This window comes from Nicotiana sylvestris, chromosome 6 (assembly GCF_000393655.2).
Source record: "Nicotiana sylvestris chromosome 6, ASM39365v2, whole genome shotgun sequence".
In the NCBI taxonomy this organism is placed as follows: Eukaryota; Viridiplantae; Streptophyta; class Magnoliopsida; order Solanales; family Solanaceae; genus Nicotiana; species Nicotiana sylvestris.
Window position 1 is genome coordinate 180,225,568 of NC_091062.1, and position 144,179 is coordinate 180,369,746.

The 144,179-nt window shown below is 38.9% G+C and overlaps 6 protein-coding genes across 10 annotated transcripts; 4 read left to right on the forward strand and 2 right to left on the reverse strand.

Annotated features, from left to right (window-relative positions):
• Positions 1 to 15,241: 15,241 nt before the first annotated feature.
• On the forward strand, positions 15,242 to 22,664 carry LOC104225771 (uncharacterized). Of its 2 annotated transcripts, XM_070147664.1 has the most exons (22): positions 15,243 to 15,645; positions 15,724 to 15,803; positions 16,049 to 16,135; positions 16,225 to 16,275; positions 16,379 to 16,496; positions 16,613 to 16,669; positions 16,840 to 16,904; positions 17,008 to 17,091; positions 17,483 to 17,533; positions 17,623 to 17,685; positions 17,760 to 17,806; positions 18,348 to 18,417; positions 18,492 to 18,554; positions 18,802 to 18,891; positions 18,964 to 19,002; positions 19,658 to 19,807; positions 19,898 to 19,975; positions 20,111 to 20,196; positions 20,546 to 20,594; positions 20,694 to 20,774; positions 21,234 to 21,327; positions 22,243 to 22,664. In XM_070147664.1, the coding sequence occupies exons 1-22, from the start codon at positions 15,405 to 15,407 to the stop codon at positions 22,326 to 22,328; spliced, it is 1,830 nt and encodes a 609-aa protein (XP_070003765.1). In that variant the 5' UTR covers positions 15,243 to 15,404; the 3' UTR covers positions 22,329 to 22,664. The 2 variants fall into 2 exon arrangements, 1 of the variants encoding a protein (XP_070003765.1); XR_011400326.1 differs by lacking the exons at positions 21,234 to 21,327; positions 22,243 to 22,664 and having other exon boundaries at positions 15,242 to 15,645; positions 20,315 to 20,594; positions 20,694 to 20,778.
• Positions 22,665 to 24,541: 1,877 nt separating this feature from the next.
• LOC104225770 (uncharacterized) lies at positions 24,542 to 25,815 on the forward strand. The gene has a single exon (XM_009777634.2). The coding sequence runs from the start codon at positions 24,639 to 24,641 to the stop codon at positions 25,374 to 25,376; it is 738 nt and encodes a 245-aa protein (XP_009775936.1). The 5' UTR covers positions 24,542 to 24,638; the 3' UTR covers positions 25,377 to 25,815.
• Positions 25,816 to 42,580: 16,765 nt separating this feature from the next.
• Positions 42,581 to 43,574, forward strand: LOC138871753 (uncharacterized). The gene is made up of 2 exons (XM_070149651.1): positions 42,581 to 42,880; positions 43,260 to 43,574. The coding sequence occupies exons 1-2, from the start codon at positions 42,581 to 42,583 to the stop codon at positions 43,572 to 43,574; spliced, it is 615 nt and encodes a 204-aa protein (XP_070005752.1).
• Positions 43,575 to 46,599: 3,025 nt separating this feature from the next.
• LOC138871754 (uncharacterized) lies at positions 46,600 to 49,101 on the forward strand. Its single transcript, XM_070149652.1, has 4 exons — positions 46,600 to 47,156; positions 47,330 to 47,338; positions 47,659 to 47,869; positions 48,538 to 49,101. The coding sequence occupies exons 1-4, from the start codon at positions 46,600 to 46,602 to the stop codon at positions 49,099 to 49,101; spliced, it is 1,341 nt and encodes a 446-aa protein (XP_070005753.1).
• A 4,095-nt stretch (positions 49,102 to 53,196) lies between these two features.
• LOC104225768 (uncharacterized) lies at positions 53,197 to 61,063 on the reverse strand. The gene is made up of 13 exons (XM_009777632.2): positions 60,718 to 61,063; positions 59,964 to 60,101; positions 59,802 to 59,883; positions 58,487 to 58,563; positions 58,217 to 58,323; positions 57,347 to 57,479; positions 57,023 to 57,139; positions 56,826 to 56,917; positions 56,407 to 56,473; positions 56,226 to 56,304; positions 56,040 to 56,131; positions 54,347 to 54,490; positions 53,197 to 53,676 (listed from the first exon to the last, which is right to left on the reverse strand). The coding sequence occupies exons 1-13, from the start codon at positions 60,913 to 60,915 to the stop codon at positions 53,536 to 53,538; spliced, it is 1,467 nt and encodes a 488-aa protein (XP_009775934.1). The 5' UTR covers positions 60,916 to 61,063; the 3' UTR covers positions 53,197 to 53,535.
• A 17,988-nt stretch (positions 61,064 to 79,051) lies between these two features.
• LOC104212149 (uncharacterized) lies at positions 79,052 to 83,784 on the reverse strand. 4 transcript variants are annotated; one of them, XM_009761347.2, is made up of 11 exons: positions 83,525 to 83,784; positions 83,345 to 83,439; positions 83,060 to 83,265; positions 82,759 to 82,889; positions 82,576 to 82,661; positions 82,374 to 82,468; positions 81,569 to 81,665; positions 80,989 to 81,103; positions 80,687 to 80,841; positions 80,571 to 80,603; positions 79,052 to 79,699 (listed from the first exon to the last, which is right to left on the reverse strand). In XM_009761347.2, the coding sequence occupies exons 2-11, from the start codon at positions 83,375 to 83,377 to the stop codon at positions 79,472 to 79,474; spliced, it is 1,179 nt and encodes a 392-aa protein (XP_009759649.1). In that variant the 5' UTR covers positions 83,378 to 83,439; positions 83,525 to 83,784; the 3' UTR covers positions 79,052 to 79,471. The 4 variants fall into 4 exon arrangements, with proteins under 4 accessions (XP_009759649.1, XP_009759648.1, XP_009759646.1 ...); XM_009761346.2 differs by having other exon boundaries at positions 80,547 to 80,603; XM_009761344.2 differs by having other exon boundaries at positions 80,478 to 80,603; positions 83,525 to 83,783.
• Positions 83,785 to 144,179: the final 60,395 nt, after the last annotated feature.

Consider the following 144,179-nt stretch of genomic DNA (forward strand, 5'->3'; position numbering starts at 1 on the left):
ATATAATAATAGCTACCATTCCAGCATTCAGATGGCTCCATACGAAGCCCTTTACGAACGAAAGTGTAGGTCGCCTATAGGGTGGTTCGACGTTGGAGAATCTGGATTACACGGGCCAGACCTGGTTCAGCAAGCCATAGAAAAAGTAAAGCTTATCCGGGATCGACTATTGACAGCTCAGAGTCATCAGAAGTCATATTCAGACGTGCGACGTCGAGATTTAGAGTTTGGGGTTGATGACTGGGTATTCTTGAAGGTGTCACCTATGAAGGGTGTGATGAGATTTGGCAAAAAGGGTAAACTTAGCCCACGGTATATCGGGCCTTATAAGATCATTCGGAGGGTGGGCCGAGTAGCTTATGAGTTAGAATTGCCCTCGCAATTGGAGTCTGTCCATCCAGTTTTTCATGTATCTATGTTACGAAGGTACATTGGTGATCCTACCCGAGTGGTACCTACGAATGATGTACAGATTACAGAGGACTTGTCATATGAGGAAATTCCGGTTGCCATTCTAGACCGACAAATCCACAAGCTACGGAATAAGGAGGTAGCCTCCGTGAAAGTGCTTTGGAGGAACAACAATGTAAAAGAAATGACTTGGGAGGCCGAGGAAGACATGATGTCTAGATATCCCTACCTATTTCCTCTTCCAGAGAAGGGTCTAACTGAGACGTCATAACCTCAAGGTGCGTGTATAAATTCTTCTATTTATTATTGTCGTTGTCCTGTGTGTCGTTGAATTATTAAGCTTCTACGGGAGAGTTGGTAGTAGTATTGTTACAAAAGGCAACCTTGCCAAAGTTATATGGATCACGGAGAGTGAAACATTCGAGGACGAATGTTTTTAAGGGGGGAAGGATATTACATCTCGCATTTTCGTACGTTAAAAGTTTCGTCTTTGGTCAACTAACGTAGAATCGAGGAGGAGATCATCTTGAAGTTAACGTATTAACAAGCAATAAATAAGTGTTATGAGGGATAAACGGGTACACGGATTAAAGAAAACAAGTTTCGTTGAAAGTGGACAATTTGGAATAAAATACGGGTCGAGCGATAATACCCGAAAATTATAAACTAGTACCATGCAAGGTACCATGTGACCACGGTAGTATAATATATAAAGTATTTTAAAAATAATTAGAATTTTAAGTAATTCTTGGTAATTTTAAAATTATACGGGTAATAGATTAATTACCGGATAACGAAATATTACCCGGTTAATTAATAAGTGGATAAAAATTATTAGAATAACCCCACCCCACGTGGCAAGAAGCCACAAGGATGGGAGTGACTAATTAGTCACTTATGTTGCCACCTAGACGTGAATAATTCTGGAATGGACAACTATGTGTAGTTGTCTGATTTCAAAGAATAACATGAAACAAAAAGTAGTCCAAAAAAAAATGTTATTCTTTCAAAGCAAAATCAGAATTTCGTTCTAACAATTTCCAATTCAAGAGTTTCTATCTTCTTGGTTTGAGATAAAGGACCTGGAAACACAATCTTCAAATAAAACGTTGAGCAAGTGTAGACGAAATTCATTTCTGCTCTTAGTACACCAAAAAGATTAAAGAGCAGGATCATTAAAATTTTGTTCAAAGAAGCAGGAGCGTTATTCTTGTGCGTTCAACATATTTCATATAAGCAGAACTTCATTTATTCAAATAATTCAAGGAACAGGTATGTTAAGGCCCTCCCTTCTTTCTTTTGGCATGGTTTAGATTATGCGAAAGAAACGAGCAAATACACGGTTTCTATAAATTATTCTATTCATAGAAATAGTAGGGGTGACTATATTCTTGATTCCCCATGAGAATTATTATTTTCTTCTGTTCATGGGTCTCAAAATAATACGCAGTTGGAAAATTTATCCGGAAGGAATATTGAGATTATTACGTATTTTTCATGCATTTCGTATATGTGCATTGACCCATGACCAGATGACGTTATATACGCGTATATTTGTAAATATATGTATATGGGATATAGGAAAAGGTTACGGCGTTATATACGCATCACCACCTGATCAGCTGGTATATGATGATGATGTTGCCCACAGTGGCTGAAATATGATTCAAACGGCGTTATATACGCATATATGGGTATGTATTCAAATGGCGTTATATACGCATATATATATATACGATTATGACTTTGCCCATAGTGGCCAATATAATGTGATGGGATGCCCTCAGAGGCTGATGATATTATGTAAATCCATACCTATGCATGGCTTGACATTTACACGCACGTGCATGACGTTATAAACGTTTCAAAATATACAAAGTTATTCAGATTTAAAGATGTGTTTCAGTATTCCATGTTTCATCTATGTCTATTACGTACTAATTTCCATGCCTTACATACTCAGTACATTTTTCATACTGACGCCCTATTCCACGGGGCCTGCGTTTCATGCCCGCAGGTGCAGGTAGGCAAGCTGACGGTCCTCCTTCTTAGGATCCCTGATCAGCGAGAGTTGGCATGCTCCATTTGATCCAGAGTTACTTTTGATATTGGTACGATACGTTTGTACATATATATGTATATGAGTATGACATGGCTCAGTCCTGTCTTTGTACAGTTATGTTTCTGTTAGATGTCTGTAGACAGTATGTCTAGTTGGGTTATACGTGGCCTTGTCGGCTTTCAGTTTTTTGATGTATAGTTGTCTATAGCAGCCTTGCCGGCTCGCCCACTGTATTATATCTGTATACGTACATATGCCTTGATGGCAGGCTTCTTTCACATATGTTAATTTTGTAATGCAGCAGATGTTATTCAGGTTCATATTTTAGATGTATGCTTAGGGGTGTTTGGTTGGTAAGACTCAGGCGCTCGTCGCGGCCCATCGGTTTGGGTCGTGACAGTTGCATTGTTTGAAGAATTCCTTGAATGGAAATTCCACTTGAGGACAAGACTGCACCCCGAACTCAGGTCTGGCTTTATTGAATTTCTTAAATATAATGCCGGTTATTTTGCGTGGTCGCATGAGGACATGAAAGGTATCCCAATGGAGGTGACCGTACTCAAGCTGAGTTTGGATCCCAATATACCTCCGATAAGGCAAAAGAAATGCCCTATAGCGGAGGCCGAGAATAAATTTGTTAAAAAAAGGTAACTCACTTACTTAACATTGGTTCGATTCGAAAGGTAAAGTATCCAGACTGGCTATCTAATATAGTAGTAGTTCCTAAGAAGAACAATAAATATCATATGTGTGTAGATTATAAGGACTTGAATAAGGCGTGCCCGAAAGACTCGTTCCCACTACCAAACATTGATCAAATGATCGATGCAATGGTCGGGCACGAGTTAATGAGTTTCCTCGATACTTATTCCGGGTATAACCAGATTAAGATGAACCCGGAAGATTAGGAAAAGAATTTGTTTATAACAAATTTCGGCACATATTGCTATAATGTGATGCCCTTCGGGTTGAAGAATGTTGGAGCCACTTATCAGTGGCTCGTGAACAAGATGTTTGAAAAACAAATAGGGAAAACTATGAAAATTTATATAGAAGATATGCTCATTAAGTTTTTGAATGTGGATGATCACCTTAAGCATCTGCAAGAAACCTTTGACATCCTAAGGAAGCATAACATAAAGCTTAACCTCGACAAATGCGCGTTCGGGGTCGGCTTTGGAAAGTTATTAGTATTTCTGGTATCACAAAGGGGGATTGAGGTAAACCCCGATAAGATCAAGCCCATCAAAGACATCCCGAACTAGCTGTCAAGTGTGAAGGAAGTCCAAAGGCTCACGGGAATATTGGCCGTTTTGAGCAAGTTCATTTCCAGATCGTCAGAAAAATGACACCATTTCTTCGCACTGCTCAAAAACAAAAATAACTTTGAATGGACCCCAGAGTGCCAGCAGGCTTTGAGAGATTTGAAAAGGTATCTATCAAGCCCTCCATTACTTTCGAAACCAAAGGAAGGTAAAACATTGTTGGTCTACCTCGCAGTCTAAGAAGTAGCGGTTAGTGCAACTTTAATCCGTGAGGATGAAGATAAGCAATCTCTTATTTATTACATTAGTAAAATTTTAACGGGAGTAGAAACTCGCTACCCGCATTTGGAGAAGTTGGCCTTGGCTCTCATAGCCGTCGCTCGGAAGCTGAGACCCAACTTCCAATGTCACCCGATAGATGTGGTGACCATATTTCCCCTGCGGAACATCCTTCACAAACCCAAACTCTCGGATAGGTTGGCCAAATGGGCCGTTGAAATGAGTGAATTCGACATAAAATATAAATGAAGAACTACGATTAAGTCACAAGTCTTGGCTGACTTTGTGGCCGATTTTAGTCCAGGATTGCTGTCTCTAGCAATCAAAGAGGCAGTAATGGTGTCGGAGTCGACATCGGGAGTTTGGACCTTATTTATGGATGGAGCCTCCAACGTAAAAAGGTCTGGGCTTGGCATAGTATTAACCACGCCTTCGTGAGAAACCCTAAGGCAAGCCATCAAAACGGTCCCTTTAACTAATAATGAAGTAGAGTATGAGGCTTTGATTATAGGACTTGAACTAGCCGAGGACTAGATTCTGAGGTCATAGAAATCAAGAGCGACTCACAACTAGTGTTAAATCAAAGAGGAGCGCATGCAACAATACGTGGTAAAGGTCCAGGCTCTGTTGGCTCGATTTCGGGAGTGGTCGATTACTCATATCCCGAGGGAAGAAAACACAGAAGCAGATGTACTAGCTAATCTTGGTTCATCAACGGAAATGAAGGGATTAGAGTCCGAGACAACAGTACAACTGATGTACTCGATCCTGGATGCAGATAACTACTATGAGGTAAATACGACTAGTTTAGTCTGGGACTGGAGGAATGAGATCATCGATTATCTTGAGCACGGGAAGTTGCCCAAAAAATCCAATGCGTCTCGGCCGTTGCACATCAAAGCAGCACAATATGGCTTTAAAGGAGGCCAACTGTACATAAAATCTTTCCAAGGCTCGTTGGCTCGATGCTTAGGGGCATCGGAAGCTAATTATGTTATGCGAGAAATCCATGAAGGGATATATGAAAGTCATTTGTTCGCACATTTTTAGTGTTAAAGCTGGTAAGGGAAGGATATTACTAGCCCCGCAGGGAAAAAGACACTAAAGCTTTCGTACAAAAGTGCGATAAATGCTAATGTTACGCACCACTTGTGCATCAACCGGCAGAACCACTATACTCGGTTCTGTCTCCGTGGCCATTCATGAAATGTGGGATGGACATCATCGGACCACTACCATCGGCTCACGGTAAGGTAAGATTCTTTTGATTTTAACTGGCTTTTTTTCTAAGTGGGTGGAAGCAAGTCCTTATCAGAAGATCGGTGAACGCGAAGTGGTGGATTTCTTGTGGGAAAAAATAATCTGCAGTTTAGGAATAGCAAAAGAGATAGCATGCGATAATGGGCCGCAATTTATTGGCGCAAAGGTCACAAAGTTCCTTGAAGATTTGAAAATAAAAAGGATCACTTCTTCACCCTATTATCCGAGTGCAAATGGTCAAGCGGAGTCAACGAACAAAGTGATTATACAGAACCTCAAGAAAAGGTTGGAAGCAACTAAAGGTAAATGGTCTGAGAAACTACCCGGAGTTATATGGGCATACCAAACAACAGCCAAATCAAGTACATGAGAAACTCTTTTTTCCCTTGTGTACGGAGTAGAATCCTTACCCCGGTGGAAGTAGGGGAGACCTCTTTGAGATATTTCCAAGCAAATGAAGAGTCAAAAATCGAAGCGATGTTAGTCAACCTGGAATTGCTCGATAAACACAGGGACTTGGCACATATAAGAATGGCAGCCCAAAAGCAGAGAATAGAACAATAATATAATCGAAGAGCTAACCTCCGTTTTTTTCAAAGTAGGAGACTTGGTCCTAAGGGAAGTAACTCAAAACACCCTGGAGCTTAACGTAGGGAAGATAGGTCCAACATGGGAAGGCCCCTATCGGGTTCAGTTATTATCGGGTAAGGTTCGTATGAATTGAAGAATCGAGATGGAGAAAAATTGCCTAGCAACTGGAACGTGGCATACCTCAAAAGATACTATTGTTGATAGACAACACCTATACTAAAAGTATGTGTTGCGCTCTTTTTTCCTTCGTCTAGTTTTTGTCCCAATTGGGTTTTTCTAGCAAGGATTTTAATGAGGCAGCAACAGAGATCATACTACGAAGAATGCATTAACATCAGCAATAAGACCTTCTAATAACAAGGCACACAAGCGAATAACTGTGCGGACGGTTAGTTAATCTTTATCTCGATAGCAAAATTCCTACTGGGCAGTTATGTTTTCTATCGAACAAAGGTTACCCAACCGTTCGCAAGTACAAACCACTAATGATTGTTAGATAGTCTTTTGCTCGATAGCATAAATTCCTAAGGGGAAGAGAAGTTTGTTACCGAGTTGATTGTCTAGCAATTCATTAGTGGGTCCTCGAAGGTGCAAAACTTTCAGTGTTCTAATTCGCATTCTTCGCATTTGAACACTAGGGGGAATGATATGAGGATATGTCAACAATGACTGCCACGTCGATCAGGAAAAAAAATCGGAAACATAGTTGTATCATTGGGATTTGGGACTGCACGACCATCCCCGTAGAAAAAAGTTGTACAAGTTAGCCACAAGTAATGACAATTTCTTTTTAGCATAACAACTACTTATGTACTTTTTGAAAATGGAAGGAATGAAGTGAAATCCTTTTATTTCTATCTTATTTCTTGTCTGAAAATGAATTGACTTTGTCATTTGAAAGTTAAACAAGTACTTCAATGCCAGTGCCGCAATGAACAGTAGACGTCCTCTTCAAGAGCATTGTAAACATAAAAGGGCCCTCTCTTATGAAAACCCTCACGTTAAAGGGTTGATTCCAGAAGAAATTATGTCCGAAATCAAAATGCCTTCGGGGAAAAATACACCCGAAGTTTTGCACAAAAAGAAGTAAAAAGCAAACTTGTGCAAGTACTTATGAAAATACTCACGTTAAAGGGTTGATTTCGGACAAGTATGTGCCAAATAGATATGCTTTTGGGGTAAAAATACACCCAAGGCCTTACATAATCAGACGCAAACAGTAAAACTTGCGCAAACACTTAAGCAAAAAAGAATGCAAAGGTCAAAACTTCCATAAATGTTCAAATGAAAAACGCAAAAAGACTCATGCAATACTTAGCAAAAGATGTGTTTATTTACAATAAACATGCCAAAACGGCACAGATACAAAAGTTGGAAAAGAAAGGAAAAGCTAAACTGCTGCATCTCTGGAGGCTCGAAGGAAGAGACACGTCCGTAACCCCGAGGGAAGTGGATAGATCCGTTGTCGATTCAATATCTTGGATTTCATCATTTGGGCCCTCAGCATCATTATCTTCCGATTCCTCTTCAAGTTCCCAAGAACGCAGAATCAGAACCAGAAGAACCTGAAGCATCATGCCCTGCCGGGAGATCATTTTTAACAGCTATCTCAAGCTCACGAGCCTTAGCAATTTCAACATCAAAGTCAATGACACCAGATTTGGCCTCTTCCAAGGTTTTTCTCCTCATGCTGTACATAACATAAGTTTTCTCAACAATGAGAGAAGTCGCTCGACGCTTAAGTTCTTTTTTTAGTTGGGTTACCTAGGCAAAAAGGTTTTCCTGGGTGGATCTAATGGACTTGATGCTAACATCAAGATCACGGACGGTAGAGCTAAAAATTCTATTATGCTCAATGGTCTTCTTATACTTCTTCTCTAATTGAGCACATTTCATCCCCTCAGCAGCAAGCTCTTCAGTCTTGGAATTCAAGGTTGCATCTAAATTGATCAATCTTTCAATAGAGGCAGCCTCACAATCGGATGTAGCAAGAACAACATTGTGAAATTCAACCTAATTACCCTTAGCCTCTTCAAATTGAACCCCCAACGGGATGATCTCTTGGCTAAGGGTCTCCACTTCCTGCTCGCTTTGCTACAAATGAGTTTCTAACACAACACCCCCAATATCTTTGGTTTTCAGTTCCGAGAGGCTAATAATGGCTTGATCTCATTCAACCAAAAGTTGATCCCGCTCGGAGGTAAGTTCCTACTTCTCCTGAATCAACCTCTAAAGGCCCTATGAAGCAAGAAAGTTGGCCTATGAAACAAGAGGGTCAAATTCAGGATATTTTCAGGAAAAAATAGAAGAAATAAAAAAGAAAGTAAAGAATTTACCACTGCGGCGCTATGCATGGCATTTTCCAACAAGCACTATCGCGAGAGAGCCTGTATCTTTTCTCAATCTTTCTTTAAAGCCAAAGGATTCAGATAGTTAGCAAGTTCCACCGGCCAGATAGCAAATTGCATCTGGTGGAGACCGAGAGATTAACGTTCCTCCTCCTTTGCGGATCTTCTAAGGGGACGCCATAATTTTGCCCCAAATTCCCATAACTGGGGACTGGGGAAGAGGAACATCTTCTTCTCGGGCAGATGCGATCGGTGAAGATGATGTAGCAGTTGTTGGCGAAAGAGTTGGTGTAAAAGGTGATGAAGCTGATAGCGTTGAAGGATGAGAGGCAACTGCGGCGAGTGCAGTGCCTGTTGTTGGTTGCTCATCAACTAAAGACGACATGGGCTCGGTACTCAGCCTTATGGTACCTAGGCGTAGCAACTGGGATCGAATAATGAGAGTTGTCATTTTCCACCATTTCAAACTCCCCCAGAGCGCCGAGACGTTGTCCTTGGTTGGTGGAACTAACTCAACAAGTTGAGCATCCTGTTAAGATGATAAAGATCCTCGTCTTCTATGTAGAAAAGCTCCATTATCACTAGATTCTCTATCATCGTCGATCATCACGGTGTCTATGACCGGCCCAAGTGGAAGGCTCGTCACCACGACTTCCGGAGATAACTCGGGGGCGACATTCTTTGCCCTTTTATTCTTTCCCCCAGCGCGGATGAATGATTCCTTTTTGGTTGCCTATTTGCCGGCCGGGGACTCCATGACACAAAATTTGTACCAAAGCAACATCGGAGATACCTGTTCGAGTAAGCGCCTCCTGAAGAAGCCTCACCGCATCAACAATATCAACTAAAACGTCCTCCCTAGGGACGACAATTGAGCCTGTAGGTAGACCTAATTTCAGAAAAAGGGGCGAAAAGAAAACATCAATCAATTTCCTCACATAAAAAGCAAAAACAAGATAAGTTTATGTTACCATGATATTTGGCCTTCCACCCATATTTGAGGGCCAGTTCTTTCCACATGCAGGTTTCGAGCGTAGTAGCGTCTAAGATTTTTTGAACCCACTGGTCCAAACCTTTAACTCTAGGGGGAACCCATCGAGTTGCTGAAACATGTGAAGGACAGGGGATCAATACAGATATGAAAAAATTTCTAATGAAAGAAATATTAAACAAGGAACTTACGAGTGCGGTTCCACGATTTCGGAAAAGATGAAGCCGTTACCAGAATGATATCATCGGTGGCAACTGCAATGAATTGTTCCATTCACCTGTGGTTGTTGTCATCATCCATGCTTAATAATAGAGTATGGTGGCCGTGTTTGCTGAAGTTTATCATTCCCAGGTAGAAGACTTTGGGGGAGTAAAGATTCATCACATGAGCTAAAGATAGCTCATCTCCAGTCTCTTAGCACAAGCGCCGAAGACATGCAATCGTCCTCCACACAGAAGGACTTACTTGTGCCAAACATACTCGGTAGCGGAGGCAGAACTTGACAATAACGGAGTCAAGCTCTCCGCTCAAAGAAATAACTCCCAAAGTAAACGGATACGTGTAAAAGTATGTAAAACCCTCCCCGGGTATAGTTGCTCATTCTGTTAGATCAAAAGCAACAATATCCAAATATGACAGCGACAATCTTCCTTCATAACAGTAATATTGGAAGAACAGATGGAAGAAGGGTATTTGCTAATGGCCCACGTGTGAGGGTTAACCGAAGGGAATTTCTCTTCGAAGTCTTTTATTGTAACAAGACTTATAGGAATGATGGAACCCACTAATGGAGGAGGAGCATACTCGGCCTTACTTTTGCTCTTTGAAGAGCTGGTGTTCTTTGAAGAAGAAGCCATTAAATGTTACGGATGAAGGAAAAACTTTCTCGTTTGAAGGAAGTTAAAGAAAAGGTGAAGAACAATAAAGAAAGCTTTGGGAAGTTTGGAGAGTTATGGAGTATGAGCAAAGAAGATGGATGCATATAAGTAAAGGTTTAGGCGGCTAAATTCATGACCATGATTACCTCGATAACCGGCAAAATCTATGATAAATCGTGGGATGATGTGTGTTCGAAGCATTAAATACGGAGAGACATGCGTCTAATCAACCGTCAGAAGTTTTTTTTAGAAGGAATGATAGTAGTTTCCCCCAAAAAGAGTGTTTCTACTAAATTCCTGGTGACACAAAGTTGTGCCACCGAAAATCAGGGGGACTATCTATATACTGTAAAATATTTTTGCCACCGGAAACTAGGGGACTATCTGTATACGGTAAAATATGTTGCTACAGGTGGACGCTTAAAAAATGACACGTGGAACCTAAGGCAAGTGATAGTCAGAATCGAATGCAATTATTTCGTTTGTTACCTGAAGAAACGACACTCATAAAGAGGGAATAAATACCTTCCGCCTGGTAGCATTTAATGAAAAATATTCCACAGCATTTAGTATACTGCCCGTTACAAAGGGATATGGTATTTATGCCTACCGTTACACACTCTTCAAAGGCACTCATAATTGGCATTGAATAGGGGTTTGATCCTAGGTCCTTATTCCCTAGATGTAACTATAAATATTGAGCTTTATTACCATTGTAAGGACATGAATTTTTTGGCAAACGAATGCTATAATCTATTCCAAGCTTTATACAATCTTACTTTCTTGTTCTTTAGTCTCATCATTGTTAGGCTCGGAAGCTCTGCCCCTGGAATGACTGCTTTCTATGATTTCATCTACATTTCAAGGCTAAGTGTAGTATATTTCGTTAATCCTTTCATTATCACAGGATCAAATTAATTCACTTATTTAGAAATCATGTATAAATTCAAATGTACCATTTTACGGGTAAACATATGTCTATTTGATAATTGGTGATAACATAAAGTGACTATTAATGTATTTCAGCAAACTCAAATACAATTATATTCAACATTTATGTGTATAAAAGGATGTGGGGTACGAAGAAGATGCCAGATGAATGTAGGTGGTGTATGATGATACCGCCACAAGAACAAATGTGATATTCATAATTGCAATAACTATAGGGGCATCAAGTTACTAAGTCATACCATGAAATTTTGGGAGAGGGCTATGGAAGGGAGGGGTGAGAAGGGCAGTGTCTATATCCAAAAACTAGTTCAGGTTCATGCCGGGTCGTTCTACTACAGAAGCTATCCACCTTATTAGGACATTGGTGGAACAGTACATGGATAGGAGGAAGGATCTACACATGGTGTTTATTGACATAGAGAAAAAAACGTATGACAAGGTTCATAGAGAGGTTCTTTGGAGATACCTGGAGGTGAAAGGTGTGCCGGTAGCCTACATTCGGATGATAAAGGACATGTATGAGGGAGCTAAGACTCAGGTTAAGAATGTGGGAGGTAACTCGGAGCACTTTCCTATTGTTATGGGGTTGCACCAAGGATCTGCGCTCAGCCCATTCTTATTTGCCCTGTGATGGATGCACTAACACACCATATTCAAGGGGAAGTGTCATGGTGTATGTTGTTCACTGATGATGTAGTTCTGATTGATGAGACGCGATGTGACATTAATGAGAGGCCGAAGGTTTGGAGGCAGACCCTTGAGTCTAAAGGTTTCAAGTTGAATAGGACTAAGACATAATATCCAGAGTGTAAGTTTAGCAATGCGTCGGGTAAAGCGGACATGGACGTAAGGCTCGACTCACAAGTCATCCCCAAGAGAGGAAGTTTCAAGTACTTTGGGTCAATTATCCAGGAGGATGGGGAGATTAACGAGGATGTCACATACAATATAGGAATGGGGTGGATGAAATGAAGGTTATAATCTAGAGTCATGTGTGACAAGAAAGTGTCACTAAAACTTAAAGGCAAGTTCTATAGAGCAGTGGTTAGACCGGCCATGTTAGGTAGCCAAGAATTCTCATACCCAAAATATGAAAGTAGCGGAAATGAGGATGTTGAGGTGGATGTGCAGACACACTAGGCTAGATAAGATTAGAAATGAAGATATTCGGGAAAAGGTGGGTGTAGCTCCCATGGACGACAAGATGGGGGAAGCGAGACTTAGATGGTTTGGGCACATACAAAGGAGAAGCATAGATGCCCCGGTTAGGAGGTGTGAGCGGTTGACATTGGCAGGTATGAGAAGAGGTAGAGGGCGGCCTAAGAAGTATTAGGGTGAGGTGATCAGGCAAGACATGACGCAACTTCACATCTCCAAGAACATGGCTCTGGATAGGAAGGTGTGGAGGTCAAGCATTAGGGTTATATGTTAGGAGGGAGTCGAGCGTTTTTCTACGTTATTCTAGGGGCTGGGCTGGGCTGATAATGTTTCGTCTTGGTTTGTTAGTGGTTTATGTAGTTTCCACACTACTTTCTATGGCATTATTACTAGTTATTGTTATTGCTCTTACATTTATTTTCTGTGTCTTACATGATGCTGATATTATTTTTTTGGCGTTTGTTGTTGTCACTGATCTATTGTCTATTATTTATTTTTTTCTTCTTGAGCCAAGGGTCTTTCAAAAACAATCTTTCTACCCCTCCAGGGTAGGGGCAAGGTCTGCGTATACTCTACCCTCCCCAAACCCCACTTGTGAGATTTTATTGCTTTGTTATTGTTGTTGTGTATTTATGTGTATAAAAGGGGTAAACTCGATAGCAATGTTGCTCCAATATATAACAATAAATATTTTCCGACTTATAAAATAAAAGACAAAATAAACATTTAATATTTAACACATAAATAAATAAAGTCATACTAAAATCCAAAAGCGCCAGTTAATTAAATCCAATTTGACAAAATATGTAAATTGTATCATATACAAATTGTTACATCCCGCATTTTCGTACGATAAAGTTTCGTCGTAAGTTATTCGACGTATGTTCGGAGATGAGATTATTGTGAGATTATAAGTATTATGTTATTTCAAGCAAGTGATAATTAAATTCGTGAAGGTGAGAAGGTAAGCAAATCGACGAAAATGAATTTCATCGAAGTTTGGCATTTTGAGATAAAATACGGTCCGGACTATAAATACCCGATATTTATGGACTAGCACCATACAAGGTACCACATGATCATGATAGTATGATGTATAAGATATTTAAAAATAAGTAGTATTTTAAGTAATATGAGACAATTCTTAATTATACGGGTAATTATTTAATTACTGGGTAGCGGGATATTACCTAATTAATTAATTAAAAAAACTATTTGGATAAAGATGAAAAAGAGTAATGTGGCAGCATGCCACTCTTTAAAAATATGACTCTTGATCAATCTTTATTAGGTGGCAACTAATGTGTTAGTACACATTCATTTCATTACATTTCCAAAACTTTACATATCGAATACATTTCAATTAGAAGTGGGAATGTTTGCTATCTTTGTTGGTTTTCAACTTTCCATTCTAAAAAAAAAAAAAACCTTCAAATTAGATTTTTTATACCTTAAGCAACATGATTTTTACGAGCTTCAACGATTCCAGCGAGAAATTTTAGAGTCTTATAAACGGAGAAATTTTGCGGTTCTAAAGAAGTATGGTGTAATTTTTTTCAAGAATATCATACGGATTTTTCCTTACTCTAGGTATGTTAAGGCTAAGTCGTTATTTCATTTTGCATGATCTCGTCATTACACAAGTTTGGTAACGAGACATAAAGAAAAATTCATATACAGAATTTACGCATATTTTGCTAGTCTCGCAAATTACATATATTTTCCTAATTTTGTAAGTTACCATATTCTCCTTATTGGGACTTCATATTCAATTGAGTATTTCCTTCTTCTAGTGAAGAGAACAGAGAGTTTATATATACAGTATTACAGTATTTTCATTACCATCGAGCTATAATCGATGGGCAGACCCCTATTGAGCAACCTCTAATCAGATGGTAAGTTATATATCAAGCCTAGTGTGGCCGAGCGCTATGAGCGAGCCTAGTTGGTCGAGATACAGAGCCTTGTATGGTCGAGCGCCGATAAGCAAGCTTACTGCGACATAGCAGTTATATATATATACTGAGTCTTATAGGGCCGGACAACTATTTTACTTTCTAAATTGAGAGAGTTGAGTCAGTATCAGCAGGTAAGCATATCTTCACATTATCTTTGACTTCCAGCTACTTGCAGTTATTATATTATTAGTTCAGTTTCAACTTTCAGTATATTGCCTTACATACTCGATATATTATTTCGTGTTGACGTCCCTTTTCTGGGGTCGCTGCATTTCATGCGTGCAGGTTCAGACAGACATGCGAGTAGACCTCCTCATTAAGTATTGTCCGAGTTCAGCTTGATCGGTATGCTCCATGCCTTTCAGAGTTGCCCGGTCTAGAGCTTTATGTAATCTTATGTATATATGTATATATGTTATGAGTAGGTCGGGGAGCTATTCCGATCACAGTATATCCATCAGCAGAGGCTTTTAGACATATCCTGTCAGTTAGTGCAATATGTTGGGCTTGTAGGTCTTGTATGTATATTTGTTTGGTTTGTCGGCTGAAATAATTATGACGGCACAACTTTATATTGATATTTAGTCAGCATTCGCAGTTGTCTTGCAATGCGGCCCATGACCAAAGTTTGACATCACATGTTCAAAGTCCCTTAGTCGCAAGTTGGTACGCAAGGATAGGTGATGCACCAGGTGCCAGTCTTGCCCCAAGGTTCGGGGCATGACAAAAACATAGTTAAAAAAAATACAATATAACCTCTTTAAAATAAATAATAGTCGATAAATATATAATATTTATATATTAAATTATAATGCACATATTTTATATATATTATTGTATATCTTTATATATTTAATTAGCAGCTAGAATTATTTTTATTGACCGATCAAAGTTGTTAAGACCCCTAAAGAGGGTTTGATTTAAGCCTCGATTTTGAACAAGCTCAAAGAACTTATGTCTTCACAGGTCAAGCCAATTTTAACAGTCATTTCGATTCTAACCGATAAGTAATTTGATGGTATACTTATTATACAAGTACTTACCTTGTTGAGTAACTTGTGTGCGAGACGTATAATACATAGGCAAGCTTACCCTTTTTGCCTTTTTTTGGAAGTTCCATGTAAAACAGTTTAGGTTAATGTAGAATCAAGCCTGTATACTCTTGAAGGGGGAGAAAAGGGAAACAAAGGAAAAAATAAGTTATAGTGCAGCGAACTCCCAATGTTGCGTCTCTCTATAAAATAAAATAAAAATGTGGATACTGACAAGATACGCCTTTTGGGTTCCGGCTCGTACGTTCAGACGGGCAGCTGCCCAACAGATTCCGGCGGCGAGGCGTGTAGTGAGTAGCTGGCAAAAGGAGAAGGTGGAAAGAATGAAGTACGTTGTGGTAACAGGAGGGGTGGTGAGTGGTTTGGGGAAGGGCGTCACAGCAAGTAGCATCGGTGTTGTTCTTAAAGCCTGTGGCCTTCGGGTTACCTCCATCAAAATTGGTTTGTGTTTCTTTTTAATTGTGCTTACTTCACTACTGCTACTCTCTTTTGTTTCCACAATATTCATGCGTTTTGCAGATCCTTATTTGAACACTGATGCTGGTACCATGTCTCCTTTTGAGCATGGCGAGGTTTTTGTGCTCGATGATGGTGGAGAGGTTCCTTCCTTCTCTTTGTTTTTCTCTATTGCCGTATTGCCCTACTTCACTTCAATAATTACAACTTTACTTCATTTATAATGGATATTTATTGTTACCTAAATTCTTTCCCCTTGTTCAACTCTTGTCATCAATACTCTCTTCCATGAAAATTATCAGAGAGAATACCGTGTTCTCATCAATATAATGTTGCAAAGCTTCAAAGATGTTCGCTCATTCTTTGCAATATTGCTGTGCTTCAACAGGTTGATCTAGATTTAGGAAATTATGAACGATTTCTCGATGTGACATTGACTAAAGACAACAATATCACAACTGGAAAGATATATCAGGTGCTTATAGATATACACGAATGCATGTCTGTGTGTCTGTGTTTGGATATGCTTCCCTTTAACACCAAATAAGTTTTTTTATGCACCAGTCTGTACTAGAGAAGGAAAGGAAAGGTGATTATCTCGGAAAAACTGTTCAGGTGATTATACTTTGTTGCCGCTATATGATGTATGAGAAAATCAGTGTAAAAGAAACCTCTTACTAAGAACTGTGGGGGGACATTGTCCCCCCCCCCTCTTCAGGTGGTTCCACACATCACTGATGCTATCAAGGATTGGATTGAGTCTGTATCTCTTGTTCCTGTGGATGGGGAGGAGGGACCTGCAGATGTTTGTGTCATTGAATTGGGTGGGACTGTAGGTAAGTTCTTCTAGATGCAGTGGTATCTTATATACTCAAAGCTGCTCCTTTCTCTTACTCCTTATCCATGAGCATGTCGTTTCTTCTCACATAACATCTTACTTGATCATTTTTAGGCGATATTGAATCAATGCCCTTCATTGAGGCTTTACGACAGTTATATTTTTCAGTCGGTAAGTGAGAATTTGCTTAAATTGGAAGAGGGGGGGGGGGGTGATCATTTATGCCATCGATTTCTAGTCTCTAGCTGAATGCCCTCTAATGATTTGTATTAATGTATTCATTAGTTTAACTTTTCTTTATTGCAATTTCCTGGTGTAACTGTGCTATTTTTATCTATCAGGGCAAGATAACTTTTGCCTCATTCACGTCAGTCTTATACCTGTATTGGGGGTCGTGGGTGAGCAAGTAATACCTTATGCCACGTATATGATTAAAGCATGTGACTGTTTTGTTCTTGTTCCCTTTATTTTCCCTATACTCCTCACTGTAGTCTCCCTTGCCTCTGCAGAAAACTAAGCCTACACAACATAGTGTGCGGGAATTGAGAGCATTAGGTTTGATTCCCCATTTTTTAGCATGCCGTTCTGCTCAGGTATTTTGCCATCCTTTGCAATAATCTGCATTTAGTATTCTATATGATACCTACAGGATTAGTTTAGTTAATATTTCATAACAGTTTTAAGATGAGCTAGACTGTGCTTAGAAGATGCAAGGATCTCTGTGATCCCCTTTCCCTTTCATTTGTTCTATCTTCCAAGTTTGTAAGATGGATTAGCAGTGAACGTCCTCGCTAGTTTTCTTAGAAGCATTAGGACCTATCATCTTAATAGGTTTGCTTTCTCTAAGTAAAAGCTCCTCAATGTGAGTCAGAGCAAGGCAATTCAAATGTCAGTTTCACCTCAATTTGTAGGAGTTTGTTTTTCTTTGACACATCTCCATTCTGCTAACCCAGTGGAAATATGTTTATTTTGATTGTCTTACAGCCATTGCTTGAGAATGCCAAACAGAAGCTTTCGCAATTTTGTCATGTTCCTGTAAGTTTCATTTGTGAGGCTTTTTCTTACTGTGCGTCTTGGGTTTGAAAGTCACTTTTAACTTTTCCATTTTATTGCTTTTCCCCTAGGTTGCTAATATCCTAAATATCCATGATGTTCCAAACATTTGGCACATTCCTCTCTTGCTTCAGGTGGGCCTTGCTGCCATTAGTCATTTGTTGTATTGTAATGTAAATATTGCTCATGATTACCATTTTTAAAACAGAACCAAAGTGCTCATGATGCTATTCTAAAGCAACTGGATTTACTAAGGTACTAAGCTTCTTCGTTCTTCTTTTATGTTTTCTTTAAGCTAGAATTTGGAATTTTAAAACTATTCCCTGCATCCCCGAAAGAATGTTGGGATTCGAAAATGGGAGTCAATGCATCAAATTTATGGTGTGAATTCAGATATCAACTTTCTTGAATTCTCTTAGCTAAAATTTTAATATTTAGCAAATACAGTACGTAATACTATTATGCATCACACTTAATATATTTTTTAGTTAAAAGTCTTTGAAAACATCATAGACAAAGAGAAAACTGTTTGGATCCGCAAATACTGATGATAATGTCATTCTTTCTGGAAAAGAGGGAGTAATTCTCTACTTTCATTATTCCCCTACTGTTCTACTGAAATCCCAAAATTATTTAATAGCTACATATGCAGTTCTTTTCTCATTTATGAGTTTAACCTTGTATTTTTTTAAATTATAAGTAGCTGCTATCTGATATGGACCTAAACGAGCCTCATCGATTTTGATATTTTGTAAGAGCTTAATATGTTTGCTGACAATATTTATCTGTGTCTCAGTGTGGCAAGACATGTTGATTTACAGGAGTGGACCAGAAGAGCTGAGACATCTGATAACATTACCAAATCTGTTAGTAGGATCAGGAAATATAGGTATAATTTCTAACAAGTACATGCTCTGAGCAAAACTTATTCTTTTTTCAGGTGAGCATTGCAATGGTTGGGAAGTACGTTGGGCTAACAGATTCATATTTGTCTGTAGTGAAGGTACCATTAATGATACTGCAAAGAACATCTCCACATTTCTTTTAAAGCATAATAGACCAAACTGAAGTTTCAGGAACCGACCTGCATGTGTTGCTTCTGATTTTATTTTCAAAGTAGCATTTTCCTATTGGACATTGCTAATATTCTACTTCCTGGTGCTGGAATAGAAAGATAAGACTTTTGCAGCCTAAAACTGTTACTTGGTATTGACTACTCTGTCTCTCTATGTTTCTTTTCATATTTCCAGGCTCTTATGCATGCATGTATTGCATGTTCATTGAAGCCATCAATTGACTGGATTGCAGCATCAGATCTTGAAGATGATAGTGCTAAATTGGTACCTAGCTTTTCCTCTTTTTCCTGTTAAGTGCTGCCTCAGACTGCTGATTGTAACTACATTTTTGCATAGAATCCAGAAGCTCATGCAGCTGCATGGAAGACTCTAAGGGTAAATTTTGATCCTTGTCTAGTAGTAATAGTTATGTCATCCTTCATTCTTGCTCCAGTTATTGCTCATGGTTTGCTCAATATTTTCACTTTATTTAGACATGAATTACTTCACCTTCTTTTTCTACTGAGAAAAAAAAAACAGTAGTTTTTTATAGCAATATTAGTCATAGAGCAAGGGTGACCAACTTCTTAGCTGATCATCTCTTTAACACGTCATGTTGTCTCCTTGGCGTGTTGACAATTCGAGGTTTATTTTGGATGAATTTGACAATTCAAATTTTTTATTGCACTGCTACTTACTCAAGGTTGGCCTTTAGCCCACCTGCCAACTTTCATCATCTTACTTCCATTTGTACATTTATTGTGGGTACCCACTAGCCGATTCTAGCTCATGGTGGTTGTGGTTTTCTAGGGTCTACCTTAAGATGCCTCGTTAATGCTGAGTGCTAATGTGAGATGTGTGTGAATATGTCACTCCAGTCAAATTCTAAGCTTCTATTACAATAACATGCAGTGTATCCCTGAATAGCGTTTGTCATCTAATATTACCAAGACTTTTAAGTATGGACTATTTTCTCTGAAAATTTCACTAGCAAGGTTGTGCAGAAATCTTGTTCATTTTAGAGGCTATTTAATCAAATCCTCCTGTGCAGGGTGCAACATGCGTTTTGGTTCCTGGTGGATTTGGTGATCGGGGTGTCAAGGGAATGATGTTGGCTGCAAGGTACGCCAGGGAGAATAGCGTGCCATATCTGGGGATCTGTTTAGGGATGCAGATCTCTGTTATTGAGTTTGCTAGATCTGTGAGTTCATTTTCTTGAACATCAAATCAGAAGATTCATTGTGTTTGATAACTCTGTAATAGTTGGCACTATATGGTTTAACCATTGAAGGTTTTACATTTGGAGAAGGCCAATAGTGAAGAGTTTGATCCCCAGACACCTGAGCGAGTTGTAATTTTCATGCCAGAGGTAGTTTGCTCACTATAAAGCATAAATAGATGGATGCTGAATTGCCTTTTTATAATAAATTTCCCATTTCGCTGCTACATTCTCTTTAAAGTATGGATTAGTAAGATTCTCTACTACATCTTCTTGGTAATGCAGGGATCAAAAACACATATGGGAAGTACCATGAGGCTTGGTTCTCGAAGAACATTGTTCCAGACTCCTGATTGTATCACTGCAAAGCTGTACAGATTCTATACATCATCATTTCACAGTTGAATCATAAGAATTAGACTAGAAAGCTTTCATCTATCATCATTAGAGTGCCTCCATCAGATGATTGGGTCATTTGTCATCTTTCAGGGCTTCCGAGGCTTTGAACTAGGCTTAGAATGTAATTTGTATGCTGTGTACCTCTGACAGGAGCATAACACCTGATCTTGAAGTTATCAAGCCTGATCGGGATGGGGACTATGATATTCGTTTGGACATCTTTTTTCATTGAGACTACCTGAGTTTTTGCACCTGTGCAGGATTTCTTTGATATTTGCATTGCATGTTTATAAGAGTACCTAACATTCTTTCTGTTGGCAGGTATAACAATTCAGAATATGTGGACGAACGGCATCGGCATAGATATGAGGTTAAACCATAAGAGTTAACTTTGTTGCATTGAAATGGTCGTTTCATGTATGTTGTCATCCCTGCAGCATAACGTTTTAGCATTTTGTGTATGTTGCAGGTCAATCCTGAGATTGTTGGCTCTTTGGAAGAAGCCGGCTTGAAATTTGTAGGAAGGGATGAAAGTGGGAAACGGATGGAGGTTTGTTTTTGCAGTATCGGTTATAAGTCACTATTGACTTCCTGAAGAAAAGAAAAACTAGTTCTCTGTGACATTGCTCTTGCACTATGTCAGTGATCATTTGGTCACATTGTCTTCTTTTTTTTTTTCCTTCAAAAATCTCGGTGGTGTTGGGGCTAGCTTGAGCACACCTCAACTATTCCACCCGATACCTGCTACCTCACACCCACACAGGTACCAGGTAACTCTGCAAACCAAAGCTTGAGTAGATTGGGAGAAATCACCTAGTGTTTTTTGCGTCCATTGGGTTTGAACCCAAGACCTCATGGTTCTCCTCCCACTTCATTGACCACTAGGCCCCACCCTTGGGTGCATCGTTTGGTCACATTGTTGTGATTTCCTGATTACTTTATTCTTTCTGTTATTGCTATTGTTGACTTGTTCTTCCTCCCCAACCCAAAAAAAATGCCTTTTATGCAGATTTTGGAACTTCCAGATCATCCATTTTACATTGGGGTGCAATTTCATCCTGAATTTAAGTCAAGGCCTGGGAGGCCCTCTGCTCCTTTTCTAGGTAGGGATTAGTTGGATGAATGTGTCTGCTGCGTATAATAATTATGGACTTCATGCTATATAAAAGAAAATGGCATTTTTGGTTCTTATTATTTCCCTATTATTGACATTTATGTAAATGTGAATCGTCCTTTATCTAAGAGGCAGTTTCATAGTTCCGTACAGTTTCTGTGCTTATTGTTATATTGTTTTGCTCTAGGCAGTGACATCGGATGATGTCCTTTATTTCTTCACAAGGAAGATTTATCAGTTTAACAAAGTTGTTTATATTGCTTAAGAAATCTATGGCTGTTCTTATGTGTCTTGATATATACACATGTGTCTTGATATATACACATATATGAAGATATATGTATATGTTTCTTTAGATTAGGGTAGCAGTGGCGAAGGATATGGGGAACAATTAGTGGGAGGGTTATAGGGGATAACTAGTTTAAACATTCTTTCCTCTATGAGCAGCCGTTGCCAATTGAGCTAATCCTTTGTTGCTGCATTTCTCTCTCCAAGCATGTTTTGTATTCGTCCATCGCTTCCTCTAGTGGCAATGTGCAAATTTATTTGACCCTGTCAATATATTGGTATAAATTGATCTTTTTTCCCTTTCTTTTTTCGAGGCTGGTCTCTACCTCCACAAAGGTAGGGGTAAGGTGTGCGTACACATTACCCTACCCAGACCCCACTATGTGGGATTATACTGGGTATGTTGTTTTTTCCGAGGCTGGTGGTGGAAGAGAGGACCTGATAAGCTGAGCAGACAAATGTTATACATATATTAATTATGCGATGATACTGTATTCCTATGCATTACGCCATAAAAAAAATAGGATTCTAACAGAGTTTGCAACTTGTTAATTCGACATGATGTGATGATCCCTCTACCTAAGATCTATCTATCATATTTGTCATTGTGCGACAGGTCTGGTCTTGGCAGCAACAGGACAGTTAGAAGCTTATGTTAAGAGGCAGCAGAATGGAAGTGTGTATGCAATACATCAGCAGTAGCGGTCATATTGGTTTTGTAACGAGGTGCATGTCTTAAAGAATATTAACATATAGTTGCCCAAGTACAATCGAACCCATGCAGACCAAGCGATAGATAGGGTACGATGGAGAAGATCTACCTAAGCGATACCAATTAGTTGTGCATATGTTATAGTCATGTAAGTTTATTTAGTCTAGTCCTATGCTTTTTAGGAGTTTTAACCGTCTGAGATTTTTATGCCTACAGAAAATATGGAGAACTTTTGGTAATTTTTATTTGTATGATGTTGGCCTGAGATGACTTTAAATGGAGAAACATGCCAGTGAAGATTCATAACCCCATGGGATTGAGACGAATATTGTTGTTTTAGTTGCGTGGACGAACTTTCTGTCTTGGATATAGATGAACTCTAGAACTTCTGCCCTTTTATTCAAATGGAAGAAGTGCAAATAAGCAAAATATGACATGCTGGCCTAGTTGATTACTGACTGTCACCATGCATCATGAGATCTTCAGAGCCGCTTTCTAGTTAAAATCCTTTCGTCTTAGACGAATAAAAGGGGATGGGAGCTATCTAGAGCTGGGGATAAAAAGTGGGGAAACGGTTCTTCTGCATGTCATTTGGAGTGCTGCTGCTGTTGTTTTGTCACTTCTGTGCAAGCAATGTGTTCCTGCACGATATCTCTCATATTTTTGTTCTGTTGAACCTCTTCTTCACCTTTCATCTTGTTTGGTCTAGTTTGACATACGAGACAACTTTGTTATTGAGTAGTATATACTGAGAAATGGAAGTACCCTTAGAAGATTTACGTAGATGGAACCCCTTGAAGTCTAATGCTTAAAAATCATGTTGAGTTTGGAATTAGAACTCATTTAAAAGGGGAAAAATAAGAAAGAAATGACATTAGATTCTTGGCCTGTTGCACATATCAAAAACTTTGCAGTGATATTTCCCATTTCAATTAACTGCCAAATTATAATAGCCACAGCCCACAACTTAGCAGCTTAGACTTTTTTCTCTTTGGTGATAAGTGATAACTTATGTTGCTTAACTAGAAGGGTAGAGAATGCTTTAAGTTTTGCATTTGGGATGCAGGAAACTGCGTTGTTGCGTACGTCCTCTTAATATTTGTCCTCCGAGGAGACAATTTGAACATCAGGCGGTGACTAAGTTGTATATGGCTGCTGCCTGTGCTAAAAGCTCAAAAGAGAATTATAGCCTGTTTGGCCAAGCTCTTTTTTAGGCCAAAAGTGCTTTTTTTTGGCCAAAAGCGCTTTTGGAAGCTTTTGGAAGGAAAAAAGTGCTTTTGAGGAGAAGCAAAAGCAATTTTGGAGAAGCAGAAAAAAGCAGTGTTTCTCTAAAAATACTTTTCTGAGAAGCACTTTTGAGAAAAATACACTTAGAAGCAGTTTTCAAAAGTTTGGCCAAACACTAATTACTGCTCAAAAGTGTTTTTCTAATTAATTAGCCAAGCACAAACTACTTCTCACCAAAAGCACTTTTGAGAAAAGCATTTATCAAAATAAGCTGATTTTAGAAGATTGACCAAATGGGCTATTAGTATAACTAAAGGGAAATTGACCTATGTCTCAAGGTGGGACTTAATTTTTTCGATGTTTAAATTTGGCCATATATCCAAGGTATAAACAAGGCCTATAGTTTAGTGATATTGGTACAAGTCTCTCACACAATAAGTGTTAGGTGAACTCACACTACTCATGTTTCCTTTTTCCTTTCCTCGATTCTCTTATGTAGTATAGTAGAATTAAGAAAAAGTTAAACAATCCAAAGCCTTCAAGAATAGTAGCAGAGAAAGAAAACCATCCATTGTTGTGCGGTGGCGAGGAGAAAGCTCCGCTATTGTAGAAAATGGACGCCATTGGTTGTCTCTTTCCTCTGCAGCCACACAAACTCATCCATCCCTTTGACCGTTTTGCCCTAATTAAGCAATTACTGGTCGATTTAGTTATTTTGAATAAATGCATGATCTAATGTTGAATGAAAATTTTAAGCTACAAAATCTAAAGAATAGAGCCGTACATTTTTCCCCCATAATTATTGTGGTTGTTTTTATGACAAATGTGAATGCACGGTCATTTCAGTACTTGCAAGCTTAAATTGAATGGTAAAACTGTCCAACAAAACAGTAACGCCAGGATCAACATAGAAATTCTAGCTAGGTTCCTTTTGGCCCTCCTATATATAGCATAAGAACACTTGTAATTGCACCCAAATTCTTTTTCCATAACTCCACCTGCATTTTGCAGGGGAGGTAATTGTGTTGTCGCCGTTTTTAACCCTCACTAACAGGAAAAAGCTCTTCCGAAGAATGACGGAAGGCGTATTCACCATCACAGCAACTGACAACGACAACAGCAGAGCTCAAGCGTCTATAATTTCCAATTACAATATTGACACCCGCAATGATGTCGTCGAAACCCTGCAGCCTAACGGCGTCATTAATAACGGAGAGAGGCTCACCGATGACGTAATGAGGAAGACGAAGAAGAAGCCAGGTGTATTTGGCTTGTTCAAAGCTGCAATGTTCGTGTTGCGCCATCGTACAAAAGGAAAGCAGAAAGCAGCTCAGGTAGCTGTGTCATCCACCAAGGGAGATTGGAAGAAGCTGGTGGGGTCCATGCGGCCTCTGCATCTCCAGGACAACAATAGCCAGGCGGCGTACGACTACTGTGCCACCACATCTTCACCCTCAGCTTTGTCGTGTAGCGGAACCATGAGCCAGTACGCTTCGGCAAGCGATCTCCAAGCAATGGATGTTCCTGCTGCTGGTGCACCCTCAATTACTGACAGCATGAGCCAGTACGCTTCAGCAAACGATCTCCAAGCACTGGAGGCCTCAACTTCTTCTGGCACCATGAGCCAGTATGCTTCCGCAAACAATCTCCAAGAACTCGATGACGAGGAGGAAGAAGAGGATCCTGACCAGGTCTTCGATGCTATTGGCGCTGACGACATGATCGATGCCAAGGCCGAGGAGTTCATCCTTCAGTTTTACCAACAGATGAGGCGTCAAAACATTGACTCAATGAGCGGCCAATTCAATTAATTATTTAACTTAATAAACACAAAGGGGAAAAAAAAAGAACAAGGTCAAGAATAAGTAAGGCTATACGTACGTGGAATTTTTAGGCATGCACGCCCGCGGTTGGCTCATGATGATCGACGTGCATGCATTTTACATAACATTTATTAGTCCAATTATACATGTTATATGAAAGAGTTAGATCGAAGAATGGACTAATAAACAAAGCATTCATCATAAAATTTCTTATATGTATTCTATTATATGCAGGCTAAATATATGAATTGCTATACAAAGACAAGAGGAACGTAACAAGGCATGACTATTCTATAGCCAGCCATTATTTAACCTCCTTTAATTTCATTTATATATCTTGCTTTACTGGAAAAATTTCTGTCTTAGGGTGTACTTTCAGTTAAGGCGTTATATATTTGATCACTAGTTGTAGACATTTTTGCCTTGTCTTCATGTCCTTGAGCTTTTTCCTCATTAGCTCCCGACGCAAGGTCAGTCGTTTCTTTCTATTTTATCTGCCATAAACCGAATCCACTTGCCTTAGCCCATCGCCAGCTATATTTTTAAAAGTCTTTTTCTGTAATAAGTCACACATGAATCATTGTTAAGAATAACAACTTGGTTCTGTCTATGAAGAACAATTACATTATGATCAGTACTTTAGCGCGCAGTGTTGGAGACAATTTTAATAAATTAAATTGTGTCTTCCGACACTGATTCATAAGAAAAAATACCTTGTGTCTATATAATTTTTCCCGTTATGTACATATATATACTGCATCCACTTGATTGGTACAAAAATCTTAAAACCATCACGTTGTCAAGACCCAAGTTCACTTATCAGTCGAATTATGGCTAAAGAACGATATATATCGCTTGCGTAAAATTCTGCGGCTGGAATAAAATTGGTGGTTGATTATTTCCATGAATCATGTGATCGATGATAATTGATGAGCTATATTAACTTAGACGGAAAAAATGGTAACTCTAAGTGTTGAGAGCTATAGGCCCTGCCTATTTAACTATACTATAGTTAGAAGAGTAGTTAGTAACTATAGTTATTAGTTGTTGAGTTAGTTATAACAGTCTCATGTATAAATAGTAGCTTAGATACTCATATCAATACAACAATGATGAATTCTGTTTTTTGCATAACTATGAAGTAAATGCTTCCTTTCTCTTTCTCTCATTTCTTTCTTTCTCACCTCCATAGGTGAAGCTTCTTGATATGGTATCGGAGCTCGGTTAAACAAGTGTTAGAGTTCAGTTGTGACAAATCTCTTAAGTTTCGTCTATATTTTCCAAATCGGATTGATCATTTGAGCCAGTTCTCAATTCGAATCTCACTCCTCACAAGCTAGGGTTTGGAGATTTGTTCGATTGAGCCTCGATTGACTGTCAACAACTGCATTTCTTCTTAATCTCAGAAATCTCAGAGTTTCTCCTTCAATTTTGCAACTATGTCGGTTAATGAAGAAGTTGCTGATAACAGTTCACCACTCAGACCTTCGCACAATCAGTTGATCATCATCATCCTCTATACATTCACCCATCCGATACACAAGGTTCAGTTCTCATCTCTATTCAGCTACAAGGCTATGAAAATTACTCTATTTGGAGTAGATCATTGAAAATTGTGTTGCATGGCAAAAATAAATTAGTGTAACGACTCAGCCGGTCGTTTTGAGAGTAATAGCCCCGATCCCCTATTTACTGTTTTTTCCGTATCTTTTTCTGCTTATGTGACTTGCCGGGAGGTTCTGTTTTTGATTTTGGAGTGATTTGGAACACTTAGTCCCTAAAACGGAAGCTTAAGTTCTATGATTTTGATCATAGTTGGAACTGTGTGAAGACGACTCCGGAATGGAGTTTTGTCGGTTCCATTAGCTCCATTGGGTGATTTTGGATTTAGGAGCATGCCCGGATTGTATTTTGGAGGTCTGTAGCTGAATTAGGCGTGAAATGGCGAAAGTTGAATTTTTGGGGAGTTTGACCGGAAGTGAACTTTTTGATATCAATGTCGGATTCTGATTTCGGAAGTTGGAATAAGTATGTAATGTCGAATATGACTTGTGTACAAAATTTAAGGTCAATCGGGCATGATTTGATAGGTTTCGGCATCGGTTGTAGAAGTTTGAAGTTTCAAAGTTCATTAAGTTTGAATTGGAGGATGATTCGTGATTTTAGCGATGTGATTTGAGGACTCGACTAAGTTCGTATGGTGTTGTAGGACTTGTTGGTATATTTGGTTGAGGTCCCGGGGGCCTCGAGTGGATTTCGGGTGGTTAATGGACTAAAAAATTAGACTTGTGAAAGTTTCAGAATTTCTGGTGTTTCCAGTTGCTAGTTTCCTTCTTCACATTCGCGATGGGAGTTCCGCGTTTGCGAAGAGGAGCTGAAGGCAGGAGTGGATTTGTGCTTCGCATTTGCGATGAAGGTCCCACGTTCATGTCACGATCCAAACCGATGGGCCACGATGGGACCCCGGTACCTTACTCAACTGAGTACCAACATAACATTTCTTTCTTATTACATCATCATATACACGTGACATACGGGCCTAATAGGCCAACATGATCCTTTATAAACTCAAAACATAGGCCGATAAGTCCGTACAATCTTTCACGTACACGACATATGTCTACAAGCCTTTAAGAGTACATAAATGTCATAAAGGTCGTGACAGAGTCCTGCCATGCAAAACAATACACGTCTAAATTATACTAACCAAACACGCAACTCCGAAGCAAATGGAGCACACCAACATCTTCCGCTGAGTTGATAGCCTACTTGGAAGGCTCTCGACCTGTCTATCTGGACCTGCGGTCATGAAACGCAGCATCCCCAGGCAAAAGGGACGTCAGTACGAATAATGTACTGAGTATATAAGGTACATAAATAAGCACATAACAGACATGGAGAAAATATAGAGTAAATGACTCCACTTGTAAATTTGAAAACTTTGTAAATCATAAAATAATTATAGTATCATGCATATGCGTGTGAATGTCATGTCGTGCATAGGTACATGTCTCATAACATCATCAGCCTCTGAGGGAATCCCATCATATCATCTTGGCCACTGTGGGCAAAATCATCAACGTATACCAGCTGATCAGGTGGTGGTGCGTATATAACGACATAACCTTTCCCATATCCCATATACATACATATATATACATACATATATATGCATATATAATGCCATCTGGTCATGGGTCAATGCACATGAATGCAATGCATGAAAAGTACGTTAATAAAATCTTTCAGAATTTCATAAGACCATTTTGCCTTTTAGTAATATCATAAAGTAAACTCTTTTCTACTTTCGTATTTTTCTGTGACCCATGAACAGATGATAGAATATTATGACACATGGAAATTCAAGAACATAGATATCTCTAATACTTTTTTGAATAGAGTCATTTATGGAATTAGTGCATTTGCTCGTTTCTTCTGTATAACTTGGACCATGCCGAAAAGAAAGAAGGGATGACCTTAACATTCCTGAACTGATTCTCTTTTTGCAAAAACACGTAACGGAGAATCGAAGTAGGGAAAAATCCGTATAATATTCTTGAGAAAGATTGCACCGTGCTCCCTTAGAATTTGTAAAATTCCCCGTTACTAAATATTAAGTAGTCTTGTATAAGATTTGATTGTAGCAAATCACATATACAATTTGTATGAGATTACACACGGTCTTGACAATATACTAGTTCCAATCTTTGTCAAATTTGGCTTAATTTTGTGCTAAAATAATGCTTGTATCTTTTAGTCTTACGGGGGAGTAAGCAAGCATTAGCTTGCTGTGCTAAAATAAATATTTGTATGCAAATCTCCTTCAGAAGACTAAAGAAGGGGTGAATTATTTAATGGACACCTTGCTACATAACACATGAGTCACAAACCACTTAATGGACACCTTGCTATAATAATACATGAGTCATTTAATGTATTGTCATGTGGCTGCCACATTTTTTGCCTTTGTCTTTATCCAAAGACTTCAATTAATCCACCACTAATTATTAATTAATTAGGTAATGTTCTATTATCCAGTAATTAATCCATTACCCGCATAATTAAAAATTATTCCCACTTTCTTAAAATACTAGTCACTTTTTACATACCTTATACACCTTACTATCATGTTCATATGGTACCTTGTATGACATTAGTCCATAAATATTAAGTATTTTAGCTCGAGCCGTATTTTATCCCAAAATATCAAATTTCAATGAAATTCATTTTCTTCGACTTGCTTCCCCTCTCACCTTCACGAATTTATTCATCGCTTACAATCCTTATAATCTCCAAATAATCTTTTCCTTGGACTGATGTCAATTACCTTACGACAAATTCAACGTACAATACTATATGGTGCAACATCGTCGTAACTTAATACTGCGAAGCGTAACATCATCGTAATGTAATACTGCAAGGCATAACATCATCGTAATATAATATTGCAGGACGTAACATCATCGTAATATATTACTGCAGAGGGTAACATCATCGTAATATATTACTGCAGAGGGTAACATCATCGTAATATATTACTGCAGAGCATAACATCGTCATAATATAATACTGTGGGACGTAATATCTCATTTTCGATCTTATGTCAATTTACGTGTGGCATACTTTCATGTACACAAATATGGGGTGTTACATCATCCCCCCCCCTAGAACATTTGTCCTTGAATGTTGACTGATGCACTTATCATTTTCATATTTATGTCTTTCGAATACTTTAGTAGTCTCCTTGTCATATAGGCAACCGTTCTATGAATAAATCCAATGACCAGGGCATTCCCCTCTTTAGGTCTCTTTCTCACACTACGACTCGTGGTCGAAATTCTTCCAATCTTGTAACTGTTGTTACCTTCTATCATGCAACCCCTACGACTCTGACCTTGTATGTGCGCCTATGTGATGCTTCTCCTCCCTTTCCTCTAGCTCTTAGCCCATATCTAGGCCTCACTTTGTAAACATATACAGATCTTGACAAGAGGTCCCTCTGGGCATCTATAGGTACGCTGAAGTTCTTTGCTCGGTACTTTGTTGAACTTACAAATATTGTTGTACCTTATTTCATAGGCCTGATTATCTATCCGCATGACTTTAATGCATCTAAGTAAGTTGTAATATACCATAAATCTTACCACGATTTATCGTTAGTGCGGTCTGCTACCAAACTCCAGGTTACGTTCGTTGCTTATCCCATATGTATAAATCTATGTCATTTAATGCTTTCTCATTACTGTTCCTCTTAAGAATGACGGTCTAATATTACCTCATACTTTGTGAATTTTGTCCATCCATTCTTGATTCACCTTAATGTTGATCTATCATTTACCATTGATAACTTTATCTCTTATGTAACACTGCCGCTAGGGATCACATCTCATCGAGGACATCTGGAGTAATTAGATTGATACACATAGGGGCGATATATACTTTCATTACCGTATTTTATAGTATCCAAGTGTGATTCACCTTGCGTTTTTAATTCTGTACAATCCATGAAATCTTCTTCAAATCATTACTTAGTCGAAGGCCCAAACGTCATCCTTTATCTATCACAAATACACTCCCATTCCACTACCAGGGCAGAATTACATTTTTTTTCTAGATATTATTAGTCTTAGACTCCTTTGAGTTCATTCAGGCTATACTGAACTCTCTATAACTTCGAGAAGTCATCTGCTCTTCTTGTTTTCAGGGCTTAATCACAAGGACTTATCCATTCTCGTTACCTTCTTACTCACCCTTCCTTATCCTTACTCTTGTCATAAACTTTGTCGCTTTACTATAATTTATCTTGGGACCTATACATATCTATTTATTTTATTCGCGGTCTTCCTTCAACTTGCTTGCACCATAGATTTCCTTGGGTTATTCTGGAACATCAAGCGAGATATCACATCATCCCTAACTCTTCTTTACTCTCTTGACTAGATCTCTCGGTACTTAGAAACCATACCTGGAAGGCACGCCATTGACGATGAGGCTATCATTCCTGGATATTGAATCCTAGTGCTTCTAGCCTTTTATCCGAAGCATGGACTATCCACGATCTTCAGCCTTTGAGTATATTGTACATTGTTCACATTTACCTTACTTACCTTAAAATCTCACATCGTATCTTTTATCTCTTTCATGACCTCCCTTCCACATAGGTATAATTCACGTCCATGACTTCAAGCTCTATTATAATACTAGCACCTCTGGTGCCTATACGATCTAGTGGGAGCTCCATACTGAATTCTTGTGAGGCTGGTATTTTTCTAACTGGTTTTATCATAGAGCCGTTATAGAATATGTTTGTTGTACTATCCCTTTGGTACCTCTAATATTCAGAGTGATCCTGTAATGTTCTCAATCATGATTTTTTATAATTTTCTGGGTCCAATAATCAGATTCCTGATTTACTTCATTGATATATCTCTTTAGTTTCCTCCTTCTTCTGATCAGGCTTTATGTAGGCTTAAGCTATATCCCGATCTGCAGTTCATGGTATTAGTTATTACGTTTTGTCTTTCATGGGCGCGAGGAATACCCATGATACAATCCTTTAATAATTCAATCTTTCATTTATGACCTGGCTCAATTCTTTCTTTTAACTTATATCGGAATCTTCTACGACTGTATATGCTGCATTTATAAAACTCTAAACTCTTAAGTGCATTCATAATGTAGCTAACTCTGGATCATGAATCAGATAATTCCTTTTGTTCCGTCTCAGCTTTCTTCAAACGTAAGTAATAACTTTTCCTGGTCTTTCTGCCCCCTTTTTTGCGTGCATAGCTTATCTTAGTGTCCATGCATACTTGTATTCCATACAACTCATATGATCTTGGATATCACTTCAGATTTCTCTTCCCGTTCATTAGCCATAGTAGGTGTCATTTTCTTATGGAGTGCCTACAATGTTGTTGTAAGGCTATTGTTATAAGACCATTTCCCCCTTAGGTCACCCAGCTTAGGTTGAAACCTTCTTCCTTATTTCCTCAACTATTCTTTCGTTGTAGTACTTAGGGAGAACCCTTGACTCTTGTAAAGTTGTGAGCTTATTACGGACCTTTTGATGTTCTTCCTTGCCTATAATTATCCGTAGTTTCTTACCTCCATGGCCTTGTGCTTGTCGGGTTGATTCTGAACTGATATTTTGACTGTCTTCCCAGTGGCTTTCTCTTTTATTTCAGTAACACTCATATGGTACCTTTAACTACCCCAACTCCTATCTGAATATTTCTCAAGGATCATGATGTCATATGTGCGAGACTGAATTCACCATATTGGGTTTTATTATGTTTATCTTGCACGATCTGCTAACTCATTTGTAACCTCCTATTTAGCCATAACAAGGCTCTTTCTGAATCAATTACTGACTACTCGTTGGCCCATTCTCATATCTATATTTCATGTAATCTTTCTTGGGTTATTAACTTTGTCTTAACTTATGTCTCGTATTGACTCCTTATCTATCATTAACATTTCGGGTAGGAACCCTACTTCTTTTCTTTGACGTCGTGTTTGCATAATGTTCTGGAATTGTAGTATATATATAGGCTTTGGATAATTGCAATCTTACCCCTTTTTCACTTTTCATTTTTTTTTGCATTCCACCTTTTTCATTCCATAATTACTAGAACCACATAATTCTGGCTTAATTCCACATCATTCCATATTCCCCCCTTTAGGGGAGTACTAAGAGTTGGAGCTACAATGACCTACCTACAGATGTTTTACCTCTTTATCTTTAGTATCCTTTCACATCATTGATGACCCTTACTCGCCTTGCGGTAATCCTTTTGTACCAAGGATAACAAAATTCCTTACTCACGAGGGTGATACTTAGTGTAATTGGCACACACAGTCCCTTAAGCTTAACTTTTCTCACCTTACTTGCTTTAGGGAAGCGTCTCCCTGAATGCCCATTCTCTGAATTCATCATGGATTTCTTCTGTTGTCCATTCTATTATTGCCGGAATTCAATCTGAAATTATCATGATGCTGACTATTATCAAATCACTCAATTCCTTGCTCATGTTTAGTTTATCTTATTCACCATTCCATACTGATTTCTATTACTCTAAGGTCTAACTTTTCCTTCTGGAAATCACTAACTTATTTCTCGAAATGAGGATATGACTTTATGCCTATACTCTTTTGTTGTCTCAAGGCCTGGATCCTCTCGTCTTTTCCTTCACTTCACTATATATTCCGTAATACTATCATTTTTTTCTACCATTGTCATCCGTGTACCACATCTTACTCATAATGCTTCATTAACTCTTTTCTTATTTCCCGCTAACATTTATGCCGATCACTTTATTCTGAAAACTTGAACAAGAAATTCTTTTGCTTTTAGCTTCCCTTTGCTTCATCCAGTGGCTCTTCAAGTTGCTTAACATTCTCTCTTTACTAGGGACGTGAGCCACACAAAGGTAATATTTATCCCTTAAAGTCTTATAGTGCATGTCTTTGTAATACTCATATCTGGCTGCACTATTTTAGAGTGCACCATCTAGGCATCTCATAAAGAGATCTATTAGCACATTTACAATATCCTTCGGAAATGTCAACTGACGCAATCAATTCATCCATCATATCTTCTTATACCACTTTTGTTAACCCTCATAGGGAATATCTGGAACAGGTGCGACCAATTGTATATACCTCTGTTACTATTCAATATAACTCAAAAAGCTTATGTTCCTCTGCCTTAATTATAAACGCTGTTAACTTTCGTTAACTGGGTACCTCACACCCTTTTTCACCTTGCTCCTTTTACTTGCTGAAACTTGTACTTATCTTTTTAATCTCTCATTGTCTTTTACCATTAAGATGGATAGGCATTCTTGCCTTAAGGCTTCTTATAGAAGTTTACACCTTTCAGTACACCCATGATCTACTAAAGACCTCACATTTACTTATCGTAGGCATCATACAAAAAGTCAATTCCTCTAACTCAGCTCTTCCACAACTATCTCTCTTTCCAACCTTCTTTCCGGATGTAGGTATTATCTTATTGCGAATAAAATAGAATTTCGGAACTTGAATTCTTATAAGTGAGCTCTACCACATGATCTAGAGTAAGAAGAAAAAGTGACAATCCTAAATGCCCTGTAGCCTCCTGCTTATAAGTGTGGTGCACTACACACCCATAAACAAGACTCTACTAGACATGGCTTGTAGACTCCCTAGGACAGAACTGCTCTGATACCATTTTTCTCACGACCCAAACCGATGGGCCACGACGGGCACCCCGTACCATACTTAACCGAGTACCAACATAATGTATCTTTCTTATTACATCATTATATACACGTGATATACGAGCCTAATAGGCCAACAAGATCCTTTATAAACTCAAAACATAGACCGAAAAGGCCGTACAATCTTTCACCTATGTGACATATGCCTACAAGCCTCTAAGAGTACATAATTGTCATATAGGTCGGGATAGAGTCCTGCCATATGAAACAATACATGTCTAAATCATATTAATCAAACACGCAACTCCGAAGCAAATGGAGCACACCAACATCTTCCGCTAAGTTGATAGCCTACTTGGAAGGCTCTCGACCTGTCTATCTGGACCTGCGGTCATGAAACACAGCGTCCCCAGGCAAAAGGGACGTCAGTACGAATAATGTACTGAGTATGTAAGGTACATAAATAAGCACATAACAGACATGGAGGAAATATAGAATAAATGACTCCACTTGTAAATTTGAAAACTTTGTAAATCATAAAATAATTATAGTATCATGCATATGCGTGTGAATGTCATGTCATGCATAGGTATATGTCCCATAACATCATCAGCCTCTGAGGGCATCCCATCATATCATCTTGGCCACTGTGGGCAAAATCATTAACGTATACCAGCTGATCAGGTGGTGGTGCGTATATAACGTCATAACCTTTACCATATCCCATATACATATATATATACATACATATATACGTATATATAACTCCATCTGGTCATGGGTCAATGCATGAAAAGTATGTTAATAAAAATTTTCGGAATTTCATAAGACCATTTTTCCTTTGAGTAATATCATAAAGTAAACTCTTTTCAACTTTCGCATTTTTCTGAGACCCATGGACAGATGATAGAATATTATGACACATGAAAATTGAAGAACATAGATATCTCTAATACTTCTATGAATAGAGTTATTTATGGAATTGGTGCATTTTCTCGTTTCTTCTGTATAACTTGGACCATGCCGAAAAGAAAGAAAGGATGGTCTTAACATACCTGAACCGATTCCCTTTTTGCGAAAACACGTAATGGAGGACCGAAGTAGGGAAGAATCCGTATAATATTTTTGAGAAAGATTACACCGTGCTCCCTTAGAATTTGTAAAATCCCCGGTTGCTAAGTATTAAGTAGTCTTGTATGAGATTTGATTGTAGCAAATCACATATACAATTTGTATGAGATTACACACGGTCTTGACAATATACTAGTTCCAACCTTTGTCAAATTTGGTTTAATTTTGTGCTAAAATGATGTTTGTATCTTTTAGTCTTAAGGGGGAGTAAGCAAGCATTAGCTTGTTGTGCTAAAATGAAGATTTGTATGCAAATCTCCTTCAGAAGACTAAAGAAGGGGTGAATTATTTAATGGACACCTTGCTACATAACACATGAGTCACAAACCACTTAATGGACACCTTGCTATAATAATACATGAGTCATTTAATGTATTGTCATGTGGCTGCCACATTTTTTGCCTTTGTCTTTATCCAAAGACTTCAATTAATCCACCACTAATTATTAATTAACTAGGTAATGTCCCATTACCCATTAATTAACCAATTACCCGCATAATTAAAAATTATTTCTACTTTCTTAAAATACTACTCACTTTTCACATATCTTATACACCTTACTATCATGGTCATGTGGTACCTTGTATGACACTAGTCTATAAATACCGAGTATTTTAGCTCGGGCCATATTTTATCCCAAAATACTAAATTTCAACGAAATTCATTTTCTTCGACTTGCTTCCCCTCTCACCTTCACGAATTTATTCATCGCTTACAATCCTTATAATCTCCAAATAATCTTTTCCTTGGACTGATGTCAATTACCTTACGACAAATTCAATGTACAAAACTACAGGGTGCAACATCGTCTAACTTAATATTGCGAAACGTAACATCACCGTAATCTAATATTGCAATGCATAACATCACTGTAATATAATACTGCAGGACGTAACATCATCGTAATATATTACTGCAGGATGTAACATCATCATAATATATTACTGCAGAGGGTAGCATCATCGTAATATATTACTGCAGAGCATAACATCGTCGTAATATAATACTACGGGAGGTAATATCTCATTTCCGATCTTATGTCAATTTACTTGTGGCATACTTTCATGTACACAAATATGGGTTGTAACAGTTTGCGAAGCTCTGAGGTAATTGGTCTATGTGTTCGTGATGAGGGTCCCGCCTTGGCATAGATAAAGCTGGTCAACTGAGTCTCCACCATTTGCCTATGCATTCGCGATGATGGTCCTGCGTTTGCATAGAGTCGAGCTGAGTAAGCTTCTTATTCGCGATTAGGACATCACATTCGCAATGAAGAATTTTGGATTGAGGTAATTTTGTACTTCACGAATGCGAGGTTCTTCCGCGTTCGCAAAGAAGGGATCATTAGGCAGTTATAAACATTTCAAAAACGAGGGTTTAACAATTTTTATCAAAATTTGAGATAGAGAGCTCGGATTTGGAAGAAATTTTGGGGGATTTTCAAAAGAAGCTATTGGGTAACGATTCTTGACTCATTTATGATTATATTCCATTAATTTATAGTTGATTCTATCCTTTAATTTCGAATTTGGGTTGAAAAATTTGGGAAAATGGGAAAAGTTCTTTAACCAAATTTTTGAGTTTTGATTAGGATATTGATATCAGATTTGGATAATTTTCATATGAGTGAACTCGTAAGTGAATGAGTGTTCGTATTTTGTGACTTTTACTAGATTTCGAGACATGGGCCTGGATCAACTTTTGGGGCGATTTTCTAGTTTCTTGCTTAAGCCCTGATTTCATTAATTAGATTAGTTTCTCATAGTTATATTTATGGTATGTAATTGCTTTTAGTTAGATTTGGGCCATTCAGAAGTCAGAAAATCATGGAAAAGGCATTCTTACTGATTAATTGAGCTTGATTCGAGGTAAGTGGCTTGCCTAGCCTTGTGTGAGGGAAATCCCCTCAGGATTTGGTACTGTTGTGATACTTCTGTGATATGTGAGTGTCATATACGTGAGGTGATGAGTGCGTACACAGGCTATTTGTTGTAAAATCTGATTCATACTGAATAATAACCTATTTCATCTTGATTGAATTATATCAGCATGTGTAGTTATCATGTTTAGCCTAATATCGCATGTCTAAGTGTCCTAAATGCTTGTTTGAACTATATGCAACATGCTTAGTTGATTTCCTATTTTTCATTTATCTGTATCTGTCTAACTGTAGAATTCTTGATGTTAATTATTGTATTCATCGTTTTTGAGCTGTGTGTTTACTTTGGGACTATGAGGTGGTACCTCTGGAGATCCCCCTGCACATTTACTTTTGAGACTACGAGGCAGTACCTTGGGAGATCTCCTTGCATATCTATTTTTGGGACTACGAGACGGTATCTCGGGAGATCCCCTACTGTTTTATCCCTATGTGTTATGCCATTATTTTTTGTTGTTTTCTTTTGTTAAATTTCCAGATTCTTATTACACGGCAATATTTTTCGGCCTTATTTATTATATATACCGGTAGGGCCCTAACCTGACCTCATCACTACTCGACCAAGGTTAGGCTTGGCACTTACTAGGTACCGTTATGGGGTACTCATGCTACTCTTCTGCACATGTTTATGTGCCAATACAAGTACTTCGTATTAGCCTCATCATCAGTGAGCAGTGAGACTTTGGAGACTTCAAGGTATATCTGCCGTATCCGCAAACCTCGGAGTCCCCCTATATTCCCTCTATGTCATTTACCTTTCCGTACTTTTTCTTAGACTCTGATGTATAGAGATACTCAGTTTTTATTCTATAGCTTGTGAATTATGATTTTTTCGGGTTTTGGGAATACTGTGTATACTCGAGTGCTAGGTTACTTGTACATGCCGAGTGACATTTATCATTTTATAGTTACCTGTTGCAGTCTTGTTGTTCAATTTTGTTTTCATTTATGTTATTTCGCATTTTGTTAGGCTTACCTAGCTGTAGAGACTAGGGGACATCACGACGTGTTAAGGAAGTAGATTTGGGACATTATAAGTTGGTATCAGAGCTCTAGGTTCATAGGTATTGTAAGTCACATGCAGGTTTAGTGAAGTCACATGGATCGGTACGGAGATGTCTATACTTATCTTTGGGAGGCTATGAAACTGTTAGGAAAATTTCGCTTCTTTGGATTCCTTATCGTGCAAAATTGTTGACCTCAAAGTTCTAAACTTCTGTCTTCTATTCTCTCATAGATTGTGAGGACACATACACCCGGATCAGATGACCAAGCACCCGCACCCCCTCATAGGGGCGTGAGAGGTCGGGGCCGGGGTAAAGGCCGAGGACATCCACGTGGTGTAGCTAGAGCACCCGCACGAGCTGCTACAAAGGAGCCACCAGTAGCTCCAGTCGGAGCGCATGCACCTGAGACGTCTGTTACTGTACCGGCTCTTTAGGAGACCCTTGCACAGATGTTCCGTACTCTAGCTCAGGCAGGGTTGATTCCACTTGCTCCTGCCGTGTCTCAGGTCGGGGAGGGGCACAGACTCCCGCCGCCAGCATCCCTGAGCAGCGGGTTCAGGTCTATCAGGTTCTAAAGGTTATACCAGTACAACCGGTAGCCCCAATTTGGCCCGAGGGTAGGGCAACAACTTTTAAGGAGGAGCAGCTCAGGCTCGAGAGGTACAAGAAGTACCACCCTCCTACTTTCAGTGGCTTGGCATCAGAAGATGCCCCGGGTTTTCTTGAGAAGTGCCACCGTATCCTCCGTACTATGGGTGTATCAAAGTCGAGTGAGGTTTCTTTCACAGCGTTCTAGCTTAGAGGAGCGGCCTATCAATAGTGGCATGCTTATGAGTTGGGTAGTCCAGCTAAGGCAGCTTCACTTACTTGGACTCAGTTCTCAGATATGTTCTTGAGGGAGTATATTCCCCAGAGTCTCAAAGATGCGTGGCGCGCCGAGTTTGAGCAGTTGCGCCAGGGTGCTATGACTATGTCAGAGTATACAGTTTGTTTTAGTGATTTGGCGAGGCATGCACCAGCCTTGGTTGCTACAGTTTGAGACAAGGTCCTTCGGTTTATCGAGGGGCTCCATCCCAATATCAGTATTAGCATGGCTTGGGAGTTGGATATGGATATTTCCTACCAGTAGGTTATGGGTATTGCTAGAAGAATGTAGGGCATGCTTGCTCGGGAGAGAGAGGAGAGGGAGGTCAAGAGGTCTCGAGAGTTTGGCTCTTATACTAGTACTTGTGCCCCAGCTGCAGGTCGACATGGCAGGGGCTATGTGAGTCGCCATATTCATTCAGCACTTCTAGCCGCCAGTGGTATTCCAGCTACTCCTTGGCCCCAGGACCTTATTATGCACCACTAGTATCTAGCGTACCTCCTGTATGGGTGCTTTCAACGGTCAGTCCAGCAGACCTGGCCCGAGCTAGCCACAACAACCACGCCCTCCGAGAGCTTAATTTGAGTGTGGCAACACTCGCCATATGGTGAGGGATTTCCCCAGACTTAGGAGAGGTTCACCTCTACTAACTTCTCAGGCTCTACGTGCTCCACCGGATCCTCAAGGTATGATTACACCACCAACAACCACTCCACCCACTCAGCCAGCTCGAGGTGGAGGTTGGGCAGGTAGAGGTCGCCCTAGAGGAGGAGGCCAGGGTAGATATTATGCCCTTCCTTCTCGTACAGGGTAGTTGCATCCGACTCTGTCATTACATGTATTATTCCGGTCTGTCATAGAGATGCGTCAGTTTTATTTGATCCAGGCTCCACCTATTCCTACGAGTCCTCTTATTTTGCCTTGTATTTGGGCATATCTCGTGATTCTTTGAGTTCTCCTATTTATGTGTCTACACCTATGGAAGATTTTATTATTGTTGACTGTGTGTATCGGTCATATTTGGTTGTTCTTAGTGGTTTTGAGACCAGAGTTGATTTATTATTGCTTAGTATGGTAGACTTTGATATTATTTTGGGCATTGACTGGTTTTTGCCCCATTATATTATTCTTGATTGTCATGCTAAGACCGTGATGCTGGATATGCCAGGATTACCGCGGTTATACTGGAGAGGTACCTTAGATTATACTTCCAGCAGAGTTATTTCATTTCTTAAATCTCAACGAATGGTTGAGAAGGGGTGTAACGCGTATCTAGCTTATGTGAGAGATGTCAGTATTGATACCTCTATAGTTGTGTCAGTCCCATTAGTGAGGGATTTCCCACATGTATTTCCAGCTGATCTTCCGGGCATGGTGCCCGAAAAAGATATCGACTTTGGTATTGATTTGTTACTGGGCACTCAACCCATATATTCATTCATATTGTATGGATCCTCTTTAGTTGAAGGAGTTAAAGGAACGGTTATAGGAATTGCTTGATAAGGGCTTCATTCAACCTAGTGTCTCACCTTGGGGTGCCTCAGTCTTGTTTGTGAAGAAGAATGATGGTTCTATGCGAATGTGCATTGATTATCTCTAGTTGAACAAAGTTACATTAAAGAACAAGTATCATTTGCCTCGTATTGATGACATATTTGATTAGTTACAGGGTGCCAGAATGTTTTCCAAGATTAACTTGCATTCAGGCTATCATCAGTTGAAGATTCGAGAGCCAGATATCCTAAAGACTACTTTCAGGACTCATTACGAGTTCCTTGTAATGTCATTTAGGCTGACCAATGCCTTAGCAACATTTATGCATTTGATGCATAGTGTATTCCAGCCCTATCTTGACTCATTTGTCATTGTGTTTATTGACGACATTTTGGTGTACTCCCGAAGTCGGGAGAAGCATGAGCAGCACCTGAGGACTATGCTTCAGACCTTGAGGAAAAAGAAGTTATATACAAAATTTTCAAAGTATGAGTTCTGGTTAGATTCAGTGGCATTTTTGGGTCACGTGATGTCGAGTGAGGGGATCGAGTGAAGGGATCAAGGTGGAAGTAGTGCAGAGTTGGCCCAGACCGTCCTTAGCTACGGAGATCCGGATTTATCTTGGTTTGGCGGGGATACCATCGATTTGTTGAGGGCTTTTCATCTATTGCAGCACCTATAACCAGGCTGACCTAGAAGGGTGCTCCGTTCAGGTGGACGGAGGAGTGTGAGGAGAGCTTTCAAAATCTCAAGTCAGCTTTGACTACATCCCTAGTATTGGTATTGCCTACAGGTTCGGGGTCTTATACTGTATATTGTGATGCATCGCGGGTTGGTCTCGGTGCGGTGTTGATGCAGGACTGTAGGGTGATTGACTAGGCATCCAGACAACTGAAGGTACATGAAAAGATGTATCTTGCCCACGACCTTGAGTTAGCAGCTATTGTTCATGCCTTGAAGATTTGGTGGCACTATTTGTACGGTGTCCTTGTGAGATCTACACTGATCACCGGAGTTTGCAACATCTGTTCAAGCAGAAGGATCTTAACTTGCGCTAACGGAGGTGGTTAGAGCTACTTAAGGATTATGATATCACTATTCTATACCATCCCGGGGAGGCCAATGTGGTGGCCGATGCCTTGAGTCGCAAGACAGAGAGTTTGGGGAGCTTAGCATATCTACCAGCAGCAGAGAGACCGATGGCATTGGATGTTCAGGCCTTGGCCAACCAGTTTGTTAGATTGGATATTTCTGAGTCGAGTCTAGTTTTGGCTTGTGTGGTCTCCCAATCTTCTCTTTATGATCGTATCAGGAAGCGTCGGTATGATGGCCCCCATCTGTTTGTCCTTAAGGACACAGTTCAGCACGGTGATGCTAAGGAGGTCACTATTGGAGATGATGGTGCATTGAGGATGCAGGGCAGGCTATGTGTACCCAATGTAGATAGTTTGCATGAGTTGATTCTCTAGGAGGCTCATACTTCGCGGTACTCCATTCATATTGGTGCCGCGAAGATGCATCATGACTTGAGGTAGCATTATTGGTGGAAGAGAATGAAGAAGGATATAGTGGAATATGTAGCTCGGTGTCTAAATTGCCAACAAGTGAAGTATGAGCATCAATGGCCTGTTGGGTTGCTTCAAAAGTTAGAGATTCCGGAATTGAAATGGGAGCAGATCGCTATGGATTTCATGGTTGGGCCTCCACGTACTCAGGGGAAGTTTGATGTAGCTTGGGTGATTGTGGATACGCTGACCAAGTCAGCTCATTTCATTCCTGTGATGACTACTTATTCTTCCGAGCAGGTGGCTCAAGTTTATATCCGTGAGATTATCACACTTCATGGCATGTCGGTATCTATCATCTCTGACCGAGGTACGCATTTTACATCACGGTTCTAGAGGTCCGTACAACATGAGTTAGGCACTAAGATTGAGCTAAGCATAACATTTCACCCTCAGACGGATAGACAGTCCGAGCGCACTATTCAGATACTAGAGGATATGCTCCGTGCGTGCGTGATGGAGTTTAGAGGTTCTTGGGATTATTTCTTGCCACTTGCGGAGTTTGCCTACAACAACAATTATCAGTTTGAGCATTCAAATGGCACCATATGAGGCTTTGTATGGTAGATAATGTCGGTCTCTAGTGGGTTGGTTCGAGCCGGGCGAGGCTAGGCTTTTGGATACAAACCCAGTTCAGGATGCTTTGGAGAATGTTACGGTAATTCAGGATCGACTTCGCATACCCCAGTCTAGACAGAAGAGTTATGCGGATCGAAAGGTTCACGATGTTGCATTTGTGCTTAGAGAGCGGGTCTTGCTCCGAGTTTCGTCCATGAAGGGTGTTATGAGGTTTAGGAAGAAGGGCAAGCTGAGCCCAAGGTTTATTGGTCCATTGGAGGTGTTGCAGCGAGTTGGGGAGGTTGCTTATGAGCTCACCTTGCCTCACAGTCTAGCTGGGGTTCATCCAGTATTCCATATTTCTATTCTCCGGAAGTATCACGGTGATCCATCTCATGTGTTGGATTTCAGCTCTGTCCAGTAGGACAAGGATCTATCCTATGTTGAGGAGCCAGTGGCTATTTTGGATAGGCATGTTTGGAAGCTGAGGTCAAAGAACATTGCTCTAGTGAAGGTTCAGTGGAGGGGTCAGCCGGTCGAGGAGGCAACTTGGGAGACCGAGCATGATATGTGCAACCGTTATCCTCATCTTTTCACCACTTCAGGTATGTCTCTATAATTGTTCGAGGACGAATGATTGTTTTAGGAGGGGGAGGATGTAATGGCGCGGCTGGTCATTTTGAGAGTAATAGTCCCGATCCCCTATTTACTACTTTTCCCGTATCTTTTTCTGCTTATGTGACTTTCCAGAAGGTTCTGTTTTTAGTTTCGGAGTGATTTGGGACACTTAGTTCCTAAAAAGGAAGCTTAAGTTCTAGGATTTTGACCGTAGTTGGAACTATGTAAAGACGACTTCGATATGGAGTTTTATCTGCTCCTTTAGCTCCGTTGGGTGATTTTGGACTTAGGAGCGCGTTTGGATTGTGCTTTGGAGGTCTGCAACTGAATTAGACTTGAAATGGCAAAAATTGAATTTTTGAGGAGTTTGATCGGAAGTGGAATTTTTATATCGGGGTCGGATTATGATTTCGAAAGTTGGATTAGGTCCGTAATGTCGAATATGACTTGTGTGCAAAATTTAAGGTCAATCGGACATGATTTGATAGGTTTTGGCATCGATTGTAGAAGTTTAAAGTTTCAAAGTTCATTAAGTTTGAATTGGAGGGTGATTCATGATTTTAGCGTTGTTTGATGTGATTTGAGGGATCGACTAAGTTCATATGGTGTTATAAGACTTGTTGGTATATTTGGTTGAGGTCTCGAGGGCCTCGGGTGGATTCCGGATGGTTAACGGACTAAAAATTGGACTTGTGAAAGTTGCAGAATTTCAAGTGTTTCCAGTTACTGGTTCCCTTCTTCGCGTTTGCGAGGGGAGTTCCACGTTCACGAAGAAGATCTGGAGGCAGGAGGTGATTTATGCTTCACATTCGCGATGAAGGTCCCACGTCGTGAAGCTCTAAGGCAATTGGTCTACGCGTTCTCGATGAGGGTCCTGCGTTTGCATAGAGAAAGATGGTCAACTGAGTCTCCAAGCAATTTGCCTACACGTTCGTGATGATGGTCCCGCGTTCGTATAGGGTTGAGCTGAGTACGCTTCACGTTCGTGATTAGGCGGTCGCGTTCGCGATGAAGAATTTTGGACTGAGGCAATTTTGTACTTTTCGAACGTGAGAGTTCTTCCACGTTCGCGAAGAAGGGATCACTGGGCAGTTAAAAACATTTCAAAAACAAGGGTTTAGCCATTTTTATCAAAACTTGAGATAGAGAGCTCAGATTTGGACGAAATTTTGGGGAAAGCTATTAGGTAACGATTCTTGACTCATTTATGGCTATATTCCATTAACCATAAATTTTAGTACGAGTGAACTCGTGAGTGAATGGTATGTAATTTTGGTACGAGTGAATGGTATGTAATTTCATTAATTAGATTAGTTTCTTATAGTTATATTTATTGTATATAATTACTTTTGGCTAGATTTGGGCCATTTGGAGTAGGAAAATTGTGGAAAAGGCATTCTTACCGATTGATTGAACTTGGTTCGAGGTAAGTGACTTGCCTAACTTTGTGTTGGGAAAATCCCCTTAGGATTTGGTACTATTATGATATGTGAGCGCCGTGTACGCGAGGTGACGAGTGCATACACGGGCTATTTGTTGTAAAATTCGATTTTTACTGAGTAATAACTTGTTTCATCTTAATTGAGTTATACTAGCATGTGTAATTATACTGTTTAGCCTAATATCGCAAGTCTACATATCTTAAATGCTTATTTGAACTCCGTGCAGCATGCTTAGTTGATTTCCTATATTTCCTTTATATGTATCAGTCTAACTGTAGAATTCTTGATGTTAATTGTTGTATTCATCATTTTCGAGTTGTGTGTTTACTTTGGGACTACGAGGAGGTACCTCGGGAAATCCCCCTGCACATTTACTTTGAGACTGCGAGGCGGTACCTCGGGAGATCTCCGCACACGTTTACTTTTGAGACTACGAGGTGGTACCTCGGGAGATCTCCTTGCATATTTACTTTTGGGACTACAAGATGGTATCTCGGGAGATCCCCTGTTGTTTTATCCCTGTGTGTTGTGTTGTTATTTTCTGTGGTTTTCTTTTGTTAAATTTCCAGATTCTTATTACACTGCAATATTTTTTGCCTTATTTATTATATATACTAGTAGGGCCTGACCTGACCTCGTCACTACTCGACCGAGGTTAGTCTTAGCACTTACTGGGTACGGTTGTATTGTACTCATGCTACTCTTCTGCACATGTTCATGTGCCAATCCAGGTAATTCGTATCAGCCTCGTCATCAGTGAGCAGTGAGACTTTGGAGACTTCAAGGTATATCTGCTGCGTCCGTAGATCTCAGAGTCCCCCTCTATTCCCTCTTATGTCATTTACCTTTCCGTACTTTTTCTTAGACTCTGATGTTTAGAGATACTCAGTTTTTCTTCTATAGCTTGTGACTTATGATTTTTTCCGGGTTTTGGGAATACTGTGTATACTCGAGTGCTGGTTTACCTGTACCTGCTGAGTTGCATTTTATCATTTTATTCTTATATGTTGTAGTCTTATTGTTCAATTTTGTTTTCATTTATGTTATCCCACATTTTTTAGGCTTACCTAGTCGTATAGACTAGATGCTATCACGATGTCTTACGGAGGAAGATTTGGGTCGTGACAATTAGGCTTTGTCTTAGGCACCTACAGAAAGAGTAATTATGATGTTAGTCTTCATGAAATATGGGATAGGTGCAATGCAATAGTGTTGGCTTGGATTATGAACACAATGGCACCAAACTTGATTAGCACTGTCATTTATGCCTCTGATGCTTATACTGTTTGGGAAGACCTAAGGGAATGATTTGACAAAGTAAATGTATCTAGTGCAGCTTATCTACATAATGAAATTGCTACCTTAACTCAAGAAGTATCCTCTGTGTATATGTACTCCTCTCGACTGAGGGAACTCTGGGATGAGTATGAAACACTCACACCCCCACCTACATGTGGTTGTCTTGAGTCAAAGAAGCATGTAGACCACTATCAGCTTCAAAAGGTTTATCCGTTTCTCACAGGTCTTAATGACTCTTATGATAATGCCAAGAATCAGGTGCTAATGACCCGACCAATACCTAACCTGAATCAAACCTATGCTATGATAATCAATGTAGAAAGTCAAAGGATCACTGGAAAAAGTGTGTATGGCTCTAATGATAACAATGAAGTTGCTTCCATGATGAGCGATAGAGCTCATAATAGTGGTTATAATGGAAGATTCAACAACAATGGAGGATTTAACAATTCTGGACGTTTTACCAACTCTGGCTATTTTGGAGGTTACAAACCTAAGAATTTCTTCAACAAAGCAAAAATTCAGTGTGACTACTGTAAGTGTAAAGGACATACAAGGAAAACTGGTTCAAGCTCCATGGCTATCCTAGTGATTTCAAGAACAAAAAAAAGGAGGAGGTTTCAATGCTCAAGCCAACAATGTGAACAGTAATGTGAAAAATAATGAGAAAAACTATGGGAATCCACCATCAGAAACACAAGGCAACTAGATGAACTATGCTACTCTAGCTCAGTTCTTTACTCTAGAACAATACCAGCAAATTCTGCAAATGCTGGACATGGGCATGGATGCTGAACCGTTGCTAACTCCGCTATTGCAGGGACATCAGGTATACTATATGCTTTCATGTCTACTTTGGTGAATCATAATTGGATAGTAGACACAGGAACATCTAATCAAATGGTGCATAGCCTAAATCTATTGGATTCTTATGAGGAAGTATCATAGAAGGATAGAAATAAAGTACACTTGCCTACTGGTGAACAAGCTTTTATTTCATACACTAGGATCTGTTCTTTCTTCAGAAATAGGAAAAATCAGAATATACTTCATATTCTAGAATTCAAGTATAACTTACTCTCAGTGTCTAAAATCACAAAAGAGTTAAGGTGTTTGGTGGCATTCTTTCCTGATTTTTGTCTCTTTCAGGAACTCTTCAGTGGGAAGGTATTGTGGATTGGTAGAGAAGAACTTAGGACTCTACATCCTCAAGGTTGCAGACAGACAAACCCCTGAACATCATATACCCCCAAATGTAAATACCATTGTTAGTAGAAATAAAGGCGTTAGCCTGAATAATACAAGTCCTTGTAATGATATCTCTTTGTGGCATAGGAGTCTAGGACATGCTCCTCTAAAGGTACTGCAGAAACTACATAATCTTTATGAGTTACATCTAACTGATCATCATCATTGTATTGTATGTCCTATTGCAAAGCATTCAAGGCTGCCCTTTCCTCTTAGAACCACTTGTTCTACTTCTATTTTTTATCTTGTGCATGTAGATATATGGGGTCCATATAGACTACCAACTCATGACTGCAAAAGATACTTTTTAACCTTGGTGGATGCTTTTTCTAAATATATCTGGATTTTTCTTCTAACTATTAAGGCAGATATTATTGTAGTATTGAAGAACTTCCTTACAATTGTGTGAAATCAGTCTAGGACTGCAGTCAAGTTCCTCAGAACTGACAATGGCACTGAATTTGTGAATGATCAAATCCATTCTCTGTTGCAAATTTTGGGAATCCTTCATCAAAGTTCCTATATTTATACGCCCTAACAAAATGGGGTGGTGGAGAGAAGGCATAGGACTATCTTAGATATGGATAGAGCACTCAGATTTCATGCCTTTATACCTCTAATATTTTGGGGTAAGTGTGTGTCCACTATAATGTACTTACTGAACAGATTGCCTACTAGACTTCTTCAAGGCAAGTCTCCATTTGAAGCGCTATTTCAGAAGATCCCTTCTATACAGCATCTTAGAGTGTTTGGTAGCTTATGTTATGTCATAAAGTGCAGAAAGAGGATAAGTTCAGTCCCAAGGCAATCCCACCAATCCACATGGGATACTCATCTTCTCAAAAGGGCTACATTCTATATGATCTACACTCCAAGGGCTTATTTGTCAGGAGATATGATGTCTTCAAGAAAGACATTTTCCCTTTTAAGCATATGCAGTATGAAGTTTCTCCTTTATTTCCTATACTAGAGGTCAGAGATGCACAAATTGAAATGATTACTGGCCACCCTGCATCAGTCTTAGATTTATCTACTCTTGGTATTCAGTCTTTGCCTTCTTCTCCTAGTCCTCTACATGATGATCAGTCTGCACCAGGCCCTTCTATTTCTTCTACTACACCCTCAGCCTTCCCTGAAGGGCTTAGAAGATCCTCCAGGACTTCTAAACCTCCTATATGGCTAATTGACTATGTAGTCGAGCCTAAGAAAATAGCCTGTCAATATCCTGTATCACATCATGTCTCTTGTAATCAGTTGTCTTCAAACTACAGGGCTTCTCTTGCTGTATATTCAGCTATTGTTGAGCTTAGAACTTTCAGAGAAGAAAGTGTTGATCCAAAGTGAATTGAAGCTATGCAAGATGAGATTTCAGCCTTGCAAGACAACAACACCTAGTCCTTGGTTGATCTGCCTCAAGGGAAAGTTCCTATAGGGTGTGAGTTGGACTTCAAGGTTAAGTATAAGTCTAATGGTGAGGTGGAAAGATATAAGGCTAAACTAGTAGCCAAAGGTTGTATTCAACAAGAAGGCCTGGATTATACAGAAACATTCTCTCCTGTGGACAAGATGGTCATAGTAAGGATTGTAGTTGCTCTAGCTGCTGCTTCTAGCTGGTACATTTTTCATATGGATGTCCATAATGCATTTCTTCAGGGTGATCTTCTAGAAAAGGTCTAGATGCAAGCTCCTAATGACCTTTCAAGCCAGGGGAGAATCAAAAGGTGTGTAAGCTACATAAGTTTTTGTATGGATTGAAGCAAGCACCTAGGCAATGGAATCTTAAACTAATAGAGGCGCTTCTAGACATGGACTTTGCTCAAAGTCACTATGACTATTCCTTGTTCACCAAAAGGATGGGTGTTGATCTTCTGATCATCTTAGGCTATGTAGATGATTTGTCGGTAACCGGCAGCAATTTACTTCTCATCTAGCAGGTCAAAAAATATTTGCAGAAAAAGTTCAAAATGAAGAATCTAGGGGAGCTGAAATATTTCCTTGGTATTGAATTCTCAAGATCTCAGGAAGTTATTCTAATGTATCAAAAGAAATATGCCCTAGAATTAGTGTCTGAATTTGGCTTAGCAGGAGGAAAACCAGCTCCTACACCTCTTGAGTTTAATTAGAAACTCACTTCTGTTGAATTTGATCAAGTAGTAAAAGACAATGGCTCTGAAGATGTGCAACTTAAGAGAAGGAAAATTATCAAAGGTTAGTTGGGAGGCTCCTGTATCTAACTATGACCAGGCCAGATATAGCCTTTATAGTTCAAGCTCAGCCAATATATGCATGCACCTAAAGTTTCTCACATGGAGGCTGCTAGAGGAGTAGTGAAACACATCAAGTCTCCACCTGGACTTGGTATGCTCATGCCAACTGGAAGTTGCAATCAACTAATAGCCTATTGTAATTCTGATTGGGGATCATGTGTGGAGTCGATGAGGTCAATCACTGGATATGTAGATAAATTTGGAGGAGCACTGATCTCCTGGAAGTCAAAGAAACGAGGGACAATATATATGAGTTCAGCTGAGGCGGAGTTCAGAAGCATGGCAACCACAGGAGCTGAAATTGTGTGGCTAGTTGGACTGTTCAAGGAGTTAGGAGTAGATATTGTCCTGCCTGTGCCTCTACACTGTGACAGTGAAGCAGTGTGGTTTGCTGTCAACGCACACAGGAAGCGCTGTAGGCAGTGACAAAACATCTCCCTCTTGCACCTGTTTTAAAAAGAAAAAATCATGTGCTAGAGTTTTGACATATTTTGGCCCTTTTATCTCCCATATATATATATATATATGACTAAAAAAAAATCAAGCGCCAGAAGTTGACATGTTGTGATGTCGATCACTTCCAGATCCGCTAATTACCACCTACTCTGGTTCACCAACTGATTGCACCAGAAAAGCTCACTTATTGCAGGCCATGAACTCAACACGGAATCATTTAGTAAAAGAAGAAATCCTTGGTGTTGCATGCTTGCGATAAAATTGCCTACCAGACACCATGGGAGCCTCCAAAAGGCAGAACCTATCAGACTCACTAATTCTATCGGAAGTTGAGAATGCTGAATGTATTGGTCAAAGTTAATCTTGGAAAGTTGGAATTCTCATTGGAGAATATATAGAGGTAATACTGTGGTCACTCCTCAAGGGCGAAAAGATATAACAAAAAGGTAAAGAACGGTTGGAGCTAGCTAGATTGATTATATGTTTGAACTGCTCCCAAGATACAAGTAATCCTGTGATTCTCTTCGGAGGTTCCAAATCATGCAAATTAATGTCCCATTACAAAGTACTCAATCCAAAAGTACATATCAGTCAATGGGCGATCAAAAGAGGGTCTAAACTCTACAACACCGACAAACTATATATGTCAGTATGAGTAATTAAATAGGCTTGTACTCGATCGGTTTTTAACATTCACAGGTGTAGCAATATATAAATTTAAAATGTGCGGACTGCAGTTGTAACATTTACATTAGTTTACTCCAACAATAATAACAGGATACAGATATAACTAAGAAATGATAATAATGGCATTAAATTAAAGAGGGTACTTGGAGGCCTGAAGCAAATTAAGAGTCTAGTTGTGTTGAGGTTGGTCAGCCAAGGAGACTTTGCTTAGCCTGCTGGGTAATGTCTTAATCAGAGAGTTTACGTTTCTCAGGTTTCTGGCAGGCGTTTTTCGGCGGCTAGTTGAACCATATATGGCTCTATGTGCCAGTGCTTTACCCATGAACCGGTGCTCCTTCTCCACCCTGCAGCTCTCTTGATCATATTCCTCTTGGCAGCTCTTGTAGGTTTCAGAAACTTCACATATTGCTGCTTTGTCACTGGCCATATTTTTCCCAAGAGGAGAGCTAGGGTGCTGTAAAGGAAACAATTAAGAAGGGATACCCATTTATAATTGGCCCTTTAATTTGTCTGAGGATTAAAGGCAAAAGGCAAATATGCTAATACAGTACTATCTTTAATTAAAAGAGAAGTGTTAGTATCTCTCTCTCTCATTAAAGAATCTGATCGTGTGCTTATCAAACATAGGGGGAGGAGACACTTTTCCCTTGATGAATAAGCTTGAAAAGCATTCTTCATAGACTTGAGAGCACAAATAGTCCAGATCTTTTCTATATCTTGCGCATCAAATGGGAATTTAGGTGCTAATTATTTCATTAGGTGGTTCAACTCTTCTTGTGATCCTGGCAAAAACTAAAGCCAAGAAGGCCATGTTTACGTGATACAAAAACCATAGTCCATAGAGTAAAAACAGCGTCTCTTGACATTTCCACGTTGGTGAAACTATTACATTTGTACCGATGCCTTTCAGTTTATTTAGAACATCACTAATGTCATGGGAGGCTTTCCAGCCATGCCCCATGGCGTCCTAGCAAGCATCCCAACGCCTGGCGCCACAGACGACCCCGTGGTCTTCGCTGCGCCAAGTGACAAGCGCGCATGTGCCTCTGTCGCCCCACCGATATCCATCGCCAGCGCCTAGCCGCAGGCAGATGCCAACAGCGCCGCGCGCACAGACCGTGATACCAAAGACAATGTTGCTGACAACGGACCTGTTTCTGCCTTGTAGAAAACTAAGTCATTTTCATTGTAAATTTAGAGTAGTTTTATTTCATGTACTTCCATTATGTTTCTTTAGCTTAGTTAAGTCTAGTCTTGTAACTTTGATTTATTTTTTTAAGCACTATTAGAGGATCAAGCAATCAAACTTTCTAGCAAGCAAACAATTCTCTGTACTGGTGTCTGTCCCCCTCGACACCGTGTTGCTTTTCTGTAATAGCTTTCATTAATGCAATCAAGATTTCTTTCATTCTCAATTCTCATTTATGTTCTATCAATTGCTCTTGACATTGGTTTTCTCGTACGGCACTGACAATCTCGACTACCGTACGGAGGAGACCTCATTTGGCGGATAGTAACTGCACTGACATCAGTTGCTTAGCCTTACATCGTCCTACCAAGGAATCTCAGGAAGGCGCCGCGTAACACTAATCATGAGAAACAACTAATGTTCGGTCTCTGCATCTGTAGGGGCTGCACCTGTGTGAATCTTCTCCTGATTTGGACTACTAAACTTTTGGAATCGCATTTTCCCTTACTGAAGAGTGAAAGAGGATGCTTGACATCGAAGCAATCCCTTGTCTCCCATCCAAAACATCTTTAACTGGTGATGGCGGGACCCATTAGCTTCTTCTTTTTTACTACTCCATTTCTTCTTTATCCATCGTGTCACATTTATAAGATAGGTGCTTTCCATAATATTTCGTCTATAAGTAACTTCTCCTCCCCCCCCCCCCCACAAACCCAAACACCACCAACACCGGTTGTCCCAACAGTCAGTTATTCCTGCCCAAAATTGGAATATATTAGCATCCCTATTGCTTTAACTTCATTCCATATCAGGACCAGCTAGGAGTAGGGAAATAGAAGAGAAGAAGAACAACGAGAGCTACATATTGTACAAGTTTAATTTACAACGTGATGTCATCTTGTGACAGGACTAAATACATATCTTCCAGAAGCACATTGTAATGCCATAACTAGACGAGGAGAAAGCTGGAAACTGTTCATAATCTACCATTCTACTGTAATAAATTATCCGCAGCTATATACATGCCATGAGGACAGTAAAGTACAATGCTATGAGAATCTGAGTTATCTTCTGGGTTTGCTGCCGAAGAACTCACTGAATGCATGCTTTTGAAACATTTGGGCATGATCAAGAGAGCGTGGCACCCACTCAGTGCAAAAAGCATTTCCGTCAGCAACTTCATAGCTTTACATAAACCTTTTTTGCGTGAAGGAATCCAGCAACCAAGCCCCAAAACAGTATCTCAAGCATCACAAATACCAGAGTACCCCACTTCTTTGAATGAAATACTGCTTGAAGGAACCTTTCTGTGATGTCAACCTATATTCCATTTTATTTGTAAGTTTAGATTTAATTAAAGAGAAGCATCATTTTGATATAGATACTATCTGTACGTCTCTAAAAGCACCTAAGAGTATGCAGTAAACAAACTCGGAAACCTAAAGGAAGCAGCGGATTTGCTAGAAAAGGATGCTATTTAATTTGATGATGTCTCTTACACAAAAGATGGAGAGAATATTGTTAACAAGAAAAAATTGACCCTATAGCGACTTGAGGAGAATATACTAGTATGAAAGCTATTATGTGCATGATGCCATAAAATATCACTATGCTACATGATGGCTGAAGAAAAGCCATAATAGATATAGAGAGAGAGGACAGGTGCAGAGTGCTTGAAGGGTAGCCAGCCTAGTTTAACTGGTCAAGAGGTCCCTAATTCAAATGAAACCCCCCCTCCCCCCCAAACCCCTTCCACCAGAGTCCAAAACCATTTTACTGAGAATCTTCCAAATTCATACTACTAATTTATCCATCGGGATAGAAAAACAGAAATATCTTTGGTGTGCTCTAGTTGATCATTGATCTTCCACAAACACTGCTTGCCGAAAGAAGTTCGTGGAGCACAGCCTTACAATGATCAGAAATAGCTTCTCAGGAGATGAGTAAGTTTACTAGAGGAACGGATATTTGATGGAAAGAAGATGATTACCAAGTTGTTTTCAGGTGAATACCAATAGAAACCTTGTAGTGCTGCGGGAAAGAGGTCACAAGCAGCCAAAGCATAGAGGATGAGAGCATTCATTCCCATCCACTGAAATAGTATAAATGGCTTCCTGAAACATTTGACATCAACCTGCACCATATAGAGAATGCAAATCAAACTCCATGCCCTAGATCAGCAATATTATCCTTTTCCTCTAATGATATAGAAGATTAAGGGAATACCTTTCCTATTTAGTAGTTTACAAGAAAGCGTTGTAATGGAACCAAATACTCTATGAGAAGTGGAAGGTTTCGACGTCAGAATAAAGATGTTTCTCTTCAAAACCAATAAGTCAGTGCCACGAATGCAATCACTAGATGATTTGAAAGATACATAAAGTTATCAGGAAAACAGTCTTTTGCACAATCTAAATTTCGTTATTTGGTACCCTGTCTCGGAATCTTCCAGAAAGCCAGGTAATTGAATTTGGAAGCACAAACTGCAGATCAAGCATTGCTTTAGCGAAGGCTGTAATGCATCATGACCAAACATACATTTACAATAATAATGAGGAGATTGATGAGGATGTCACACATCGTATTGGAGCAAGGTGGATGAAATGGAGGCTCGCATCTGGGCGTCTTGTGTGATAAGAATGTACCACTAAAACTTAAAGGTAAGTTCTATAAAATGGTAGTTATACCGACTATATTGTATGGGGCAAAGTGTTGGCCAGTCAAGAACTCTCATATCCAGAAGATTAAAGTAGCTGAGATGAGGATGTTGAAATGGATGTGGGGGTATACCGCGTTAGATAGGAATAGGAATGAAGTTATTCGGTAAAAGGTGAGAGTGAACCCCGTGGAGGATAACATGCGGGAGGCGAGGCTGAGATCGTTCAGGCATGTGACGAGGAGAAGCACATGTCTCAGTTATGAGGTATGAGAGGTTAACCTCGGGGGGTATGAGAAGAGCTAGAGGTAGGCCAATGAAGTACCGGGAGAGGTGATTAGCCAGGAAATGACGCATCTTAAGCTTACCGAGGACATGACCCTTGATAGAAAGATGTGGAGGTCGAGAATCAGGGTAGAAGATTAGTAGGTAATCAAGTGTTTTCCATTTTGTTTCCCATACAAGTAGTATTAGTATTAGTATGGTTTCTTTTTATTCTTAGATTGATATTACTACCTATTGTTCGATTGCTATCTCTCGCTTCGATTTTCTTAATATCTTGTTGTTGTTACTGCTTATTGCCACTGCTTCTTTTTCATATTTTCTTTACCTAAGAGTCTATTCGGAAACAAAATCTCTACCCTCCGAGGGTAAGGGTACGGTCCGCGTACACTCTACCCTCTCCGGACCCCAATTGTGAGTTGTGAGAATTCACTGGGTTTATTGTTATTGTATTAATAAAGTTACTCTCATGTTGTGAACTTCAATTTAATTCCATTTATTAACCTACCAGGCGCTTTTTCATTAAGTAGAGCATCTGAAACAGTATGCTAATTTCATCGAACTCTTTTTTTTATAAGGTAAAGATTTTATTAAATAAAGTACCAAGCTGGTGCTTTATTTAATTAATATTACAATGCAAGAGAATTTCTCACTTTTGGCACATATCATTTTTCGGAAAATTAATATCACAAAAGGGTTAATTTCATAAATAGAGAAGATAACCGGAAAATCTAGTCAGACTCACAAGGTAATAAAGAACTACTAAGAGCAAACCGGATACTCCAGCCGTGATGAACATATAGCTCAATGTGTAAAGCGGTTTAGAAAAAGGAACACCTGGAACATCAAAAATGTGCTGTAAGCATCAGCTATAAAGCAAACATGTCTTGAAAACAAAATTCAACCCAACATCATCCATTAAACAGCATACCTGCAAGCTCCAACACATATCCTACAATTGTTAGAAAGACAGAAAATACGGACCAAAAGATTACCCTCTGCATGTGACCCTACAGCAAAGATGTATTTATATGAGAAAGAGGATGCAACAAAATACAACAAGCAATTCTATAGTTAGCAAATGTTTCGAAAGAGTATCATGTCTTTCTTACTTTAACATGCACAAGAATGTGGCCGAAATGCAAGCCCACAAGGCATGTAATGGCGGCCATCAAAGAACTGAATAGTTTCAATAAGAAAAGAAAAGACATGAGCTGGAAGCAATTAAAGTAAAGCAAAGGAACAGAATTTGCTAGCTGACAATGAGGCTCATATATAATTTGATTTACATGAAAAAGAAAAAGGAGCCTCCAAACATATGTAAAACAAATGGTACAGCAAAAGAATATGATTCTTTATACATCTAACAAAGTGCAGAGATCTATCGATCGGCCTTTATGAATTAGTACCTCAAAAAAGTAAATCACGTCAAAAAGAAGTTGTTTCTATTATGTACCTAGGCTCTAGCTAACAAAATTAAGCTGGACGCAATCTGCTGGAAAAGTGTACACAGGGAAAAGAGGATATTTACCTTAAGATTCCTTCAGGGTCAAATGGAGCAAGGCACCATCCAGGTGCATTTGATGGTAGAGGTCCATAATCAGGAGAGTTGACGCTGCATTCCTACCGACAGAAAATTAACAGCACGAGCAAGATGATGAGAACAGAGATGTAAGTTCAAATCCACCAAATCAGAGTTTGCACATGACAATTAAGGTCATAAAGAACCTTGGTTCTTCTGTAGACAGGACGTTGATAAAGGTGTTTTTCACCAAGAAGAAGCCTATCAATCAGACCAACCACATTGCAAGGAGGATCAAGACTGCCCCTCACTCCACAGTTAACCTGTTAAAAATAGATATCAGGAACCTCCCAAAATAACCCAATTAATAACTAAGTGAAGACTCAGATTTCTAGGAAACTTAACATAAGGCATGTAGAGTGACAAAACTTAACAGATGTCTGATGCAGAAAAAGAATGGCGTTTAATAGCCACCAGCAGATTGAACCAGAGAAAAGTAAAATCTTGGAGCACTTCAGAAAGATTCTTACAGTTTGAGTACTCAATTCATATCCTGAAACCGCTGATTCCATGTCAAGACTCGATATTTCAAAGAACCAATCCGGAACATAGAGTCCATACAGCAAAATCAGGTAAGATAGACCAATTAAGGTTCCAGCCACCCTGCATAGCAGAAAAAGTAAGAAAAGCTTCTCAAAATAAGTGGCATTATCATGTACAGAAAACTTTGTGACAAGTTTATTCTTCTTCATGAATTTACAATTTTTTAATTGGCATAAAGGTGTAATTAATTAGTTTTGGGATCTCATTATTCCTTATAGCTACTATGAAAAATCTTACTATTGCATGGACCCATATATCTGGACGAGCAAAAAGCTAAAGGTCATCATGTATTGGACCATGTATGTCTCGGGAAAAAATGCAACAGAAACATATCCACTGAAAAGCTAAACAGGCAAAATTAAGGAAAGGAGATTTTGACTGATCTGGTCAAAGGATTGCTATATAAGAAAGAAAATGAACATAGGAAGATAACAAATACCAACCAGCAGTATTTCCCTATAACTGATGGATAGCCATTTGAATCACTATAATATTGTTGTGAAGTCCTTGAAGTATCATAGATACTTTTCCCGCAGGAACAAGTAGTAGTAATATCATTTACAGATTCTCAAGAGTACTAGTTCATCCACAAGTGGATGGATAAATATTCTGCTGCTACTACGAAATTTTGAGCACTACAAAAATCTTGAACAGACACGTGTGATATTCTCGATCAAGGAAGACACTGATTAAGAGAAACAAACAATTCAACCATGTGCATCACCAACAAAAATATTAAAATAAACCATGAATGAACCAAGCAGCACATGATCCATAATCTCAAGAGGTATACTTACGCTTGAAAGAAGTATCTCCTGACGAATGCCTTTGCTGAATCAACAGGATAATCATTGGCAAGCCAAATTTCCAGAATTGAAGCAAATAGATAACCAATAGAAATCCTCTACAGCAGAAAAGCACATAGAATAATGCTAGGATATAAAAGAACTTGAAATACAGATAACAATAAAGGTTTTAATCTACCTAAGGACGCAGAAGACAGGCTGGGATTATACGAGTAAAGAAAAAATCAAATAAGGAACACAAGCCATTGTCAGATAAAGTACCTGTAACACTCCCATCCATCTAATTCTAGCAATATCAACTCCATAACTCAGGTTGTCGCGCCCATGGAAATACCCACCTAAGAATGAGTAATCATGGATTCGATGACTTGTAACATATGTGAGTTTAAATGCAGTTGAGAGAAAATTTTACAAAAGAAAGCCTTATAAATTTTCCGTAATATCTAATTAGCTAATAACAACAAAAGCTCATGATGGCAAATTTTCAGTTCATGTAGGAGAGAAGCAATTGAGCCCTTTTTCCTCCAGGTGTTACCTCACTGCACATTTCCTCCTTATGTTTTTTCAAAACAATAAGTCAGAACTTTAATTTTGACGAAGTCAGCAAAAGGTTCCATTTACAAACAACTCTCTAATAATCAGTAATATATGGCCTTGATAATCCATATCCATGGCTATTCAAAGTATAGCTATACAATTTCCTAATACCATCCAAATAGATGATCCTTGTTTTGAATATGTCCACCATGGTTGACTGTTGTACAGCGTGCACCCATCACCACAAAGGAAGCTTGGTTTAGACAACAATGACTTCAACCTCACATCTAAAAACTCGTTTGATTATTTTTTTATCCTCACTTTTATGTCAAATAAATGAGGCTTTGATTATTTAGACCTTGAAGTTCCGTATGTACTATGTTTTGTGCTAAGAGAAAGAGTTCATTTCAAATTGGTGGGTTTTTTAAGAAATCAAGTTTTGCGTTTAGCTAGCCACGTTGGGCCTCGATTTGTAAACAGAGGGTCTGATTAAGCAAACAACATAGACAACAAATTGTAATGAGCCAAATTATAGGTTGTTGTTTATAAGTTGATCCTAAATTCTGAGCAAGCTCGGCTCATTTGCAAGTATAGTTGAGACAACAAGATTTCTGTATTTTTTTCAACATGGTAAGTAGGAAGAGCTTATAATGAACAGGGATTTTACTTTAAATAATGGTGGTGTCTGGGCCATCTTGCACTCACCTAGACAATTCCACCGAGTACCTGCTACCTCCCACCAGCACAGGTACCAAGTAGCTCTGGCGCACCAAGGATTACGCAAATGGGAATAAATCACCTAGGTTTTTTTGTCTTTTCTGGAATCTAAACCCTAGACTCCAAGAATTTCACCCACTTCATTGAATTCTAGGTCACACTCTTGGGTACGCCGTTTTACTTTTTATTTTTTGATAAGGAGGAAATGAAGGCAGAGCATCGGTTGATCAGTCATTTCTTTCCTGCGTATACAATGCATTTCACAAATAACGCTTAAGTGTGAATCCCTCCCTCGTTATGAGGTGCTCAGCAAATGGCATACCTTGAAGGAACACTCCCAAAATAAAGAGCTTAACTGTCCTCAGTAAGACTTTCTTTGTAGCTTGTGGTTTGCTGGAAACTTTCTGCATCAACAATGGATTCTCATCCCTGTTGGAATCAAAAAAATTGGATTACCTAACAAGAAAAGCATGACGAGTGGTACCTTGAATACTAGACTCGCAGAGACCCCAACAATAAAGAGGAAAAAGGGCATCACAAAGTCGGCAAGGGTCACTCCAAACCACGGGGAGTGGTTTATTGATGGGAAAGCCTTTCCAGCATCATCAACCAAAATCATCAACTGTCAAATAAACCACATAAAAGAAAACTAAGGTGAAGAAGAAAGGAGACTAAAGCAAGTCAAATAACAAAGAGAATAGACCACATGAAATCGCAGAAGACACACATAATTTAACAGAGAAGACCAAAAGAAAGGACAAGTTTATAATACATCCTAGAATCAGAAACAGATTCAAAATTTTCAATTCCGTTGTTTCATTGCTCCATTAACCCTACTGGAAGATAACTGCAAAATTGCATTTTAGCACTAGAAAAGGTTGCATTTTGCATTAGTATAACTTGTTGACTTAGGAAATAAACAGCATCAGTGAAGACAAAAGAGCACAGAGAAGATATTTTCAGCTACAAAAAGAGTAGCTTAGAATTTCATATCAACATTCCATTGGGATGGTTAGTTGCTGGTTTGCACAATTAGGCCCAATTCAGAAGGCGAAATCACAGAAGAAAAATACAAATTTTGATATAGGGGCTTTGAAGGAAAAGCTGTAATCAAAGTGCTTCTTTCATGTTCATAGAGAAGTTAAACAGCAAAGCATGCAAAACTAGTCAAATACAATTAAGTTCTAGCAAAGGCGGAGATACAGTCAGTTCGAAAAGCAACCAAAAAAAAATCATACAGCGACGGTAAGGCCTCTAAAGACATCGAGAGAGAGCAAACGTTGTTTGGGAGTAGGTTTTGATCCGGCCGGCTCGGAGACTATTTCTCCATCTGTAGCGTGCGAGTGCGACAATATTAATTCAGGCGAAGAATTGGAAAGAAGAAGCGGAGCTCGTTCGCCGGAATCTGTGACCACCGTCAGCGGCGGCGAGGACATTCCGACAGAGTTGAAATTTTTTAGAGTTGACTATATCCACCGTGGACTAATTTTCCCTGCTACTGCAATAGGTGACTGAACTAAAGAGAATAAGTACAAAATAGTGCTTCAAAAAAATTATTTGCGCTAATGCCTTATCTGATTGTTAGACTTAACATGAATTGCGAAAAAAGTAAGATTTGTTATAAAATATAATTCAAAGTAGCAATATGGAACAAGGAAATAAAAGTAATTTAGTAAAACATGAACAAGAAATGGAGATAGAGAGAAGGAAGAGATTTTTTCTTTAATTGTGTGTATTTTTCTATCTATTACAAGGCCTTTATATAGGCATAAAAAGTAAAGAAAATATGTCATTGAACATAGAAAATATGTCATTGAATATGTCATTAAGCATTTGACATGAAGATCATGGAGGTAGAGTAGACATCCACCATAATATGATATTTATCATAACACTCCCCCTTGGATGTCCATAAATAATGTGCCTCATTAAAACCTTATTAGGAAAAAACCTTATGGGAAAAAAAATCCTAATGAAGGAAAAAGAGTACACATATTTAGAAATACGCCTTTTGGTTGCCTCGTTAAAAACTTTGCAAGGAAAACCCGGTGGGACAAAACCTTGCAAGAGAAAAAGAGTACACCGCGTATTAACTCCCCTTGATGAGAGCATCAGTTCACATCCTTCAGCCTTCGCATCCTAATCTTGTACACCAGTTTCTTGAAGGTTGACGTCAGTAGAGATTTGGTGAACAAATCAACCATATTATCACTTGAACGAATCTGTTGCACATTGATATCACCATTCTTTTGAAGATCATGTGTGAAAAATAACTTTGGTAAAATGTGTTTTGTCTTATTTCCTTTTATGAATCATCCCTTCAATTGGGTTATGCATGCTGCATTGTCTTCATACAAAATTATGGGTAGTTTGTCAAACTTCAAACCACATTTGTCTCGGATAAGATATATTATAGACCTCAACCAAATACATTCTCGACTTGCTTCATGAATAGAAATTATCTCAGCATGATTAGAAGAAGTAGCCACGATTGATTGCTTAGTCGATCACCAAGATATGACAGTGCCTCCACATGTAAACACATAGCATGTTTGAAATCAAGCCTTGTGTGTGTCAGATAAATACTTTACATCGGCATAACCAACAAGATCGGGATTGCAATCATTGCCATAAAATAAGCCCACATTGGTAGTCCCTTTTAGATAACACAATATGTATTTGATTTCACTTCAATGTCTCCTTGTAGGAGCAGAGCTATATCTTGTTAAGACATTAACTGAAAATGTTATGTCACGCCTTTAGTGTTAGCAAGATACATTAGTGCATCAATTGCACTAAGATATAGTACTTCAGGACCAACAAGTTCTTCATTATTTTCATGAGGTCAGAATGGATCTTTATTTATATCGAGTGATCTCACAACCATCGGGGTACTAAATGGATGTGTTTTATCCCATATAAAATCGCTTTAAAATCTTTTTAGTGTATGCTGATTGATTGATAAAAATTTTATATTTCATATACTCAATTTGTAGACCAAGACAAAATTTTGTCTTTCCAAAATCTTTCATTTCAAATTCTTTCTTTAAACAGTTTACTGCTTTAGGAAGCTGCCTAGGAGTTGTAATGATATTTGAATCAACATACACAAAGATTATAACAAATTCAAATCCAGATCTTTTTATAAAGATACAAGGACAAATTGAATCATTCTTGTGCCCTTCTTTCAATAGGTACTCACACAGGCGATTATACCACATGCGCCTTGATTGTTTCAATTCGTATAAGGATTTTTGAAGCTTTATTTAATAGATTTCTAGGAAACATTAATATGCTTCAGAACAATTTTAATCCTCCAATGATTTCCATTATACGTATATCAAGTTTTCATGTATTGCCAGATTAAAACATGAAATAATTATATCCATCATAAGAGAACATGTCTCTAGATAATCAATGTGAGGATATTTACTAATTTTCTTGTGTCACAAGTCGTCTTTATGTTTATCGACATGAACTTTTTGCACAAGAACACATTTATACCTCCATTGGCTTTATACTTTCAGGTGTTGGGACTATCCGCCCAACTTCACATTTTTTCAAGTGAAGTCAATTTTCATTGCGTATTTTTCATTTGGCCAATCATTTATCTGTCCAAATTTCATGACAGATTTGAGCTCAAGATCCTCGTCAATATTAATAATATTGACGCTACATTATGTTAACAATATCATCGACGATCATTTTATATCGGTTCAATAACTTATTGAGATCACTTTATCTCATTATTTTCAGGTACCTGAGCCTCTCACATGAGGTCTTACGAAGTGTTATGTCGTGGTGCTCTTCTAGAGCATTTGCCTCCTTATTATGACCATTTTGCCCCTCTTCTTCTTCAAGGAGTTTTATTTTTGGAACCGATTGGTCTGTTACGCTTCATGTGTGCCATAGACATCTGTCCCTCATGGACTTTATTCTATTTGGAGCATTAACAACTGAAATATGACATTTAGCTTTGGGTCAGCAAATGCGTCTGGCAATAATTTATAAATTAATTATCACTTGAACTTCAAGTTCATATTTTCTTGTACGAGGATCTATATGTATTCATAATAATTCATTTCACGTATCACTTTCTCAGCTATCCATTTTCTCCCCCTAATATTGGGATCACCAACACATTTTCCAACCTTCTTTGGGAACCCATCTTTGTGCATTGTGGTGGCATAATTAAATCATATAGCACATTCATATTCCTATATAGAAATTATTTGGTCCTGACCCTGAACCGATTGTGATAGGAAGAAATTTTCATAACTTGGCTAGATGCGTACAAGTGCTGGTGTATATTAAATATTACATCTCATACCAAATTTTATTTTTGGGAGTTTTATTCTCATAACCAATGATTTAGCTATAATTGGAGGCATACAATTTTCGCTAAACCAACTTGGATTTAAACCAGTATTATCAAGATAAATCATCATAATTTATATTCTGGAATTGTGCTCTAATAATTTGAGCAAGCAATCTTGCAAAAACCAAACTACAAGTTGATAACAAATGCACATGTGACCATAAAATAGATGCATCTATAAAAATTATATAATAGTAAACGGTCCACATGGCAGGTGACTGGGCCCATATATATATATATATATATATCACCTTTTATTCCTTCCAGAAATCAAGGGATTCAATCACAACCTTTAATTGGTATATCATGAGAACAAGCAGCACAAGAGAATTCTTGAAGAATCTTCTATTCTTCAATATATGTCAATGTAATTCTTAATTAATTTTTCGCATCATAATTGAACCGAGATGGTCAACTGGTCATGCCAATTAATATTTGTTTTAGTAAACCTCTAGTTTACTTGTGGCATATGATTCCAGCATTATGCTTATATTTGTGTAGTACAAATAGAAAGAAGATCAGGTAACCTTTCATATTTACCCGGTATGATTATAGAAATATGAAGATATTCAATCTTCCTTTCATTTATAGTCTCAATATGCCAATCACATTAACTTATATATTTGAAACTCAAAAAGTTTCGTTTGAGACTTTACAATATCAATGTCATGAATAAGTTTATTCATCCGGGTAGTAACAAATTAGTTTTCCGGAGTTCTTAACAACTTTTGTACTACAAGATCTTTTATCATACCATTCATATGGTAAATGTCTCCTTCACAGATAAAATTATATCATAATAAATTGTCACGGTCAAAATCATCATAAGCAAAATCATTTCTTGCTTTAACTTTGCCTTTAATAACTTTTATAAGGCATGACAAAATATTATTTGGCGTACCACATGTACGCGACCAATGATATATTCATGTAACCACACAATAATATTTATTCTCTTTATTTTACTCAAACTTCCCTTAGAGGTGAGTTGTGTGGTATTCATATAATCATGAATTGCATGTCTTTATTCATTGCTTTTATCACATGCCACATTCAACTTTAGGAATGAGTTTGCATTCTCAATGCTTATCACAAGTCACATTCTCTTCAAGGAATGGATCATAATCAGCGACGTGCTTTATTATTTTCATACCAATTTGATGGTAAGCATTGCCTTCACATTTTGAAGGACTATTTTGAGAACCCTTATTGTTCTCCTTTTATAATCATAGTGATGATTATTATTATTTTGATATTTGGAACACCCACGTTCATTGTTCAACCACTTGTCTTCATTGAAACTTATTATGTGTTGCTATCACGTTCACTTCAAGAATGGAGCAAATCAAGTGGGACAATTTTCATGGCTTTTCATGAAAAATATATTATTTTTCGTTAGTCATCATTATATCATCAATATGGTACATTGTGACTCAAACCCAATGTCTTACCAATATAAAGGCATGTTAGGCCATAATAAATTCGGACTCAAACCCAACTCTTATCATTATGGAGCATCAGGACTTGATCCTGATGTCTTACCCTCAATCAATGGCATAATAGGCTAAACAATATTGAGATTCATTATCAAGCCTTAATTTCAATCACATGCCAAGAAAGTTATACACAACTAATTTGCAACTTAGCAGATCAAATTTGCTTTCTTAAATAAGTGTACAAATCTCAAATCAGCGTAAAGCTTTATTAATTATTTGTAGCATCTATATGAAATACAACCGTTTGTAGTCAGAATATTTCTTCTAAATTCTATTAGAGTTTAAAAGGATGATAAAACCATTGTCATTATATTTATTGAGTCTCTCTAAAAAATATTGTTGTTTTCGGGGTATACCCTACCTATTGGATTTGATTTAACGCCATGACTTTTCTTCGCTCAATTCAACCAAACAATTAGTGAATAAATTTATCAAAAGTACACCTAACACATATATAGTACTAATACATAAATTCAACATTTATATTACCTGAAAAGTGACATTATAGGTAATAACTTACCAGTTGTAGCTTGTACATCATTCATATAAAATACTTAAAAATGGTAAGTCAGTAGCAAGCATTAAGTAGGTTCTAGTAGTCATACTAATCATTGTTTGCTTTCAAATGATACGACCATAAATTATGAAGTATACTTTCTCAATAGCTGGTTTGTTTTCCAAATATCAAAGAAGTAATTAATCAACTTAGATAAAGATGTGAAGTATTTCTTGTTTTCTTCAAGATGATTTATACTTTTAATCAGTATGACCAATTTTATTTTATTTTTTATTCCTTTTTTTTTGGGTACTATATGCAAGTGTAAAAATCCAAAAGGGAAAAAAAATATTCATCCAAGTAAAAGAAAATGTTTAAAGCGAGAGGACAGATTGAAGATAGTTAACACATAAATATGCATAAGACAATTTATATAAAATATCCTTGGTTACCATGACATGCATCATATCAACAATTAACTGCTACTATGATTTTCACATATAGAACTTCGAAAATTTTATTCCATTCATGTGATATAAAAGATGTAATATTAATATGTGCTTATGCAATACAGGTGTAGTACAAAGTTGTGTGCATATGAGATTTTAAAGGAATGACAAGTATAAGATAATCATACCTTCTTACATTTCATTACTTACCATATGTAGTTTCTCTTTACATTTAACTATGTGATGATATGTATGGCTTCTAATTGTAATCTTTCCGGATGTAGGAAATTTTTTGTAGATATATATATATATATATATATATATATATATATATATATATATATATACAATTGGTTAGAGACTCGTGCTGATAACGTGTTATAAAATATAATTCAAAGTAGCAATATGGAACAAGGAAATAAAAGTAATTTAGTAAAACATGAACAAGAAATGGAGATAGAGAGAAGGAAGAGATTTTTTTCTTTAATTGTGTGTATTTTTCTATCTATTACAAGGCCTTTATATAGGCATAAAAAGTAAAGAAAATATGTCATGGAATATGTCATTGAACATAGAAAATATGTCATTGAATATGTCATTAAGCATTTGACATGAAGATCATGGAGGTAGAGTAGACATCCACCATAATATGATATTTATCATAACAAGATTCATTTTTTATTATTTTGTCGTTTTATTTTTGGGGGCCTAAAAAGCTAGACAAGACACCATAAATATGTTGCGACTTTGAAGTTTAACTGAGACTTTTTCGGGGCGGCTCAATAGTATTGGGGCTTAAAGCCAAATTTTCACAAGAGACCTTTAATTATTTTTTATAATAATTTTTTTTATATATTTTATTTATTTGAAATATAATTTTCTAGCTTTTTCATATGCAAAATTATGAATATTATGTTATAATCAATTTCTTCTAATAGTAATTTTTCAATTGATAATATCGTTAATCCATTTTAATCTCTTGCGTTATGGTTGATCTTAAGTAAGATTTTATCAATTTTAATTTAAAAAACTTCTTTCAAATTTCTAGTTTGTGATCGAGGACGACCCGAGACAACTGTTACAGGAACTGTTATCATTATTCTATGTGCAATATAAGCATTTGAAAAAGAATCAAATCTTTTTATTGGATTGAGTATATCAATTAGAGTACTATTACAGAACAATATGATCTTTTAGAGGCACAAAGAAAAAAAATATAATAGTAGTAACGCTTGGTGAGAACTAAGAAAGATTAAAAAAGGAAATTGAATATTGTGCAAACCAAGAAAGTAAGAGGAAAACGTTTACATAATATTTAATGAGAAAAAGACTAAAGAAAAAAGAATAATCACTTGATTTCTTCCATAAATTTTGCATTTATACGTTAGGAGCCAATTTTTAAGAAACAAAAATATTTTTTTTTTATTTTTTACCAAAATATGTAATAAGAGTAAAAATACTTAATTAAAAAAATTGAGGAATTTTCAAAAATGACTATTGTTTATTGGCTATTAACTTCTTATAGCTACCATATACATAATTACTTTCTGTAACTACCTTTCACTTGTTATGGTAAAGTATTCGATGTATTTATGCTACTGTATTCAAGAATACAGTAGTAAAAATCGGCTAAAAAACAGAGCAGTCCAGTTGTCAACCACTATATTCGCATGTATTCATACCATGTATTCGTGAATACAACGTAATAATAGGTCTCTTCAGTTGTTTAATAACGGAAAGCTGCTAATTTAACGGGATACACTCATAATATAATTCACTGAAATCAATTATAATACGCCACATTATCAATCCAATTAATAAGAAGATTTATCAGACGCTAAACACCAAAAAATAGTGAATTCTTCAAAGTTTCAGTCCCCCTTTTTTTTCTGATATAGTTCAAGTTTTTTTTCCGACATTGTTCGAGGTTCTGCTCGGAATTGATACAAGTATCTATAGGAATACTTTGAAATTTGATTTTCTGTATATGAATACATCATGTATTTATACCGGATACAACTTGTAATAGTATCTTACTGCTTGCATAATTCACAATAAACATAGTGGTTGTATTCATTGATTTTCTATTTGTATTAAGAGTATTTTACTGTATTTTATTGTATTATTGTTTTAGATACAGATGGATACAGTTAGATTGAATGCATAACTAATTGATGAATAACATCAAAATAATAGAACCAACAATGTATTTAAAAATATTGTTGTGTGAACTCAAATACATTAAATACATCTAAATACAACAATCCAAAATCACTGTACAAAATAAAAAAATAGTGTATGCCTTATCGAATACATATCAATACATCTAAATACAAAAAGAGAAAATTACTGTACAAACTAAAAATCAATGTATGCGGACCCAAATACATATAAATACATATGCAATTAGGGTCATTGCGTATTTTTGTTCTCCTTTCAGCTTCAATGGTTGCCGATGAACCTTCAAATACAGGTTCCTCTTAAGTGATTTACAAATCGAAAGATGGCCCTTCGAAATTGAGTGCTTTAGTGGGCGTTATGTAGAAAATCTAACAAAGCTTTTATAGTATCGAAAGATGGCCCTTTGAAATTGAGTGCTTTAATGGGTATTCTGCAAAAAAAACTAACAATGGCGAATATTTAAAAAAAACTGTTGAAGAGAAAAAGAATAAGCTTTAACCGGCCAAAACCCAACAACTTTAACACTTAATAACAACTTTTTGGAGCAAAATCTATTAAAAATTGAGGGAGACAATGGCGCTGATAAAAGAGAATCGTGGTTCAACAATGGGAAAGACAATGGCGCTGTGAGAGAGAGATCGTGGAGAGAGAAATAAGATACTAAGCAGTGATTTTGGGAGAGAATAAATTGAAAGAATGAGAGAGAAAAATATTAGACAGCGTATTTAATGGTTTAATGGTAGGAGGTGACCATAAATACATATTTGCTATAAAAAATAAAAGGTAGCTATAGAAAATAATATTTTAAAAGAATTTTTATTTATAATAAATAGGGTGTAAAGCATTACTATAGGAGGTAAAATTTTCAAAAAAAAATTATAGAATAAATAATTGAAGCTTGGGCTTTAAAGGCTTTACCCAAAAGCCGGCCCTCACTTTCCTATTTCAGATTAAATTGTTTTTCACCATTCTCGTTAAATTCAACTTGGCAGAGTTTGTTAAATATTTAACGAAAATCAAAGGTGATCTTTTTTGGCAAATTAGTGGATCAAAATTACTCAAAAATATATTTTAGAGATCATTTAGATATACTCCCAAACGTAAGGGACCATTTTTATCATTCTAAGTTTGTACACAATGCCTCCATCATTCTATTTTTTCCAAGTTAATTGCACATACTCCAACTTGAGGGGGTGTTTAGGAGAGTATTAGTTTTACTCATAGCTCTATTAACTATACGTATTCATTGTACAGATACATAACTATCTTGGAGGTTTTTATTATTACTCCTTCCGTTTCAATTTAGATGAGCTAGTTTGACTCGGTATGGAGTTTAAAAGAAAAGCGAAATACTTTTTAAACTCGAGCTTTCCGAAGAAGAGGGAGTACTTGGTCACCTTTCGGAGTTTGGTGGCCGAGACTTAGATTGATTATTTACTCTGAAGGAAGTCCGATAGAGGTCTTTGCACGGATTGCAAGGCTATCCTGAGTGAGAACCTCTCGACCTTTCATAGGCTCCTGGTCATGGACCTTGAGATCACGAGGAAGAGAAGGAAGAAGGTGATGTATAGCCAACATAGGATCAAGTGGGGAGCTTTGACGGAAGCTAAAGCGCAGGAGTTGGGGTCAAGCTATTGACTATGGGGGCTTGGAGAGTAGTGAGGACGCAAGCACTATGTGGACCACGACTGTGCAGTGCATTAGAAAAGCCTCGAGAGAGATATTAGGGGTCTCAAAGGATTACTATGGTGGTCACAAAGTAAACTGGTGGTGGAATGGAGAGGAGTAAGGAAAAGTGAAAACCAAGAAAGCAGCGTATCTGAAGCTAGTGGAAAGTGTCGACGAGGAGGAGAAGAGGGCGAATAGGGAGCATTATAATATGGCTAAGAAAGAGGCAAAGCTAGCAGTTGTGGCGGCCAAGATTGCCGTTTTTAGTCATTTGTATGAAGAACTCGAGGGCCGAGGTGGGGATAAGAGGTTGTTCAGGTTTGCCAAGGCGCGAGAAAGGAAGGTGCGTGACTTGGATCAAGTGAAGTGCATCAAAGACGAAGAAGGTAGAGTTTGTTGGATGAGGGGCTTATCTGTCGGAGATGGCAGACCTACTTCCATAGTCTCTTGAACAAAGAGGGGACATGAGCATTATACTAGGTGATTTGGAACTCTCCGGGAGTCATTGTGACTTTGGGTATTGTAGGCGGATTAGAGTTGATGAAGTTGAGAGGGCTATGCATAAGATGATCAAGGGCAAAGCGACCGGGCCAGATGAAATTCCAGTGGAGTTTTGAAAGAGTGCGGGCAAGGCAACCTTGGAGTGGCTCACTAGATTATTTAATATCATTTTTAGAATAAAGAAGATGCCGGAAGAGTGGAGGTGGAGCACGATGGTTCGTGTATATCAGAACAAGGGAGATATCCAAAATTGTAATAATTATCGGGATATCAAGTTGCTTAGCCATACTATGAAAGTCTGGGAGAGAATGGTAGAGCTAAGGGTGAGAAGAAGTGTGTCTATTTTCGAGAACCATTTCGGATTTATGCTTGGGCGTTCAACTACAGAAACCATCCACCTTGTTAGGAGATTGATGGAGCAGTATAGGGAAAGAAAGAAGGACTTGCATATGGTGTTCATCGACTTAGAAAATGCATACGATAAAGTTTCGAGGGAGGCTTTGTGGAGATGTTTGGAGGCTAGAGGTGTACATGTTGCCTACATTAGGTTGATGTTACATCATGTACCTTAGCATTAGGATGTGTCGTAGTAAATCCATATGAGTACGAAAGGGATTATGTCAATTAGGAGGTTATAAAGGATTTAAGACATTGTTATTATAAGAACCTGTAAGTTTAATAATATTGATACTGTTATAGACGTTTGATGTGGTATTTTGAGTTGAAGATTTTTGTAAAAAAAAAGGTTGAAATATATGATTTTATATAGTTATTAATATTACTACTTTCGAATATATTTTAAATTATACACATAATATAAGAAAGTTTATGTTAGCGGAAACGTAAAAGAAAGAACACAAGATTTAACGTGGTTCGAATCAAAATAATCCTATGTCCACCAGAGAACAGTTGCCTTTTTTAATATTAACAAAGGAAGGGGAGAGTTCCCAATTACACTTAAGAGAATTTCTCTCTTAACTCTCTACTCACTACAATGTGTTGTATTATTTTTGGGATGGTTTCTACAAATGAAGGAGTGCATCTATTTATAGAGGTAAAGACCTCCTCTTGATGTCATTGGTGACATCAAACTACCTCCTCTTGATGTCATGGGTGACATCAAAGGAGGAAGCTTCCTCCTAGCATCCACACCAACTCTTTCCACCAACTCTTCCAATTGGCATGCCATTGTTGACTAAACATAAACCAACACCTTCAATATCCACCTTGGTTTGCGTTTCGAGCGTGCGTATGAACAACTCTGGCCAAAACTTCTAAGCTTACTGGGCAACCCCATTGTAAGAAACAAGAAGAATCAAACCATTGTTGAACATACCACCTCCACCTAACAACTGTTCTCTTCGGAGTTGCATCAATTGATGCACACCCCCGCCAAGTCCTTGCAGTGTGCAAACTTAGCGAGTGGGACTATCTTGGTCAACATATCTGCAGCATTATCGTTTGTGATAACCTTCACGACCTTGATAGTTCCCTTTTCAACAACATCTCGAATAAAATGAAATCTCACATCAATGTGTTTAGTGCGCTCATGAAATCTCTAATTTTTCATTAGATGAATAGCACTCTGACTATCACATCTAAGAGTTGATTCCAGCTGAACCAAACTCAATTCCGCTACTAAACCTTTCAACCAGATAGCTTCCTTCATCACCTTTGTTGCTGCCATGTATTCTGCTTCTGTCATAGACAAAGCGACAATCGACTGCAGAGTCGACTTCCAACTAACGGCACTGCCAACGAGGGTAAAGATGTATCCAGTTGTGGACCTTCTTCTGTCAAGATCTCCTGCATAGTCAGAATCTACATAACCGAGAATTGAAATACCTCCACCACTTTTTCGAAAGGTCAGACCAACACCAGAAGCTCCTTTGAGATATCTCAATATCCACTTGACAGCTTCCCAATGCCTCTTTCCTGGGCTGGACATGTATCTACTTACCACACTTACAGATTGAGCAATATCTGGACGTGTGCATACCATAGCATACATAATGCTACCAACTGCACTGGCATAAGGAATCTTTGACATATGCTCCACCTCATCCTCGGACTGAGGCATTTGTAACTCTGAAAGTTTAAAATGAGGAGCTAATGGTGTACTTACAGGCTTGCACGTATGCATATTGAATCTCTTGAGAACCCTTTCAATATACCTCTTCTGAGAAAGATGTACAACACCGTCTTCTCTTGAAATCTCCATACCAAGGATTTTCTTTGCAGCTCCTAAATCCTTCATGTCAAATTCCTTACTCAACAGTTTCTTCAAAGCATTTATCTCTGTAATGTTGTTAGCAGCAATAAGCATATCATCAACATACAACAGTAAATAAATCATTGAGTTACCAGACATCTTCTTGTGATACACACAGCTATCAAATGCACTCCTTGAGAATTCATGTGTAGTCATGAATGCATCAAACCTCTTGTACCACTGTCTAGGGGATTGCTTCAAACCATACAAAGACTTCTTTAGTTGGCATACGTGATCTTCTTTTCCCTCAGCTAGGAAACCTTCAGGCTGATCCATATAGATTGTCTCTTCTAGATCACCGTGTAAGAAAGCAGTTTTGACATCAAGCTGTTGAAGCTCCAAGTCAAATTGGGCAACCAATGCTAGTAGCACGCGAATTGAGCTATGCTTCACGACTGGAGAGAAAATCTCATTGTAGTCAATTCCCTCCTTCTGACTGAATCCTTTTGCAACCAATCTCGCCTTGAACCTAGCATCTTCCACTTCAGGAATTCCCTCTTTCTTTCGGTAGACCCACTTGCATCCAACTGTCCTCTTCCCCTTTTGTCTTTTCACTAAGACCCATGTCTGATTCTTGTGAAGAGACTCCATCTCTTCAGTCATGGCTAACCGCCATTGTACAGCATCCTTGCAAGAAGTTGCTTCAATATACGAGGAGGGCTCCAGATCCTTAATCTCTTCTTGTGCAGCTACGAACGCATATGCAATCAAGTTTGCTTGATCTATAAGGCGTTTCGGTTCTCGTGTCTGCCTCTTCTCCCTCCCCTTTGCAATTTTGTGTGGTTCATTGACAGCAAGTTCTTCAAGGTCTACATCTTCTGACTCATCTTTAACCTGAGTCTCTTGATCCTTTTCCTTGGCAAGCTCCACCGGAAGCTCCACCTGCTCGTCGTTCTTGTTTCCTGAAAACTCCACGGAAACTTTACGGGGATCAAGTATAGAGGATTCATCAAAGGTGACATCTCTACTAACTATAAATTTGAGTAAAGACAAACACCAAAGTTTGTACCCTTTTACTCCATCCACATACCCTACGAATATGGCCTTCTTAGCCCTTGGTTCAAGCTTTCCTTCATTAACGTGATAATAAGCTGGACACCCAAATACTCGTAAGTATGAATAGTTAGAGGGTTCACCTGACCATACCTCATTCGGAGTCTTAAAGTCAATTGCCGATGCTGGAGATCGATTGACAATATGAGCAGCAGTGTGAACTGCTTCAGCCCAAAATACTTTGGACATTTTGGCTTGTAAGAGCATACAACGAGCCTTTTCAAGAAGAGTTCTGTTCATTCTCTCGGCAACTCCATTCTGCTGTGGGGTATGCCTGACAGTCCTATGTCTTGAGATCCCATGAACCTTGCAGAATTCATTAAACTCTTCATTGCAAAACTCCAAGCCATTGTCTGTGCGAAGATACTTGATTTTCCGCTCCATTTGATTTTCAACCAAAATCTTCCACTCTTTAAATGCTTCAAAAGCATCACTTTTTGCCTTCAAAAAATGCACCCAAACCTTTCGTGAGAAATCATCAATAAAAGTGAGAAGATACCTCTTTTTGCCCTTCGATGGAAGTTTAGAGGGACCCCATAAATCTGAATGGATGTAGTCTAGCACTCCTCTTGTCTTGTGTTTGCCAGTGCTGAAGCTGACCTTCTTTTGCTTCCCTAGAACGCAGTGCTCACAGAAGTCAAGTGTGCTGATCTTCTCACCTTCCAAAAGGTTACGATTGCTCAACATCTCCAGTCCACGTGCGCTCATATGACCCAGTCTCATGTGCCATAGTCTTGCCTTGTCATCATTAGATAACTGCACTGTAGATGCATTTGCAGAGCCAACAATGGTGCTTCCGGCCAATGTGTAAAGGCCGTTCTCCAGCTTGCCTTTCAGCATGACTAAAGAACCTTTAGTCACCTTTATAGTTCCTGCTTCGCTCATGTACCTGTAGCCTTGTTCATCCAGAGTACTCAGGGAGATCAAATTCTTCTTCAGATCAGGAACATGACGGACTTGTGTAATAGTCCTCACGACTCCATCATGGCAGCGAACCCGAACTGAGCCAATGCCAACTATTGCACAAGTTGCATTATTGCCCATTACTACGGTTCCTCCACTTTTCTCATAGCTGCTAAACCAGTCTTTTCGGAACGTCATATGCAGAGTGCAAGCAGAGTCTAACACCCATTTGTTTCCATAACTACTATTATTATTACACGATGTTGTTAGTACATAATCATTATCAAAATCATGTACCTGTTCAACTGTGGATGCACTCGCCTTTTCCTTGGACTTTGACATTGGGCAGTCTCGTTCAAAGTGCCCCTTCTTGCCACAACCCCAACACTCTGTATTCTTCTTGTTCACACGAGACTTTGATCTGTGCTTTGATTTGCTCTTTCCCTGTTGGCTAGTCCGGCCTCTCACAAAGAGCCCACTTGCATGGTCATCTCTATCTCCTTCAATGTGCCTCCGCACATCACTAGAGTTAAGTGCCTGCCGCACTTGCTCAAGCTTGATAGGCTCCTTGCTATATATCATTGAATTCTCAATATCACGATATCCTGAAGTCAATGAAAATAGCAAAGCACATGCAAACGTCTCCTCCTCCTTTTTAATTCCTGCAATCTGTAAGTCCATGACAAGTTTATTGAACACATCTAAATGATCTTGTAACGAAGTACCTGACCCCATCTTAAATGTGTGAAGACGTCGTTGTAACAACATCCTTGTTGTCACTGATCGGTCTTGGTATAGCCCTTCTAGCTTTTCCCATAACTGTTTGGCCGTCTCTTCGGTACCCGTACTCACTTCACAAAGCACGTTAGGTGCAAGGGATAGTTGGATTGCACTCAATGCATCCCCTTCAATCTTCTCCTTGTCGGGAGCTGATATATCCGTAGGATACTTTCCGTCAATAGCATGGATTGAACCTTCCCTCCGCAGTAACGCCATCATCTGGATCTTCCAGATATTGAAGTTGTTGCGTCCATTGAATCTATCAATTTCAAACTTCATGGAACTCATATTTGCTTGTTCTTTCTCCTTGGATCGTTAAAGAATCCTGTCGCTCTGATACCAATTGTTAGCGGAAATGTAAAAGAAAGAACACAAGATTTAACGTGGTTCGGATCAAAATAATCCTACGTCCACCAGAGAACAGTTGCCTTTTTAATATTAACAAAGGAAGGGGAGAGTTCCCAATTACACTTAAGAGAATTTCTCTCTTAACTCTCTACTCACTACAATGTGTTGTATTATTTTTGGGATGGTTTCTACAAATGAAGGAGTGCATCTATTTATAGAGGTAAAGACCTCCTCTTGATGTCATTGGTGACATCAAACTACCTCCTCTTGATGTCATGGGTGACATCAAAGGAGGAAGCTTCCTCCTAGCATCCACACCAACTCTTTCCACCAACTCTTCCAATTGGCATGCCATTGTTGACTAAACATAAACCAACATTTTCAATCTCCACCTTGGTTTGCGTTTCGAGCGTGTGAACAACTCTGGCCAAAACTTCTAAGCTTACTGGGCAACCCCGTTGTAAGAAACAAGAAGAATCAAACCATTGTTGAACATGCCACCTCCACCTAGCAACTGTTCTCTTCGGAGTTGCATCAGTTGATGCACACCCCCGCCAAGTCCTTGCAGTGTGCAAACTTAGCGAGCGGGACTATCTTGGTCAACATGTCTGCAGCATTATCGTCTGTGATAACCTTCACGACCTTGATAGTTCCCTCATCAATAACATCTCGAATAAAATGAAATCTGACATCAATGTGTTTAGTGCGCTCATGAAATCTCTGATTTTTCATTAGATGAATAGCACTCTGACTATCACATCTAAGAGTTGATTCCAGCTGAACCAAACTCAATTCCGCTACTAAACTTTTCAACCAGATAGCTTCCTTTACCGCCTCCGCTGCTGCCATGTATTCTGCTTCTGTCGTAGACAAAGCGACAATCGACTGCAAAGTCGACTTCCAACTGACGGCACTGCCAACGAGGGTAAAGATGTATCCAGTTGTGGACCTTCTTCTGTCAAGATCTCCTGCATAAACTTATGTTTAGTTGAGGTGTAAGAAGAGGGTTACGACTTACCAGGACTAGAGTGAATGTTGAGGAATAAATATAAGGGAAGTAAAAGAAGAGGTGGGGTAAATTTGGAAGGTTTATGTATCCCTACACGGTAGCTTTTTTAATTGTAACCCCTCCATGGTAGCTTATTAAATCCTTCCGAAACTAAATGGAGAGGAGTAAGTATGCCACTTTTGTTCACTTCTTACCTTTCCAACCTTATCAGACAACTGAGTGCAATCTTTCTCAAGAATATCATACGAATTTTTTTCTACTTCGATCCGTCATTACGTATTGTCACAATTGACGTGTGCTAGAGGGATTGTCAAGAGAATCGGCTCAGGTATGTTAAGGCTATCCCTTTTTTCTTTTTGGCATGATTTATACGACACAAGCAAAACGAGCAAATGCACAACTTCAATAAATTACTCTATTCGTAGAAATGCTACAGATGTGTATATTCTTATTCTCCCATGTGTCATGTTATTCTATCATCTATTCATGGGTCTCAAAAATACGTAAGTTGATAAAGTTTGTTTCATGATATTAATCAGAGGCACAATGGTCTTATGACGTACCGAGATATTTTATTAATGTATTTCATAAAGATTTCAAGTTGAGCAGGATCAAGATAGAATACTTGGAGTGTAAGTTCAGCGGAGAGAATCAAGGAGGGGAAGGGGAGGTAAGGCTGGACTCGCAGGTCATCCCCAGGAGAGGAAGTTTTAAGTACATTGGGTCTATTATTCAGGGGATAAGGAGAGTGATGAAGATATTGCACATCGTACTAGGGGAGGATGGATAAAATGAAGACTCGCTTCCGATATTTTGTGTGACAAGAAGGTACCACCGAAACTTAAAGGTAAGCTCTGCAGAGTGGTGGTCAGGCCAACAATATTGTATGAGGCTGAGTGTTGGCCAGCCAAGATTGCTCATGTCCATAAGATGAAGGTAGTAGAGTTGAGGATGTTGAGATGGATGTGCGAGCACACCAGTTTAGATAGGATCAGAAATGAGGTTATTCGCGACAAGGTGGGTGTGGCCCCTATTGAGGATAAGATGTGGGAAGCGCAGCTTAGGTGGTTTGGTCATGTGAGTAGGAGGAGCACAGACGCTCCGGTGAGGAGGTGTGAGAGGTTGACATTGGAAGGTCTACGGAGAGATAGAGGTATGCCATAGAAGAGGTAGAGAGAGGTGATTAGGCAAGACATGACGCAGCTTCAGCTAACCGAGGACATGATCCTTGATAGAAAGGTATGAAAGCCGAGGACTAGGGTAGTAAAGTCGGTAGTCTAGAGTGTTCATAACAATAGTATTGGTATGCAGTATCGCTTTCGGTTGGAAATAAGTTTTTATGACTAACTGTTATTTTCTTTTATTGTTGATCACTTTACTACTTGTTGTTTTTATTTTGCTTTTATATGGCTTTTTGATACTGTCCCTTCTTGTCTATATTTTCATTAATGTGGTGCTTATGCTCTCCTGAGCCGATGATCTATTGGAAACAGCCTCTCTATCCTCACAAGGTAGGGGTAAGGTTTGCGTACACACTACCCTTCCTAGACCTCACAGTGTGAGATAATACTGGGTATGTTATTGTTGTTGTTGGTCTTAAAAGCTTAAAGGGTAAAATATTTGTGAGACCATGACATTTGTGTAATTATAAAAACTTCTCATTAAGAGTAAAATGGATAAAATGAAGAGTTTAATGTTGAATTATTTTTAAATTTAAAAATGTGTCATTTATTTTGAAACATACTAAAAAAGAAAGTATCTCATCTAATTTGAAACGGAGACGGTGGGAGTATTATTTTTCATATGGTATATATAAGCACATCTACGTGTACTAGCTGCCGGATTTATGATATATTTTCTAATACAGTTGATCTTCTCTCTCTATCCCAACTTCCTCCTTTTGACTGAGCTTTATCCGTCAAGTTTTTACAATCTTCTTACAAATAAAATGACTTTAAAGGTTAAAAAAACTAGTATTTGACAAAAGATAGTACTAATAGAGTACAATATAAAATGAGGCAGAACTCTTTAGGGCAAATTAGTCCAATCAACAACTCATTAATCATCATTCGTCTCACTAATACGGAAACGAACTTTCCAAGAGACCTAAACAATTGCACGATATAAGTTAGCCAGTGGGGTTATTCAAAGGCAAAAGGTTTGACCTTTCTTCCAGGTTTGACATAGCGGTAAATATTCAACCTCCTTTCATCAGTTGTTTTCCTGAGTTAACTTTCATTTGGTAAAAGCTACAAATCGAGAAAATGAATTACTACCTGTTGTCCTTCTAACTTATTTTCTCTTTCAAATAACATTACAAGACCCCATTCACTTCAATAGCAATAGGGGTGAGTGCGTGGGAGTTTCTCTCGTTCTCTCATACAGCAAAGAACAAACAGATTGAAGCTTCAACTTCTCATGGACGTGGATTGGAAAGGCAAATAAAAAGCAATCCAATCTAAAATAGCTCGAGTCTCCCTGAACCATCTACAAGCTCGGTTAACTTTTGTGAAGCAGCAGCTAATGTCTCCTCACTTTTGCAGAACGCAAATCTGATATACCTCCTGTGGTAGCTAATAGCAGTCGAAGAAAAGTCTTCTAACGATGACGAATTGGTGTGGAAGAATACACGGCCTGGTACAGCCACCACCCCAGCTTGTTTAATCAATTCCTCCACAAATTCAACCTGGAGTGCCTTGAGTTTATCATTACCACAACTTAAACATATTAAGAACGCCAAAATAAAATGCTTTGTCAAGTTCTTACAGGCCACACTAAGACGTAAAAACTTTATCCAAAGTATGAACCTATTGCTGGTACAGCCGACCGGCAATAATCACTCAATGTACATGTATATTAAAGTTCTATTTATGCTTTCAAATAAAGTTTTAAATTTTGATTATCAGGGCAAATGATCAACTAAACCCAACTTCAGCTTCTGTAAAAAATAAAAAACTGCCAAAAAATAAGTAGAATCTTCATACAAGCAGGACCATCCGATGTTTGACTGTTCTTCGCACAAGCAGAGGTTAAGACTTAAGCAAGTGGAAAAGTCTGGTAAATAAACTGATATTACGGAGCCAAATATACTTTGAGTTCAAACTTCATTTACTGATATTATGGAGCCAAATACACTTTTGAGTTCAAAATCCGCTAATTTTGTACTACTCCATAAGTAAAGATTAAGATCCTCTTAGGTGGACAAATTTCAAGTAGCATTTCTGGGTTGAGCTAAGTACCAAATCTTAACAAAGTACAGTCCTATCACCCTTCCTTCTCTTCCTCCAACCCCCCCCCCCCCAAGTCAAAAGAAAGAAAGATGTAAAAGAAAAGGTTTCTCTTTCCTTTTGAAGCTTTTTGATACCAATTAAATAGGACAGTCCTGATGTAACAATTTATATGAGGGAAAATAGGTATTCGTGCTTGAGATGATTATCGAAGAAAGATGTTCGGTGAGTATTTACATCAGAAAAAGTGCATGTCCCAGGAAGCTCCATGAATAGGAAAAAGGAACCCTTAGGCATGAAGGGCACCTGGAAACCAACTTTTGTAAGCACCTGAGTCAAGTAATCTCTTTTTGATTCATAGTCCTGAGCACAAAAGATGTGAAAATAGATTAACTCATAAGTCGAAAAAAGATACCAGTAGATCTACTAATTGCAAGGAAATTTACTTGTCTCAATGCATCGAAGTATTCAGGGGAACTTCTCAAAGCTGTCAAGGCAGCTTCCTGGAAAGGTGCTGGAGCAGAATCTGTAATTTTAACATGGATGTTCCTTATTGCAGATGCGAAGCAAGCTGGGCCAATTGCCCAGCCAATCCTCCAACCTGAGAAAGCATGAAGTTACAACAACAACAACAAACCCAGTAAGAGAAAGCATGAATTTAAATGAGAATTTAATATATCAACCTACTTCGGAGAGGTAGAAACGACTTAAACATGCTGGCACTGGAAGCAAGATATCAAATGTTTACCAGTCACACTAAAACTTTTTGACAAGGAAGATGTGATGATGGTACGCTTCTGCATTCCTGGAAATGTGGCAATTGATGTATGTCTCTCCCCGTCGAACGTTATATGCTCATATACCTACAGAAAAATATAAAGTGAGTTCCAAGCTGGATATGTCTGGTTCCAGATTCAGGTATACTTTTAATGTATAAATACTTCACAATCTTATCTTACACGCAAAGGGCATCAGCCAAGGGATAGTATGCCTACCTAAAAGCAAAGCAAAAGCAAGGTTGAAAAAACACGCCTATTAAGGCAAAAAGCGTTAAAAAAACATTGTTCAGGAACATCTTAGCTCCTATTTTATCCATGCATGATCATGAAGTTCTGAAAGCTTCTATAGATACTTCACCAAAAGTTTTTCAGGTTTTAAAGAGTTAGCACTGCAAATTGCATCTCTCTTTTTTACACGGTGGAGTAGTAAATATAAAATGCATTCTTCTGATTAGCTTGAACAAGGGGCCGAATATACATATGTCGTTGCTTTTTTTTTTCTCTATTTGAAAAGCACAAGAAGATGTGATAAAGTGCAGCAAATTAAACCTCGTCTGTTACAGCTAGAATATCCAAGGTTCGGCAAGCTCCAGCAATAATCTCAAGCTCATCATTAGAGAAAACCTTTCCAGTTGGATTGTGAGGGCTGCACCACTTTGTATCAGAACATTCAATTCCAATGCCAAAATTGATTATCAGTTTAAAACATTCTTCATATAGCATGTTGTACATTATGTGCAGGTACAAAACTGAACCTTCTCAATTATTGGTTTGACAAAAAAGAAGGAAAAGCTTATGTTTCCTGCAACAGAACATCAGTTAATGAAAATCTAAACATCTTTTGCACAACAGTACAGTGATATCTGAACGATCAAGTGTGTCAACCTGGGGTGCATTGCAACAAAACTGTCCCACTGGTGTCTATAGTTCCATTTGTATATTTAGTTACCTGCATTGCTTTGTCTCCGATTAATCTTATGTCAAGACTGATTGCAGCAACAGAATAATTTCACATCATAGATCATAGTATACATTCTGAGGTGACACTTATAAAAGTAAAAGAAAGCATTCCTTTTTAGCCAAAACCGATGTTTAATACTTAAGTCAATGAAGTCATTAGCTTTCGTGTGGACATGTAATCTCTAAAGGCTTTCTCTACATTGTTCTCAAAGCTTAAGACCGGAGGACTAACAACTTCCTGGACTTGGCCAGAATGTAGAAAAAAGGGCACAGGTCCACAAGAATTAGTTGCAGAAGTTTACGGAGTTCCGCTTAACTTGGTAGCATACTTCACTCTGTATGTCAACCCATTCAAGAATTGTCTCATGTTGAATTGGAAACTATTTTGTTTTACCTGTTGAGGACTATAGCTTTTGTCCTGCCAGTAAATGACTTTGCGAGTTTATCTGGATCCAGACTCCAATGAGGGGGGTCAAGGGCTACATACACCTGTCCATTTTCCCACAGGAGAAATAGAACTTATCAATCTAGATGTGACAAAACCTGCATGGTATGACTAGTCGTTTAAGTATAAAACGTAGTTATGAAAGGCTTACTGGGACTCCACCAGCCAACCTAATGCATGTTTCATATGTTTCATAGGAGGGATCGAATAAGATGACTTCATCACCCTGATTAATTACTGAACAAAGAAAACATAAACATGATTTCTGCATATATTTCTCATAAGACCGGAATCGCAGGAGTTAATTATTGACTTTTGTAAAGAAAAATCATACTTGCAAACATTGCCGCAGCAAAAGCCTCAGATTGGCCACAACATACGACAATATCAGTCAGAGGATCGACATCTAGACCATGCATTTGTTTGACTTGATTAGCCACATAATCACATATTCCCTGAACATGCCTGCAATACAGTGAATTAACATGTACCACCACTTTATTCCCTCTGCGGAGAAATGAAATGTAAACAAACATAGGATAAAGGAGAAGTGTAAAAAGGAGATACTAGGAGTTATACTTATTAATTAGTTAGTAGGGGAAAGAATAGAAACGAATAGAAATAAAGGAACAAACCTGTACTGATTGAAGTCAGAGCGGATAGCGGAAATGGCGGCGTCTTTGAGGTAGGACGGAGCAGGGAAATCAGGGAAACCTTCAGCAAGGTTGACGGCATTACATCTTTCGGCGAGATACGAGAGTTGTTGTATGGGTGACGATGTTAGCCTTTTCGCTACTGAAGAGAGCTTCTGCTCCATCTCCATGGATACGGAAGCGGAAGCCTTATCCACAAAAGGAGATTTACTAACTTGCCACAACTGTTTGAAATTGACATTCTACAATTAAGATTATTTATAGCACCTCGATTTTTAGTGATGTGGCAGTTGGATACATCCTTTTCTTTCCTTTTGCTGCCGAATTCGAACCTCTTGTGCCGGCTTGGTACGGCAAAGTAACTAGTCGACAACAGTAATACTCAACACCCAATTAAATTAGCAATAACTAAAGAAGATAAAACTTGTAACATATATAGATATATACCTGAACTGAAGACGGTTGAACTCTACTCTCTGCAGTAACTATGGCCGTAGCAGCAGCATTTACTGTATCTACTGTATTCTGTACGCTACTCTTGCTGATCCTTCACCGAAAAAAAAACTACAAAAAAGTTCTGTTCGCCGGCAAAGAATGATAAATTTTCCGGTAATTGAACGGCCGGAATTTAACAAGGAAAATCGCGAGACATTCCAAGAAGAACAAAAACACATACATCGAGAAATGACAGATTTATTATCTATCTACGTGCGAAATATGTTCGCCTTTTACACCATTTAAAAATAAAGCTTACATGAAATAAAATTGTTGTTTTACTTATCTTCCTAAGATTTTAATTACTTGAACTTTCCATATTTCTATTTGTTTAAAATTTTATTTTGTTAAAATAAATCACAATAACACTACATACTAAGTTTTTAAGTATTGAAGTGTTATTCTTACCAATTAAAAGTATTTCGTCAACTTTTATATTCATTAAATTAGATTTTATGCTAGACAAAATAGTTATTCAGTTACTTTTCTAGCAAATAAGACTTTTTAATCACATAAAATTTTATTTACTAAATCTTTATTTATTAGAATTAGTTCTTAACACGTGCGTTGCACACGTGGATCTCGATTCATTTAATATAAAATTTTAAATAACCATGTAATATTATTAAGTAAAAATATTTTTAAATATTACAAAATAAAAATTAAATAATAAGTTATAGGTCCATGCAAATAATGAATATGATCATTGGTTGGTAATTTGTAATTTAAGCTCAAATAATTACATAGAAAAAAAATATGGAGAAATTCTCACTGAAGTAAAGGTTGCATATTGTGTAATGTAGGATTGGCACACAAATGCTATTCGCATATCATATTTTTGATTTCTTAGTTTTCGGTTTTATGAAGACTTCTATTCTTAAATTTTCAATATTTCTTTTTATTTAATATTTGGAAAATTCGAAGCCAATATTTTTCATTAGTAAGATCATTGAAAAATTATATTGGCCATTCAGAGACAATCACATGGGTTGGAGAGTATGAGCACGTGATTTTTGCCCTATATGTATTACTCCAACAAATTCAAAACAAAATAATTTCTTTCAGTGTTTGCAATTTTGTTGGATTTCGTGGCATTTTCTGTTAATTATTTGCATTTGTCTGTGCACGTTTATTTCATTTAATTCATGAAAAATACAAAAATATGTTGCATCTACATTTAGGATTTAATTTTACATTTTTTAGATTAATTAGCAAATTAGTTTGTTTTATAAAAAATAAAAATCACAAAAATAATTCATTTTGCATTTTTACTTTTTAATCTTGAATTGTGTAATTGTTCTTTAAAATTAGGAATTTAATTAATTATTGTAAGTACCGTGATGAGTGATTAATTTATTTGGGTAGGTTAATTTAGTTTGAAAAAATTATTATTAATTAATTTAGGATTTATTTTGATTTTGGGAAAAGAAAAGAATTGTGAATTGAAAAAGGAAAAAGAAAGAATGAAAGAAATCTGGGCTCAAACCCGATTTTATTGCCCCGGCCCAAGTAATAACCACCCAATACCCGGCCCAACCCACGCCTGACCCGGTCTGGATTCCCCCCACCCCAAAACGAAACGACACCGTTTCATTAAGATTAATCTGGGCCATTGATATTGCCTAATCCAACGGATCAGAACTGGGGGGGGGGGGTTAATATATATATGTCCAAACGCCACCCTACCCACCCCCTTTATTTCATCATTCCCAACCCCCATCCTCAGAAACCTGTTCCCCAAACCCTAGTAGCCGCCCCAGAATTTCCCTACCGTCCGGTGGCGGCGCCACCTCCGATCACTACCAAATTAACACCATGAACTCCCTTCCACCTCCCCATCCCAAATCTCCAAACAATTCCTCTCAAATCCCCCTCCATCGCCTCGAATCTCAGATCTAAGGTCAGCACCTAAAACCCTAAAAAATCCCAAATCCACCCAGAATCACACCATGCAATCCCTCATCTCCTTCCTGCCTCAAATATGTGCTTGTTTCATTTCAAACTGGTCCGTCAGTGGTAGAGCAGAGGTCTGGATAGCCCTAAGTCTCTCCCTGGGTTCCTTTCTGGCTCAGCAAGGTTGAGTGAACCCAAAACCGTCATTAATCGTTTGTCTTTTGTTAAGGACAATCGATTAATGACCGTCAAAGGTTCACTTTCTTCTTCAAGGTTTGTTCGAGTTCATGCAGTTCTTGCCGAAACAGGTTTGGGATAATTTCCTTTGCGTCGATTGGTTTCCTTTTGATCTTTTCTGTTTGTTTGCTTGGTTGTTTGTTTTCCAGTTTCATCCTTCAGAAGTTTCGTTTCTTTCTTAATTACATTATGTTCTGGTTGTAAGTTCATTAGTTAGCTTGTTTGCTTAATTGTTAATGACAATCGGCTTCGTAAGGTTTGAGTTTAATTTGGTTTCAATTCGTGAGATTTTCTTCTTTCCGCTAGGTTTCATTTTACGTTTGTGAATTAATTTTGGAACTGAAGCATTGAGATTAGTCAAGTATAGTTCATCGTTTGCATTAATTCTTGTTTCAAGAGCATTTTCTGAATTCATGTTTATGTGTGAAGGATATTTAGGCTAGTTCTTCATAATTTCAATAGTTGTTTTGAATTTCAATCTGGTTGAAAGTGTCAGCTCGTTTGTTTACTGTTATTGTGATTGTGAGCATTCAGAATTTAGGGGGGATAAGTAAATAATTGGGAACTTTAGGGGGTAATTTTGGAGATTGGTTTAACTTGAAGAATCTTTTAATAACTGATGGGGAAGCTTCCTAAATGGACAGCTGCCCAAAATTGTTAGGGAAAACAGGCTGTAAATTGAAAATATCTGAAAGAAATGGACAGCTGTCCAAAAATCAGTTTTAAAAGATGCCATGTGAGGGTATTTTGGAAAAAATCTGACTGCCTTGCCTTGAAAGGCACACAACAGACCCCCAGCCTTATAAAGGAAGCCTTCTTCTCATTCAACAGACAGTTTTTACACCTTAGAGAGACTGGAAAGAAAAATAAAATATACTGAGTTGGAGAAGTAATTGATTTTCTTCTGAAATGTCCTAGAAATGTTAGAAATTTTTTGAATTAGTTTTGGTTTCTTGGTTTTGACTCTCCGAATCCTTGTTACTCTAGAACTTTTCCTGAAAATAATTCCCAAATTGTGCATCTGCCTGGAAACCTGGCTTTAATCTGGGTTTAGAAGCTTGGTTTGAACTGCTGGAAGCTGATTTTTGGAAGTTTGGGGTTGGATTCAATTGTGCAAGCACTGTTACATTGCTGCTGATATTGCCCTGTTGCTGCTGATCCCTCATTTTTCCTACTTTCTTAGTTTTCCAGGTATATTTTGGGAATCATAGACAACATGTGAATGTGAATCTACACTTTGGATATGAAACACTTGAGATGCAAGTTGTATTTCAAGTTTACTTCTACTATTTCATCTAGTGCTGTATTATTTAGTCTGTAATCATATATTATGCATGTTTAGTATAGCCCTTTCTCACGTTGCTGAATATCGTAAAGTGAATTTATGTCTACTTGTCGGTTTGATTCTGGGGAGTATGAGTGTGAGGTTTGGATTCAAGTAAATTAAAGTTCATATCATATAGTTTCGAGGTGCTGAAATGGTTATTTGGACAATGTATGCTGTGGGATAACTGTAATAGATTGTCAACTACACCATAATCGATGGTGTAATAGTATGTCTTTTCACCTGCGGAATTGTTCAGTTTGTGATTGATTGTTGAACTTACATAGGCTAGTTTGTTCTAGTTATGCAATCCCATAGTATCTTGTTAGCATGAGGTTTTGGTGCCTTCAATTGAGAACTTCAAATTCAGCTTAGTGTTCTGTTTAACTACAACAGGCTGTTTAAATCGATAGTTTTTGATATTTTTGGCTTAATACCATAATTTCCCTTGTCGTCAATTTGAGGTTGGCATGGGCATGCAGCAGGCAACACATCGAGACGGGCCTCTTGGGCCATTAGGCTGCATTGCGATCTCTCTGGCACATTCCTAGGCCAATGCTCGTTGTTCAAATAAAGAGGTCATACGAGTCTAAGGCAGACTCAGGCCCAAATCACGTTAGGGATTTAAAATTCAATTCTAGTTAACTTATTTAAATAATCAGTGATTCACAAAAAATGAAATGTTAGCTTAATTACAAGTCACATGTACCTTCAGCTGATGAATATCTAGTGGTTTATTGACTCATGAACTTTGGGCTTTAAGCCAGGCCCAAGCAAGATCTTTAAACAATCAACCCTTTCTTTTTTTTTAAAAAAAGAAGAAGATATTTTCAGCTAGCTTGGCCATAGTACAATCATAACTTTCTTAGTGTTTTAGATAATTAAGTTCTTTAACTGATGGAAGTAAGCCGTACTAGATAACACAAATGGCTTATGGTCCTCCAAAGTCTAGTTCGAATTCCCTTTTTAAAATTGGAATTGAACGGTTGTGCCAAATAAAATCTTCAAATGCATGGGTCTCGCTTAGTTAATATTTTAATTCTTAGAATTCGAGGCGTGCCATTTAGCGAATTTTCCATGGCCCTCGCAAAGTTAACAATATGTTAGTTACTTCAAGCGCGTCATTTTTAATAATATTACCTTCTTAAACTCGGGTGCGCATTCATATGACCCAAATCCAAATCCTAAAACGTTGAATAAAATGTGTTCCGGATGGCGGGTGCCTTTCATGTGGCGCGATCCAAAGACATGTTTTAAACGACGTTCAATCTTCCTTAAATGATTAAAAGCGGTTTAAAATTAAAATCAGCATATAGGTTCGTAATTGATTAAAATCAGATAATTAAGCTGATTATAACAGTTAAGCGACCGTGCTAGAACCACGGAACTCGCGAATGCCTAACACCTTCTTCTGGGTTAACAGAATTCCTTACCCGGATTTCTGATTTGCGGACTGTTAAAATAGAGTCAATCTTTTCCTCGATTCGGGATTTCAACCGGTGACTTGGGACACCATAAATCTCCCAAGTGGCGACTCTGAATCTTTTAACAATAAATCCCGTTTCGATTGTCCTTTAATTGGAAAAACTCCCTTTATATATACCCCTTCCCGGGGGTGTAGGTAAAAAGGAGGTGTGACAGCTCTGGCGACTTTGCTGGGGATCGAACTCAGAATCTCTGGTTCAGGGTTAAAGAATTCGAGCTTAGAATAATTGTTATAGTTGGTTTTATCCATTATCTGATTTTGTTACCTGATTTGAGCCTAATGTGCTAATTGATTGCTTTTACCGCTTTGATATTCCGTGAACTGTATATAAATTATTGTGAAATCCGTCTTCTCTCTGAGTCTTCTAAATCATGAAGAAGGGTGAACTTCGTGTGACTTCTTTTCTATTAGAGTCATATTCCAAATTTAGAACGAGGTTCAGACAAGTTGCAAAGCCGACAAAGCTTCTGTATTCCCGGTACGCTGCCCCCCCTCGGCTCGAGCTGTCCGCTCGAGTAAGCCAAGTCTAGAACAAATAAACCCAGGTTTAAACCTAGTATAACAATACCTCATGCCGGATCCCTAGTAAGAACGTTTGTTTGCATCATGTGCATTTTGACTTTGGAGACTCAACACAGGGGTTGGGTCTGTCTAGAACAGGTGCACCCGAAATAAAAAAGACTATCCTGATGCATCTTACTTGCTACTTGTGCATTCATTTGCTTCGAACTTGCATGCCGACTGGCTTATGAATATTGGAAAAAGTTGAGGAAAGAGAAATAGCAGTATGAGAGTTGACCGCCTATTCTGAAAAAAACCAATGTCCAAATAGTGTCGAAACTCTGCCGAATTTTTGAGAAAATAAAGACAAAAAAAAAGAGGAAAAACAAAAGTTGGTGTTTTCAAAAAAAACAGTTTTATTTGCCAATGAAATGAAAAAAGAAGAAGAAAAAGTCTTGTTTTCAAATGAAAAATAGTTTGTTTTATTTGCCCGAACTACGTCAGTTTGATTCTCACAGGGTGTGAGATACGTAGGCAACCCCCATCGGGTCCAACTTCTTTTTGCAAAAATAGCCCAAAAGCCCAAAAATTTTACTTCGATTTGAAAATAATTAGGGTGATGTCATTCTTGTCAGAAATAGCCGAATGTCCCTAAAAGGGCGCCGGAAGGCTATTTTTGCAAGAACAACCACTTTTGTCACTTTCAACGGTTTTGGCCTGTTAGCTGACACAGCCTTAAAATCTTCGTTTGAAGTGCTGAAAGGTCGTGTTGGCAAGATCGGATGTTTTGTGGAAATTTCGAAAAATGGTCATTTCTCTTAAGTCAAAATAAATCATAGTTTTCTTTTAATTAAAATCACCTTAATAAATGTGCAGGATGAGCACAAATCAAAATAAATGTGATTGAGGAACGACAACAGGAAAGTTGTGACAAAAGCATTGGGCGGTCTCATTGGGCTTTTGAAGGTTAAGCCCAGAAAAGATGTGATTGAGGCCTTGATATCATTTTGGGACCCAACACATAATGTGTTCCACTTTGCGGATTTCGAGTTAACTTCTACATTAGAAGAGATAACAGGCTATGCCGGTTTCGAAGGGAATCTCAGAAGTCAATACCCGGTAGCACCAAGAACAGTGACCCCCCACAAATTTTTGGACTTGTTAAGCATCAATCGGGATGTCCGAGACAGAAATTTGGCCAAAGGACTTTGTACCTTCTACTTTCTGTACCGACGATACGGTAATCCACGTGGCTTCGAAACACAAGATACTGGTCTTACTCATGTTGGGAATCAAGACAAGTGGGAAGCTCGGAGAGGATTAGCTTTCATAGTGGCGTTCCTGGGTATTTTGGTTTGCCTGAGAAAAGATGGGAACATAGAGATGGGGTTAGTAGGGATAGCTGACTTTATGGTGAAAAAGGCAAATGGGACTATAGTGCCGTTGATCTTGGTAGAAATTTACCGAGCTCTTACTCGTTGTCGAGAAGGAGAAAAGTTCTTTGAAGGGTACAATATGCTGTTACAAATATGGATGGAGGAACACCTTTGCCACCGTCCGGGATACTTGAATTGCGGTAGGACTGGCCTCGAGTGCATTGAAAAACATGAAAAGTGAGTAGAGGGTTATGAGTTTCCAGATGGTACGGAAGCATGGTATGCTCATTTGAGATCTTTGACCGCAAATAAGATCGAATGGACATTCGGATGGCTCTCGGTCAACGAAGTAATCTATATGTCGGCTGAGGTGTGTTTCTTGCTGTTGATGGGTCTGCGGAGTATCTAGCCTTACGCTCCGTACAGAGTCTTGTGTCAGTTGGGCCGATACCAGACTATCCCACACAATGAAGATTTGAGTCAGCAAGTCATTGAGTTAGATCCAAAAGCTGCCTTCCCGGAAGAAAAAGTGCGTCGGGTTTGGCATCAGTGCAGATTCTTAGGGCCTAACACGCAAGTACGAGACCTATCCAGAGGTGAGGTGGAGCCCAGTTATATTGCTTGGTATGGTAAAAGATCCCTAGTTCAACATGAGCCTGACAGGCCCGCAAAGAGACCCCATGTCCAGCAATTCATCGACGGAGCTCAGGTACAATGGGATTGGCTGACCAAAGAAAACGAGTACAGGGCTACCATAAGCAAGTTGGAAAAGCAAGTCAGAGAACTTCAATTCGAGAATAGGTTGCAAGTAGCAGCGGACGAAGGAGAAAAGAAAAAGCTAGCCAAAGAAAATGAGGCCCTTCGAGCTCAAATTCAGAAATTGAAAGTAGCGGCAAAAAATCCAGCCCGAAGTGACAGAGATGAAAAGCTCATAGCTAACCTGAGGCAGAAAGTGAGTGACTATAATTTCGATTTGAACAAAGCAGAAAGTGAACTAGCCAAGGCTCAAAAATAATTGGCTAAAAGCGCAGATGAACGGGTACGCCTGGTTAAGCAGTTGAGAGAAAGGTACGATGATGAGGTCGCAGGGCTGAAGAAAAAGGTCATCGCCACGGAAAACAAAATGATCAAGCAGGCAAAATACTTCAAGGTTGAAAGGGAACATTGTTATATGGCATTGGCACAGTTAGAAATAGACTTGCAACAACTTCAGGAACAAAATTATGCAGCTGAGCAAATTTTGGAGGCCAGGGCCCAGCAGATTCGGCATTTGTTACAGGAAAAGGGCGCCATAAGAGAGAGAATTAGAACCATTGCCGACTACATCGTTATGAAGTGCCAGATTTGTGAGGATATGACTCGCACTACCTTTTTTGTAGCAGTAATGACATTTGTTAAACAGATAATGAACGACTTGGATCGACTTCAAAGGGAGCTTGCATATAGGCCCGCGGCGAGACCGAATGATGTCCCGCGGGCACTAGGAGCATGATGTATTCATGATTCTTTCGTTTGAGTCTGCATTTCCTTTTGTTAAGCGTCTGTCAGTCATGTTGAGTTTTCTTTCTACTAGAGTCCGTCCAATTGTTTTCGAGTCTGTATTTTCTTCTGTTGGAATATAATGTCTATTTTGGAGTCTGTATTTCATCTTTGCATCGAAATCTGTTAGCCTTTTGGAATTTGTTAGTTTTGATTTTGTAATGGAAGCATTTGTTGTTTTATTTTATGAAAACTAAAAATCCCAAAAATGTTTTATTTCGCACTTATCTACAAGAACTATGTTTGGTCTGATTCATGCGGGGTCATGATACGTAGGTAATCTCCATAGGATTCGACCGCAACCAAAAAAAAGAGAAAGGAAAAGAGGGAAAGAAAATAAGAGGAAAAACAAGAGGAAAGAGTGGAAAAACAAGAAAGAAAAAGAGAAAATAAGAGAGGGTAAAAACAAAGAGAGAACAGAGGCCAGAATGAGAGGAAAGGAAAGAAAAGAAAAGAAAAGGGGATGTTTTCAATTAAAAGAAAGAAGGGGTCGGGATGACGCATGTAACCGATCAAATACATAATAGAAACGGTTAACTGTTTAGGTGCATTCACGCCCAATGTGCGGTTACCAATCTGTTAAAGCCTAATCGCTAACAAGGTTGTTTGTTTGATGTATTAAGTCCAGGCAGATGGTTAGTTGACTGACATTCTGGCAACTCACTCCTACAACACCCGATCGAAAGACAGACTAAATATGGTCAACCAGGAACTAGAAACAAGTATTGTCGACCCATCGAAAGAGGTGGAAGAAATGGACGTTAATGCAATGAGGGAAGAAATGTATAAGCTGAAACAACAGATGGCTGAAATGTACCAAGCTTGGGCGAAGGGGCATCCACCACCGGTTTATCCCGCCAATCCTTCTTATATCCCACCATCAGCCCAACCTCCGGAGCCTCCCACTATGAACCCATCTCCAGCCTTTCCCCTCTACCAACAATGTCATGGCACCACTTCCCATACTTCTCAAGCTCCACCACCCAAACAAGTCTCATACCCTCCTCCACCAATTACACCTGTTTTTGTGGCACCTCCACCTGCTACATTACACCGATCTTCCAGTGAACCCCTGTTCCAAACTCACGACAACCAGTACTATCCCCCTAAACCGACCTTCAAACTTTCAGAACCATATCCTTACACTCCTCATCTTGATATCCCGGCAAAGACCGAGAAACCACCCAAAAATCCTGAGCATGAAGAGATGATCAGAAAGGTCAAAAGCTTAGAGCAATCGTTCCGAGATATGAGGGGGCTGGGAGGTCAAGTGAGTGTAGCCTATAAGGACTTATGTTTGTTCCCAGATGTTCAGTTGCCAGCAGGGTTCAAAATGCCCAAGTTTGATATGTACGATGGGCATGGTGACCCAGTAGCACACTTAAGAGGATTTTGTAGCAAAATGAGAGGAGCAGGTGGAAGAGATGAATTGCTGATGGCGTATTTCAGCCAAAGTTTGAATGGGTCAGTGCTAGAATGGTACACCAGACAATATCATAGCAGGTGGTACACATGGGACGACTTGGCCCAAGCCTTCACCTGTCATTTTCAGTATAATCTTGAAATCATCCCAGACCGTCTGTCATTGACGAAGATTTAGAAGAAGCCTGGTGAGAGTTTTCGAGAATATGGGTTCCGTTGGAGAGTGCAAGCAGCGAGGGTTGACCCCCTGATGAAAGAGAGTGAGATGGTTGATTATTTATTGCAGGCTTTGGAGCCCACTTATTTTGGTCATTTGGTGTCAATAGTGGGCAAGTCCTTTAATGAAGTTGTGAAAATGGGAGGCATGGTTGAGGAGGGACTCAAGTCCAATAAGATCATGAGTTATTCAGCAATCAAAGCAACCACTCAGGCCATTCAAAACGGTACTGGGGGTGTGCTCGGAAAGAAGAAGAAAGAGGATGTTGCAACGATCGAGTCGGCAACTTGGGGTGGATCCAGGAACCTTCCACCGTTCTACAACTAGCCTCGACCCTATCCCCAAACATACCCCCACACTCCATATAGCCCACCACAACACTACTACCCACCGCCAGATCCCCATTTTTCTATCTATCACGCACAAACCTATACCCAACCTCCCGCTCACGCACAATGGCGTGCGCCAGCTCCGTAGAGTCCCTACCAAGCTCCACAAAATACCCATCCACCCTCAAAAGCCTACAAAAACCCTCCTGGAATAGGTTTTCGACCTAATCAAGCCTTTAAGAATGAGAGGTTGCAGAAGCAGAAGACTTTCACTCCATTGGGAGAATCATATACCAGCCTATTCCACAGACTGAGACAGTTGGGTATGTTGAATCCGATCGAGGCCAAAATGCCGAATCCCCTTCCCAGAAATCTTGATCGCTCGGTGAGTTGTGAGTATTGTTCAGGGGCCCTGGGCCATGACACAGAGAAATGATGGAAACTAAAAACAGTTGTACAAGAGCTCATTAATACTCATTGGATCGAGGTTCAGGCCCCAGAAACACCAAATATCAACCAGAATCCGCTACCAGTTCACCATGAGACCCATATGATTGAGTTGATACACAAGGGAGGGGAGGCTAAGAAACCATCGCAGACGGTGATGATGATCCGCTCCAGTGAAACCAGTTCAAAGGAAAAGGTAACCAGTGGGAAATCGGTGGTCCAATTGAAAGGGGTAGACAATGAGCCAACTGTGGTAGCCGGGAAAGGGTCGTCAAGCGATGTCACAGTGAAACCAGAAAAAGCTAAAGTGGTGGTACCTGGGGTTACAAGTAAACCTGTTGTGGTCGTGAAGGGTGCTCGCACAGGGCCTGTTATTATAAAATCAGTAACTCAGCTTCTAGTGATCAACAACAAGGCGGTCCCGTGGAATTATGAACGAATGACAGTAACTTACCAGGGGAAAGAGGTTAAAGAATAAGTGTGTGAGACTCATGGTTTGACTCGATCGGGAGATGCTTTGCCCCTGAAGAGTTGAGAAAAGCTAAGACCTCAAAAGATAATCTAGTGTTGGTGAAGAAAGCAGTAATTGAGGAAGAAGAAGAAGAATTTTTTAGAAAGATGAAAGCGCAAGACTATTCTATTGTGGAACAGTTAAGGAAGACACCAGCTCAGATCTCACTCTTGTTATTATTGATCCATTCAGACGAACACCGTTGTGCTTTGATGAAGATCTTGAACGAGGCTCACGTTCCTGACAAAATCTCAGTAAACCACTTGGAAAAGATAGCTAACAAGATATTTGAGGTAAACCGAGTCACTGTTTCCGATGATGAGTTGCCCGTGGAGGGTACCGAGCACAATAGAGCCCTCTATCTAACGGTGAAATGCAAAGACTCTGTGGTTACTCGAGTACTGGTTGACAACGGGTCTAGCACGAACATCTGTCCTCTCTCCACATTGAACAAGCTGCAAGTGGAGGATGAAAGAATTCACAAGAACAGTATTTGTGTTCGGGGATTCGATGGTGGAGGGAAATATTCAGTCGGGGACATAGTGCTTGAGCTCACAATAGGGCCAGTTGAATTTACTATGGAATTCCAGGTGCTCGATATGGCTGTTTCGTACAATCTACTGTTGGGACGACCCTGGATCCATGCAGCCAAAGCAGTCCCATCTACTCTGCATCAAATGGTCAAGTTTGAATGGGATCAACAGGAAATTGTTGTACACGGTGAAGACAATTTGTGTGTGCCCAATGGTGCCATTGTTCCGTTCATAGAGGTTGACGATGACAAGGGACCATGGGTTTATCAGGTTTTCGACACAGTGTCGGTAGAGAAAATTCTGGAAGGAAAGTGTGTTCCAACTCCAAAGATGGCTACGGCATCAGTTATGGTAGCTGTTGAAATGTTGAAAAATGGTTTCGTACCGGACAAGGGTCTGGGTGCGTCTCTGCAAGGTATTGTGCAGCCAGTTTCTCTTCCAAAGAATCTGGATACTTTTGGTTTGGGTTTCAAGCCTACCGTTGCAGACGTGAGAAGAGCTAGAAAAATGAAACAAAAAGCATGGGCATTGCCAAAGCCAATCCCACGTCTGTCTAGGTCATTCGTCAGGCCGAGTATCAGAAAGAAACTGTTGTCAAAGGTCCCTGGACCATTGATTGGTGCCGATGGAGATTTGGAGAAGGGGTTTGAAAGGTTATTCGTCGAGGTTAACATGGTTCAGGTTGGGGAAGGGTCCAGCAGGGCAGATGTGCAATTCGTGGGACCACATGCAAAAGTCAACAACTGGAAATCTACTCCTCTTCCTATCCAGAGGGAGTCTTGGTAGTGGGTTCTGATTTTCTTTTAGTTATCTGGATTATTCCAGGGTCTGTAATTCAGATATTATGTTCCGTCTAGTTGGATGTGTTAAAACCCTGTTATCTTTATATTCAATGAAATGCAATTGTTCCTTTTCCTTCATTTCTTCTAATTTAATTTTTTTTTTTGTTTTCTTCTTTTGTACAATTCTTTTTATGCTGATATCAATGACATAACATGCATGAGAAATCCTCGGCCCAGTTTTAAAAGCCAATCTAACTCTGAAATAATAATACAAGAAATTAAGTGTGATGACGAGTTGGAGTTTGAGGATGATGAGGCCTATGAAGAAATTAGTAAGGAACTAAGTCATTTTGAGGAAAAGCCCAAACCTAATTTGAATGACACAGAAATAGTTAATCTAGGGGACCAAGAAAATGTCCGTGAAACTAAAATAAGTGTCCATCTGGAACCTCAACTTTGGGAAGAGATAATTAAAGTATTGTTCGAATACAAAGACGTTTTTGCATGGTCCTATGACGACATGCCGGGTCTGAGCACTGATTTAGTGGTTCACAAGTTGCCCACTGACCCGACATTCCCTCCTGTCAAACAGAAGCTGAGAAAATTCAAAACGGATATGAGTGTAAAGATCAAGGAAGAGGTCACCAAGCAGTTCGATGCCAAAGTCATTCGGGTCACCCGGTATCCCACCTGGTTGGCCAATATTGTGCCTGTACCGAAGAAGGATGGCAAGACCCGGGTGTGTGTTGACTATCGGGATCTTAATAAGGCAAGTCCAAAAGACAATTTCCCATTGCCGAACATCCATATCTTGATTGATAATTGCGCCAAACATGAGATTGGTTCTTTTGTGGATTGTTATGCGGGTTATCATCAGATCTTAATGGACGAGGAAGATGCAGAAAAGACGACATTCATCACGCTGTGGGGAACGTACTGCTATCGGGTCATGCCATTCGATTTGAAAAATGCTGGGGCGACCTACATGAGAGCAATGACAACAATATTCCATGATATGATACACCAGAAAATCGAGGTGTACGTGGATGATGTGATCGTGAAGTCTAGAAAGCAGTCTGACCATGTCAAGGATCTGAAGAAGTTCTTCCGAAGGCTTCGCAGGTACAATCTCAAGCTTAATCCTGCAAAGTGTGCTTTTGGGGTGCCGTCTGGAAAGTTGTTGGGGTTCGTAGTTAGCCGCCGGGGCATTGAATTGGACCCATCGAAAATCAAGGCCATCCAGGAATTGCCACCTCCGAAGAACAAGACCGAGGTGATGAGTTTGTTGGGGAGATTGAATTATATCAGCAGGTTCATCGCTCAGCTCACGACAACTTGTGAGCCTATCTTCAAGCTGTTAAAGAAAGACGCTGCAATCAAATGGACAAATGAATGTCAGGAGGCGTTTGATAAGATAAAGGGGTATTTGTCAAATCCACCCGTGTTGGTCCCGCCAGAACCAGGACAACCTTTGATTCTATATTTGACAGTATTGGACAATTCATTTGGCTGTGTATTGGGTCAACATGATATCACTGGAAGGAAGGGGAAGGCCATATATTATCTCAGCAAGAAATTCACACCGTACGAGGTCAAGTACACTCAGCTTGAGAGGACATGTTGCGCCCTAACCTGGGTGGCGCAGAAGCTGAAACATTATTTGTCATCTTACACTACCTATCTCATATCTCGCTTGGATCCATTGAAGTATATCTTTCAGAAGCCTATGCCCACAGGGAGGCTTGCAAAGTGGCAGATCCTGCTCACAGAGTTTGACATCGTCTACGTGACTCGAACTGCAATGAAAGCATAGGCCTTGGCAGACCACTTGGCCGAGAACCCGGTTGATGAAGATTACGAACCTTTGAAAACTTATTTCCCTGATGAAGAGGTGATGCACATTGATGAGTTGGAACAATTCGAGAAGCCTGGATGAAAAATTTTCTTTGACGGAGCCGCAAACATGAAGGGCGTGGGGATAAGAGCAGTACTTATTTCTGAAACAGGGCAGCACTACCTTGTTATGGCTCAGCTTCGTTTTTACTGTACCAACAACATGGCTGAGTACGAGGCATGTATTCTGGGTTTGAGGTTAGCTGTGGATATGGGTGTCTAGGAAGTCTTGGTCTTGGGTGACTCGGACCTCCTGGTGCACCAGATTCAGGGAGAATGGAAAACACGGGATTTGAAACTCATACCATACAAACAATGTTTGCATGATCTTTGTCAACGGTTTCAGTCAATAGAGTTCAGGCATATCCCAAGAATACATAATGAAGTCGCCGATGCTTTGGCCACTCTGGCGTCAATGTTACATCTTCCAGATAAGGCTTATGTGGACCTTTTGCAGATTTAGGTCCGTGATTAGCATGCTTACTATAACATGGTGGAAGAAGAACTAGATGGGGAGCCATGGTTCCATGATATCAAAGAATACATTAGGATGGGGTATATCTGGTACAGGCCACTGGTGATCAGAAAAGAACAATTTGACAATTGGCAAGCGGATTTTTCTTCAGTAGAGGGGTGTTATACAAAAGAACTCCAGATTTGGGATTGCTAAGATACATAGATACTAGACAGGCCACAACAATCATGACTGAGGTACACTCCGGAGTTTGTGGACTGCATATGAGTGGGTACGTTCTGGCAAAGAAGATTCTCCGAGCAGGTTACTACTGGCTCACTATGGAGCGAGATTGCATCAATTTTGTGCGTAAATGTCATCAGTGCCAAGTGCATGGAGATTTGATTCATTCTCTACCATATGAATTACATCCAATGTCTACACCATGGCCTTTTGTTGCTTGGGGCATGGATGTCTTTGGGCCAATCGAGCCGGCATCATCGAACGGACACATGTTTATCCTGGTAGCCATTGATTATTTCACTAAGTGGGTTGAAGCGAAAACGTTCAAATCTATGAGTAAAAAAGCAGTGGTCGACTTTGTGCATTCAAATATCATCTGTCGGTTTGGGATTCTAAAGGTAATCGTCACGTACAATGGCGCTAATCTCAACAGTCATATGATGACAGAGACATGTCAGCAGTTTAAGATTATACATCACAATTCCACCCCATACCGCCCTAAGGCAAATGGAGCGGTCGAGGCAGCCAACAAGAATATAAAGAAGATACTTCGAAAAATGGTGGAAGGTTCTAGACAGTGGCATGAAAAGTTGATGTTTGCATTGCTGGGTTATCGCACTACTGTCCGTAATTCGGTAGGGGCCACTCCTTATTTGTTGGTGTATGGCACGGAGGCGGTGATACCCCTAGAAATTGAAATCTCATCCCTTCGGATTGTCGCTGAGGCAGAAATTGATGACGTTAAATGGGTCAAAACCCGCTTGGAACAATTAAGTCTGATCGATGAAAAGAGATTGGCAGCAGTGTGTCACGACAAATTATACCAACAGAGGATGGCGAGGGCATATAACAAGAAGGTGCATCCACGGAAGTTTGAAGTGGGTCAGTTAGTGTTGGGACGTATCTTACCTCATCAGGCTGAAGCAAAGGGAAAGTTTGCCCCAAACTGGTAGGGGCCATTTGTTGTAACTAGAGTGTTGTCCAATGGCGCGTTATATTTGACAGATGTAGAAGGGAAATGTGTAGAAATGGCTATTAATTCCGATGCAGTCAAAAGATACTATGTATGATTTCTTTCTTTGATTGTACTTTTTGTATTTGGCATATTTTAAAGATTGAAATGACGAGGGCATTTTGTTCTGCTATCTAAACACTTTATCCTTTGTGACTCCCTTTTGAGCCTTATTTATCTTCTTTCATACCCCTCTTTCGGGATCAACGACACGATTCAGAAACGCAAGTGCAGAGGATAAGTAAGTGGAAAAAAAAGGATGAACAGGAAAGGAAGAGGGAAAGTGAATTGAGAGATGAACGAATGAAAGAGGTCTGCTGGTGAAATTTTTTTAGGGCACCGCAGGATGAACAAGGTCAAGGTTTGGATAAAGTAATCAGGTCATGGAAATTCGGGGGCAACGAAGTGCGGAAACTGAAAGTTGATTGGTTGGACAGATTGGGCTGACTAATCCGAAATGCATGTCATGATCATTGGTACCAGCTGTTCCATTCGGATAAGTTTCTTTTTCTTTTTCCTTTTGTAGCAGTCATATGGTTTTGGATTCTTCTTATCCTTAACCTGCAAAGTCATTGCATTTCATTTTCTTTTGGGTATTTATCTAGAGATGTTTCAATGTCAGTCTTGTTCAAATCAAGTGAAAAGGATTTCAAAGCTCACTACCAACTTCCAAACTTGCAAAGCATGAAGTGGTCAAAGCATACTAAGGATAACATGACGTAAGAGGGGATACAAGGAATCACCGGAAGCTGCATCGGTGGAATTGTTTGGTAATGTCATGGGAGACACAAAAGTTCAGATAAAGGGGTCAGAGGTAAAACAACAGCGGGGGTATAGAACACTCAGTTCGTCAAAGGTCATGAGGTTTGAAAGTAAGTCAGAAAGTCAAAGCAGTTCAGGGCCGGTTCGGAGAAGCCAGTCAGAACAAACATTGCAGCAAAAAGATCTTCAGCAAGAATTCCATCAGCTAACCACCACTTTAAACTGACAAAATTTTCTTTGATTGAAACAGGTGCAGAAAATTCGTTGGATTCGGAGAAACTCTCCGTGGAGAAAGGCAGTCACCAAACAGGTTTGATTTTTAATTTTCAGGACCCTCCTAGAAAATGGGACCTAGTTTAAATGTTCAGAAATAGTATAATCTAGCATAAATGCATCCCAAAGGAATATAAGTTGGCTTAGAAGTTTGCATGTTCGAGATAGAACTCAATTAGGAGTTTTTCAGGACCCTCCTGGATAATGGGACTTAGCTTTAAAATTTCGATTAAATAGCAACATTTAGCGTAAATTTTGCTGTAGGGTAGTATAATTCAGCCATAAAAGCTGTCACCCTTAAGATAAAATTTGACCTTTGATTTTCAGGACCCTCCTGGATAATGGGGAGTAGTTTAAAGATCCTCTTAGATAGCAAGATTTAGCAAAAGTCACACCTGTAGAAGATATAACTTAGATTTTAAATTGTCATTTAGTTAAGAGTTGTCAGGACCCCCCTGAATAATGGGACATAGCTTTCAAATCTTTAGTAACACTTGGTTATATGATTTAGTTTTACAAACACATCTGTCCCCAATCGCCAAACTGGGGCAGAAAATTTTCTTTGTTTTTGTCTGTTTTGTTGAAGTCAGGAGCCCACCTGGAGAGCATGGAATACATTTCAAGTTGAAGTCAGGAGCCCGCCTAGAGAGTAGGGAATACTTTCAAATGTTGAAGTCAGGATCCCGCTTGGAGAGCAGGGAATCATTTCAAGTTGAAGTCAGGAGCCCGCCTGGAGAGTAGGGAATACTTTCAAATGTTGAAGTTAGGAGCCCGCCTGGAGAGCAGGGAATACTTTCAAGCATAGCAGTCAGGAGCCCGCCTAGAGAACAAGGGAGTAAAATTTAAGGTTTAGCTTTCAAACTCTTTGTTTTGTTCATTTTGAAGTCAGAAGCCCGCCTGGAGAACAAGGGAATACATTTCAAGTTGAAGTCAGGAGCCCGCCTGGAGAGTGTCACACCTTTTTTTTCGTCCGCGCAAAGGGGCGCGAAAGGGAGTTTTTTCCAATTAAAGGACAATCGAAACGGGATTTATTTATTTATTTCAGAGTCACCACTTAGGAGATTTATGGTGTCCCAAGTCACCGGTCGAATCCCGAATCGAGGAAAAGAATGACTCTGTTTAACAGTCTGCGCACCAGAAATCCGGATAAGGAATTATGTTAACCCGGGAGAAGGTGTTAGGCATTACCGAGTTCCGTGGTTCTAGCACGGTCGCTCAACTGTTATATTCGGCTTGATTATCTGATATAATACATGTTGAACATATGCGCGAATTTTGACTTTTAACCGCTTTTATCATTATTATTATTTTTATCGAGAATTGCAACATCGTGAAAATATATCTCGAACCACGTCACATCAATGTACCCGTGGTTATCGACATATTTCGACTCTATTGAGTTTGGATTTGGGTCACATAAATGTGTACCCGAGTTTAAGAAAATAAATTGTTAAAGGCGCGCTTAAAGCGACTAGCGTATCATTATTTTTGGGGTAAGCTCGTGAAATTTGCTAAACGACCGATCCCGAAGTCTATACAATTATTAACCTTTTATTGAGGGCCCCGCAACTTATACATTTTATTGGGTGAGGCTCATCTCATTTATTTTAACAGGATAATCCTAAAGTGCCTCCATTTTTTTTATTAAATTTGTCTCTACGAAATGAAAGAGAAAAGGTCCTAATTTATTTACATGTTTGAGTTGTTATAGTTGGGTTTCGAATATAATTCATAAAATCTGAAAATGATGCAAGCAGGGTAGTCCGTTGCCAATGCGGGCCCAGGCCCAACGTGTATGGCGCAAAACTGGACTTGGGCCATCTCATTCACATGTTACTACCTAGTTACATTATACTAGACATGTTCACAGTTTGTCAAATTAAAAAAAAAACTTGGCAATCTAATTTTAATCCTAGACCATTTATATACTGAAATTAACCAATAGTATTTAACTAAACAATATTCCTACAAATTCCAAAACGGTCTATTCGTTTAATGAACTAACTGTTGAATGTTTAAGAATAGTCTAAATCAGCTAACATGTTTTTTGAGACATGATAATCATCCAACAATAATGAATTAACTAGACAGAGTTACTACACCATTTTTTTTTTAGGCAATACATAGATAGTTCATCCGCTAAGCTACCGTCAGATGTTCCACTATATATATTAAACAGCTACATGATTCTGATTAGAGTAAGCTAAATAATTTATATATACAAATAACATTCAGAATATAATTAAAATAAATTCAGAACTTCAACTCTTCATTTCGTATTCATGTTTCATGTTTCAGTTTACAGTAATCAGCGTGTCAGTTGTGTACCTGATATTGGAAGCAAAAGAAAATGAAGATCAGCAGAAATGCAGTAGCATACAACAACAGCGACACCCAGCAACCAGTAACAACCAACAACGAGAAACCAGTGACCGATTTTATAATCGAGATAAAAATCCAGAAACACCAACAACAATCAACGGACAAAAGCAAAGGGAATCTTTTTAGATTTGAAAGACTAGTTAATGTTTAACCCTTAATTTCTGAATTCGTATATCAGAATATTTAGATGATATATCAGGTGTATACCACTCTCTATTTAAATTTTCAGAATGTTTTTTTTTGAAGTCTTAATATTTTCGGAATTTTTTCTCTCTCTTTAATATCCAGCTCCCCCTTTTAATTCTGTCCAAGTCCCCTCTATTTATTACCAACTTTCAGCATTTTAAAATTAAATCTCACTATCTTTCACCCATCCCCCTTTTAATCCCACTACCTAATGTTTTGTCCCCCACTACATTAAACAAATACATTATCCCCTCCATTATATCTTGTCCCCCATGCCTACCTTAAACAATTATATTATTCCCCCACTACATTATGTCTTGTCCCCCACCATGTACTATTTTAATATTATTTAATCTTAATGGACAGAGCACTCAAAATAAAAAATTGTTCAGATTTTCAATTCCAAAAATACCCCTCTGAAATTACTGAAATAACCATTTTACCCCTGAAAATACTGCAATTGACCATTCTATCCCCATCAGCTATAACCAATTCACATAATCAATTATAACCAAAATATAGCAGCTATAACCAATTCCTAATCAAATTTTATGAACAAACTCAAACTAAATGATGAACAACAAAGAAACAACTAGAATTATTTTGAATGAACAATATTTTTAAACAACAAATCTACTTTCAGATTTCAACAACAATAACAAACAAGTATATTCAAATCAATGAGCTCAAATTCAAATTAAACTTAAACAAAACAAATAAACAGATTCAAATCACTAAACTCAAATAATCAATTGATCTTCAAATTAAATCCAACAACATTACAACAAAGATACATGATTCAAACTAAATCAAAAAATTAAAAACCAAAACATAAACCCATATTAAATCACTGGATTAAAAACGAACTTCAAACAAAAAAATGAACACGAATTAAATCTAAATTAAACAACAAAGAACGGATTCAAGCGATTAAACTAACACTCTATATTAAAACTAAATCCTTTTAAATTAATAAAAACAAACTGAAGAAATAATTAATTGAATCTTCAACTTAAATTAAACTAACAACTTCTACCTAAAAATAAACAAGAAAAATGGAACAAACTGAAAAAATAAAAAAAAAACGATAAACACGAATTAGTTAAACCAACTAACCGGATCGGAACGACGATGAACTCGAACCAAGACTGCCCATGACCTAACAGATCTCGACTTCAACGACAACCCACCTCCTCTTTTAACCTTGACGAACTTAGAACGACAAGTGACGAACAACAACGGACTCCAACGAAAACCAAACGAAACCTTGACAGAACTTTGCCGGACTTTAACCGGACTGCCTCGCTTTTCATTCGTGTATGTGCGAGTGGTCATGGAAGCAGTAGGGTGAGTTCTTGGGTTTTCTTTGTTGGAGGTCGACGAGGCTTAGGCCATGGTAAAGAAGACGAAGACGAAGCAACAGTAACAGCAGCAGCGCTGCTTGTCGCGATGGAGTTGGTGGTTTGGTTTCCTTGGCGGACGGGGAGGCTGGACGTGCTGGGGGTCAGCTAGACGTGAAGCAGAAGACGCAGCAACGCAGCAGCGGCGGAGCAGCAGCAGCGACGGGCAGCAGCAACGCAGCAGGTGAGGTTTGTTGGCGGAGCTGCTGGTCGTTTGGACGGAGAAGATGAAGCAAAAGAAGCAGTAGGTGAAGCTGGGGTGCTGGTCATCGCCACTGGTCGACGAGGAAGGCAGCCATGGGAGCTCGAGCTCGAGCTCGACGAAGAAGAAGAAAGCACTTGCTGGCCTCTTAGGATTGTTGGGATCCTTGGCAGCCTGCTTCTCCTTTTTAGTCTGAGGAGCAGCCATTGTCGAGCTAGAACTAGACATGGAGAAAACGAAGCTGAAGGGGGAGGTCGTTCATGGCTGTCGTGCGTGTGTGTGAAAGGGGCAGCCATGGATGAAGCTTGTTTGGAGGATGAAGAGAAGGAGAGGGGGGTGGACGGATGGTTTTGGGTGTTAGGGTTTTTGGAGTGAAAAAATGAAAAAAATGGGAAGATAGGGGTGGGGTCGTTGGGCTATGGGGCAGACCGGGTCGGCCCGGGTTGAAATGGACCGGGTCATGGGGAAAACTTTTTGGGCTTGTGGTTTAAAATTGAAGAAAAAGCCTAATCCGGTCTTCTTCTATTTTTTGTTCTCTTTTCTTTCACTTATTAATAAAACTAAAATGTTAAAATTAAATTATAAAAACCAAAATTATCTTAAAATACTAATTAACTCCTAATAATAATTATCACCCAAAATTAAACATTAATAAAATAAAAATCACACAATTTGGACATTAAATGTTAAAAATGCAAAAGATCCCTATTTTTTGTAATTTTCATTTTTGTAAAACAAACTCAATTACTTATAATTGTAAACTTAAATCCTAAACACAAATGCGACGTATTTTTGTATTTTTTTTATTTATTTAGCAAATAAACATGCACAGACAAAAATGTAAACAATACAAGAAAAATAACACAAAATTCACAACAATTGCAAACATTTAAAAAATTGTTTTATTTTTTGGAATTTTTGGGAGTAATTCTCATATATGGCAGAAATCACGTGCTTACAGTTGACCCTCTTTGTCCGAAAACACGAAGTGTTATCGTGCAAAGATAAAGTGAGCGATTTTTGCCCATCTGAGTACTCTGTGTGAAGCATTTTTTGAAAAAAGTTTAACCGAACCTTTGCTTCAAAGGTTTCCTACATATCCCCGGCTAGAAGGGAATCAGGTTAATGTAGTTCGGGAAGTTTTGGTAGCTGGAACTACCATGGAACTGCAATGTTACTGCTGTTGCATGCTGCTTTTACTGCTTGTTGACCTCCTTATTACATCATGCTGAAAGAAAACAAGAAGCTAGACTAGACCATGGTATATGAATTACAAAATCTTATCTATATCATGCTCTTGTGTCTCTTGTTGCTTTGATGTCTTGGTGACTCCTCTGGTATTTCTTTACTTTCGATTTGTCTTGTATTCTCCCTTGACTGCCGATCTCGAACTGCTTATTTCCTTTTCGCATTATTTTTCATCGAGTCTTGGACTTCCTTTCTCTGCTGGGGATTCTTGTTGTTTCCCGCTGGGGATTCCGGTTGGATTCCTCTGCTTTTCTGACTCGAAATGTATTCCTCTATTATATGGGCGGGCTCCTAACTTCAACCAACAACTTTAAAAAATAAATCGATATTCTGTTTTTCAGGGGGGCTCCTGACCTCGACAACAACTTTAAAATAAATCGCCATTCTGTTCTTCAGGGGGACTCCTGACCTCGACAACATCTTTTGAAAATAAATCGTCTTTCCTCTCTTCAGGCGGGCTCCTGACCTCATCAACAACTTTGAAAATAAATTGCCATTCCTCTATTCAGGCGGGCTCCTGACCTCAACCACATTTTTTTTTAAAAAATAAATCGCCATTCCTTTCTTCAGGCGGGCGAGATTTCAAACTTCGAAAATTAATCGCCATTCTGTTCTTCAGGGGGGCTCCTGACCTCGACAACATTTTTTGAAAACAAATCTCCTTTCCTCTCTTCAGGCGGGCACCTGACCTCATCAACAACTTTGAAAATAAATTGTCATTCCTCTCTCCAGGCGGGCTCCTGACCTCAACCACATTTTTTTTAAAAATAAATCGCCATTCCTTTCTTCAGGCGGACGAGATTTCAAACTTCGAAAATTAATCGCCATTCTGTTCTTCAGGGGGGCTCCTGACCTCGACAACATTTTTTGAAAAATAAATCGCCATTCCTCTCTTCAGGCAGGCTCCTGACCTCAACCACATTTTTTTAAAAAAAAAATCGCCATTCCTTTCTTCAGGCGGGCGAGATTTCGAACTTCGAAAATTAATCGTCATTCTGTTCTTCAGGGGGGCTCCTGACCTCGACAACATTTTTTGAAAAATAAATCGTCATTCCTCTCTTCAGGCGGGCTCCTGATCTAAAAAACAACTTTGAAAATAAATTGTCATTCCTCTCTTCAGGCGGGCTCCTGACTTCAACAATTTCTTAAAATAAATTCAGCCTCCATTCTCCAGGCGGGCTCCTGACTTCTTCAACTTAAAATAAACAACCTCCGTTCTACAGGCGGGCTCCTGACTTCAACAATTTCTTTGAAAATAAATCGAGCTCCTTTCGAGCGATGGAGAAAGATTCATCGAACTAAGATTTGATATCTCAGGAGAAAATTTCATCGGACTAAGATTGTATCGGGAGGGAAATCCATCAGACTAGGACTTTTATCCTAGGAGGAAAATGTAAAGATCAAAGGTTTGAGAAACTTACCTTTGTAATTTCTTCTTTTCTTTTCTTTTTCCCTTGCGCTGCTTTGTTCCTGTTTCAACTCTCAAGCAAAGAAAATTTTATCAGTTTTTAAAATGGTGGCCGATTTGTGGCCTTGCTGGGGATGACTTTCTCCTTTAAAAGCTCGTGTGGTCTTTCCCCGAGACTGCTGGGGATAACACTGTTGGGAAATTATTTACTTACCTGTTGGGGGATAATATTATTGGGAAATCTCCTTTCTTCCCTTTTTTTCCAAAACTACTTCCTTCAAAACTTTTCTCTCTCAACATTGCTGGGGATAAAATGTTATCAGCTGGGGATAATGCTGTCGAGGATAACACTGCTGGGGGATTTTGATTCCTTCAAAACTAGTGCTTCACTCTTCTGAAGGCTGCTGGGAATGACACTGGCCTTTTGCTTCTTTTTTTTCGAGCACAAGTTTCATCCTTTTGTTCTGTCCGTTGGGGAACAACTTCCTTCATTAAAACTTGTTATGCTGGGGGTAAAACTGGTTCAAATACCACTTCCCTTGAGACTGGTGCTATCTTTATTCTTCCCCAAATGGGTATCTGACTTCCAGAAAATTTTCTAAATGAGAGGAAAATTTTTTGCCCTAGTTTGATAATCTCCCTTGTGGCATGCATTTCCGTCATCAATGCCATTTCCTTTACCTGTTTCAAATCAAACAAAATTTGTTAGTTTAAAACGTGGTGGTTGGTTGTGATACTCCTACTGGGGATGGCTTTTCCCTTTCTCCTTCCCTGCTCTGCGTTCCAAAAAACTTGCTGGGGATGATATTATTTGCTGGGGATGATATTATTTGCTGGGGATAATCCCTTTCTATTGGGGATATCCCTCTTCTTTTGTGGCATAGCTCGGAAACTGGCATTTCCCCGACCTTTTATTCTCGTATGAATTTCCCAAATCATGCTCATTGCTCTCATTGATTTGTCCACGGGCCTTGGCCTTGAGGTTTAATAACCTTTGATTTCGGCAAGGATATCCCTTTTGACACTCGTCAATCCTTTTGTCAATCTCCTTTTGCTGGGGATATCTTTCTTGACACTGGCCTCGCGTTTGTTCCTTCCTGACTTAGACCATTTGGATGTTCTAATCAGATCTGGTCTTGCATAATTGGAAAGCTGATGGCAGATTTTGGAGTCATTTCTCACTTGTTCTGACCAAACAGACTCTACTGGGAAATTTTTCTATGAAAGGAGAAATATAAACAAAAAAGGAACCAAATAAAAGACAAAGGAAAAAGATGACTTTTTAACAAGATAAACTATAAATAAAGACCTATCAAACACAGATACTGACTCTAATGGTCATGACATGCACATGTGGCCTATCCTCTGCCGTCAATCGTCTTTCAAGATCTTCATTTGGCGATTCCGCATCTGATTCTCAATCTTATTCGACTTGTAGTGCCCGAAGGGTTTTCACTATCAAGCCTCTCTCATTTTGGTTTTTCTCTCAGTTTTCATCGTTTTATGGTATCCGTGAAGATTTTCACCGATAAGACTCTCTTATTTGTATCACTTTTCAACTGGGGATTTGGAGTGTTGCCGATATGACTCTCTCTGCTGGGGATTCTTTTCGGCTATCAATTCATTTCCAATCTATGATCCTTTTCTCTGTTGGGAATCGGGGTGCTATCCCCGACTTCCGTTTGTATGACTTGGCATCTTTCGAAGACTGATCAGAAGGTCTTTCTTTGGACCGTAATGTGGGGTTTTGGATAGGCTAGAAAGAAAGGGTATTAAAGGCTCAAAAACAAATCAATTTGGGGTTCAAAATTACAAACTTCGGAACCATATTTGTTTACAACAAACGCAACCCTTGCCCTAGTTTCTTGCTTGGGGATTATTATTTTTTTTTAATTTTTTTGTTACACTATACACGCTATGCACACTATGCACCCTATGACCGAGCCGTGAGGCGCCTACGTATCCTCTTTGAGGAATCAGGTCAAACGTAGTTCCCAATTCCTTGTTGTGACTTTCTTTTGTTTTTGTTGTCATTTTTCCTTTTCTTTATCTCTTCTCTTTTTTTTTCTTTTTGTCGTTTTTTTTTCTTTTTCTTTTTCTTTTCTTATTTTTTTATGTTTGTGTTTCTACTCTTTGCTACTGATTCCAAAAGAGGGGTATGAAAGAAAGCAAATAAGGCTCAAAGGGTTAACGAAGGAGAAAGTGTTTAGATAGCAGAATAAAATGCCTTCGTCATTCCAATCTTCAAAACACGGCAAGCACAAACAACACCATTAAATATTCGCCACATCTTCTGATTGTGTCGGACTTGATAACCATATGCATACATTTGCCTTTTCATTTGTCATTTTTAAAGTACCATTGGTCAATACTCTCACTTGATTTTATGGTTTTTCTTTATGTTTTATTTGCCCCAGTTCCACATGACTCGAGCTCCGAATAATCTCAAACCGTCCTTATTTCCTTTAAATGTTCTGATCACCTCTCCAGGGTTTTATGATTAACTTTTAAGATTAGGCCCAAACTGTGTGTGCATGTCATGTCACTAGAATCGGCGTTGAACGAGGACAAAACAAAAGGATAAAAAGAACTAAACAAAGAAGATGAGTGGAAATAATAAAAGGCCGGATTTTGCATTAGACTACGGGTGAAATGGTTTGAATAACAAAACAAACAAAAACAAACCAGAATAAAATTCTGAAACAAACATGGACAAAACTAAACAAACCGCTATGACAAAATGGAAAGATAAGAAAGTTTGACATAGGACAATATCCGGATTACAACCCTAAGAATAATCCGGACAACAGAAATGACAACAAAATAAGCCACCAAAAGCTTCTCTCTTGCTAACCAAGGAACGGAGCATCCTCCCACTTATCAAACCTGGCATCTTAGCCACTGAGCTTCGCATCAATATTGCCAAGACCATTACCAACTTTAATATCATCAACCTCAGTCAACAAGTTCCCAATAGGATTCGAGTGCTCCCTGTCATCAGGCAACTTCCCCACAAAGTGTTCATCATGACGTGTAGGTAAAGGATTCTGCGCGATATTCTGGGTGTCACTATCTTGGATCACAATCAGATTTTCCTGGATCATCCTTTCTATTTCTCTTTTTAAATTACGACAGCTCTCAATGCTGTGCCCTCTGACATTGGAGTGGTATGCGCATCGTGCAGCAGGATCAAAGCTTCTTGCACGTGGATCTGGAGTATATGAGGGGAACGGCTCAATCAGGCCAGCATGCCTTAGCCTTTCAAACAGACTTGCATAAGATACTCCGATAGGGGTGAGAGCCTTTCCTCGCTTCAGCAACCTCTCGTTCCTAAATGTCTGATTTGGCTTAAAACCTGATCAAGGAGGCTTCCGGTATACTTGAGGGGGTGGATAGGCCTTTTGTGGAGCTGGGTATTTGGAAAGTGAAGCATGTCTTTGGGAGTTTCGTGGAGAGAAGTAGCGTTGGGGAGGGGAGTAGCGTTGACGAGTGATGGAGCTACTCGGGTAGCTGGGAAAGCTACCATAAGTGGGTTAGGATGGAGAGTATGGGGGATCATCCATTATGGTGTTGGATGCTTGGGTAAGGACAGAGTTTAAGAAGCTTGGCGGTGGCGGGGGTGGTGCTTTCCCAGTCATCCATGCCTGATACATGTCTGTCACATGCTATCTCAGCATTTTCACTTCTTCTACCAACCCGTTGTTCCGTTCGACCAGTTGTTGTCGGTCATCGGTATCGACCCACTCAGTTCTGAGGTTCTGTGTCATTGTCCTTTGACTTTGCTTTGCAGGGAGGAGTTACCACAACCAACCACTTTTCTATATATGAACACAGCAAAGTGAAGCCATCACGTTAGTGTTAGGGCATTTGACAGATAATCATATATCAGAGATGCAGTGCACCTAAGCAATTAAACCGTTCTATCACGCATTCACTTCAGTTACGTGTGTCGTTCCGGCTTCTTGTAATTGTGCCCCTTTGAAAATCTTCCGCACTTTCCTTTATTTCTCATTCTCTTTTTTTTTTATTATTATTCCTTTTTTCTTGAGTGGTGGTCGAATCTTATGGAGATTGCCTACGTATCATGACCCCGCATGAATCAGACCTTGCGTAGTTCGGACTCATAAAAAGTAAACAACAATAAAACATTTTTGGAATTATTTAAAGACGAACAACAGGCTCGAAAGTCAAACGGCCCACATTCTCTAATCCAAAGAAATACAAATTCAAGCAAAATAAAATGACAGATTCCTTCCCTTATATGCCAATTTTGACCAAACGGCTGTTTTTGCAAACGTGGACCCTTCCCAATTTCAAATGAATTTTGTGGTCGGGAAGATTATTTTATGACATTTCACAAACTTGTCTGTTCTTTTACGAAAATAGCCTTTTGAAAATTGAAAGATACGTCTAAGGCTATTTCGGCAAGAACGGTTTAAGACACCGCCGAGGTTGGCTCGGCCTATTTTGACTAAAAATCCAAACAGCATTCACCTGGCCGCTGACTCTTGATTTTTTAATTTTTTTTTTAAATTAAAATAAAAAAACCTGGTGTTGCAAACACAGCCTTTCAGCGTCTTGGGGACAAATATTTTAAGGTTGCGTTAGCTAACCGACCAAAATCCTTAAAAAAATGACCCAAGGTGGCTGTTTATACAAAGTCAGCCTTCCGGCGTCCCTTTCGGGAACATTCGACTATTTTTGACAAAAACAGCATCACCCGACTTATTTATGACTCTCTTATTTTATTTTCTATTTTTTTTCAAAATAGAAGACCCAATATTGCGAACACGACCTTTCAGCGCCTCAACGGCGAAGATTTTAAGGCTGCGTGGGTCAACTGGCAAAAATCTTAAAAATGACCCAAATGTGGCTGTTTATGCAAAGTCAGCCTTCCGGCGTCCCTTTCGGGAATATTCGGCTATTTTTGACAAAAACTGCATCACCCGACTTATTTATGACTCTCTTGACATTTTATTTTATTTTATTTTATTTTTATATTTTTTTTTTTTGGCTATTTTAGCAAAATGGGCGGTTGGACCCGATTAGGGTTGCCTACGTATCTCACATCCGGTGAGAATCAAACCGGCGTAGTTCGCCCATCAGAAATAAAGGAAATAAACTAACTCCCTTTTTTTCGAATAAAAATACTTACAAAGAAGAGAGAAACTATTTTTGAATTTCGATTTTTGTTTTTTTTGTTTTTTTATTTTTTATTTTTTTATTTTTTTGAAAAGAAACGACAACTAAAGATTTTTTTTTTTTGAATTTTAACTTCTTTTTCCTTTTTTTTTCGGAAAGTTCGAAAAATCTTCTAAAGAAAAAGGAAATATTTTTGGACTATTACTCTGAATTTCTGAAAGAAATACTACAAAAGAAAAGAAAAAATATTTTTGAATTTTGAATTTTCTTTTGAATTTTTAAACAAATATTTTGGATTTTGAGAGAGATTAAAAGGAAATATTTTTGTATTATTTTTTAATTGGGGTCTAAAAGACTGAGTAGTGGAAAATATTTTTGGATTTTTTGGAATATGGTGGGCCGGAACCGAAGAGGTTTGCCTACGTATCTCACATCCGGTGAGAATCAGACCCGCGTAGTTCGGGCAATTAACTGAACTATTTTAAAACAAGACTTTTTTTTATTTTCATTTTTGGCAGCAATTAACAAAAACCCCTTTCAAAGCACGACTCTTTTCATTTTCATTTTTGGCATTTTCATAAATAAAAAAACTATTTTTTAGAAAAAAATAAGACTCTTTTTCATTTTCATTTTTCATGGCAAGACAAACTATTTTCCTTTTCTATTTTTGAAAACAAGACATAACAACGCCTTTTTTTTCTATTTTTCCTTTGCTTGTAGTAAAACAAACTAATAAAACAGAGTTTCGACAGTATTTGGGCATTGGGTTTTTCAAAAATAAACAATAACTCCCTAACCGCTATTTTTTTTTCAATTTCACAATATTCCTGATATTCAAAAATCGGTCAGCATGCGGGCGCGAGATAAATAAATGCACGGAAAACAAATAGGATGCATCAGGATGGTCTTTTCATTTCAGGTTGCTAGTCCTAGACGGACCCAACCCCTGTGTTGAGTCCCCTAAGTCAAATGCAACGTGATGCAAATAAGCGTTCCTACTAGGGATCCGGCATGAAGTCACGTTATTCTATGTTCAAAACCTGGGTCGGTGTTCTAGACAGTGTACCCGAGCGGACAACTCGAGTTGAGGAAGGAGCTCCTTTCCGGGAACCAAAAGGCCAGCCGGCTTAGAAACTTTCCGAGCCTCTTTTATTTAGGGTATGACACTAACAGAATAGGGAGTCTCAACCAGTAAGCACATCCCCGGAGGTAAGAAGAGAAAGGTTTCGGCACAGTTTATATACAGTTCAAATAATATCAAAGCGGTAAAAGCAGCATTTAGCACATTGGGCCCAAACATGTAACAAAATCAGATAAAACCAAATATAACAATTTGTCTAAGCTCGAATTTCTAACCCTGAACCAGTGGTTCTGGGATATCCCCAGCAGAGTCGCCAGAGCTGTCACACCTTTTTTTTCGTCCGCGCAAAGGGGCGCGAAAGGGAGTTTTTTCCAATTAAAGGACAATCGAAACAGGATTTATTTATTTATTTCAGAGTCACCACTTAGGAGATTTATGGTGTCCCAAGTCACCGGTCGAATCCCGAATCGAGGAAAAGAATGACTCTGTTTAACAGTCTGCGCACCAGAAATCCGGATAAGGAATTCTGTTAACCCGGGAGAAGGTGTTAGGCATTCCCGAGTTCCGTGGTTCTAGCACGGTCGCTCAACTGTTATATTCGGCTTGATTATCTGATATAATACATATTATAAACTTATGTGCGAATTTTGACTTTTAACCGCTTTTATCATTATTATTATTTTTATCGAGAATTGCAACATCGTGAAAATATATCTCGAACCACGTCACATCAATGTACCCGTGGTTATCGACATATTTCGACTCTGTTGAGATTTGGATTTGGGTCACATAAATGTGCACCCGAGTTTAAGAAAATAAATTGTTAAAGGCGCGCCTAAAGCGACTAGCGTATCATTATTTTGGGGGTAAGGTCGTGGAATTTGCTAAACGACTGATCCCGAAGTCTATACAATTATTAACCTTTTATTGAGGGCCCCGCAACTTATACGTTTTATTGGGTGAGGCTCATCTCATTTATTTTAACAGGATAATCCTAAAGTGCCTACATTTTTTTTATTAAATTTGTCTCTACGAAATGAAAGAGAAAATGTCCTAATTTATTTACATGCTTGAGTTGTTATAGTTGTGTTTCGAATATGATTCATAAAATCTGAAAATGATGCAAGCAGGGTAGTCCGTTGCCAATGCGGGCCCAGGCCCAACGTGTATGGCGCAAAACTGGACCTAGGTCATCTCATTCACATGTTACTACCTAGTTACATTATACTAGACATGTTCACAATTTGTCAAATTAAAAAAAAATTGGCAATCTAATTTTAATCCTAGACCATTTACATACTGAAATTAACCAATAGTATTTAACTAAACAATATTCCTACAAATTCCAAAATGGTCTATTCGTTTAATGAACTAACTGTTGAATTTTAAGAATAGTCTAAATCAGCTAACATGCTTTTTGAGACATGATAATCATCCAACAATAATAAATTAACTAGACATAGTTACTACACCATTTTTTTAGGCAATACATAGATAGTTCGTCCGCTAAGCTACCGTCAGATGTTCCACTATATATATTAAACAGCTACATGATTCTGATTAGAGTAAGCTAAATAATTTATATATACAAATAACATTCAGAATATAATTCAACTCTTCATTTCGTATTCATGCTTCATGTTTCAGTTTACAGTAATCAGCGTGTCAGTTGTGTACCTGATATTGGAAGCAAAAGAAAAGGAAGATCAGCAGAAATGCAGTAGCATACAACAACAGCGACACCCAGCAACCAGTAACAACCAACAACGAGAAACCAGTGACCGATTTTATAATCGAGATAAAAATCCAGAAACACCAACAACAATCAACGGACAGAAGCAAAGGGAATCTTTTCAGATTTGAAAGACTAGTTAATGTTTAACCCTTAATTTCTGAATTCATATATCAGAATATTTAGATGGTATATCAGGTGTATACCACTCTCTCTTTAAATTTCCAGAATGTTTTTTTTTGAAGTCTTAATATTTTCGGAATTTTTTCTCTCTCTTTAATATCCAGCTCCCCCTTTTAATTCTGTCCAAGTCCCCTCTATTTATTACCAACTTTCAGTATTTTAAAATTAAATCCCACTATCTTTCACCCATCCCCCTTTTAATCCCACTACCTAATGTTTTGTCCCCCACTACATTAAACAAATACATTATCCCCTCCATTATATCTTGTCCCTCATGCCTACCTTAAACAATTATATTATTCCCCCACTACATTATGTCTTGTCCCCCGCCATGTACTATTTTAATATTATTTAAATATTATTTAATCTTAATGGACAGAGCACTCAAAATATAAAATTGTTCAGATTTTCAATTCCAAAAATACCCCTCTGAAATTACTGAAATAACCATTTTACCCCTGAAAATACTGCAATTGACCATTCTACCCCCATCAGCTATAACCTATTCACCTAATCAATTATAACCAAAATATAGCAGCTATAACCAATTCCTAATCAAATTTTATGAACAAACTCAAACTAAATGATGAACAACAAAGAAACAACTGGAATTATTTTGAATGAACAATATTTTTAAACAACAAATCTACTTTCAGATTTCAACAACAATAACAAACAACTCTATTCAAATCAATGAGCTCAAATTCAAATTAAACTTAAACAAAACAAATAAACAGATTCAAATCACTACACTCAAATAATCAATTGATCTTCAAATTAAATCCAACAATATTACAACAAAGATACATGATTCAAACTAAATCAAAAAATTAAAAACCAAAACATAAACTCATATTAAATCACTGGATTAAAAACGAACTTCAAACAAAAAAATGAACACGAATTAAATCTAAATTAAACAACAAAGAACGGATTCAAGAGATTAAACTAACACTCTATATTAAAACTAAATCCATTTAAATTAATAAAAACAAACTGAAGAAATAATTAATTGAATCTTCAACTTAAATTAAACTAACAATTTCTACCTAAAAAATAAACAAGAAAAATGAAACAAACTAAAAAAATAAAAAAAACGATAAACACGAATTAGTTAAACCAACTAACCGGATCGGAACGACGATGAACTCGAACCAAGACTGCCCATGACCTAACAGATCTCGACTTCAACGACAACCCACCTTCTCTTTTAACCTCGACGAACTTAGAACGACAAGCGACGAACAACAACAGACTCCAACGAAAACCAAACGAAACCTTGACAGAACTTCGCCGGACTTTAACCCGACTGCCTCACTTTTCATCTGTGTATGTGCGAGTGGTCATGGAAGCAGTAGGGTGAGTACTTGGGTGTTCTTTGTTGGAGGTCGATGAGGCTTAGGCCTTGGTGAAGAAGACGAAGACGAAGCAATAGTAACAGCAGCAGCGCTGCTTGTCGCGATGGAGTTGGTGGTTTGGTTTCCATGGAGGACGGGGAGGCTGGACGTGCTGGGGGTCAGCTGGACGTGAAGCAGAAGACGTAGCAATGCAGCAGCGGCGGAGCAGCAGCAGCGACGGGCAGCAGCAACGCAGCAGGTGAGGTTTGTTAGCGGAGCTGCTGGTCGTTTGGACGGAGAAGATGAAGCAAAAGAAGCAGTAGGTGAAGCTGGGGTGCTGGTCGTCGCCACTGGTCGACGAGGAAGGCAGCCATGGGAGCACGAGCTCGAGCTCGACGACGAAGAAGAAAGCACTTGCTGGCCTCTTAGGCTTGTTGGGATCCTTGGCAGCCTGCTTCTTCTTTTTAGCCTGAGGAGCAGCCATTGTCGAGCTAGAACTAGACATGGAGAAAACGAAGCTGAAGGGGGAGGTCGTTCATGGCTGTCGTGCGTGTGTGTGAAAGGGGTAGCCATGGATGAAGGTTGTTTGGAGGATAAAGAGAAGGAGAGGGGGGGGGGCGGATGGTTTTGGGTGTTAGGGTTTTTGGAGTGAAAAAATGAAAAAAAATGGGAAGATAGGGGTGGAGTCGTTGGGCTATGGGGCAGACCGGGTCAACCCGGGTTGAAATAGACCGTGTCATGGGGAAAACTCTTTGGGCTTGTGGTTTCAAATTGAAGAAAAGGCCCAATCCGGTCTTCTTCTATTTTTTGTTCTCTTTTCTTTCACTTATTAATAAAACTAAAATGTTAAAATTAAATTATAAAAACCAAAATTATCTTAAAATACTAATTAACTCCTAATAATAATTATCACCCAAAATTAAACATTAATAAAATAAAAATCACACAATTTGGACATTAAATGCTAAAAATGCAAAATATGCCTATTTTTTGTAATTTTCATTCTTGTAAAACAAACTCAATTACTTATAATTGTAAACTAGAATCCTAAACGCAAATGCGACGTATTTTTGTATTTTTTTTATTAATTTAGCAAATAAACATGCACAGACAAAAATGTAAACAATACAAGAAAAATAACACAAAATTCACAACAATTGCAAACAATTTAAAAATTGTTTTATTTTTTGGAATTTTTTGGAGTAATTCTCATATTGGGCAAAAATCACGTGCTTACAGAGAGCAGGGAATACATTTCAAATGCAGCAGTCAGGAGCCCGCCTGGAGAGCAGGGAATACTTTCAATCCAGCAATCAGGATCCCACCTGGAGAACAAGGGAGTACAATTTAAGTTTTAGCTTTCAAGTTCTTATCGATATTTGGTAATGTGGTCCATTTTACACTTACATTTGTGCCCAGCCACCAAACTGGGGCAGAAATTTTTTCCTTGTTTTGTCTATGGTGAAGTCAGGAACCCGCCTGGAGAGCAGGGAATACATTTCAAGTTAGCAGTCAGGAGCCCGCCTGGAGAGCAGGGAATACATATCAAGTTCAGCAGTCGGGCACCCACCTGAAGAAGGGGAAAACATCTCAGTTTACAATTCAAGATGGCAACAAACAGATGTTTCCGAGAGAGTGGAGGATAACAAGGCAACAAGAAACGCAAGAGCAAGCTTGAAGATATAGATAGGATTTTTGTAATCCATAGATCATAGTCTAGTCTAGCTTCTTTTATTTTATCATGGTGTAATAAGGGGGTTCAGTAAGCAGTAGCAGCAGCAACAACAACAGTGGAAGTCCAGCTTCATGGTAGTCCTAGCTACCAAACATTCCTGAACTACACTGACCTGATTCCCTTTTAGCCAAGGATATGTAGGCAACCTCAGAAGCAGGGTGCGGTCAACTTTTTCAAAGATGCTTCCCACGGAGTATTCAAACGGGCAAAAATCGCTCGTATCCGCTCACTTATCTTTGCACGAAAACTTTCGTGTTTCCAGGCAAAGAGGGGCAGCTTTGAGCACGTGATTTTTGCCCTATATGTATTACTCCAACAAATTCAAAACAAAATAATTTCTTTCAGTGTTTGCAATTTTGTTGGATTTCGTGGCATTTTCTGTTAATTATTTGCATTTGTCTGTGCACGTTTATTTCATTTAATTCATGAAAAATACAAAAATATGTTGCATCTGCATTTAGGATTTAATTTTATATTTTTTAGATTAATTAGCAAATTAGTTTGTTTTATAAAAAATGAAAATCACAAAAATAATTCATTTTGCATTTTTACTTTTTAATCTTGAATTGTGTAATTGTTCTTTAAAATTAGGGATTTAATTAATTATTGTAAGTACCATGATGAGTGATTAATATATTTGGGTAGGTTAATTTAGTTTGAAAAAATTATTATTAATTAATTTAGGATTTATTTTGATTTTGGGAAAAGAAAAGAATTGTGAATTGAAAAAGGAAAAAGAAAGAATGAAAGAAATCTGGGCTCAAACCCGATTTTGCTGCCCCAGCCCAAGTAATAACCACCCAATACCCGGCCTAACTCACGCCTGACCCGGTCTGGATTTCCCCCCAAACGAAACGACACCGTTTCATTAAGATTGATCTGGGCCATTGATATTGCCTAATCCAACGGATCAGAACTTGGGGGGGGGGGGTTAATATATATATGTCCAAACATCACCCTATCCCACTTCATTTCATCGTTCCCAACCCCCATCCTCAGAAACCTGCCCCCCCAAACCCTAATAGCCGCCCCAGAATTCCCCCACCGTCCGGTAGCGGCGCCACCTCCGATCACTACCAAATTAACACCATGAACTCCCTTCCACCTCCCCATCCCAAATCTCCAAACAATTCCTCTCAAATCCCCCTCCATCGCTTCGAATCTCAGATCTAAGGTCAACAACTAAAACCCTAAAAATTCCCAAATCCACCCAGAATCACACCATGCAATCCCTCATCTCCGTCCTGCCTCAAATATGTGCTTGTTTCATTTCAAACTGGTCCGTCAGTGGTAGAGCAGAGGTCCGGATAGCCCTAAGTCTCTCCCTGGGTTCCTTTCTGGCTCAGCAAGGTTGAGTGAACCCAAAACCGTCATTAATCGTTTGTCTTTTGTTAAGGACAATCGATTAATGACCGTCAAAGGTTCACTTTCTTCTTCAAGGTTTGTTCGAGTTCATGCAGTTCTTGCCGAAGCAGGTTTGGGATAATTTCCTTTGCGTCGATTGGTTTCCTTTTGATCTTTTCTGTTTGTTTGCTTGGTTGTTTGTTTTTCCAGTTTCATCCTTCAGAAGTTTCGTTTCTTTCTTAATTGCATTATGTTCTGGTTGTAAGTTCATTAGTTAGCTTGTTTGCTTAATTGTTAATGACAATCAGCTTCGTAAGGTTTGAGTTTAATTTGGTTTCAATTCGTGAGATTTTCTTCTTTCCGCTAGGTTTCATTTTACGTTTGTGAATTAATTTTGGAACTGAAGCATTGAGATTAGTCAAGTATAGTTCATCGTTTGCATTAATTCTTGTTTCAAGAGCATTTTATGAATTCATATTTATGTGTGAAGGATATTTAGGCTAGTTCTTCATAATTTCAATAGTTGTTTTGAATTTCAATCTGGTTGAAAGTGTCAGCTCGTTTGTTTACTGTTGTTGTGATTGTGAGCATTCAGAATTTAGGGGGGATAAGTGAATAATTGGGAACTTTAGGGGGTAATTTTGGAGATTGGTTTAACTTGAAGAATCTTTTAATAACTGATGGGGAAGCTTCCTAAATGGATAACTGCCCAAAATTGTTAGGGAAAACAGGCTGTAAATTGAAAATATCTGAAGGAAATGGACAGCTGTCCAAAAATCAGTTTTAAAAGATGCCATGTGAGGGTATTTTGGAAAAAATCAGACTGCCTTGCCTTGGAAGGCACACAACAGACCCCCAGCCTTATAAAGGAAGCCTTCTTCTCATTCAACAGACAGTTTTTACACCTTAGAGAGACTGGAAAGAAAAATAAAATATACTGAGTTGGAGAAGTAATTGATTTTCTTCTGAAATGTCCTAGAAATGTTAGAATTGTTTGAATTAGTTTTGGTTTCTTGGTTTTGACTCTCTGAATCCTTGTTACTCTGGAACTTTTCCTGAAAATAATTCCCAAATTGTGCATCTGCCTGGAAACCTGGCTTTAATCTGGGTTTAGAAGCTTGGTTTGAACTGCTGGAAGCTGATTTTTGGAAGTTTGGGGCTGGATTCAATTGTGCAAGCACTGTTACATTGCTGCTGATATTGCCCTGTTACTGCTGATCCCTCATTTTTCCTACTTTCTTTGTTTTCCAGGTATATTTTGGGAACCATAGACAACATGTGAATGTGAATCTACACTTTGGATATGAAACACTTGAGATGCAAGTTGTATTTCAAGTTTACTTCTACTATTTCATCTAGTGCTGTATTATTAAGTCTGTAATCATATATTATGCATGTTTAGTATAGCCCTTTCTCACGTTGCTGAATATCGTAAAGTGAATTTATGTCTACTTGTCGGTTTGATTCTGGGGGAGTATGAGTGTGAGGTTTGGATTCAAGTAAATTAAAGTTCATATCATATAGTTTCGAGGTGCTGAAATGGTTATTTGGACAATGTATGCTGTGGGATAACTGTAATAGATTGTCAACTACACCATAATCAATGGTGTAATAGTATGTCTTTTCACCTGCGGAATTGTTCAGTTTGTGATTGATTGTTGAACTTACATAGGCTAGTTTGTTCTAGTTATGCAATCCCATAGTATCTTGTTAGCATGAGGTTTTGGTGCCTTCAATTGAGAACTTCAAATTCAGCTTAGTGTTCTGTTTAACTGCAACAGGCTGTTTAAATCGATAGTTTTTGATATTTTTATCTTAATGCCATAATTTCCCTTGTCGTCAATTTGAGGTTGGCATGGGCATGCAGCAGGCAACACATCAAGATGGGCTTCTTGGGCCGTTAGGCTGCATTGCCATCTCTCTGGCACATTCCTGGGCCAATGCTCGTTGTTCAAATAAAGAGGTCATACGAGTCTAAGGCAGACTCAGGCCCAAATCATGTTAGGGATTTAAAATTCAATTCTAGTTAACTTATTTAAATAATCAGTGATTCACAAAAAATGAAATGTTAGCTTAATTACAAGTCACATGTACCTTCAGTTGATGAATATCTAGTGGTTTATTGACTCATGAACTTTGGGCTTTAAGCCAGGCCCAAGCAAGATCTTTAAACAGTCAACCCTTTCTTTTTTTTAAAAAAAAAAAAAGATATTTTCAGCTAGCTTGGCCATAGTACAATCATAACTTTCTTAGTGTTTTAAATAATTAAGTTCTTTAACTGATGGAAGTAAGCCGTACTAGATAACACAAATGGCTTATGGTCCTCCAAAGTCTAGTTCGAATTCCCTTTTTAAAATTGGAATTGAGGGGTTGTGCCAAATAAAATCTTCAAATGCATGGGTCTCGCTTAGTTAATATTTTAATTCTTAGAATTCGAGGCGTGCCATTTAGCGAATTTTTCATGGCCCTCGCAAAGTTAACAACACGTTAGTTACTTCAGGCGCGTCATTTTTGATAATATTACCTTCTTAAACTCGGGTGCGCATTTCATGTGACCCAAATCCAAATCCTAAAATGTTGAATAAAATGTGTTCCGGATGGCGGGTGCCTTTCATGTGGCGCGATCCAAAGACATGTTTTAAACGACGTTCAATCTTCCCTAAATGATTAAAAGCGGTTTAAAATTAAAATCAGCATATAGGTTCGTAATTGATTAAAATCAGATAATTAAGCCGATTATAACAGTTAAGCGACCGTGCTAGAACCACGAAACTCGGGAATGCCTAACACCTTCTCCCGGGTTAACAGAATTTCTTACCCAGATTTCTGGTTCGCGGACTGTTAAAACAGAGTCAATCTTTTCCTCGATTCGGGATTTCAACCGGTGACTTGGGACACTATAAATCTCCCAAGTGACGACTCTGAATCTTTTAACAATAAATCCCGTTTCGATTGTCCTTTAATTGGAAAAACTCCCTTTATATATACCCCTTCCTGGGGGTGTAGGTAAAAAGGAGGTGTCACATAGAGTTAGAAACTACTAAAGTAATTCTTTATTTACTGATTAATGTTACAAATTGCAAGCGATTTAGTGATGGGTATCATATAATGCTCTCAAACAAGGAAAACAATGAAATAATAAATAAGGAAAAAAAAAATTTAAGACATTAATAGTGATCACTATGCAGTTATCTTTTGACAAAACCCTCCAGCTTATAGTTGTGGGACTTCTATTACTTCGAAGCACAACAAGAAAAAGGTCAAGTGAATCAAATTTCAATTTTATATCGGTTGTTGGCCTTCCTAATTTTCTCGCATTTTCTATATGTTTTTTAATCTTCGTTGCTATCTCCTTCTTTTTTTAATTTTTTTTTTTAAACTCATCCCAATTTAGGAGAATCTATAGTGTTTTCACACTTCGCCTCCAACGTAACTCAAATCCAGAACCTAACGGTCGTGGGTGGAGGTATTTTTACCAACTGAGCAAGCCTCACATACTCTTTATCAAATTCGAAATGATGAGAGATACTCCATATAAAAGATTTAAAGAAGTAGATTGGAATTAGTCCATGAATCAAATCAACTAAAGATGCATGCAGTTAGTGCATTCTCTTAATTATAAAAGAATATATATATATATATATATCTTGTTTGGATGTTTGTTACGCATCGTTTCATAATGTATCGTATCGTACTGTATTGTATTGTACTGTATCGTTTGATAAATACAATGTTTGGATATATTGCGTCGTTTGCCATCGTTTCATGATATCACGCACCAGCAATATGAAGAATACACTTGCAATATTATAAAGAAAAATTATGATACAACGTAAAATTACTATATAAAAAGGTAGGATAAATGATAAAATAAAATAATTTAATAATAATAGAGTGTGAGATTGAGAGAAAAAGACAAGGTAACGACGTGACCACACCAAGTCGGTCGTTACATAAAGTTGTACATTTCGTCATTATGTAACGACGGATTTAACGATACGATACAATAAAATTTAAGTAACAATCAAAACAAACATTATATTTAAAGTAACAATACGATACGATACAACGGGTAACAACCATCCAAACAAGCTGTATTTGCCACTTCCTTTCCTCAATTGTTTTGGAAGTTATTGTTAATTAGTAGCGTTATTATTGTAATTTGTAACATCAACACTAAGAAATAACAAATATAGCGGCTTGTCCCAAGCAGAATCAAACTTTAAGTTAAACCCATAAATAGTACCAAAAAGACAAAATATTAAAGGAGAGCAAATTAATCAAGAAAAACAAATAGACAAAACTCATGAAAAGAATACACTATAATGAAATTTACTTAGCTGTGTCTTGAAAAACATATCAGAAATTACAGATAACAAACTTAGCTGTTATTTCCAACTCTTGTGGTTACAAGAAATATGTGATGACCCAAAAGATCATCTTGTATTTTAGGACCCAATTCAAGGTTTCAAGGCATTCAAAACCTCATCTTATTTCTCCTCGATTTATGCGCGTAGTCCGGGCATATTTTCGTAAAGCATTTATGTGAAAATTTGAGAAAATAATAATTTTTGCCTTTAAAAGTGATTTAGTTGACATTGGCCGACGTTTTGAATAAACAGATCAGGACCCGTGTTCCGACGGTCCTGGAAGGTCCGTAGTAAAATATGAGATCTGGGCGTATGCCCGGAATCTAATTCCGAGACCCATATCCCGAGAAATAAATTTTTGACTAAAATTGAATTTCAGAAAATTTATGGTTTTAAGGTATATGAGTTATGCTTGATTATGATGGTATCGGTTCGGGCCCGTATTTTGGTTTCGGAGTCCGATACAGGTCCGTAATAATATCTAAACCATGTTTTTGAAATTTGGTGAGAAACATAATTTATATGACGTGATTCGGACCCTCGGTTGAGAAAATAGAAACTTTAAGTGTTCTTGAGAATTTCATTGATTTGATGCTAAATTCGTAGTTTTAAGTGTTATTTTAGCGATTTGATCGCGTGAGCAAGTCTGTATGATATTTTTAGACTTGTGTGCATGTTTGGTTTGGAGCCCCGAGGGCTCAGGTGAGTTTCGAATAGGCTACGGGATGTTTCGGACTTAGAAATTTCTAATGTTTTGCTGTTACAGGATCGCGAAGCAACTCCTGCGATCACGAAGTGTAAATTGGACTGGGAGGTAATTCCTTCTTCGCGAACGCGAAGTATTGGGGGGCGGTACCCCTTCGCGAACGCGGTCAGTCTCCCCCGAACGCGATGGTCAAGGGACCTGGGGGAGGGGAGTCTCGTCCTTCTACGCGAACGCGACCACTAGGTCGCGAACGCGATGGCTTGGGGGGAAGTTGCCTTACGCAAACGCGTAGATGGACCCATGAACGTGAAGGCCTTAGGCCACTGTGTATCGCGATCGTACAAGCCTCTCGCGAACGCGATGAAGGTTTGTCTAGCGAATTTAAAAATAGAACCAGCACAGGATTAGACCAAAATTTCATATTTTTTTCCATATAACTCGACCTTGGGCGATTTTTTAAGTGGGGATTCAACGCCAAATCATAGGTTCGTATTCTAAAACTCATTACTTTCAATTTTCATCAACATCTATTAGGTTTCTAGGCCTAAATCTTGTTCTTTAAGGGTAGAGATTAGGGATTTTAGGAGAATTGAGAATTTTACAAATTTGGGAATTTAGACCTCGATTTGGGGTCGGATTCTTAAACTAATTGCATATTTTGGGCTCGTGGGTGAATGAGTTTTGGTTCGAATCTCGAGTTTTGACCAAGCGGGCCCGGGGTCGATTTTTGACTTTTTGGAAAAAATGTTAGGGAACCTATAATTGTGTATTCGGATTGATTTATTTAGCAATAATTGATGTTGTTAAGTTAATTATGACTAGATACGAGTGGGTTGGAGGTGAATTATAAGGGGAAAATTGTGTTTGAGGCTTGAGTTCGGCCGTGGAATTACGGTAAGTGTTGTGTCTAACTTTGGCTTGAGGGAACAGGTATTGTGTGATTATTTGTTACGTGTTTTGTTGTTGAATATGATGTATAGATGAGGTGATGAGCACATATGCGTCGTGGTCGAGTCATAACATACGAGTGAAATTTTATTCTTGCAGATTTTGTAGTCTTAAACCTTATTATCCATGCTTATTATTGCTATTACAAATATTGGGAGACTTATATCCTGTTTCACCGAGGTTGATAATTTTTGAACATTGATTCAAGGTTGAAATATCAAATTTGTGAAATTAATCATTGATGAAATACTGGTTTCTTTGTGATACTCCTCTTTGTCCGTTGTTGTTAATTCTGTGATTTGTGAGGAGGAGTGTAAAGCACGAAGGGTGATGTTATCATGATTTACTTATATCGTGAGGAAGAGTGTGAAGCACGAGGGTGATGCCATGCCGTGATATGTGAGTGTTAATGCACGAAGGGTGATGTCGTGTTATGATATGAGAGTGATAAAGCACGAAGGGTGATGCCGTGTATATTATATGAGGTCTAATGCACGAAGGGTGATGCCATGCCGTTCTATTTATATATTGGTGAGGATGAGAGTAAAAGCACGAATGATGATGCCGTGCAGTTTTCCTCTGTTATCTTAATTGCTTAAGTTATTTGAGGATTTCTGTTTAAAATTATGCCTTTCTATTATTCTCTCACTCCTTATATTATGATTCCCCGTTGCATGTCCCTTTCCCTTTATTTCTGTTTATTTCCTTTGTTTACCGTTATTGCCATTAGCATGATTATACTGTTCTGGTTTATGTGGTGTCCCGTCCTATTTTCGTCGCTACTTCACTGAGGTTAGACTCGACACTTACCAGTATATGGGGTCGATTGTACTGATGCCGCACTCTGCACTTTCTGTGCAGATTCATGTATTGGTCCAAGCTGATTCTGAGTTCGTAACTGGCTATTGCGCAGGAGACCCGAGGTAGATCTGCCGACGTCCGCAGATTCCTGGAGTCCCCTCCTATATATACTCATTTAATGTTTCATTTAGTTCACAAACAGTTGTACTTCTTCATTTCAGCCAAATACTTAAAGTTAATCTTAGTAGTTCGTGAATTGTGACTCCAGACCCTGGATAGCTAGACTTATAGATTTCACATGCGCAATATTATTATGCAAGTTTCGTTTCTTACAATAATTATCATATGTTGAGTTGTAGTGGTTTATCAGTAATTTATAAGATTGTTATATTGCAAATCTCTAATGTTGGCTTGCCTAGCAAGTGTAGTATTAGGCGGCATCACGGCCCCGACGGTGAAAATTTGGGACGTGACAAAATAACACCAGATTATATTTATTTGCTACTCTTTTTAATCAAACAGGTTGGTGTGCTTAAAGATGTAGCTTTCACCACTCCAAACTTTATTTTCTTCTTTGTCACCATAATCATGATCTTCCATACTTATCTGTTTTTTTTTTTTTTTAAGAATCTGATCGCTTCAAGTAAAAAAGTAAAAAAGCTAAGTGGAAGTCAAGGAATTTTATTACTTCGAATCGGCACCGAATGCTTATGTCTTTTGTAGAACTCCAAGTATCGTCAATCTAATCCTACATGAGTTTAATGGGTAGATCCCGATTTAAATAGTCACATAAGAGGTATAAAGGACTTGTTGGCCTAGATTTATGTTCACGAGACCCTTGGCCTTTCGAATCCCTTCAAAAATTTCATTAGCAACTATGAATTTAATTTTCTTGTGTTCAAAGGGGTAAATTACTATTTTGTATTAAAGATTAAGTTGTATTCAAAGGGTAACAAGGCCATTCAACATTTGATGGGTATAAAAGTAATTCAGCTTTTAATTTGGGCTTCATATTTATAATATAGTATGATATGATAATAGTGTTCTAATATCAAAGATTTTTAAATCAATTAAGATTTTACCTTATAAACTAATAGCAAAAATTAAATACTAAGGGCTCTTAAAATCCTTTTTAACATTATTCGCTCATTATCACAAATCTAAATAGTAACAGTTTACCTTACATAACTATAATACTTTCATGTTAGTATTTCTAATGATTAGTATTTTAAAACTAGAAAAAACATAAATGCCTTAAATAATGAACTTAATGCATGTTGAACGTATTACTTGTCAAAATACTCTTGAAATAAAATAAAGTGGATGGAATTGTGATGTGCTATTTTCTTTATATCATAAATCAATTACTATTTAAAGTGCAATGTAGAAAGATGTCACGACCCCAAACTGACCCGGACGTGATGCTGCCTATCGTGAAACTAGGCCAGCCGACACATTCCCAGATTAATCTACGTTTCATTTAAAACTTAAGAAAAACCATTTTTCAACTGAAATCCGATAAAAGATATAAAGTCAAAATCAAACAAAGCAGAAAAATGCAAGTCCGACCTCGAGTGTCACTAAGTCATGAGTCATGCTACAATAGTTCCGAAACAAGGCAAAACCAAAATAATCTGAAAATAGCAACGATGTACTAATAGAAAGATAGAGAAGGAGAAAAACGGAACTGCGAATCGCCAGGCAGCTACCTCGCTATCTCCGTGAAGTTTGCGACCGGAATAGTCAACAGCTGCTACCGTGCCCTGAGATACCTGAATCTGCACACAAGGTGCCGGGGGTAATGTGAGTACATTAACTCAGTAAATAACAAGTCCAAACTATGGACTGACAGGTAGTGACGAACCAAACCTCAACAGGTAATACAATTAAACTGTACAGAAAAGTAGGCATGCTTGTAGTTCAAGTATTAGACTCAACATGAAATAATTACAATCTGAACAGTATGGAGTATAAAGCTCAACAAATATCTATGTACCAATGCACATAACACATGAAAAATGTACCATGCACCTCCATTCACAAGTGCTCAACCACTCGGTATTGTACATGGCCATCCGGCCTAGGGAAGATCCATCCTGGAATATATACACATCACTGACTGTAGTCATCCAGTACCGAGGAAGGCCATTCCAGACCTATGGAGAAGAACCATCTCCAGGTATAAATACTTCGGACAAGATCCATGTCCAGGGAAGAAGATCCATCCCTCAATAACATCAACTGCGTTCATTGAGGGTGTAAAGACTCCGGAGGGGCTCCTTTCAGCCAAACGCTATCACAAGCCAACGAAAGCATAATCAATAATCCGATACGGCGTGCAGCCCGATCCCATACTATCACTCATAATCAGGCTCTCAGCCTCACTCAGTCATAACTCTCCAGTCTCACACACACTGGCTTACAATACCAAGAAACTAGCCCGGAACAACAATATGATGTGCCAAATAATAATAATCGAGACTGAGGCATGATATTGGTGATACCCAAATTTTCCCTATTCATTTTATATATGTAAAATACTTTCAAAATAGCATATATATACATATATAAGTATGTCCAAGTGTTTTGGTATTTTTCCTAATTTTTTAAAAGATTTTTTAATCAATTTATTGCCCATTTTAGCAGTACAAAAACTAATAATTATTCCCAAAATCATAATTTTGGTAAATAATTTATTTTATTCTCACATTTATACCAAAATATAGCTAAAATAATTTTTTGCACATTCTTTATAAATTTATTTAGCATTTTAAAACTAAATTGCATATAATTGAAATTTTAGCCTACTTTAAGATTTAATTGCGTTTATAATTACAAAAATTGATTCCAATATTTTTAATTTAATATTTATATATTATTAATTAATTTTGTACCTTTAATTTGTTTCAGAAATCATTTTACTTATTTTTATAAAATAAAAAGGGGAAAAGCGGCTATTTAAACACTAGCCCTATTTTATTTCAATTATAGCCCAAATCAACCCCCAATTAACCCAATTTCAACCCCAATTTACCGGCTCAATTACAATTTAACCCGCCCCTGACCCAACTAATTTAACCGGCCCGACCTTCCCTTTTGATCCAGGCCGTTGATCAATGATCAACGGCCACGATTTCCCCTTTCCTTTTTAATTCACAAACACCCCCCAAACCTACTTCATTTATCACCAACCGCCGCCTCTGAACTCTCAAACTCTCTCAAACACTCTCGAACCTTCCCTAACCCTAGTCCCCTCTCACCGTCTTCCACCTTAAAACTCACCGGAATCCATGGCTTCTCAGGCCATGGGAGTCTTAAACTTATCTCCCTTTGCTCTTGTACACTTGGTACTTGAAGATTCGGGGTCTAACCTCAAAGGTTCTCACTCAGATCTTTGCCGGCTCGAGGTTTCACGGCCATTTCCGGCTTTGCTCCGGCGTATCCTGGTCTTATGAGCCCGTTTCTGACTTCTTCGACTCAGATCGAAGACCTTTCCAAAGCCTTTCTCATTCTAGGGTTATTCTGAAACCCTAACCCTTCGAGGTTTTCTCCGATTTTTCTTAGATCTGTTATATATCTATGCTCTACTTGAGTTTTCAAACCATTTCCTCAATTTCTTCTTTCAAAAATTATTTTTTTTAAGGTCTTTCTTTTCTGATCTAGGTTTTTCTAAAATGTTTAAGTGATTTCTGACTTTCCTTTTCCTTTATGTGTACTTGCTCCTATTGTGTTCTTGTATTCTTCCTTTTACCATGCTCTTGTATGACTATCTTACTGTGTTCTTCTATATGTGCTTTTCTTCTATAATTTTCTGATGTTTTTGTGTTCTTCTACTGTATTTTCCTACTAAGTTCTTAAAGTTATTTGTTTGCCTTCTACTGAGCGCTGTTTAAGTTCCTTTTAGAAAACTCCTTAAGCATGTTTCTTCTACTATTCCTACCAGTATTTCCATTACGTTCTGTGAATCTCTCTACTGTATTTTCTATCGCGTTCTTAAGTGTGCTTACTACTTTTCTTCTACTGAACTTTGTTTGAGTTCTTCTAAAAGAGCCTCTTAAGCATATTTCTTCTACTGTTCTTATCAGTATTTTCCATTCTATCCTTTGAATCCTGCTACTGTTTGCATGTTACTTTGCTATCATGTTCTCTCATGAGTTCTGAAAGAAGCATGTTAGAAGCTTCAATTCTCTTCTGAAACCTCTACACATGTCTCGACTTAACTTGCTTGCCCTCTCTTTTATGTTTTTTAGTTTGTTCGAACTAGGGCTTTATTTCAAAGACCCCTTAGCTCTTTCAGACTGGTTTTAAACCTCTGAATGAGTTTGGATATCTTTGTTTTCATACAATATTGAACCTTTTCTTTCTACTGATTTTACAAAGGCATCGCAAGTTTCTTTCATGTTTAACGTATCTGTATGCTTTTATATGTGATGAATCTTTCTTCAAAAAGGTTTTCAAACTTATGATTGATTCAGAATTCCTTTTTAATAGGTCTAATTGATTGTCTGCTGATTTTTCTTAAGTTAAAATCTTTCCCATCCTTCTGACTTGGTTCATTCATACCAAATCTCGGACCTTGTGATTTACTGGCTGTTAACTGATTTCCTTTCCTTATTTGCACAAACCGTGTGCTGTCAAGACCCTGTCCTTAAATAGACCTTTATGTATTTACCCCTTTTATGCTGGTTTGAAAAAGGTTTGATGAATCCATTTCCTTAATTAGTTTTGCCCGTTTGAAATCAGAATCCCTTAATTAGAGGGAAACCTTGTGTAATTGATTTTCAAACTATTTTCTTACCTATTTCAGCTTGCTTTCTACACTATAAAAGGGCACGACCCTTCTGCACTTTAACACATTCTCAATTTAATACTTTTATACTACTCAAGTATCATAGTTCTCTAATCATAGCATTCTGACTATTTGCTTGCACTTTGGCTTCACAAGACTACTGCTTTCTTTTCTTGTTTCCTTGAAACTGGTATGTTCTAGTTTGATTTTCAGCCTCATCCCAATGTGTTTATTTTATAGCTTCTACACCCAGGTCTTCTTTACTGCCTATGTATAATGTTAATTAGCATATGTTTCTATTGTGAACCCCTGCACCCTTGTCCCCTTCTATGTGTTTGAGTTGAAGTTCAGAATATAGTAACATCCAAGTTGTTGCTCATGTCTGGACTTGATCCCTTAGGGGGTCCTAACTCCCTAACAATGTGGCTAACAGGCTGGTTGGGGTGTGCCAGCACTCCAATTGCTAGGTACGTCCACTAGCTTGTCTTGGCTTTCCCCAAAATCCCCTCTCTGCACTTACACTCTTTCTTAGATTCTAAGTTCTGCACCCCTCCTATGAGCCTTGCTTTGGGACCTTGGGTTCCCTCTAAAGTTGGACATTTGAGGGCTGGCCCTTCCACACTGCACTATGACTCATATTCTGCAATATACTTGGGTGTGAGCACTGTCCGGAGTCCTTTTGAGACTCTTAGGGAGCTCTGACACATCCCAAGTAAGAGAAAGGCTTTGGATATTTGATCTTTGGAGTTGGTTCATTTCATATTTCAGGCCTGGAGTCTGAATTAGGCTCCCCTTGGTTATACTTTAATTTCTGATGTAATTTGCTTTTCTTATTCATTCTGGGCTGTAATAATTTGTAATAACTTTTGGGTTTTAGTGAAAAGGGGAGGGTAAATCATGCATTCAAAAGGGGTAAATATCATGTTCATAGGTATTTATTATACTTCTGCAATCATGTCCTGCTTTCAATTCTGCGTTTTCATATAGAAATCCTATTTATAAGTTCTACATTTTCATATAAAAATCCTGTTTATAGGTTCTGCATTTTCATATAGAAATCCTATTTATAGGTTCTGCATTTTCATATAGAAATCATATTTACAGGTCCTGCATTTTCATATAGAAACCATGTCTATAAATTTCTGCATTTTTGTATTATCTAGAAAACATGTCTATAGGTTCTACATTTCATAACGCTGCATATCATATAGATAACCTGTCTATAGGACTTCTTGAATTCTGCATATGCATATATCACTAGGCAAACGTGTTCACAGGTTTTAATAACAAACATCATTTTAGATACCATGCCTATAGGACTCCTGCATTTTTATTTCGACTATAAACGTTTTTTTTAATCAATAACGCTTAGAAAGCATGCCTATAGGAGTAATCAATCGAATCTGAATCGTCTATATCGCCTATAAGTCTAAAAAAATAGTAGTAACGTTGCTTATTATTTGCAGAACTTATGTTCCTATAATTAATAAGTCCTTTTTATTTAAAATTCGTATATTTATGTTCTGCATAGATATCATGCCTATAGGTTTCACCTAGGCAAGCTTTAGGGTAAAGGTTATAACTACACTAGTCTTTGATAATTACAACCAGCGGGCAGGCCTAACTCGGACTTCTTATCTGAAAATATGTGATAAATCAGCCTGCTTTAACGTTTTTTTAAGTTTAATTCAGACCATAACCAGTACATGCTAAACAATCTGTCTTTAAGTTGAGGAGGCCTGTTTGAGCCTTTAAATGTTATGTGTTTTCACATATCTGCTCTATGTGTTTTGTTTGTCGCACTAGATTTTGTCCTTTAAACCATAAAAGTCCAATCTCCCTTCCCTTTAGGACTAGTAGTCTCAAATGCCTCCGGGACTAATAGGATTAGGATGGGTAAGAGCATGCAATAAGTAACGAAACTATTTAGCGTTTTAATACCTTAACGTGATGGGAAAGGGTAGATATGGATATGATGACCGATGCGCTAATATCACGTGTAACCCCTCTTTTGAGGAGTGATTACCGAGTATTGCATTGATATGATCCATATTAGTTGTAAAACTAGGACTCCCTTCCCTTTACTTGTGCATTTTATTACTTTTCAGAATTTTCAAACTATTTCCTCAAAATTTCAGCTTTCTTTGTTTCTTCAAACTTTAATTTATTTGCAGCCATAATGTGACAATCCATCATATTTGAAACCTTTATTTGCTTACTTGTTACTTGTACTTAAAGTCACAATTGTAGCATGGACGAGAACCACACTAGTGGATCCTGAGGGGTGCCTAACACCTTCCCCTCGGGATAATTTCTAGCCCTTACCCAATCTCTGTTTTTCTAGATCAATTCCTTCCTAGTGTCTTAATTCACTTTAATCATTAGGTGGCGACTCTTCAATTCAAACCCAATTCCCAAAAGGGGAACGAGTTGTCCTCCCAAATGTCATAAATCCGATTTCGCGAGAAAAAGGGGGCGCGATAGCATGACGACTCTGCTGGGGATATCTTTTAGGCTTTTACCATTTCAAGCTATTACTATGACTTTACATTTCTTATGTGTCTTATTTGTTGGATACCTTTAAGCATTTAATTCCCTCTACTACTGCAAAAACTAACTTGTCTCTTATTTCTTTCCCTTGTTTCTTCCACTGCTTTCCTTTACTGCACTTCTTTATTACTGTTTTAAATTATTGTAATTATCACTTTATGAACGTGCAAATACGTGACAACTTGTTTTAATTATTGCATAAGCATGCTTTCAACATCATATTTCACTCGTGCCAAACAAATACCATAGCAACGCTTATAATGAGTGGTTGTGCTCTTCCGATATTATCACCCTTTAAATTCGGCAAAGGCGTATTTGCAATAAAACCAGTCGATCAACAGTGTAGTCGACAGTTCCGTGCCTTTCCCCCTTGAGTTGTCCGCTTAAGGGTACCAGTCTAAAACCCCCATAGAAACCTTACTCTGTTTAATTGTGCATGAATCATGGTCAAATCTAGTCGAGTCAGTTATGTTGTCCGCATAATGACTCTTTAAGATAGCCTTATCCAAAGTCCACTGGGTTTCCCAAAAACCCAAACGGACACTATCACGTTTTGTGCATTCATTTGGAGAACTAAACGCTTTTATGCCAATTATTGGTATTTAATAGTCGAGTCTAGTGGGGGTGAGGGCCTAACCCTTTTGTCTTGTAGAAACATGAGGCACGAAGTCCCCAGATTCGGCATGGTCACAAACATCCACCCAAGGTTGCTAAGCTGGTGGGGGGATCTTCATGCCAGTGATCAGACTCTTGTCTGGAAATACCTAGGAAATATACCTTCCCTCCTGGAGGTCCAACCCAACAACAAAATCATAGAAGCTGCTACTCTATTCTGGAATTGTGATAGATCTGTGTTTCGCTTCGGAGAGATTGAGATGACACCCCCTCTATAGGAAATAGGAGGAATGGCTGGTATACCATGGGAGACCCCGGGTTTGTTAATACCGGAAAATCGCAAGGGTAGAGGTTTTCTCAAAATGATGGGCCTAAAGAAGAATCCGGACTTGACATGTTTGAAGGAGTCCTACATTCCCTTTGATTATTTGTATGAGAGGTACAGTCACAGCAAATCCTACCGTACTTATCCAGATGAGTTCGCCCTTACATCGTTGGGGCATATTCACCAAAGGGTCTTTGTCTTCATGTTCTGTTTCTCTGGGATGATAGTGTTTCCAATGAAGAAAGTAAGGATCCACACCAGGCTAGCCATGGTCACCAAAACTTTGATGGAGGGAATTGGGGGACAATCATTTAGAGGGCTAGCCATGGTCATCGCAGAGATATACTGAGCCTTGGAAAAATGTCAACAAGGAGCCCCACACTTCGAGGGCTGCAACTTGCTACTCCAACTCTGACTCATGGAGCATTTCCAAAGGGGTGAATATCGGCAAGATATTCAGCGTAGAGACTGGGACGATCATATAGCCTTCCATCAACCAAGGAGAATAAAGTACATGCCCAACATGTTTGCTCACCCAGAAGATACCAAGGGATGGGTGGAGCTGTTTGAAAATCTGACTGAGGATCAAATACCATGGATGTTTGAGTGATTCCCTACTGAAGAGTTCATCTCCTGATCCAGGGACGCACCGTTTTTGATACGGATCGATTTGAGAGGAACCTACCCTTATGTCGCTCTCTGGATTATGAGACAAGCTGGTAGGAAACAGGTTATACCAAGGGTCGACAAGATAAGTCACTTCCGGACCGACTTCCAAGCTGATGACAATCCTTATAAGTGCCAAGCTCAGCATATGTGGCATTGCAAAATCATCATGGGGAGAGATACTATCGAGCCAGACAGATACCATGCTGGCTGCACCCCATACTATTCAGGATGGCTGGAGGACAATCACAATGGTCTGGGCCAACCTGGGTTTGTTCGAGGTCACAGAATCATCGATGAAAGGGCTGAAGCACAGGTCAAATACAACCAACTGCGCAAGAGGATTAGGGAGTGTGAAAGAAAGCACCGTGAGATTCAAGAAACCCACCAAAAACTGATTAAAGAGTGGAAAGACATGGCTGTCAGTGCCAACAAGCGATTAGGATACCTGGAACGAGGTTTAGTGGAGCTGGAAAGGAAGTTTCTCAAGAGGATCGAGGACTACCAGAATGCTGAAGGAAATAAGGGTGGACACCTGGCCAGAGCCTACCTGCTGTTGGGACTTCGTGAGCTGGTGAAGCTGTTCGATGGAGACAAAGATGTCGAGTTTGGGGAAGGTCCTTCTGGGACCAAATAGATAGGAATTTACCTTTTCGTTTTATAAATGTAATAAGGCCAATGGCCATTAGTGACATTTTTATCTTCTGTTATTTAGTGTCGTTTTAGGATTCGTCTTATTTTTATCAATAAAATGAGGCATTTAGCATTATAAGTTCTCCAAATCAACTTGTCTCTAGGCCTACCTCGGGCCCAACGAGGCTCCCAAATTAGGACACGACTTACATTCTTGCACTACGTGTTTAAATATCGCAACGTTTCTTTTCATAATCCTTACTGACTTGTTGCTTTTTTTGTTTTTATTTTTTATTTATTCCCCTACCCAAGGTTAGTTCGTGCACTCTGGCATCATCATCATATTCCACAAGATCCAAGGGCCCTCCACCCACTCCTCCTCCTAGCCCCGTCAAAAACAGGAACAAAGGAAAGATGGAAGATTTGAACAACACCAGAAAGGAAAACTCAACTGAACGGGTAGAGGTCACTCATGGTACTCTGGTTCCTAAGGAAAGTGCATCCCAGCTTGAACAAAAGCTGCTGAAATTCCAAGAAGAACTTAATCAGGTCCGGAACTTGGCGAGCTTATCATTTTCCCTCACCACCCCAGATGTCAATTTTCCTAACGCTCAGAACCCTACACCTCCACAAAACATCCCAAAACCATAAAACCATCCCGCTCCTCATCACCACTGCAACACCTGTCATACTTCCAACAATACTCAACTACTCATCCCAGAACCGGTGAACTCCACAAATGACCATTTCCACACTCATAACACCCCCATCTACGTGGAAACCATGCCACACTCCACCCAACCCATTTCAAGCACACCCGAGTCTGATGAAAAGACTCACTTATCAGGAGTCTGGCTGAAGAGCTTAAGAAGTTGACTAGCCGAATTCAGGGCATCGAAGGAAGCAAAGGAATTGAGGGGCTAAACTATGAAGATCTCCGCATACAACCCGATGTTGAAATACCCGAGGGGTACAAACCTCCGAAGTTCGATATGTTTGATGGTACAGGAGATCCGAGAGTTCATTTGAGAACATATTACGACAAGTTGGTCGGAGTAGGAAAGGATGAAAGGATCCGCATGAAACTCTTCATGAAGAGTCTGAAGGGAGATGCTCTGTCTTGGTACATTAGCCAAGATACAAAAAAAGTGGTCAAACTGGGTAAGCATGGCGTCCGATTTCATGGATAGGTTTAGGTTCAACACAGAAAATGCACCAGATGTGTTCTACATCCAGAACCTAAAGAAGAAACCCACGGAAACATTTCGTGAGTATGCTACTCGTTGGAGGTCAGAAGCTGCTAAGGTCAGACCGGCTTGAGAAGAAGAACAAATGAACAGGTTTTTCATCGGAGCTCAAGACCCATAGTACTATGAAAAGTTGATGCTGATTGAAAGCCAGAAATTTTCCGACATCATCAAGCTAGGTGAGAGGATAGAGGAAGGCATCAAAAGTGGTATGGTCACAAACTTTGAAGCTTTGTAGGCTACCAATAAGGCTCTATAGTCTGGTGGCACGACCAAGAAAAGGGACGTGAGCGTCGTGATGGTTGCACAGAGAACCAAGTCCCCTATCAAATACCAAACCTACCCGATGCCTCCACTCACATATCAACCTACCCCAAATTACCAAGCACCCTCGTCGTCTTACCAAATTCCACCACCTACTTACCAATCACCTCCACCTCTCACATATCAGCTTACTTCACCCAGATATTGCCAACCTGCACATGTCTACCAAGCCTACAATACTCAACCTTCTCACTATCAATCACTTCCCACTCGCCAAAACTTTCCTAGACCCCGACCAAATTTCGACCGCAGACCTCCCAAACAATATACCGCCATTGCCGAACCAATTGACCAGTTGTATGAAAGGCTCAAAGCTGCTGGTTATGTCACCCCCATCCCCGCTATAACTCCTGAAAACCCTTCCCAATGGGTCAATCCTAATAAATCCTGTGCATACCATTCCGGCATGAAAGGGCATACCATTGATGAATGCTGCTCTCTGAAAGATAAAATCCAAGCACTGATTGATAACAAGATTATTGTGGCAAAGGAGCCCGCTCTGAATGTCTGCAATAACCCTCTACCAGACCACACGGGTAGAGGCATTCACATGATTGAAATAGAGGACGACTGGGACCCTAAGGGGTTAATAGGTTTGATCACAGAAGGCGACGATCCAAAGAAACCAACGGTCACCCTTAATCTTATTGTAGTTCAAATTCAGCCTTCTGGGGATGCTAAGGGGAACATGTCCATACCACTTGAGTTTGAAACACCATCCTATGCAAAGAGGCCAGCACCGATCGAGGTCGAGTTTGGGTCCCCGGCAAATGTACCTGAACCATTTGAATTTGTGGTCTTGCCTTCCAAAACAGGCTCCGTTCGGAGTAAAGGTGCCCATTCCAGTAGCAATGTCGGCTATAACGCCATTCCATACAAATGCCATACCTTGGGACTACACAGCCGAGGCAAGAAGGAAAGGGAAAGCCAAATCCGGAGAAGCAGTCGCGGTACAGGGTATGACAAGAACCGACAGAGTATACACCCCGAAATATTTGGTTGAACTAATAAAGCAAGCCTCTGGACGGCCAACCATCACTGAAGCTGGGCCCGATGATCTTTGGAGAAAAATACAAGCAAATGAGTACTCAGTAATCGATCAGTTGAACAAAACACCGGCACAAATCTCTATCCTAGCTTTGCTGCAAAGCTCCGATGCACACATGAACGCCTTGTTGAAGGTGCTGAGTGAGGCATATGTACCGAGCAATATCACTGGAGGAGAAATGGCAAACATGGTAGGGCAGGTATTGGAGAGTCACAAGATCACCAGAAGGGTTGAGTCACAATAAGGCGGTGCACATCATTGTGCAATGCGAGGATTATTTCATCACCAGAATCCTGATTGATGGTAGGTATAGCCTTAATATTTGTCCGTTGGTAACACTTAGAACATTGGGAAAGAGTCTGCATGAGATCAAGGACGGGGCTATCAACGTCAAAGCTTTCGACGGTTCCCAAAGGTCCACTATTGGGGAAATTAGCTTGTGCTTGAGATGGGGACTACTTGGTTTGATGTTGTATTTCAAGTAATAGATGTGCCGACATCTTATAATTTGCTGTTGGGACGGCCGTGGATTCATGCCGCTGGGGCTGTAGCGTCAACACTGCATGAGGTGGTGAAATTTGAGTGGAACCACCAAGAGGTGATCTTTCACGGCGACGGTAGCAATCCCATATACAGTCACCAAACCATCCCAGCGATTGGAGAAAGGAGAAAGATAGGCGGGGAAACCTATCACCACATCGAGTGAGTCAACGCCATTGACAAAGACAAATAGTGGGACAACAAAATTGAAAGCATATTGAACTGGAGCGGATAGCCTGGCAAGGGACTTGACAAGAACCTCCAAGGAATCGCCAAGCCGATCAAACTGAAGAAACATGGCACCACTTTTGGTCTGGGATACGAGTATACTTGGAAGGAATTCAACAACTGGTCGCCACTATGGAGCGACCCTTACTACCCACTGGAGCAGCCGATACCCCATTTAGAACAGATTTTCCAGCCAGCCGATGTTATATATGGGTCGGAAAAAGAGGAAGCACTGGCAGCAATGAGGGATTTATTCATGGAAGATGATGACATGGATTGCTGTGTCATTTTCAAAGAGGAGGGGGAGGAAGGCCCTTCCATACAGGCCGTAAGCTAAGGAGCATGCCTCAACAATTGGACCATCAGAACCACCAGAGCTCGGAAAGCCTTGGGCATTACCATTACCTATCTTGATGAACCAATGGTTGTGACATGCAACGAGACAATGCAACAAACATATACAAATTCAGAGAAAGATGACATACCGGAAGAGATTGTTAAAGAGGTTGAAAATTTTGAGAACAAACCTAAGTCCAACCTGGATGAGACCGAGATTGTTAACCTGGGAGATGCAGAGAACGTCAAAGAAACGAGAATCAGTGTCCACTTATCGCTATCAGAAAAGAAGGAATACACAGACTTTCTAAGGGAATATGAAGACATATTCGCTTGGTCGTATGATGACATGACTGGTCTGAGTACATCTATTATGGCTCACAAACTGCCAACTAATCCAACATGTCCACCGGTAAAGCAGAAGCTCAGAAAGTTCAAGCCTGACATGAGTTTGAAAATCAAGGAAGAAGTCACTAAGCAAGTCAAAGCTAAGGTTCTCAGGGTAGTAGAATATCCGACATGGTTAGCCAATATCGTACCAGTGCCGAAGAAGGACAGGAAGGTTAGAGTCTGTGTCAACTACCGGGATCTCAACTGGGCCAGTCCAAAAGACGACTTCCCCTTGCCAAACATACACATCTTGATTGACAATTGCGCCAAGCACGAGTTGCAGTTATTCATGGATTGTTTTGCTGGGTATCATCAGAACTGGATGGATGAAGAAGACGCTGAGAAAAGGGCTTTCATTACGTCGTGAGGAATGTACTGTTACAAAATGATGCCGTTCGGGTTAAAGAATGCTAGGGCCACCTACATGAGGGCCATGACTACCATTTTCCATGATATGATACATAAAGAGATTGAAGTGTATGTAGATGATGTCATCATCAAATCCAAGAAATCCACTAATCACATAGAAGATTTGAGGAGGTTCTTCAATAGACTGAGAAGGTACAACTTGAAGCTGAATCCCACGAAATGTGCATTTGGGGTTCCTGCAAGAAAACTACTTGGGTTCATTGTGAGTCACCAAGGAATAGAACTGGATCCATCAAAGGTCAAATCTATTCAAGAATTTCCACCGCCAAAGAACAAAAAAGAAGTAATGAGTTTCTTGGGGAGACTCAACTACATCAGCCGGTTCATAGCTCAATCTACTGTCATCTATGAGCCAATCTTTAAGATGTTGAAGAAGGATGCCGCTACCAAATGGACTGATGACTGCCAGAGGGCCTTCGATAGAATCAAGGAGTACTTGTCCATACCGCCAGTTTTGGTCCCGCCCGAGCTGGGTAGACCCCTATTACTCTACCTTGTAGTGCTAGATGGAGCGTTCGGTTGTGTTCTTGGGCAACATGATGAAACGGGGAGGAAGGAGCAGGCCATATACTATCTTAGCAAGAAGTTCACCCCTTACGAGGCCTGATATTCTCTGTTAGAATGCACCTGTTGTGCTCTGACTTGGGTAGCTCAGAAGTTGAGGCACTATTTATGTGCCTATACCACGTATCTCATATCAAGGATGGATCCGTTGAAGTACATCTTTCAGAAGCACATGCCCACTGGCAAGCTAGCCAAGTGGCAAATCCTGCTGAGTGAATTCGACATTGTCTACGAAACTCAGAAAACAATCAAGGGACAGGCTTTGGCAGATCATCTCGCCGAGAATCCCGTGGACGGAAAATACGAATCCTTAAAGACGTATTTTCCTGATGAAGAGATATCATTCATAGGAGAAGACATTGCAGAATCCTATGACAGTTGGAGAATGTTTTTCGATGGGGCAGCAAATTTTAAAGGAGTTGGCATAGGAGCAGTCCTAGTGTCAGAAACCGGTCAGCATTATCCAGTGTCTGCCAAACTCAGATTCCCTTGCACCAACAACATGGCTGAGTACGAGGCCTGCCTCTTGGGACTCAAGATGGCCATTGATATGAACATTCAAGAGTTGCCAGTGATCTGGGATTCAGACTTGCTTATACATCAGGTCCGAGAAGAATGGGCGACCAAGAACTCCAAGATACTCCCTTATCTGCATCACGTACATGAGTTGAGAAAGAGGTTCACAAAGACAGAGTTCCAGCATGTTCCCAGAGTCCAAAATGAGTTTGCCGATGCATTGTCTACCCTATCATCCATGATACAACATCCAGATAAGAATTTCATTGACCCTATTCCAGTAAAGATCTACGATCAGCCAACTTACTGTGCTCACGTTGAGGAAGAAGTGGATGGAAAACCTTGGTTTCATGATATCAAGGAATACTTGGCGAAAGGAGAATACCCAGAGTTTGTAAACCCTATTCAAAAGCGTACACTTCGAAGATCCAACAATTTCTTCCACAACAGAGGAATCCTATACATGAGGACTCCTAATTTGGGATTATTAAGGTGTGTTGACGCAAAGGAAGCATCTAAATTACTAGAAGAAATCCATGCTGGGACCTGCGGGCCTTATATGAATGGCTTTGTCTTAGCCAAGAAGATACTCTGAGCTGGTTATTTTTGGATGACTATGGAAACAGACTGCATCCAATATGTCCAAAAGTGCCACCACTGTCAGATACATGCAGATATGATAAAGGTGCCTTCAAACGAGCTTAATGCAACAAGCTCACCATGGCCGTTCGCCGCTTGGGGAATGAATGTTATCGGACCAATAGAACCTGCCGCATCAAATGGGCACAGGTTCATCCTAGTGGCAATTGATTATTTCACCAAATGGGTTGAAGCAGCAACATACAAGGTAGTGACTAAGAAAGTCGTAGCAGAATTCGTCAGCGATCGTATCGTTTGTCGGTTCGGAATTCTAGAATCAATCATTACTGATAATGGTTCCAATCTCAACAGTGACTTGATGAAAGCCATGTGTAAAACCTTCAGGATCAAACACAAGAATTCTACAGCCTACAGACCTCAGATAAACAGAGCCATAGAGGCCGCCAATAAGAATATCAAGAAGATACTAAGGAAAATGATAGAGAAGCATAAGCAGTGGCACGAGAAGTTATCACTTGCTTTATTGGGGGTATCGCACCACAGTCCGCACATCAACCGGGGCAACCCCCTATATGTTGGTTTACAGTACAGAGGCTGTTATTCCCGTTGAGGTAGAAATTCCTTCCCTAAGGATCATATAAGAAGCTAAACTCGACAATGCAGAATGGGTGAAAAGTCGTTACGAACAACTAGATCTTATAGACGGAAAGAGAATGAATGCAGTTTGCCACAGTCAGTTTTATCAGAACAGAATGGCCAGAGCCTTCAACAAAAGAGTAGAGCCAAGATAATTCACACCGGGGTAGCTGGTGCTAAAGAATATTTTCCCGCATCAGGATGAGGCCAAAGGGAAGTTCTCTCCCAACTGGTAGGGTCCGTACATGGTCCACCGGGTTCTAACAGGAGGAGCCCTCATACTTGCAGAAATGGACGGAGAAGTTTGGCCAAAGCCGATCAATTCAGATGCGGTGAAGAGATACTATATGTAACCTTTATGATTTCCTTTATGATGTAATTTGAACTATGCCTGACCTGATTCCCGTTTAAGAGGGGATACGTAGGCAGCCCTATGGGTTCGGTCACAATTCAATAAAATTTTCATTTCCCCCGCAATTGGAAATTGGGGTAGAATTTTGAGGAGGACCCTCAAAATTCCGAAGTGATTTCAACCATTCGCCGCAAGCAACCGTTAGAAGCAGCAACCCAGTAAACTGGGGCAGAATTTTGAGAAGGACCCTCAAAATTCCGGAGCAAGAGGAGTTGCAATGTCTTGAAACACGTCGCAGTCGTAGGTTCATCTAAGGCACTTGAGTTGCAAAATCATCAAATATACTATACACTCACAAGACTCACATTACTTGGAAATAC

Coding starts and splice junctions, on each gene's coding strand:
- LOC104225770 (XM_009777634.2), top strand. CDS start 24,639: ATGACGGAAGGCGTATTCACCATCACAGCAACTGACAACGACAACAGC.
- LOC138871753 (XM_070149651.1), top strand. CDS start 42,581: ATGAAGAAGGATATAGTGGAATATGTAGCTCGGTGTCTAAATTGCCAA. Junction 42,881..43,259: donor TCACACTTCATGGCATGTCG/GTATCTATCATC, acceptor ACGGTAATTCAG/GATCGACTTCGCATACCCCA.
- LOC104225771 (XM_070147664.1), top strand. CDS start 15,405: ATGTGGATACTGACAAGATACGCCTTTTGGGTTCCGGCTCGTACGTTC. Junction 15,646..15,723: donor GGTTACCTCCATCAAAATTG/GTTTGTGTTTCT, acceptor TGCGTTTTGCAG/ATCCTTATTTGAACACTGAT. Junction 16,136..16,224: donor CAACTGGAAAGATATATCAG/GTGCTTATAGAT, acceptor TTTATGCACCAG/TCTGTACTAGAGAAGGAAAG.
- LOC104225768 (XM_009777632.2), bottom strand. CDS start 60,915: ATGTCCTCGCCGCCGCTGACGGTGGTCACAGATTCCGGCGAACGAGCT. Junction 60,102..60,717: donor TTAGAGGCCTTACCGTCGCT/GTATGATTTTTT, acceptor TTTATTTGACAG/TTGATGATTTTGGTTGATGA. Junction 56,132..56,225: donor ATATGTGTTGGAGCTTGCAG/GTATGCTGTTTA, acceptor TTGATGTTCCAG/GTGTTCCTTTTTCTAAACCG.
- LOC138871754 (XM_070149652.1), top strand. CDS start 46,600: ATGTACTCCTCTCGACTGAGGGAACTCTGGGATGAGTATGAAACACTC. Junction 47,870..48,537: donor TAGGACATGCTCCTCTAAAG/GTACTGCAGAAA, acceptor CATAAAGTGCAG/AAAGAGGATAAGTTCAGTCC.
- LOC104212149 (XM_009761344.2), bottom strand. CDS start 83,377: ATGTATCCAACTGCCACATCACTAAAAATCGAG. Junction 80,842..80,988: donor AAAAAGTTTTAGTGTGACTG/GTAAACATTTGA, acceptor ATGCTTTCTCAG/GTTGGAGGATTGGCTGGGCA. Junction 79,700..80,477: donor GGACATGCACTTTTTCTGAT/GTAAATACTCAC, acceptor AAGGCACTCCAG/GTTGAATTTGTGGAGGAATT.